This window comes from Eptesicus fuscus, chromosome 11, assembly GCF_027574615.1.
Source record: "Eptesicus fuscus isolate TK198812 chromosome 11, DD_ASM_mEF_20220401, whole genome shotgun sequence".
Taxonomy (NCBI): domain Eukaryota; kingdom Metazoa; phylum Chordata; class Mammalia; order Chiroptera; family Vespertilionidae; genus Eptesicus; species Eptesicus fuscus.
The window spans coordinates 43,817,242-43,934,059 of NC_072483.1; the positions used below are offsets into that span (position 1 = coordinate 43,817,242).

At 39.5% G+C, this 116,818-nt stretch overlaps 1 protein-coding gene across 3 annotated transcripts; it reads right to left on the reverse strand.

Annotated features, from left to right (window-relative positions):
* Positions 1 to 265: 265 nt before the first annotated feature.
* Positions 266 to 55,955, reverse strand: GALNT3 (polypeptide N-acetylgalactosaminyltransferase 3). Of its 3 annotated transcripts, XM_054723138.1 has the most exons (12): positions 55,628 to 55,669; positions 32,020 to 32,163; positions 27,574 to 28,200; positions 22,994 to 23,166; positions 17,520 to 17,669; positions 14,990 to 15,224; positions 14,378 to 14,495; positions 12,453 to 12,653; positions 9,930 to 10,061; positions 9,621 to 9,722; positions 3,546 to 3,698; positions 268 to 2,088 (listed from the first exon to the last, which is right to left on the reverse strand). In XM_054723138.1, exons 3-12 carry the CDS (start codon positions 28,086 to 28,088, stop codon positions 1,966 to 1,968), a joined length of 1,902 nt encoding a protein of 633 aa, XP_054579113.1. In that variant the 5' UTR covers positions 28,089 to 28,200; positions 32,020 to 32,163; positions 55,628 to 55,669; the 3' UTR covers positions 268 to 1,965. The 3 variants fall into 3 exon arrangements, with proteins under 3 accessions (XP_054579114.1, XP_054579113.1, XP_054579112.1); XM_054723137.1 differs by lacking the exon at positions 32,020 to 32,163 and having other exon boundaries at positions 55,628 to 55,955; XM_054723139.1 differs by lacking the exons at positions 12,453 to 12,653; positions 32,020 to 32,163 and having other exon boundaries at positions 266 to 2,088; positions 55,628 to 55,955.
* Between the last annotated feature and the right edge of the window lie 60,863 nt (positions 55,956 to 116,818).

Below are 116,818 nucleotides of genomic sequence, written 5' to 3' on the forward strand. Positions count from 1 at the left end.
TATAATTTTGATCTATTCACACTAAACTGCTATTGTGTTGGCTATTGTCATTTTTTTATTTGACAATCTAAGGGAAATGATGTCAGTGCCCCTGATTAAATAGTCAGGTATTGCATGTTTTAAAATTCTTGTAGCACACTAGTTGCAAATTGCTGCTCTAGAGTAACAAACTGAGAAACAGAAGTTGTACATGTAAGTGGGCATTAGTGTGTATTTCACAATACATATTAGTATGTTACAGTGATAAAGAAATAACTTTATGTATTAAAAATATCAAATATGAATAATGACCTGTCATCTCATCATAAAATAAAACATCATAAAGTCACTCATGATACTTCTTCAAAATTATGTCTTTCTTTCTGCTCCATAAGACCTAAGCTCAAAGTTATGTCTTTCTTTCTGCTCCATAAGACCTAAGCTCAAAGGCAATGTAAGTCTTACTCTGCCTACCATAACTTGTCACAAAGTTAGACACACAATAAATGGTACTTTAATTGAAATAAGAGTTGGAATTATAACAAATTAAAGAATGCAGGTTTTTAAAAATGCAATTTCAAGGTTAGAAATAATGAGAAGATGGAACCAATATTTAAAATTTTTCTTTTGTACAAGTAAGGCTCTGCAATCCTACTTCACCTCTTAAATAAGAATACAAGAGATTTATATATAAAATGGCCAAAAAAAAAAGTGCTAAATCTCCTAAATAAGCATCACATTAAAAAAAAATTACTCTATCAGATGCTCAAGGAAAATTATCAGGAATTAGTACAAAACTTTCTAAACATCTAACATGGAATCTTCTCCATTACCCATTTTTTATACCATGATTATCAAATGTTTCAGTTTTCCTTAAGAAATATCTGATGGCTCTATAATCAGTTCTTAGAAATTCAGAATACAAAATTCATGCGCCCCCTACTTATTATCAATGATACATTTTATCCAAAAGAGAAAAATACATAAATACAATGTTACAATAGTAAGGATTTGTTTTATTGTGTTTTCCACATAGAGAGAAAGAAGGTTTTTTTAATGAAAAATATTCATCACAAAGACAATCTACTAATTGAACAGTAACAAATTGAATTAAGTCATTAACAAATAAAATTTCACTTTAAATGAGTCAAGTATTCTGCATTTAAAATTTAATTTCACAAACATTCAAGATTAGTGAATTTTGGTAAGAAAAAAAGACTAGAAGGAAAAAGACACCTTTTCAACAGATAGTATGTTATAAAAGTTTTTTTAATTGCTTTGGGAAAACACAGTATTGTTACTTTAAAAAAGTCTTTTAAGAAAGACTTAAGTGCTTCAAATCAAGTGGGCTTCAGACTAAAAAATATTTTAAAATTCGCCAAGAAATTAAAGTTTTAAAAATAGTTTACTGCTTATTCATTTAATTCCATGTTTAAGGAAACATTTGACAGATAAGTAAACAAAAGGAAAAATAAAAAGTTTACCTACATTTTCATGTAATAAATTCTAGATCTATAAAAATTTCCTGGTTTGTATATTAAGACCAATGTTTGACCTTCATTGATCCATTTGTATGTAGTTAAAAAAATACAGTATCAAATCTTTCTCCCTTCCCCCCCAAAACTAGAAGAAATATTTTAAGTGTGAGTGTGTGAATGTAGCTGTGCATATCCTTGAGTGTACAAATCACACAAACATCACTTTACTTGGAAAATTATTTTCATCACACTGTAAACATATCTTCTCCTACATACGGACATTTCAAAAGAGTCTTTGGTATTATTAATTATTGTGCTTTGAAATGGAAACAAGGGATTTCTATAGCAATGCTACAGAGACATTGTAAGATATAAATAAGAAAAATGCACTTGGAATAAGTTACAATTAGCTGCTTTTGCATAATTTTCAAAAAACTACAGTGTATGCCTAGTCACAGTTTTATGAGAAAAAATATCTCCTTTTCAACTCCTTAATTTTAAGGAACACTTAATCATTTTGGCTAAAAATCCATTTTTGGAGTGGATCTGATGGATTGCAAGACACTAAGCTTGGATGCTCTCCATTTGCTGAAAGGCACATCTTTAAGAATGGATTATATAGAAGTAGGTCCTAGAATAAAAGGAAACACAACAGACATTAAGTTTTAAGATTCAAAGTTAACTCATAAATACAAAAACTACTTTTGGTCTTGTAAGGATAGAAAAAAAAAAAAAAAGGCCTTTCCTTTTCTTTGCTATAGCCTTCCACAATTTATAAGAAGCACCTAAGATTGTTAGCTCCTCTGATTCAAACAGCTCCTCTGTTAAACTACAAGACAAATATAAGATAGTCTCAAGGCTACATTTTTGCATACCCCTCCTCCTTGCTATTTTTCAGAACCAAGGGATAATTCGCACCAAGGATTCTCTAGTTAATAGAAAATTCCCTTCCCCTGCAACCCACCTTCGAACAGGCCTCTTTTGAACTCTTCATAACTTTTGCTCTAAGCATGTTTTACAGGCTTGGGAAAAATATTGATAAGACACCTCCCTAAGGCATCTGCTGGTACTGTCTCCTAAAAAACAAACTCCACTTCAGCCTCAAATCCCCCTCACCTAGCAACAGCAGCCATTACCCTTTAAAAGGTGAAGCCAGGTTTTTGTTTCTGGCCCCTGTATTGATTAGCAATGCATGGGCTGGGCCCTCTCCCTTAGGGGAAAGTTAAATAAACTTCCTCTCTACATCTCTTCTTTTAGTTGTGAATTCTTTCTCAGCCCAAGTCACAGGCCCAAACCCTAACAGGTTTCATCAAAGCTAAAGGAAGACCTGCACAACAAATATACACCATTCTTAACTTGTTATTTTCTAAGATCAATTATGTCTGATAAAATCTTGCTGGTTTCTGGAGTAAACACCACCATTATGCCACTACAGAAGGTAGTATATAAATGAAGAGAGGTATACAGAGCAAGGTCTCAATCAAGTTTTCAAACAAGAAACATTCCAGATATATATACCCATAAGTGACAAACTCTTTTAAAAAATGTAAGTCATAAAAGTCAGTGTTCTTGCATTTCACAAAACAATTTTCAAATAAGAACTACTAGATTCCAGCTAATCCCTAAAATATGTTTTTAAAAAACAGAAAAGAACTTGAGTGTATTCTCTCCGTTCTAGATTCACAAAAAGGTACTCAAACAGGAAAGGAAAGAATTGAGCACTTCAGGTAAGAAAAATAATGATTTTCTTTTCTCTCTGCCAAGGAAAAAAGTATGTCTATTACAAGAAGCATTATAAGAAATTTTAAAAGATAAATATGGGCAACAATTATTAATAATTCACAGAAGTGTTGATCTGCATAAACCATGCTTTAACTAAGCTTTCCAATTATTTTGTTCCTAAGAGTATTTAACTCATATATTCTCTTTTATCACATTAGTAAACAAACAATAACAAAGTTAAGAAAAGCTCAGAATTTCTGATGGATAACATTAATACAATATGTTTCATGTATGTTTCCAGATAAGCAATTAGAGCTATTCAAAACAGTAATTACATAAAGGGGTGAATTAGCTGCACTGAGGTACCTTTTGGATCTCCCATATCTGTTCTCCAGTGGCAACTGTTTTGTGACCTTTGTAGGTACATGTCTTCAGCTGAACAGGACCTGGAGCAGCGTGGAGACATAACTCCTTCTGGATGTTATGCCGAATTTCACGTTGAGCAGAGTATTCAAAGTACTGTGAAAGAAAGACTGCTGTTACTGACAAAGCACCCTATATGCTCAGGTGCAAGGTAACAGTCCAATAAAAAAAATCAGCAACTTACCGAATAATGAAGTCATGTCTACTTCAACAAGATAATACAGGAAGAATTGGTATCAAGAACATAAGCTGAGTTTTTATGATAGAAGATACTGTAACCTTTCTCCAGCCTATTACCAGCAGGAAGTTACCTAATTAAGATGTTGTCTTCCTCCCCATATCAGAAACTGGAAGGTATCTGGTAGGATGGAGGCTAGGTCAGGTACTCCATAGGAAAGGGCCTGGCAAGCTCTCGCAAGCACCTTAACTGCTGCTTCCTCTCTACAAATGTCCCTTCTCTCTTATTCATTTCAATTCTTGGCATTTTTATTTAAATTAGCAACATTTAAATGGGGGTAACCTCCTTGCCTCAGTGTCCTTGCCTGAAAGGTGGGTAAATTAATAGCTCCTACCCATCTTACCTAATAATAGACAAACATGTAAATTGACTGTAACTCCGCTACACCACCAGCCAATCAGGAGTGATATGCAAATTAACCCAACAAAGATGGCAGTTAATTTGCATACACAGGCGCCAAGTGACAGGGGCGGGACACTTGCGTCATCACCATGGCGACGATGCATGCCCCACCCCCGGTTTCTCAGGGCCTCTGGGCAGCGTGGGAAGGCAGGGCCAGAGTGGAAAGAGGTGGCTCCGGCGCCTGAGAAGAAAGGGGCTGGGCCGGAGTGGAAAGGCAGTGCCAGCAGCCAGGGAAAGGAAAGCCCATTCTAGCACGAATCTTTGTGCATCGGGCTTCTAGTTAGAATTATAAAGAAAAATGGGTTAATATATGCAAACAATGATAATAACTGCCTTGTGGTGGGCATTCAATACATTTTAGCTATTGTTACTATATTGATGCTTCTTTCTCCCCATACGTCCAATTAATTACTAGTAGTCCCTTCGTCCTACTGAATTGTTCTCTCAGATGTTACCATCCCGCCCATCCTTACTTCCATATCCTCACTTCTCTTGTTCAGGCACTCAAAATCTCTACTGTAACAGCTCCAGTCATCTGCAGTTTCTGTCCTATACTTCAATTCACTCTGCTACCCCAGTAAGTAGAAACTTACTCTGCTTCAGTCCACTTAGTCTTCTATAACATTTATTTGATTCCCTACCTCCCCTGCTAAAGTGAGTCACTGCTGTTACTAAGATAAAGTCCACACTCCTCAATTGGTACATGAAACTTCCATTTTCAATCTTTTATTATCTATTGTCCCAATTATATACTACTAGAGGCCCGTGCACGAATTCATGCATGTGTGGGGTCCCTCTGCCTGGCCAGCGATTGGCGCTAATCAGGGGGAGGGAGGGAGCTGGCTGGTGGGGGAGAGGGACCACAGGAGGTTGGCCAGCCTGGGAAAGGGACCGTGGGAGTTTGGCTGGGCGCTCCCCCCAATTGGGGCTAATGGGGGAGGGCAGGCTGGCTGGGGGAAGGGACCACGGGAGGTTGGCCAGTGTGGGGGAGGAACCGCAGGAGGTTGGCCGATTGGGGCCAATAAGGGGGATTTTGTCTTCACAACTATAGTAGTACATTATAAGCTCTAAACAAATATTCGTTGGAAGAATATGTGAATAATTTCTCCAGAGACAAAACTATAAAAACATCTTTATGGCAATGATAAGAGAAAAACTGATAAAACAATGTTATAAAATATATCTTCAACTTTTTTTAAAATAAATCTTTATTGTTCAGATTATTACAATTGTTTCTCCTTTTTTTCCCCCCATATCTCCCCACCACCTGGTTCCCACCCCCCATCTGCCCTTACCTCCTCCCCGCTGTCCTTAGCCATAGGTGTATGATTTTTGTCCAGTCTCTTCCCGTACCCCCACACAGACACCCCTTTCCCCCTGAGAATTATCAATCCACTCCCATTCTATGCCTCTGATTCTAATATGTTTACCAGTTTATTCTGTTCCTCAGATTTTTAATTCACTTGACTTTTAGATTCACTTGTTGATAGATATGTATTTGTTGTTCATAATTTTTATCTTTACTTTCTTCTTCTTTTTCCTCTTTTTAAAGAATATCTTTCAGCATTTCATATAATACTGGTTTGGTGGTGATGAACTCCTTTAGCTTTTTCTTATCTGCGAAGCTCTTTATCTGCCCTTCAATTCTGAATGATAACTTTGCTGGGTAGAGTAGTCTTGGTTGTAGGTTCTTGCTATTCATCACTTTGAATATTTCTTGCCATTCCTGTCTGATCTGCATAGTTTCTGTTGAGAAATCAGCTGATAATCATATCGGTGCTCCCTTGTAGGTAACTAATTGTTTTTCTCTTGCTGCTTGTAAGATTCTCTCTTTGTCTTTTGCCCTTGGCATTTTAATTATGATGTGTCTTGGTGTGGTCCTCTTTGGATCCCTTTTGTTTGGGGTTCTGTGTGCTTCCTGGACTTTAAGTCTATTTCTTTCACCAGGTGGGGGAAGTTTTCGGTCATTATTTCTTCAAATAGGTTTTCAGTGTCTTGCTCTCTCTCTTCTTCTGGCACCCCCATAATTCTGATGTTGGTACGCTTGAAGTTGTCCCAGAGGCTTCTTACACTATCTTCAACTTTCTGAATTCTCTTCTCTTCTTGCTTCTCTGGAGGAGTGTCTTTTGCCTCTTTGTATTCCAAATCTTTGACTTGATTCTTGCATTCCTCTAGTCTGCTGTTGGGTCTCTGTATAACATTTTTTATTTCAGTCAGTGTATGTTTAATTTCTAGTTGGTCCCTTTTCATATCCTCAAGGATCTCATTAAATTTATCGGCCTTTTCCATGAAATTCTTGAAAAACCTTATAACCGTGATTTTGAACTCTATGTCCATTCGTTTGTTCTCCTCCATTTCTTTCATTTGGGATCTGTTTCCTTGCCTCCTCATTTTCGCTGCTTCTCTCAGTTGGTTGGGTAGCTTTGTGTACTAGGTGTCCTATTGGTTCAACGGGTCAGCCTCCCAGTTACCTGAGGTGGACACTCTTGGTACACCCCTTTGTGGACTGTGTGTACAGCCTTGTTGTAGTTAACCTTTTGCACTCGGATGTCGAGTGTGACTCAACACGGTTAGCATTAGAATAAAGGAATCGAGAAAAAAGCAAGTGAGTGCAAAGGGTTAAGTCTTTTTTTTTTTTAATTTCTTTATTGATTAAGGTGTCACATATTTGTCCTCATCCCCCCATTCCCATCCCCCACCCCTCCCCATGGATGCCCCCACCCCCCCTGTTGTCCTTAACCATTGGTTAGGCTTGTATGCATGCACACAGTCCTTTGGTTGATCTCTCCCCCCTACCCCTACCCTCCCTTACCCTCCCTCTGAGGCCCGGCAGTCCGATCGATGCCTCTTGTTTCTGGGTCTGTTCTTGTTCATCATTCTATGTTGTTCAACATTTCCCCTAGATGAGTGAGATCATGTGTTACTAGAAATATACTTATAAGAACCGAATGTGAGACGAGCAATAATAGTTATGCTGACAGGCAAATGAATCAGTCTGTAGTAAGTTTCTTTCTGGACCAACAGTTCTTTTGAGACCCAATTTCAATGTCCACCAGTTCCTTATGTGTACATGTCGGCACTGACTTTTCAGCTCTGGATGGTCTTGATTGTTGTTGGTGTCACTGGGAGGAATTGACCTCCAGGCCAATTGGCTGTGAGGACCCGCTGTGTCTATAACGGAAGAATTGCTGTGCTGGAGACACATTTATGGGACAGGACTTGTTCCAGTAGGGCTTTGGTGCTCACTGAGTCTGCTTCTTGAATGTGTCCCTTATGAGAGTGGTTGAAATCTGGTGTCGTCTCACACCGACCACTAGATACACTAGTGTCTGGATCTCCAATGGGGTGCAGGTCAGCTACTGTCTGAGACCCCCCAGCAGGAGCTACAGCAAAAACTGCAGTTTTCTCCTTTTTGCTTGGGTGGTTTTGGAGCAGTCTGACTGGAGCTGCAGTTAATTTGGTTAAGCTGCCACAGAACAGGCCATTTATATGCAAAAGCCACTGTGTGGAGCCTGGGCGGGTTTGTAGAATGTGCGGGGCAGGGTCTCAGGGCGGGGCGGGGTCTCAGGGCATCACTAGGCTAGGGCGTGGCAAACGGCGATGGCTGCCGTCAACCGTCTCTGCCTTTCTGCGTTTCCAAGTCCCTGCATCCCGCGCTCCAGAGCAGTAAACAATGATTCCTGGGTGCACCTCTGCAAAAAAGTCACTCTCACTTTCCGAACCAATGGCCGAGAGTCCAGCTTCTCCCCATAGGTGTCTGGGTCCTCCACGTGTCCCCAGAAACTGGATTTCAGAGTGATCGGGAGCTTGTCTCCCTTCCAGTTGAAGAAAAGCCGCACGCCCAGTTGCCCGCCACCAGCCCGATTCGCACACCTCCGTACCTCAGCTTTGCAGCGTTTGTGCTCCTTTCTCTTCTTAGTAGTAAATCTTCCACTCAGCAAGCTTTCCCGTGGTTCTGGGTGGTAGACGTTTTGCCTTTTAGTTGTATTTTTGAAATTGTTGTGCGAGGCGGCAGTTTAGTTGTTTAACTTTGCCGCCATCTTGGTTCCTCCCTCTATCTTCAACTTTTATGATAAAAACAAATATAATGCCATGCCCAGAGGTGTGGCTCAGTGGTTGAGCATTGACCTATGAATCAGGAGGTCACTCACCATTCAATTCCCGGTCAGGGCACATGCCCGGGTTGTGGGCTCAATCTCCAGTGTGGGGCATGCAGGAGGCAGCCAATTGATGATTCTCTCTCATCATTGATATTTCTATCTCTCTCTCCCTCTCTCTCTTCCTCTCTGAAATCAATAAAATATATATTTTTAAAAAAGAAATATTAACCATGCTCTGTTAAGCATGATTTTTCTGACTAGAGAAAGCATATTCTAACCTGGCTGAGAGTTGTATGCCTTGGGACATGGGCGTTAACATCAGAATGCAGTCCATCCTCATTTCTCAAGAAACTGTCTACCATTATGTAAAGATTCACAACCTCTTGACTGAAACCATCTAATCCCAGAGGCCCTCGCCCTTTGCAACCCCCAGCCCTTATTGCCTATAACCTGGTCCTGGAGGCACCTGCCCTCTGCAGCCCTTCTCAGCCCACATTGCCTGTAACCTGTAACCATTATACCTTGCCTACTTTCTGAAATATAGATTTCCTGAAGGCGTTAGAATCTAAATTGCTTGAGCCCAGCAGTGTACCTGACATGCAGGAGTCACTCCATGAATTTGGTGAATTAATAAATGAAAGAAAAAGTCTAATCATTCCAGGAGTTCACTTGTAAAGGCAAGGAAAGAAAGGTAAAAACTCAAAATAATATTTTAATATGTTATCTACCAATAGTAGGCCAAATAGTGATATTTGACATTTGAGTCTAAATTGGAAAAACAGTCAAAAAGTGGTAACAAGCAGAAATGTCATCAATCAAAGAGAATCAAGAACATACCTTATTTTTAGAACATTTATTATGGCTATGAAAATTACTTATAACACTGCTTTTTTTGGTATTAACATGATTTATAATTCAGTATTGAGCCCAGTTAAATATAACCTTTATGTATAATTTTGCAAAATCACCATGCCAATAGTCACACAATATAAAAATTCCATATAAAAGATCCCATTTCTTATTTTAAAAGGCATTATTCCATTATTTTCTCATTTCTTTCTACTGAATAGGTAAGCAACTTCAAATTGTTTTCAGAGCCAGAGTGAAAATCAAAATAAAGCACTCTACAATTTCAATGTAAATTTCCAAACTTAATCTAGAAACATTTCACACACCAGTTATGTGAATATAAAACTGATGTAGGACTTCTAAAAAATATGCAATAACTTGTGTTTGTAAGGACTAATAAAAAGGGAGGATTTTTAATGCAGGGCTCACCTGGTTTCCCCCAAGTCCATGACACGTATATAGAATCAATGGCTTGCTGCCTTGATTATTTTCTCCAACATCCAGACATAAAGGCTGACCGACACTTTTAATCTAAAGGAAAGTTTTCAAGTTATAAAAAATTTTAAATCCATGTGGTTTATATATTTCTTCAATTGATTTCATCAAGTAGTGTAAATAATAATAGTGTAAAACTCTCAAAAGCAAACAACCTAAAAGTATTTCAGCAATTTCCCCTGAACCACATAAATGTTGGTGGCAAGGAGTATACCAAGTAAAAAGGAACAGGAAAATACTCACATATCCAGATATAACAGGATTAAGGTCTGGCACATAGACTTCTGGATAAATATTGTTCAGGTACCATGTAAAATTTTTACATTGAAGGCGGTGCTTTATTTCTAATCTTTTTGAAAGATCACCAAATGATTTCTGGAGAAAGATGACAAGTGAAGAGAAAGCTTCATCAAAAGAGCACTGGTAAAATCCTTCAAATGCTACTATTAGTATTTATCTTTAGGTCTTAAAAAAATTCTGGGTTAAATGCAAGATGAAATTTAACTGCATTCATAATTCATTCAGGCAACAAGTATTCCTGCCTGCTCATTTTTGGCTTCAAAGAGAATCAGGTAACACCATGGTACTGGTCCAGTGTAATTTTACTCTTCCTATGTACCACAAACCTCCCCCATGGGACAAAGATCTCTAGCAAAATGCTATGAACAAAGAAATGGTAGTGGGAGCATTCAAAATTGATCCACAAAATGATCTGTATAGTGAGGTGTGAGAAAACAGGTATAGAGAAAGTGGTAAACATTATGTAATTTATACCTTTGCTCTAATCAAGATCACACACAAAAAAATTTTCTAGGTTTATAGGTGTAGCTTATTCCTAATAATATTCTAGCAATAACAGTATGTTGGTAGAAAAAGGCAATGGCATTTTATTTTCCTTTATTTTAAGGGACTAAACAAACAACTTTTTTAAAAAGCACTATTAAACTGAAAAGGAATTTAGTCTGTAGGAAAAATTTTAAAGAAAATTATATTATCTTTGGTACCTAAATATATGAAAAGGTAAATTCTCAAGCTAGTCAGTGCAACTACAGAAAATATTTTCCTTACCAGCTTCAAAGTCTTGAACCCAGGTGTTTTAGCAAAAAGTATAAAATTCTACAAAGGACTTCTGGTTAGCTTATGCATTTTACAAGCAGATCTATTTGCCCCGTGTTAAAAAGGGTGTTTGTTTGTTGGCTGACACTCTTCTTTGTGGGTGAGCATAACTGTATTTAGCACCTACTTGCCTGCTTAGCCAAGTACCCTTGTGCAGTATACAATCTGCCCAATTTGTCTTGGTGGCCTTGGGTAAAAAGATAGCAATCTAACCCAGCAGGGCTCTGACTTTGCATCCTTCTGACATGTTACATGGAGACACTAGAGGCCAAAGAAAAGGTGGAAAAGAGGTAACCATATCTTTATGACAGTCAACATGTTGATGCCCTTTAAGCCCAATATACAACCCCTTCCCCACAAATCAGCACTGTTTCTTATAAAGAATTGGGTGCCCCTTAGCCAATGTGGCTCAGTGGTTGAGCATCGACCCATGCACCAGGAGGTCACCGGTTCGAATCCAGGTCAGGCACATGCCCAGGTTGCTGATTCAATCCCCAGGAGGCAGCGATTAATGATTCTCTCTCCTCATTGATGTTTCTATCCCTTTCTCCCTCTCCCTTCTTCTCTCTGAAATCAATTAAAACATTAAAAAAAAAAAAGAAAGAAAGAATTGGGTGCCATTCACTGAAGCATGTTCTTAAATTGTCCAGTTCATTTACCACATCCAATATGAAAACTATTGGAACTCAGTTTTCATGTATTGGAGACCATGATTCTGCAGAGCTTTTATGTATGGCAGGTCAATAACAGTACCATTTGTTAGCACTTATTTCTTTATTTCACAACTACTCTGGGAGATGGCAAGTATTTCCTCTCTTAAAACACGGAAGGACAGAGAAGAGAATTGGTTGAGCACACATCCCACATCCAGCCAAGCTCTTAACCAACTTATGAAGTGCCATCCCTAATTAAAGTTTCAAAGGGGCTTTGCCAAGGTGGTCCCTCCAGTGTGTAGTGGAACCAGAACTTGGGAAAAAAGGAAAAAAAGCTATGATACTCCTGGCTTATTCTCTGGTCACATTCTGACACTGTCTCTATCTCCAGTTCAAAAACCCACTTAGCACATTGATTTAGGTGTTAATCACATCACCTAAGACCAGTTAAAAACAATTCCACTTAATCTTATTTTCTTTAAGAAACATTTTGAGCCAAAGCAGTTACAAAATTAAATGGCTTCCAATATTAAAAAGGATATGATCGCCCAGATGGTGTGGCTCAGTGGTTGAGCATCAGCCTATGAACCAGGAGGTCACAGTTCAATTCCAGTCAGGGCAACATGCCCAGGTTGCAGGCTTGATCTCCAGTAGGGGATGTGCAGGAGGCTGCTGATCAATGATTCTTTCTCATCATTGATGTTAATCTCTCTCTCTCTTCTTCTTCTCCCTTCCTCTCTGAAATCAATATTTTTTCCCCAAAAGGATAGAATCAATGAGAATGACTAAATTTTTAAAAAGAAGTTTACTCAATTTTCCTTAAAAAAAAAAAATTTGAACTGGCATCATAAATTATATATTTTAAATGTTAAAAAAAGCCAGCTTCAAAAACAGCCTTTTAAAATATCCGTATTTGAATTGACTCAAGTAAATAAAAAAATATGGGAACTGGGGAGTGGATTTTTATTGTAATTTAATTACTTTAGCTCTAACTTACTTGTTTAACAATTTTTGCTGCATCTGTGTTTCTCCTATAAAATATTTCCTTGTATTCATCCATCCAGACTTCTGCAAGGCGAACTTGGTTGCGAGCAATCACCTGAGTGCCTTTTGGAAAGGTATGAGGGCTTTTGCTGCGAAAAACATGTCCAACAACAGAGCAAGGCATAATCTCCAACTGCCCACCACATTGCCATACCTGATAATTAATGATATTTGTTTAAATTTACAGTATTTTAGGGAAATCAAAGTGTTGCTTTTAAGTTCACCTTTAAGATATTATTAAAAGCAAAATATAGAAGAGTTTTAGCACAACTTCACAGATAGTCTCTGCCCCCCGTCAGTTCAACTTAAGTTCTTAAGTATAAGAGCAATTTTATTAAATGGTATACTAAAGTCAACAAAAGCATATTTTCAGAAATTTAACATAATAATTATTTCAGATCTCTCATAAAAATGAATCCAGGAATTTATTTTTTTGCAAACAATTATGCAAGCTCTAATATACACAGAAGACCAAAGCCTCTTCTGCATTTGACTTCTGTCTTCTTATCCGATTTACATGGTTACTCTCTTCTAGCGGCCTTGGAGTAAGTGAACCCACACTCCATTATCCCTTACATATCCAATTTTTAGTGAAGACAATAATTCTGAACAGTCATTATTACCAAAGTAAAATCTATTAAAGTTATGAAGTAATTGGTCATTTATAAAAAACTCATACGTATGTAGAGATAGTAAAAAAAAGTCCTTGCATTAACTCTAAATGAAATGATAAAGCATTAAAATCAATACCTATCCACTTAAATATCTTGACAGTTAGTTCTGCCATAAATAATTACTAAGCAAAAAAATCTAAAATAATGTTTAATAGTATGTGCTAGTATCAGGGCAAGAGATCAAATTCTCTTTTTTTTCTCTCTTTTAAACAAATGAGAAAACTCAGTGATATGTTCAATTCAACAGACTGTGCTTGAGATCGAACATGTGTGAAGGGTTGGGAATACTGAAATGAATAAAACAAGACCCCTGCCCTTAAGCAGTTCATACTTGGCTAAGATCATCACTGCCATTATGTGATGGATGGAGTCAGAGCCAAAACTTAAATCTTCTAACTCCTAGTTCAGTTATTTTTCCACTACATTCCAGCACAGGGGATAAAAATGAATGACAAAGTCATTTCAGAAAATGAATTCATGAAATCAAATAAGTACATATGGAGACCATCCGAAGCCTTTGTTTTGTTTCTTATATTAACTTTTCATATGTTTAGGGATGGGGGATCTCATTTAATACAAAGAGTTAAGTTCTATATCCTTTAAAATTATTCATAAATGTTTCTCCATTCTGACTCCCTTGAGAATCAACTTATTTCCTGAAGCACTAGATTTAATTATATTTATCTTGGCTGGAATTCAGTAGCTGCAAGTGCATTAATTGGTGTTATTGCCTGGACACAGGCATTTAACTGATTCCTCTTGTTACATTGGCAGCAATGAATAAATATATTAAGTTACATTTTTTAAAAATCTTTTTGCACAGTTTATTTTATTTATTTTTTATTGATTTCAGAGAGGAAGGGAGAGGGAGAGATAGACAGAAACATCAATGATGAGAGAGAATCATTGATTGGCTGCCTCCTGCACACCCCACACTGGGGATCAAGCCCGAAACCCAGGCATGTGCCTTTGGCCAGAATCGAACCCGGGACCCTTCAATCCACAGGCCAACCCTCTATCCACTGAGCCAAACAGGCTAGGGCTTAAGTTATATTTTTAAAGGAAATATCCTATTCTAAAATTTCTAGCAATTAAATTTTAGAAAGCACAAAAAGTAAAGACTGCATACATCCATGGTAATCAGCCAATTAGAACAAACTATAAATTTCATTGTTTTATAGGTATGCTATGTTTATAAACTTACTCTGAAAGACATTTCTATATTTTCACCTCCCCAGATTTCCATTTCTTCATCGTAAGTTCCAATATATTCAAAGTATTCTTTTGATATGGAAAAAAGACCTCCTGCAAAAGTGGGTGTTCTGAAAAATAACCCATTGTCAAACTGTATTATAAAAGTCAAATAAGAAAAAAGAACATATTTAAAGAACAACTGAATCAAATCCACAAACATATTAAAGAGAGATTCTAATTCCAAAGCTCTTACATAGATGAATAAAAACTGGAAATGCTATCCTCAAAGTCAAGTTGGGGAGGGGGTATTTTTAAGTATCCTTTCTCAAAGGAGTAAAATTATTAAGTATCTTCTAACCAAGCTTAAAGATTATTAAGTAATAATTATAAAGAAGGCATACGAGCTTACCTAATGCTAATTCTTACTAACATTATGGATAAGTACATAAATAAATGAATTCTCTATTCCCTCCATATACAATGGGTGTGCTCTTTATTTTGTTAGGGTGAATTATCTTGGGGGCAATTATGATAAAAAGCAAAGCCTACATACATATTGAAATAACTGAAATAGACATGTATACATTTATATAAATTATGACTTTGTCTACCATCAACTTACTTAATTGGGTAGGTTTCATCTTTCCTTCTTTGTCTCTCATGATCAGGAAGTGCTTCCCAGCCAAATGAAAGGCTCCAGTCAAAATTCCCACGGTTATGGTTACTTCCATAAGGAGAAGGTTTGTTGAATTCAAATGTGTTCATATCTATGGATGCAATATCTGGACTCACAACCGCAGTGTAGTTCTCAGCTATTCTGGCCAACAAAGGTTCTAACCAACCATAAAAGCACTCACCTGAAAGGAACACAATTTTAATTAATTCAATGAAAACTGGGTTTTTCCCCCTTTTGTTTTTGGGAAGAGGGTGTACAGAGAAATGAGAACAAAGTCATTTGTATTTGGAACATCTTTATAGGGGGAGGTTTCTTAAAGGTTTCTTGTGAAGAGATCAAGGTAGGATTTAGAAAGTAAACAAGATTCAGCATTGTTGGGAAAATTTTCCTACAGATGACGATCCATTTTATACCTTAGAAAGGGAGCAAAATGATACCAATGTATTTAAATTTCAGATGAGGTATTTCTCTTTCTAATGGACCATGAATCTAAGAAAGTTTTTTGCTGATCCATACCATCTAGTCCCATGTATTCTGACTTACTTAAACTGGTCTTCCCTGAGTAAAAGAGAGTAATCAAAATTTTCATTCCTCTAACTGGATCTTAGAAGAAAGTAAGTCAAGGAATCAGGATATTATGATTTTCGCAGTTGGAGAAGAAGGAACATTCAAGCCTGTCCCAGCCTTAATGGAAGGTGGGGCAAAGTAATGCTATGAAAGGTCTGGGCCCTGGTCATAGCCAGGTTGTCTCACAAACCACACAGAGTTCAGGAGATGCTGGCATGTACAGTCCTACTCAGAGCTCCCAGCAAGTGCAGTTGGACAGTCATGGTCCAGGAGGACCTTCAAACACATTCGCACGGAAGGGAAGAAGTCCAGTCTGACATTATTATAATTTTGGACCAAGAGAGGGAAGACTGGAGGATGGACCATTTTCTTTTAAAATCACCTCTCTTGGATTACCCTAGATCTCTCTTCATTTTTAAGTGGCTGGAATTAAGAGACTACTGGATGTGTTAGCTCTACAGAGACTCCCAACAAATCCAAAAGCCCTTCTGTGACCATTAGTATAAGCTCACTACCTAATTTGCTGGGTCAAACACAACCAAGGGCTAGCAAATTCAGAGCTAAATGCTCATACAAAAAGTAACACCCACTACAGTAAACTTAGAGCTGAAGGGATGAAGTGACATTTCAGAAATACCTAATGTGTATATTAAACATTGACTCTAAAAATATTTTGCAAATTTATTTAAAACTAGAGGCCCAGTGCACAAATGCGTGCACAGGTGGGGTCCCTTGACCTGGCTGGCGATCAGGCCGATTGGGGCCGTCTCACCCAGTCCCGATTGGGGCCAATGGGGGACAGCTGGCTGGCCAGGAAGGGACTGTGGGAGGTTGGCTGGCCAGCCAGAGAGGGACCACAGGAAGGCTCCAGGGTGTGTCCGGCCCTCTCACCCAGTCCCAATCGGCTGGACCCCAGCAGCAAGTTAACCTACCAATCAGAGCATCTGCCCCCTGGCGATCAGTGCATGTCATAGCAACTGGTCGAGCAGTCAACCAAATGGTAGACCATTCGTTCGGACACTTAGCATATTACGCTTTTATTATATAGGATCATTGGCACTAAAAACAAACAAACAAACAAAAAAAAACCACCAAACCACACACACACACACATTAAAATAAAAAAGGAAAAAAAAAACCAGCAGCAACAACTAACAATGTTCATGGAAGAGATACCAGAAATTGGAAGGGGAACCCGTAACTTGGTACAAGAAGGAGTGTGTGAAACCTTGGGGGAGGAAGAAGGGGGAGAATTGAAATATACAACTTAAAAGTGTTAGTACAGAAACAAAGTTTATGATAGGGTTGACTACATATAAACAAACAAAACTTTCACTCATCTAAAATTATAGGAATCATCTGGCATCCAGCCAGTGTGGCTCATGATGTTTTGATTCCCAGTCAGGGCACACACCTGGGTTGTAGGCTTGATCCCCAGTAGGGGGCATGCAGGAGACAGCTGATCAGATCAATGATTTTCTCTCACTATTGATGTGTTCCTCTCTCTCTCTTCTCTCTCTCTCTCTCCCCCCCCCCTCTCCTCTCTGAAATCAATAAAAATATTTTTTTAATTATAGGAATCAAGAATAAGGATAAAAACACTTTAAAAAAATGGAATGAGCATCAGAAAAAGATCCCAAGCAGGGATAACTTGCTGGGAACTGGCCACTGTAAGACATTAAAGTTGAAGAGCTTTAATCTCAAAGAAGGCAAGAAATTTGCATAAGTGAAAGGAAGTCCCTGTGTACTAAAGCTATAATCTCCTTGGGCTGTCAATGCTATAATCACCAGTTGAAAATGATGTTAAAGAAAATGCAATTAGGCATTAAAGGAAAGGCTTCCTTACCTTTTAAATTAGGGGGTAGGGGAAGGAAAAATGTTACAACCATGTCTACACATATATACTTACAGTGAGCATCTAAAAATGTGAGCGTTTCAGCTGTTGCTACTGTTGCTCCTAGCAACCGTGCAGTGATCAGACCTTTTCTCTCTCTTTGTCTGACTATTTTTACTATAGGAAATTGTTTTATATATTCCTCTAGTTTATCATGTAAGTACTCTGTAAAAAAAATAAAACCAGGATTAACTCTTAAGTTTATTTTCATATATGACACATGAAAGCTAATAAAGAAACCACAGGGCAATCATACCTCCACATTCATAATCTTAACATTTACACACATTTTTTCATTAAGATGAAAATTATATCTTTAACCCTTCATTGAAAAAAAACTACACATGAAAATCTTAACTTCTGGACTATTGTAAACATATAACATTATAACGTATTCTATATATGCCATGTTAATTCTTTGAGGCAAAATGAAAGATTTCAAATGGAGTGGATTCAGGAGTCAAGAAAATGCATTTGGAGATCTGAGAAAATTAACTAAGGAAGTAAAGAAACTAAATTTGGGCAACAAAATATTTGATGCTTTTAAAAATTATTATTTAATTTGGAAATTTGAAGAAAAATGCCAAGTATCAAAAGGATGCTCTGATACTTAGGCAGTGATCAAAATAATTTAAGACCAAAATGTTGAGCAAAAGTAAGAAAGTCCAGCCCGGCCACTGTGGCTCCGTGGATTGAGTGTCCTACCACACACCAAAAAGTTGCTGGTTCAATTCCTGGTCAGGGCATACACCTGGGTTGTGGGCTCGATTCCCAGTAGAGGGCTTGCAGGAGGCAGCCATTAATGTTTCTATCTTCTCTCCCTCTCCCTTCCTCTCTCTAAAAAAGAAAATCAATAAAAGCATAGTATTTTTAAAAGTAAGAAAGTTCAAGGCTACAGCAGTTTGGGGATATTTCTGCAGAGTCAGCAGAAAATTTTCAAAAGTTTTGGAGTCTCCTGACAGAATTTTTTCCAATTAAAATATGGAAGAATAAGGGAACATGTGAATCAGGAATGAAGCTAAAAACAAGCAAAATTTTAGTAATAGATGTATCATTTAAAATATTAAGTATTCCAATTTGGATGAGAATGAGACACATTATAAGCAAGATTTAAGACAGTAGGTAAAAGAAAACACATTAATCAGGTCAGTCAAGTATTCATATTTTTAAACAATTTCTTAAGCCTGCTTTTTATCACTAAATTTTGATTTCTTGTTGACTATACAATGCAGTTCTTCCAGTGGGCTTCTTGGGCCCATAGGATAGCCTCGAAAAGATTAGGGAATCCTGGCTGGCGTGGATCACTGGCTAAGAGTGGACCTATGAACCAGGAGGCTACGGTTCGATTCACATTTGGGGCATATGCCCAGGTTTCGGACTCTATCCCCAGTGTGGGGCATACAGGAAACAGCTGATCAATGATTCTCTCTCATCATTGATGTTTCTATCTCTCTCTCCCTCTCCCTTCCTCTCTGAAGTCAATAAAAATAAAAAAAGATTAGGGAATATTGAGAACATAAATAAATGTCCTATTGTAGATGTTTGCTTTTGCCAGATTTCAGAAACAAATGTAGATGGTTTCATCTGTGATTTTTTTTTTCAGTGCTTCAGTGGTGAAGATAAGAGAGTTGCTTATTGAAAACGTAAACATTCATAAAGAAGTGAGAGTCTAGAAAAAATTTTAGTAGAAAAACAAATCTAAACATTGTTGTCTCAGAGTAATAGATTAACTTTTAAACACCTTCTAAGTTCTTCAGAATTAATTTTCTGAAAGACAAGCAAAATTGCAATTTTTCTTAGAAATATAATTATGGATATTTCTGCTTTAATCATAGACTTGTAAAACAGAAACATTTCAAAGGTATTAATGTGGGTTTTTTAAAAACTGGAGTCACTATAGATTCCATAAAATAAGAAGTCCTAATATTGTTTGAATTTAAAAAAAAAATATTTACCCACACCTTCCAAACTTCCTGTAAATTCTTATCTGCCCCCTAAATTTAGTCCCCATTTATACCCCACTTTTTGTGAGGTTAAGAGCACAAAGCTATGAAATCAGATCTCCTGGATTCAATTTATAGCACCATTACTTTTAGCTGTGTGACTGTGAGCAAGTTATTTCACCTCTTTGTAACTTAGTTTCTTTATCTCTAAGATGGGGATGATAGGATTTATCCGGACAGAAGATTGTTGGGAGGATAAAATGAGAGGTTACTGTACAACTAAAACATTTAAGAGAGGGCCTAGCACAGGGCCTATACTCTGTAAATGTTGATTATCTTTTGTTTTGCTATCACTGATATTTAACTACATCTGTTATTTGATTATCCACATACTTCTGCTGCTTTTCCCTAAGCCAGTTAAAAACAGGGACTGTGGTTTCTACTTCACAAGCTACTTACAGCAAGTAGGGACACATTTTTCCACAGTGGATATTCACTAGACAGCTCTTTGACTCAATAAGACACATTATATTAATATGCAAAGATAGCCTTTGCCAAGAAAACCCAAATCTATTCTTAATTGCTATAGAGAATTATAAAAATATTCAGATCCTTTTGATCAAGCAATTCTACTTCTAACTTATCTGAAGATATAATTCAAAAGAAGAAAAACAGAAGTGCAAGGATATTCATTGCAGTGTAATACAGAATAACAATGAGGTGAATAAAGGTAAATGGTTACATAAAATGCATCTAGTCCATAACTGTCATTAAAAATAAAGTTTTGAAGGAACAATAAATGAGTTAATAATGTTCTGTGACATGTCTGATTTCAAAACTGGACTTATGACATTGGTATAATTAAACGTTCTATATTTAGATAATGATTAAAAGAGGAAAAGATTAAAATAATTGAAACAGGAAGATTATGAATAGATGTCACTTTTCATTTTGGTTTCCTTTAATTCTATTAATTTTCTTTGTGCAATTAAATAATAAAGTTTCCTTCAACTGGAGACTTTTCAGAAGTAGCCTTACTGTTCCCCTATTGCCTCACTACTTGAAAAATCAAGCAAAATAAAAATTATCTGTGAATCAAGTTCATGAAACCAAAGAGGGAAAGATTTCTAAAATAAAGTGATTGTTGTTTTTTAAAGCTAAAACATATGAAGTATGCAGAAGTTAATCAGATGTCACTTTAAACTCTATGGGCTGCAGTCCAAACTGTAAGGATAAAAAGAAATTCAGAACAGATCAAGCAGTAAGTAAATTAGTTGATTACAATTGAGTGGTAAAGTAGCCTGGGTGAGAGGATTAATGATTCAAATCAGAGATCTGCATAAAGTGCTTAACTGTATGTAGGGGACTTGAATTATAAAACTTCCCCATTTGGCCTGACCAGTATGTCTCAGGGGTTGAGCATCAACCTATGAACCCGGAGGTCATGGTTCAATTCCCAGTCAGAACCCATGCCTGGGGTTGTGGGCTCGATCCCCAGTAGGGGACATGCAAGAGGCAGCTGTTTGATGTTTCAATCTCTCCCTTCTCCCTCTCCTTTCCTCTCTCTCTAAAAATCAATAAAAACATATTTTATAAAAACTTCCCCAATTGGTAAATATGTCTCACATCCAAGCAAAAAATCCCCAGGTGATAAGCAACCTTATTCCACATAGATGTTAATGTAACTTGAGAACATAACTTCAATCCACTGAGATTTTGTTTTGAAACCATAGGAGTGCTTAGAACAGTGGTTCCTAACGTGGGGCACACACCCCACAGGGGGGCAATTTGATTTTTAAGGGAGGCAATTCTAGAATGAGTTGTTAACAGTCAATTTTTTGCATTTCTTATGGTTCTAGGGGCCTCATCTACAGTTTATAAATATATATTGTGATATATTTATGCATTTCAGTTCTCTATTATGTTTTGAAACTTTATTTGCTATTTTTTCATATCACTTCATATTATTTTTTTTAACAAATTCTTAGTGATTTCTTCCTCAGTACTTCAACTGTCCTTTCGCTCTTTTATTTTTCTCTTTCATGGATGCCATGTTCTTTGGCAGCTTGTTTAAACCATGTTAATGGCCTTTAAGGCTTTTTCCACCTGAATAGAAGTTCATTTTTTGAATAATGTATAATAATAAAAGTGCAATATGCTAATTAGACCGGATGTCCTTCTGGATGAAGCTGCAGCAGCGGGGGCTGCGGCCAAGCCCCTTGCACGAATTTTGTGCATCAGGCCTCTAGTAAGAATTATATGTCATGGGGGGGGGGGGATCAGGATTTTATAGATGCTTAGGGTGGGGCATGGCGGAAAAAAGATTGGGAACCACTGGTTTAGAATTATATGTAGAAATTATTAAATAAGTAAGTAATTGTATATAAGAAATAAATAGATTAGTAATTTATGCTTTATTCACTTATCACCATTTCTAAAGTCTTGGTATAGCTTATAATTGATGACATATCACTTAATCTGCAGTATCTTTTTTTTTTTTTCTTCTCATGATACAGAAAAGAATGGTTTATCTTACCACAGTGTTGCTTTGGGTTTGATGAAAGAATACCAACCCCATTTTACAGATGAGTAAACAGCTAATTAGTGTTGGAGCTGGAAGCTGTCCTTAAAGAATCTGGCTCCAAACTATGATTCATTCAGGAATAAATGTTGTAATCATTGAAACAATCTATATCTGTTTGGTATTTAAAATGCTTGTAATGTTTGAAAATTTAGCAAATTAGCGTATTTGTCGAATTAGCCTTGTGATTTCAATTTAAAATGTGTAATTTAGTAAGTGCATCTTGACTTTAATTTTAAGTAGCTATGTATTAAAGAATGTGGCTAATTTTACAAACAATATTGGAAAATTTAAGAGCCAAACTAAAACAGGATGTGATGAGTCAGTGATTTTTAACTACTTATTTATATTAATTACATTTATTTATATTAACTCATCTAATTTTCAAAACAACCCTAAGAATTATGTACTATTTATGTATTTCCTCAATTATAAACCACATAATTGAATACTTCTTATAATCAATAGCAACTTAGTTTAATTGGCTATGAGAGCTTCTTAAACTAGTAGTATATAAACTAATTATGTATCATACAATAAACTTGATGAAATATGGTATTTTTTCCACTTTACAGATAATGAAACTAAAGCATTGGGGGGTAAGAGGAAGAGGGTTAAATAACTTGCCCAAGTTACATAGCTGGTTAGGACCAGAGCTGGGATTCACACCAAGGAAGCCGGACTCCAGGCTCAAGTCTGTGCTCTTAATGACTATTATTCCTTATAAGAAGTGTTACATTTCAGACTACAAAGTTATGAATAATGGTATTTTATACATTTCTGAACTGCAAAATATTTGAATATCAACACCCTTGGATTCTACTCTCATCCACTATATATACCATCCAACCTATTATACTCAAGCTCTGAAATGGCATCTGAGAGTACAATATAACTCAATAAACATTGGACAACACCATATGGATTTACTTGGGAAACAATCTAATTTGCATATGCTTTCTTACCATCTACACTAGCATCATCCACCAAAATGATTTCCTTCAGCAGTATGGCAGGCGTAGAATAGAGCACACTGTGGACAGTTCTAAGCAGCGTGGACCATGCTTCATTATGAAAAACTATTATGACACTGGTGGTAGGCAGGGGAGGACAGCGCTTAAATTTCTGTTCGATACATCTAGAAAAAGTCAAAGTAGAAGAATAATTATGAATTTTATTACTTTATTTCATAGCTATGCCATTACCAAAATTATTTAACCTTTCTCACTACAGAAATGATAGTGAATAGTTTTTTGTTGTGATTTTTTACTATGTAAGATGATCTTAATGCTGTGTAAATGTAAGTAGAGCAAAACAGAATGCTTTACAAGACCTAGATCATAGCCACTGATATGTATTGCATGTCAAAGATGAGAACATGCTATTGTAAACTTTTTCAACAGTATAACTTTACATACAAATAACATTTTCAATAAGGAAAATAACTGACAAGTGAGACCACCTGAAAAAATGACAAATACTTCTAATTGGTCAAATAAAAATCAAGTTTTTCTCCTTCCTTTGGAAATCATACATTTTTCCTATTTGTAATTTTTAAAACTGCAATATAATTAAATATTTGTATATGTACAGATTATCTTAAATTAGATACTTTCCTAAGTATATAACATTTTCCAAGTTTATTTAATCAATTTACTTAATCTATATTTGAACCAATAGGGGAAAAATAGCATTCTATAAAGCTATGCATATTTATTATTATTCAGCAAAGATTTTGCTCCAATTATCCAATTTATTGCTTAATTAAATGAGAGTAGGCACTTTAAATATTTTTAAAAATATATTTATAAATTTAAAATAAAAGTCCTAAGTCCATGTTATTAGTCCTGTGCTCTGTTGCCACATGAAATATCGATAGGCACAAGGAGAGCAATGCTAGTAATTTTTGACTGGCTAATGGCACTGTGCTACCCATTAGCTATGAACATTAATTATAAATTGATTCATTTTTATAACAATGTCTTTGTCTGTGGAAATTGTCTCATATGAAGCATGGGGGTGTGGGAGGACCTGTACAGCCTCCAGTCCCCTGACCTATTGCGTTGAGGTGAAGATCAAATGAAATAACATACTGGAGAGGGCTTCAGAACATTTTGTAAAATCAACAGAGTGAACCTGGAACATATGGAAAAGATAAGTAAGTTTATCTTGAAGTTCACTTAAAAACCATAAATGGTTGTGTAATTTCAGACAACAGAGTACAAAAATCTCCCACACAGTCAAAAGGCACTGTAAGTACAGTGTGTGAACAAGTGCTGGTCAAACACAAAGAAAAGGAAGTAAATCATTCACTCATGGAGATAAGGGCCCAGAACACTTTAGTCACTCTGCCAGGGCCAATAGGGAAGCCAGAGCCTCCAGTATGGTACGAGAGGCCTGGGACTGCCACCCTGGAAAAAGATATCCTACGAACTCTCATTAACCACTTTTATATCCAGACCTCAATATGTATGTGTCTTAGATTCTTTTCTGAGAGGAGGTCTTTAGGGTGGAATATTTGTAGTTATAAAAAAAAAAAAAAATTAGTCTGGGAATAAAGTATTGAGAGGGTATCAATACCACCAGATAGAAAAAATAGAGGAATTGACTGAAAGTGATTTTACTCTAGTGCGTTTGTTATTTCCAAGTGTAATATACATATACACTGAGTGGCCAGATTATTATGATCTTTAAATGCATAATAATCTGGCCACTCAGTATATATATATATATATATATATATATATATATATATATATTATATATATTAGAGGCCCGGTGCATGAATTCGTGCATGGGTGGGGTCCGTCCAACCTGGCCAGGGGGAGGGGACATGGGCGGTTGGCCGGCCGGCCTGCTGGTCAAAGGGACAATTTGCATATTAGTCTTTTATTATATAGGATATACACTGAGTGGCCACATTATTATGCGTTCAGAGATCATAATAATCTGGCCACTCAGTGTACAAGTCAGAGCAAATAATCACATTCATCCTCATTGATAGATATAACCAAGTTATTTATTCTAAATTGAATTTTGGATAAACTACCAATTAAAAATAATGTCCAAACATAAGCTACCTCTTCCTATATAGTACTCTTAATTACACAGAAAGAAATAACTAAATATAAGCTTGTATCTTCAGACATAAAGGCTTATAAGCTAACATAAACTATAAGTAAAAATTATGGAAAACTCCATAATATTTTCTTTTTTTTTAACAAAAAAAGAAACCTTATGATTTCCTGTCTTATAAGAATTTTGGGGAGAGATTTTCCAGATTTAAAAAAAAAAAATGTTTCCCTACATTTATTTGCCATGTGACTAACTAATGTAATATTAATCAAGAATTACAAAAAGGTCTTGAAGATTTAAAGTATAAATATTTACAAAAACTCACACTAATAAATGTTATCATTTTAATCTTACAATGCTTTCCCTTGGTTTAATTGAGACTTTATTTGCTTAAGTGATAGTCACTAATATCAAAAGTGTCATGTCATATCATTAATGCAAGTGGTAATGAAATTTTACAATATTACTTCATAAACCTTATTTATTTGGAAACAATTAGCATGTTAAACTTATGCTTTAAAAACTGTTTCACATGTCATTTAAAGTTGTGAAATTAAAATAACTTGCCAAAGTGACTACATATTTCTAGTCATGCCATTTGAAAGATTTGGCATATAGAAAAATGCTTAATCAGTCACATCTGGTGTTGGGAGAAACTAGACCTATATTTCTAATGAGTAAAGAAAAGATTGGGAATTCTTCAGAAAATGTGTTCCTTGCAGATATAGGTTAATTTAAAGTAGCAAAGTATTAAGTCTTCACCAACTCTTCACAGTCAAGGTAACCATTCCTATCCAAAAATAAAAAAAAAAAAGGTTCTTTACGTGCTTAGTTATTTCCCACTTACTTAATGATTAACATTATTGAATATTACTGTAGTTTTTAAATGTTATATTGGGGGGAAAAGTTTATCTTGAGCTGGCATTGATGATCATGTTAAAGAATAAAAAGCATGTTTCTTCATTTGTGATGTGAACTGATTTTCAGTCAAGACCTTTCCCCAAATCAGTGAAGTGCAATACTACGTTTTAACTTAACATAAAGAAAACTGCCCTGTTATAACAGCTAAAGTATTTGTTAGACATTCATTTATTTCTTTACACATTTATTTAATATTGATGAGCAACCCAACTTTGAATCACACAGACTATAATACAGTGACAGCCCTGAACGGTGTGGCTTAGTTCGTTGGGCATCATCCCATGCACCAAAAGATGACTGGTTTGATTCCCAGTCAAGGCACAAACCCAGGCTGTGGGTTTGATCCCCAGTGAGGGTGAGTTCAGGAGGCAACTGATTGATGTTTCTCATGCATCTCTCTCTCTCTCTCTCTCTCTCTCTCTCTCTCTCTCTCTCTCTCTCTCTCTCTCTCTCTCCCCCTCCCTCCCTCCCTCCAATAAAAACATATCCTTGGGTGAGGATTTTAAAAATAAAAATAATATAGCAACAGAAATTTAATCTATACAACTTCAACATTAAGAAACTCATAGTTGGAGCAGGTATTTATGATCAGATCATAAATCTGGAAAAATATGAATGAAGCAATAGACTTAAGTCCTTTTCTTCAGGTTCACTTCCAAATATATTTTTATTATAACCAGAAAGCAAAATATATAGGCACTGCTTGCTTACAGTTTTTCTGCTTACAATTTTAACAAATCTACAAATGGTTTGAAAGTGCTAGAAATTCATTTTAGCTATTTCAGTTCAAGTAGAGCATTTGACCACTACCTTAAAGATAACAAAATGGTTCATTAACTAAGGACAAACAGTATAAAGGAAGCTGGAGGAAAACTTAAAATACTATATACTTGAAATAAACATGTAAGCAAAGTGACAATAAAAAGCAATCTTGACTTCTCAGAAGCTAAAGGGAAACAACTCTATAATACTGGGACTTATTCAACAAAACTCTAGAGAAAGAATCATAGTTGAATTACTAATTATAACAATATTGTCCGTTAAAAGACAGGTTATAAAACACAGGGCATTCTGAAATATAATGAAATATAATTATAGTACAGAGAGTAACCACAAAGTCTGTGACTTAATTCATAAAATATTGTTATCTAACAGCTCCAAAGTCTTGGCATATTTTTTAATAATTTCTATTCTACAGTAATACATAGAGGAATGGAGACAACTCCCACATTTCCCATAAAAACTGTCCCATATTTATTCCTTAATAGATGAGGAAAACTAAAGTGTTTCAAATAAAGAATTTGTGATTCTATAGATGTCAAATCTAGAATTCAATGTTCTAATTTCTAAGACAATAACTTTTCACATCTTCAATGTCTCACCAGGAATAGATAAAAAATAAAAAAGTAATTAAAACTGATTAAGTAAATGATAATTGGTGATTTCTTTTCCCCTTAAAGTGGCTAAAGAACAAGCAAATTCCTTAGTAACAGCCCTCCCCTGCAAGCCCTGATGATAAACAGAAGACAATTAATATTCTTCAACATACTCAGGAGGTCGAGTGTCTGGTCCAAGGTCTCGGTGTAAAGAAATCCTGTCACTTGCAAAAGCATTAAAGCAGTGTTTTGCTTCTCCACGGTCTTTTTCCTTCTGCTCTTCAACACTTAGGCTGATTATCTTGAATGCTCTACCAGAAGCACCAGGTGCATTAGAATCCTGAGGTGGGCGGTCAAGAACTGGCTTCAGTTCTGCTGCTGTGTAATATCCTTGCAAACAAGGTCTCTCACCAGCATCAACGCTTTGCCTGACAGGTGCTCCTATTTGCATTTTTGGCATTGCATCTTTAATATTGTGTACAGCTTCTAGCATTAAATCAAGCATCTTGGGTTTGTTTTTCATGTTCCTTTCCACCCTTGATTCCTCTTTGGAATGTTGAACACTTACTTCTCTTTGCATTAAAATCAAAAATATTATAAAGAAAAAAATTACTGCACCAAACTTCCAGAACTTTTTATAATAATGTCTTTTAAGATGTAATTTCACTAGTCGCTTTAGTTGAGTCATTCTGACATTAAAAGCTTGTCACTTGACAAATAACAGTTATAGTTTCCGCTTTTACTTGTATTTTTTATCATGGATTTGCTGGCAAGCAGGTTTCATTAAATGGTAATAATACCTATAAACAGAAATGATAAATGACATTAGTAGCTATTCATTCCTATCAGCATGGTTCAATTCACTCATTCAACCAACAACTCAACATGAGCTACAAACAATATACTCCTATCCTATATAATAAAAGGGTAATATGCAAATTGACTGAACAGTGGAACGACCTGTCGCTATGATGCACACTGACCACCAGGGGGCAAATGATCCCTGGTGGTCAGTGCATTCCCACAGGGGGAGTGCTGCTCAGCCACAAGCCGGGCTGACAGCTGGCGAGCACAGTGGCGGTGGCGGGAGCCTCTCCCACCTCCATGGCAGCGCTAAGGAGTAGCAAACCAAGTGGTAAGAAGCAGCAAGCAGGCAGGCAGTAAAGAGCTAGGGATCCAGGACTGTGAGAGGGATGTCCGCCAAGGGCTCCTGGACTGCAAGAGGATGCAGGCTGGGCTGAGGGACCCCTGCCCCAGAGCATGATTTCGTGCACTGGGCCTCTAGTGGTTAGTAAGAATACAAAGCTATCTTGCCCCCAGGGAAATTATACTTTTGGAAGATCACAACTATAATTAACCAAAATCTATTAGGACTATAAAATATTAGGGCCCTAGCCGGTTTAGCTCAGTGGATAGAGCACCAGCCTGTGGACTAAAGGGTCCCAAGTTCAATTCTGGTCAAGGACACATGCCCGGGTTGTGGGCTCGGTCCTCAGTAGGGGGAGTGCAGGAGGCAGCCAATCAATGATTCTCTCTCATCATTGATATTTCTTTCTCCCTCTCCCTTCCTCTCTGAAATCAATAAAAATAGGTTAACAATAAATAATAAATAAAATACTAGGGATTTTTCTCCAGTAAAAAATACATTGTTAACTCTGGCAAATAGCTATTATATAATATGCATAAAATTACTTTTAAAAATATATTTTGAGTCTAAAATAACAGGTATCTTAACTTAATAATCAAGGTGGCAAAGGATTTCATTAAACTGATTATAAAGAAAGGGAGAATCCATAAGAAAGCAAAGGTATACTGACAGGTACTGTCAGCCATTCATTCAAAATATTGCTTTTTTTTTTTATGAAGTTTGCCCATAACCTATGAACCTTTACTCCAACTAAACTAATTAATATTAAAAAGCAGCATCACAGGCATGGAGGCCACGGGCACATAGGCTACCAAGGAGACAAAACTGAACCTCACGTCACCCTGCTTGGCCCCGGAGGATGGCTGGTTAGCCAGAGACGGGTAAGATTCCTCAAGGAAGGAACAACCTAAGACAGGCACAGTCGCAGAGGGGCCATCAGGAGAGAATTTGGGGATCAACAGAGGTGGGGCACAGACCCTCACCCCCCCAACATTGCAGGGGCCTGAACCCTAGCCCCTTCTGAGGGAGGTCTCCTGCCCCCATGGCTGCTTCGTGCTTCCCATGCCCAGCTCAGATCAGGACCCAGGTGACCGACAGAGAATTGGCCGACAGCAGCTGCCCTCTCACTCCAACAAGAATTGTTTGAGTTGTCTTGTACCCATGGTGTGGGGATTGGGTTTACGATATCTAAATCCAGCCTACCATCAGGAATGCTCAGGACCTACTCAAGAAGGCAAATACTCCCTTCCACCAATATTTACAGGGTAAAATAAGATTGTTGTTAGAGTAATAAATTTGACAGTAAAATAGTAGTCAAGTTTTCAGGCAAATTTAAATTGGCTAGTTGAAACAAGCGAATATTCTAGAAAAATTAATTGTACTGGACAAAAAGGTGTTCCTAAAGTGTTAACTAACATTTTTATTGGTACTTCATCTCATGATAAAATTGTGCACCATGTAATGAACCTAAAACAGTAATATTATAGTGCAAAAAAATTAAAATTTAAAAGCCATCAAGAATACATTATAAAATTTTCAAAAGCCTCCTAACATTTAAATCAAAAAAGGAGGGGATAGTAGAGGAATATCATGTAAGAAAAAATATCCTATAAGATAATTACATCTAGAAAATTAATACTTTAGAAAATTAATTGTAAGGCTAAAAGCAAGACACCCATAAAAAACACACAAGGTGTCAAAACAAGGCAGAGGAAAATCATTTGGGCAAAAAATGAAATAGGATCCCAAGTCAAATTTATAGAAAATATTCCTTTATTAACTTTTGGTCGAGATTATGTTTGTATATTTTCAGAAAACAACTCCGAGACCATGTGGATTCCAACAACAGAGAGGAATCAACAGGGCTACTCCAGCCATGAAGACAGAAGAGAAGCAGTCCAGAGATGGAAGACGCTGATGTGGCCTTCCCATACTAGCAGTTAGCTGCTGTGCGTCACTGCAGGTTGCCCAGGACCAAACCAGAGAGAGTCAGACCTGCATTACCACCAATTGTCCACCATCCAGAACTGTAATGTCAGTGCTGACATGTACACATAAGGAACTGTTTGACATTGAAATTGGGTCTCAAAAGAACTGTTGGCCCAGAAAGAAACTCACTACAGACTGATTCATTTGCCTGTCACCATAACCATTATTGCTTGTCTCATTTTCACTTCTTATAAGTGTATTTCTAATAGCACATGATCTCACTTATCTAGGGGAAATAATGAACAACATAGACTGATGAACAAGAACAGACCCAGAAACAAGGAGGCATGGATCAGACTGTCGGGCCTCAGAGGGAGGGTAGGGGAGGGTGGAGGTAAAGGGGAGAGATCAACCAAAGGACTTGTGTGCAAACATATGAGCCTAACCAGCGGTTAAGGACAACAGGGGGGTGGGGGCATGTGTGGGGAGGGGTGTGGGATGGGAATGGGGGGATGAGGACAAATATGTGATACCTTAATCAATAAAGAAATTAAAAAAAAAAAGCAGCATCACCAACAAGTAAACGCATTCTCGCAGATTTGCTGACCTGACAGTACTTTGAATTCTGACAAAACCAATTAAGACTAGAACATTAAGAGCATCTGTTGTTATAAAATAGCCATTTTCAAATACATCACACAAGATACAAAACCCAGTAGCAAAAAAAAAAAAAATGCATTAAGCTTTACTTGTAGTATTTCTAAAGAGGCAACAGAGATCATCAAATTATAAAAGCAGCATTTGGCCTGATAAAATACTGCTTGCTGTTGACCCTAAAAACAGAACAACATGTTTACTAAACCCTAATATAGGCCACCGGGAGCAAAAGAAAGGAGGGGGAGAAAAAGGGCATCCAGGACAGGCTGAATCACAGTGAGGGTTTATTTTCTTCATGGTGCTTTAAAAACAAAAAAAAAAGTTATGTGAAAGGGTTTTAGTACACAATTACATACCATGCACCATTATAATTATTCAGGTAATTTGTAGGGGTAAGACCTGTCCTTCCTAAATATATTTTAAGGAAAATATCATTTATAGAAGTGAAAACTAACTTTGACATTTTATTCCCTTTATCTTCCAAAGTTATCATTAAATTTAAAATAAGAAAACTAAGTTCAAAGATGGAGTCTCTGGCCTTTAGCAAGAAATTTCAAGCTGAATAAACAAAAATGCCAGAACTTACATACTTAATTGTATATACTATTTCTAATTGGACTGCTCTAAATTTTTTTTTAGTATGAAATGGATACTAGTTCCAGAAAATACCTCAACTAATGATGTATATGCCCATAAAAATGAGATGCCAATATTTCTGAGCTTTGGTAACTGTAAGAGCCTCAAGTAAAGATTAAATGCCCTCCTAAGCTTTATACATTGCTTGAAGACACAATATAAGGAGTTTGAGAGCCACACAATTGTTGTGTAATGTCTTATGTCAACTGTTTTGCTACGAGGAGACTATAAAATTAAAGATACCTCTTACCTTTAAGGAGCAAAGACATGGCATGTCAACAGGCAACCAGAAAGCAGCATGACACGTGCTATCACGAGAGACTGTGAAAGCAACATGGAGGGTAGGGAGAAGTGATGACGGAAATTTCCCAGAGATGACACTGCTGAGCAGGATCTTGAAAATAAGCAAAATTTAGGCAGGTGGACAAGAGAGAGGAGAAAAAGGGAATGGCAGATACAAAGGCATGAAAAGCCATGGTCAGTCTTGAGTACAGCAAAAGGGAAGGCACAGGTATGAAATGGTAGTAGGTGAGGCTAGGGGGTCAGTTAAAAGCAAGTTAACAAAGATAATTTGGAATCTACCAATTTTGTCCTGAATAAAATGAATGGAAAGAACTGGATATTTTAAGGAAGGATTATAATCACATGTATGCTTTAGAACAACCAGTTTCCTAAGTGCCAGTAAAATTGATAGATAACAAAAAAAAAATAAAATAAAATAAGAGATCAGGAAGGATGGAAAAGACTGATTCAAAAGAGTTCAGTAACCCTAGCCAGTGTGGCTCAGTTGGTTAGGCATCATCCCACGCATTGAAAGGTGGTCAGTTCAATTCCCAGTCAGGCCACATACTCATGGTTTTGGGTTCGAATCCCAGTCAGGGTGCATACAGGAGGCAACCAATCAATATTTTTTCTTTCTCTCTCTCTCTCTCTCTCTCTCTCTCTCTCTACCTCTCCCTTCCTCTTTCTCTAAAATCAATAAAAACATATATATTTCAAAAAAGAGTCCAGTACTAGTAAGTGGTATTAAGTAGGACTTAGTAAGAGAGAGAGAAGAATGGGAGGTATGTGGGTCAAGTGATGATATTAACAAAGAAAGGATAGATTTGGGATGGGAATTAGGGATATAATTTGTTTAATTTTGAACATGACAATTTTGATATGCTGGTAGGACTTCCCAGTGAGTTCCCATAAGCAAAAAAGATATATGGGACTGAAAATCAGGTAAAAGCTCTGTGCTAGAGATGAAAATTTGAGAGTCAGTGTCAGACTACAGAAGAGTTCACCTATAGGATATAGAGAGGCCAGAGAAATAGCTATGTTTAAGGGGTTGAAGGGGAAAAAAAAGACCCAGGGAAATAAGGAAAACAAATGGAGAGTCAGGGAAATAAGGAAAACAAATGACAGATTAGCAGATAAAGTGTCCATGTCAGGTAAATTTAGATTTTTTACAATCTGCATCTTATCCTTGAGAGATGGTAACTGTTTGATAGCTAGTTGGCCTTTAAAAATAAATTTCACTAGACCTGGTCCAACAAGCTTTAGTGCAAACCCAGGAATGAACCTTGGAAGAGAATACAATAGACTAGTTGTAGTTATGTCCCCAAGATTCTAAGGCTTAGAATCCAGATGCTTTCAGACTAACAGGGCAATAACCTGACCTAGGAGTTTCCAGAAAGATAAAGATGAGAAAAATATTTGGGATAAGCAAAATGTTATTTCATGGTCCCCAACCTATGAAATACAACCTGATCACCTTTCTCTAACCACAGCTTGACAATAGACATGGATATAAATCAACCTACATTCATCCTCCTTTCTGTTTCTGGGAGAAGCACTAAAAATCCCCTTTTGGAGTGCTATTTAGTGATAATCAGATTTCAGTAGCCAAGGGTAGGCTAGGTTTAAAAATCTGAAAGGGAATAAGATAGTCTCCTAAGAATGTTTTAACACACTAGAGAATCAAAGAGAGTCAAGAGAAATCACAGAGAAGAGGGAGATGACAAAACTAGATTCTTCTACAGTAGTGATATTTTTCCTAAATCATTTTATGCCAGAAATCATATTTGTGGCTAGGATGGGAAATTAGTAAGAATAGAATTAATGAAGTAATTGGCAGAGTTATTTTTTTAGGAATAAATTATAAATTAAAGGAGTTCTTCATCGATAGGACAATAATCCTATCACTGTGTGAATATGTTTATCTAAGGGAGTCACTCAAATAGTAGGTTTTCGTTTAGGATGTCTCTAATGCGGGAGTGAAGGAAAGCTCATGAAGGACATGAAGAGTGTCTCCCTTACTCATGGTTGTTTTTCTCTGTTGGTGACATAGTGGGCACACAATTAATGTTTGTTGATTGGAGAAGAGAAGAAGGAGGACCAAGATTTAATTATGAGAAATAATTTAAAAAATAGTTAACTTTTGTTAAATGTTAAGTCCCTGATACTTAACATTTACTAAATAAATCCTAATATAGTCTTCCAATGGTTCTGTAAAATTTATGTTATGTTATGTTTTACTGACAAAAAATGACAGTCAAATAGATTAAGCAGCTTGGCCAAGGTAATTTTAAGTGGAAGAGTAGCATTTTTCCCAACCATGTCCAAACTCAGGTCTGACGTAAAATCCTGAACTTTTAACTAAAGTTATCTGAAAAAAAGGTCTTTAAGAGTCAAGAACTGATACCCTAGATGTCAGGAAATTAGGGAATAACCTAGGTAAAAAAAAAAAAAAAAAAGTACAAATAGCCTCATATCACCTCAGATAAGTTTTTCAGAGCATATGAGTTTTGTGGTTTTCTTTCTTTTCTTTTTCTTTTTTTACTGTTTTAAGAGCATGTTTGGGGAAAGAAAGATTGAGGATGAGGTTGTAGATCTTGAAAAAGGGGTATTAAGATACTGAGACCTTTTAGTTGTTCTACTAAAGTAGAACATGATGCTTTGTTCTTTTCAGATTATTTCTGTAAAGAACAGTCTTCTTTTATCAATTGCTGATCATGTAAAGATTCCAACATTGGTTCTCCAGGGATTTTATATAACTTTTCTGTCCTTTGCTACTAATGTGCAATATCCAGGCTTCCATTAATGAAAACTACACTCAACATTAAGCATCTCCATCAATAGTCCTCAGCTCTGAATAAACATTAGTGGAAAGGTCTTTAAATAGGCAGTACCTTAGGCCAGTGGTCAGCAAACTGCGGCTCGAGAGCCACATGCGGCTCTTTGGCCCCTTGAGTGTTCTAAGGCCACTTCTTCAAAATAGACTCGCCCAGGCCGAAAACCGACTTCTGCGCATGGGCCACAGTTTCAATCGCGCCCGCACGTGGTATTTTGCGGAAGAGCCACACTCAAGGGGCCAAAGAGCCGCATGTGGCTCGAGAGCCGTGGTTTGCTGACCACTGCCTTAGGTCTTACTTTAGAGAGTTTCACTTAATTGGTTCTAGAAGCAGGGCCTGTTATTGTAGACTCTCCAGCTAATTCCAAAGAGCAGCCAGGCTTAAAAATTACTGTTCTAGGTCACAAGAATTTGGGCAAATCAAAACTAGCACCTGATACAGAAAGGAATGTATCCATCCAAAGATAACCTCAATATTAATTCCTAATACTTCAATATCAGGTTTTTCAAAATGAACGCTTGATATAAATTGAGTAAAAGTTATTTTGACATGGGGAGAAAATTTAAAATCCAAAGCAAAAATGACCCAAAGTTTCTGGAAGAGTTTCGGGAATTAATGGCTGGTATAATTGAGGCATTAAAGTTTTATTGCAAATTACGAGGCTGTAAAGTCATTTTTTAAAATATTTTGTTCCAATCACAAAGATAGAAAACCTGAGGCTTTGAACAATAAAACAAACAATCCAAAAAACACACAATAAATTCATAAGTAAAACAAAACCAGAACTCTTAATTCCTATTCCTGGGAATAATGCCATGTTCCTAAACCATGCTTCTTGACAAATTTGAAGACCTATGTTTAAATAGCCATTACAACTAAACAAATATCACCTAGAATCAAATTTCAATTGGACTCAGAAGTTTGAGGCTTAAAAATAAAAAGCATAACAACAAACTCAAATATAATAAGTTATATTTACATATTAGAAGTGATTAGCAGATGAAGGGTTTGTCATCGTTGTATTCTAAACCCTTTACACATACCAATCCAAAATGGCCATTTGCTAATTATAAAAGATTCAACTCACAGAAAAAGAGAAAGGAATATCATAAAATAGTTTTTTAAACCTAGAAAAAAATAAATTTTCTAAATTAGAAATCCTTATAAAATTCTAAAATATAGAAAAAAAAATTGACTTTAGGTGGTGGGCACAAAGTGCAATATACAGATCTTGAAACACAGAACCACACCTGAAACCTGTATGATCATATTAAACAATGTCACCCCAATAAATTTAATTTAAAAAAAACTCAGAGACCTTCTGGTCTCAAAAAATATTAATCTATATATCCTACTATACATGTAGGCCTTACAAAAAGGCATTAATAATCAATAAAAATATCCACAAAATGATACTCTGAAAGGCTAAAACAATATGCATGACTTTATGTCTATGAGACTGGGTTAAAATCAATGGGTTATTCTTAGGGGTAAAATATGCTTCCATCTTGCCCTGGCCAATGTGGCTCAGTTGGTTGAGCATCGTCCTGTCCACAGAAAGGTTGCTGTTTCCATTCCCTATCAGGGCACATGTCCAGTTTTGGCTCAGTCCCCAGTAGGGAGCATGCAGCAGACAGCCAGCCATGTTGATGTTTCTCTCTCTCTCTTCCCCTCTTCCTTCCTCTCTCTTTAAAATAATAAAAACATATTTTTAAAAAGAAAGAAAAAAAAATATGCTTTCATCTCAACAGAAAAAAAACTGAAATCTCACAAATTAAAATAATCTAACTACAAAGCTGTGGCTTCCAGTTATTCTAGACTATAGCTTCTCAAACTTTAATGTGACAATGAAGCACCTGGGGATGCTGTTTAAATACAAACAGGTGGGGAAATATCAAGATAAGATCCATCTTCATAGTCGTGGTTGTCCCTCCAGGTGGAAAAGCACACATTGCAAGAATGTTAGTTTAAAATTCCAACTGAAGCAATCTCCTAATGCAGTGAAAAGCAGAACACTTCATAACTGCATGTGAAGGTACCATTTAATAAAACAAGAGGATAGTGATTCTTTCCATTTCTTGTTTCTGTATTTGTGACAATAAAACTTTACAGCTCCAGGGACTTAAGGTCTGGTTCCAATTGATTTTAATTGGCACAATGCCTAATTGGTGTATGAAACTTGCTTGATACTGAGTTAAAGCATGCTGTAAAAAGTTAAAGGTAACCAAGCAAGAAATTACAAAATTACATCCCCAAACCCTAGCATAGCTGGTAAGTTTTTAAAAGGACACTACTGTGAATTAATACTCATTAAATCTTTGCCACAGATTATCATCTGGATTCACTAACTGAACAAGGAATATCATGGAAGTTTTTTAAACCTAGAAAAAATTAAATTTGAAAACAAAACAAAAAACAAGAACTGGCCCTGATAATAAACCCTTAAATGCTTGGACAGAAATTTTATCTGCTGGTGAAATGTTGGGAATGGAGAAGTGGCAGGAAGTGATTTCTGCTTATATTTTTTGGTGGAGTCAATTTTCATGGTGATTTGCTACTGCGGATTGTTAGTTTTGATTATGTTTAAATCCATGTTCATTCACGTTCTTGCCAGCAATTCTTCTGAGCATGAAGTGATCTATGGATGTACAACAAGGGACAAACAATGATGCAAAGCAAACTGTGTTGAGATAGCCACGTGCTATCTCACAGGAGGCAGCGGCAGACATACCTCAAAGATCCCCTGCTAAAGACAAAGCAGAGTTGCTCCAGGTGGCTGGAAAATGCCACCAGCAGACAACTAAGGCACATACTTGTCATAAAATAGGATGATTTTTTGAACAAAGGTTTCTTCAGATTATGAGACAAAAAGCCTAGTCACAGAGTTTGACCTCCATCAATTATGAGGCACGGGTTTTATTAAACAGAAGGGCATGGTGAGACATCCACTGCTACACCTGGTCAGATAAACATCTTTGAAGGTGAAAGGTCGAAGACAGATCTTGATTTGTGGACCAGTCAATTCTACAGATTGGTGCAAGAAAGGAATTATGGAGTTACACTAACCATGGAGGGTGGGGCTAGGGGTTAGAAGGGGAGCTCACATACTCTCTCTCCTGCTACCTCTGTACCTGTGAATGAATTTCACATAACATAGGAAATATATATATTGATTACTTATGACATATTAGAGAGTAGAGGAATTTTGAGGTGTGATTGGAGTGGTTCCACAGACTATTCACTTAATTAATATTTCCCCCAGGCACTGTATTTTAAAAAAGATTTGTCCATCTAACTAGTTCTATTGCAAGCATAGTTGATGGCTTTTAGATTAGTAAGGACACAGAAATTGCATAGTGGTTTGAGCAAGGAAAGTTTAATCTATTATTAATTAAGGGCTAGAGGAATGGAATTGGCTATGAGAGTTAAAGAACTTCTAAAGAATACGGGAGTACTGGATGTAAGGGTCAACCACTACCCCTAAGGCAGAGATGAGGGCCCAAGGAAGAGCTTTCCCCTCTCCAGGGCGGAGATCTAGCGATCTCTACAGAGAAGGCATGGTGTTGTTCCCTGAGAGTGGAAAAGTCACTGAGGTGCCTCACTTGGTGAGACTTGCAAGTCTTTGAAGGAGCCCTTCACAGGGAGTTGTCAAATCCTAGGACTTGGTAGGTGGTGCTGAGGAAAACTGCTAGCTACTGGTGGAACCTGGAGTTGAGAAGCTGTCCTCTGCGAGTCTAGTGCACTTGCATATGCATCTTGGGCCAACATAGCTCCAGGCTGGCACCTGGGATAAAAGCTGAGCAGCCAGCTCCCTAGACACCAGTATGGGGGCCCTACTGAGAGGATAGAGCAGTGGTCGGCAAACTCATTAGTCAACAGAGCCAAATATTAACAGCACAATGATTGAAATTTCTTTTGAGAGCCAAATTTTTTAAACTTAAACTTCTTCTAATGCCACTTCTTCAAAATAGACTCGCCCAGGCCGTGGTATTTTGTGGAAGAGCCACACTCAAGGGGCCAAAGAGCCACAGTTTGCCGACCACTGGGATAGAGCATCGCCATTCAGACTGAAGGGTCCTGAATTCGATTCCAGTCAAGGGCACATGCCTGGGTTGTGGGCTCAGTCCCCAGTAGGGGGCGTGCAGGAGGCAGCCAATCAATGATTCTCTCTCATCACTGATGTTTCTATCTCTCTCTCCTTCTCCCTTCCTCTTTGAAATCAATAACAAAATATATTTTAAAAAGAGAGAGAGAGAAAGAGTATGGGGAATAGTGACCTGGGCTAGAGAATAGGTCCATGGTGTCTCTGGCCCCGGATATAACATCACTGCTGCCCAAGTCAAGCTGTGGAGAAAGTGCAAAAGCAGGCAGATGTCGACTCTAGAGAATGCAATTACTTAAACAGGAGAACAATGGTGGCTGAATAGTAGAGAAGAAGATATGCCAGCAAGAGCCTTGCCAGTGAGCCACTCTGAAACCAAGATGAAAAGCCCCCTCCCACTATTGTGGCAGCCAGCTCCGTTATTACAAAGTGGCAACTAGAATAAATGTGGAGTTCAGAAACAATAAACTGAACAGCATTGTTCACCCTTGTGACTACTCAGCCTCCATATGCACACTTCCCCAAATACTTGAACTCCTGTACAATAACAAAACAGTTCTACATTCCACCAAACAAGATGAAGCGTCCTTCTTACAGTGAAGAGGATACCTCAAAATGAAAAGACGCAGAGTGCTTACTGCCAATGTAGCCATTGCTGTGACTATGTGAATTACTTCTCAAATTCTATGACAGTCCCACTGCATATTCTGTTACCTAAAGGCTAAGTTGAAAATTTAATCTCTAACACCTATGTAATATATTTTTAAAAGAAAAGGGGAAGGAGTTAAGAAAATTGTTAGCATATAAAAAGAAACACACACACACACACACACACACACACAAAGCAAAGGGAAAATGTGCAAAGCTACTACAATTCTCATTTATCTAATTGGCCATGAAGCCATAATTGGCATCTATGGCTTCCTTCTTCCACTACCCATTCTGTATTTACCCTGGCCTCAGGCATTCTGTGAGTCCATAGATGTTGATGCTGGCAGAAAGGGCAAATCCATATCCGGAATATTTACCTATTCTAATGAGGACAAATCTCTGCTTGCTCAATGATATAAGAAATCAAATATAACCAACCTGCCCCAGTGGCTGGCTGGTACCCCTAGGCACTCAGTGTTGGTGTCTGCAGATTAGGAACTTGGCAGTAGTGCTAGCCAGGTCACCTGTAGAAAGAGGAAGTCCATATAGCTTAGCCTATGTATACACAGCCTCCCCTCCCACCACCATGGCCACGTTTATGGGCCCACTGCACAAGCTCTGGAGTAGCTGGGGAAAGAGGCTAACTGACATCCACAGTGTGTCATTTTGTCCACTACATGTCTTATGGTGGGCATTCAGATGGGACCAATTTCTCCTCTTTTTTTTAAATATATTTCTTTATTGATTTCAGAGAGGAAGGAAGAGGGAGAGATAGAAGTATCAATGATGAGAGAGAATCATTGATCAGCTGCCTCCTACACACCCCGTACTGGGGATTGAGCCCACAACCCGGGCATGTGCACTTGGCCAGAATTGAATCTGAAACCCTTCAGTCCACAGGCCAATGCTCTATCCACTGAGCCAAACTGGCTAGGGCTTCTCCTCCTTTTTGAAAGTTCAATCCTCAAACCTCTTCCTCAAATTTCCTTGTTATCAATCTTCTACTCCTCCTTCCAAATCCCTGATCATACAGTCAAACCATTAGCAACTGCCCATGGTCCATTACTTCTGTACTTTTGACCATCTCTCATTCCATCATAGTGTACAATCATATCTACTGTTCAAAATTCTGCCTACTGGGAGAATTTTCCTTCTCCACTGTCTTTCACACTCAGAGTGGGGCTGTAGTGCTGTAGCTGGGGTGGTACGAGCCTGACTATAAACCAGAATTGAGGTTTTTCTTCTTCTATCAACTAAACTAAGGATATCCCCAAGAGGCCAAAGGCATGGGTTAAAGGAGAGGTCACACAACAGGAGTTGTTATTAAAGATGTCTGAGACACTTGTCATGCAAGTTGTACTTCACAGAACTGCCCAAGCTCTCTCCCTTACATACCATTTCCACTCGATGATAGATTGCTGCAATGCATGCCCAGCCTTATGGCTAGGTATGTCAGACAACACCCAGTTAATGATGGGCAGCCCAGGTGAATAGTTATCTGAAGGAGTCATAGATTTATTTCAAAATCCCAGAGATCTGCACTGTGATTCTGCTCTTTGTTCTTGCCAGAGGTTCTATGCAGCATCCCTATTTGCTACAGACATTTAGAGAATCATTGGATCTGCTCAGTTATAAAGCAAAGTGGTAGCATAGTATGCACTGTATCCTGGGCTTGCTCTATAGCCTTTTCTTGCACTCATCATCATTAAATTCTAGCAGTCTTGCCCTAGCTGGTGTTCCCAATGGTTAGAACATCGGCCCACACACCGAAGGGTTGCAGGTTCAATTCCTGGTCAACAGCATGTACCTGGGTTGCAGGTTCACTTCCCACTCCCCCGACCCCCATCTGGATATATCCAGATGTGTCTCTCTCACATTGATGTTTCCCTCTCTCTCCTCTTCCCTCTCTCCCTTTCACTGTCTCTGAAAAAGCTTTGGGAAAAACATCCTCAGGTGGAAGATTAACAACAACAACAAAAAGAATAGGAAAAAGTAGCAGTCTTAAGGGTTACTCTGTAGACAGGTTAAGATAGCATGTTAAAATGTGTATATGTTGCCTCCAAAATACAAAAAGGCTTATTCAGCACAGTAAACAATGAATGCCCAGAAATGTCACTGAAGTGCCCCTGAATTATTGTGAGAATAAATTATTGCCCTATGATTCTCATAGACTTGATTAAAACATCTGAAGTATTTGCTTCTTTCTGCTCAGATATAATCAACATAATAATGTCATCAATATAGTGGACCAATGTGATGTTTTGTGGAATGTCGCAAAGATAAATATTTCTAATACAGGAGAACTGGCCTGGCCATGGGGCAAGACTGTGAAGATACACTTTGGCCCCCTTAGATAAAATTGCTTTTAGTGGTCTTTGTAAATTGGTATGAAGAAAAAGCAATTAACCAAGTCAATAGCTGCAGAGCAAATGCCAGGGTCTGTGTTGATTTCATCAAGTAAAGATACTACATCTGACTCAGCTCACTTGGAATCAGCCAATGTTTAAGTTTACAACAGTCTAGTCACTCTCTAAGATCTGTCTTCTGCACAGGCCAAATAAGTGAGTTAAATGGAGATATGGTAGATATCGCAAGTCTTATTTCAAATCTTTGATGGTGGCATTAATCTCAACAATTCCCTCAGGGATATGGCATTATCTCTTTTTTAAAAAATATATATTTTTATTAATTTCAGAGAGGAAAGGAGAGGGAGAGAGAGATAGAAACATCAATGATGAGAAAGATTCATTGATCAACCACCTCCTGCAGGCCCCCTACTGGGGATTGAGCCTGCAACCTGGGCATGGGCCCTTGACCAGAATCAAACCTGGGACCCTTCAGTCCATAGGCCAACGCTCTATCTACTGAGCCAAACCAGCTAGGGTGAGATATGGTATTCTGAGAAGTTCTAACGTCTTAGCTCCCCTATCACAATGGTCCTGAATCCATGATTTAGACACAAAACAAAGATTCACCTGGGCCCACTGAGAGTCAGGCTTGAGCTAAGACTCCAATCTGACCACTGTCACCTCCCATTTTTACTGATAGAACACAATGGTATTTTGGGTCCCCAGGAATTAGTATGAAAGGTTTGAGTATTTCCTTTTTCCCAAAGCACAGTCTCTCTCATAAATGGCTACAGGTTCCTTTGGGGAAGACTTGGAGGAAGATTGGTGGTGTATGCTTGGGGCAGTGGTGCAGCACTCTTCCTCAAGGGGAACAGGACCCCAGTTCAGAGAAAGGGATCTGGGCCTATGAATTGACTTAGGTTTGGCAACTGGGGGAGAGGTTGTGACTCTCAACTGCATCAACTAAAATCAACATTTTTGCTAGCAGACCTAGAGTTTTCCTGTTCTACACACAAAGTGATACTGTAATTCTGCCCATCTATTTCATTCATTAGTTACCACTAGAAGTCTGCCAAAGACATTACCAAAACCATTTGTGAGCCAATGGCTTGATTACATCTATGTCTCTGCTTTCCATCCTATATAATAAAGAGGTAATGTGCAAATTGACCATCACTCCAAGACACAAGATGGCCGCCCCCATGTGGTCAAAGATGGCCACCCCATGTGGACACAAGATGGCTGCCACAAGATGGCCAGCAGGGGGTGATCAGGCCAGCAGGGGAGGGCAGTTGGGAGGGACCAGGCCTGCAGGGGAGGGCAGTTGAGGGGAATCAGGCCTGAAGGGAAGGGCAGATGGGGGTGACCAGACCTGCAGGGGAGGGCAGTTGGGGGTGACCAGGCCAGCAGGGGAGGGCAGTTGGGGAGGACCATGCCTGCAGGGGAGGGCAGTTGGGAGGGACAAGGCCTGTAGGGGAGGACAGTTGGGGGGAACCAGGCCTGAAGGGAAGGGCAGTTGGGGGTGGCCAGACCTGCAGGGGAGGGCAGCTGGGATGACGAGGCCTACAGGGGAGGACAGTTGGGGGGGACCAGGACTGCAGGGGAGGGCAGTTTGGAGGGGGTGACCAGGCCTGCAGGGGAGGGCAGTTGGGAGGGACCAGGCCTGCAGGGGAGGGAAGTTGGAGGTGACCAGGCTGGCAGGGGAGGGCAGTTAGGGGCAACCAGGCTGGCAAGGGAGGGGAATTAGGGGTGACCGGGCAAGCAGAAGAGGGCAGTTGGGGCAGGGGAGTGGTTAGGGGTGATCAGGCTGGCAGGCAGAAGGGGTTAAGGGCAACCGGGCAGGCAGGCAGGCAGGCAAGCAGTTGGGAGCCAGCAGTCCTGGATTGTGAGAGGGATGTCCGACTGCCCTCGAGGGGTTCCAGATTGGAGAGGGTGCAGGCTAGGCTGAGGGACACCCCCACACACATTCTTCCCCATGCATGAATTTTGTGCACCGGGCCTCTAGTTACTGTATATGTACCTACTTTGTCCCTGGTACTTAAGTGCTGTCACTTGGTTCCTGCTACCATGGGATCCCATCATCTCCGCTGAAATCAGGGAGCCAATCTCAATGGCCTACAAAGGAGAGCAATCACAGATTTCTTTTGCACCGATGCAGGGGCTCCCCTCACTGCTTTTCTCTATACCTTAGTGAAGGGAGTGTCTACTAGGTGTTGTCATGGAATATAGTTGGAAGTGGGTGTGGGCAGTTTGGAGGGGGTGACCAGGCCTGCAGGGGAGGGCAGTTGGGGAGGACCAGGCCTGCAGGGGAGGGCAGTTGGGAGGGACAAGGCCTGTAGGGGACAATAAATCTAGTCAGATGTTTATGAAGGAGTCCAAGCGCTCCCAAGTAGTAAAATAATTTCTGTCCCTTCATTCTTCCTTTGAGGTCCCAAAATACTAAGGATAGGTGAGTGGGGAAGCAAGAGAGTTAAGACTGCTTGATCAATAGCTATCACTTTCCTCTCACCTACCTACAGGTTTATCCACAACTCATTTATCCTCCACCTCTCAACTTCCATTTTCCTCCAGAACAGGTGTCCCCAAACTTTCTGTAAAGGGCTAAATAGTATTTTTTTTTTTCTTTTTGGGCCCTTTTGCAACTACTCAGGTCAATTTTTCTGATGCTAAAGTAGCCATAGACAATACATAAATGAATGGACATAGCTGGTTCCAATAAAATTGTGTTTGTGTTTACAAAACCAGGGGCCCAAGGGTGCAGTTTGCCAACCCCCAGTCTAGAAATTCAAAAAGACTTCAACATCAACATTGATATAGTTACCTATACTTACCCCTTCCTTTCTCTGTTAGCTGCTACATCCTCAGATGTGAAAGAAAAAAATTAATTCTCCACAAACACTGTTCATAAAAGCAATGTTTGTCTTTACGATTAGGCTATATATGTGCCTAATGTGAAGCACACAATATCACTCCACTTATACAATTACCATCTCAAATAACCCACTCCTGATGGTGAAAGTATGAAAAGACCCTTTTAATATATGTTTCAGTTGGAAATAAAACAGTGTTAGCCTAAACTTACATTCTTCTTCCAAAAGCTGACCTTAAGTAATTTTCCTCAGGACCATACATAGACAATTAACACAAAGTGAGATCTATGAGACATATGCTTAATGCCAGGCTCCACATAAAAAAAAGGGAGGGGTAAAACACTAAAGTACTTTAAAAACCTACTTTAGTTGTTTTCACAAATATGTATTACAACTCTATTATAAGATAGGAATTGTAGTAGGAACAAAAGAAAAAAGGGCAGGGAACCTAATTGTATGGGATTTGTACTTAATGCTTTAGGCAAAGGGGAGAGGCCTAGATGGAGTTTAAGTAGAGTAATGACCTAATAAGAACAGAAATTTGGAAAGATTATTCTTGAAGCTTTGCTGAATATAGATTAGGGGGATGGGGGAAGAGAAAGGAGTCTAGAGGCAGTTAGGAGACTATTAAGAATAATCCAGCCGAAACCGGTTTGGCTCAGTGGATAGAGCGTCGGCCTGCGGACTCAAGGGTCCCAGGTTCGATTCCGGTCAAGGGCATATACCTTGGTTGCGGGCACATCCCCAGTAGCGGGGTGTGCAAGAGGCAGCTGATCGATGTTTCTCTCTCATCAATGTTTCTAACTCTCTATCCCTCTCTCTTCCTCTCTGTAAAAAATCAATAAAATATATTTAAAAAAAAAAAAAGAACCCCCCGCCCCCGGTCAATGGTGTCCCACTTTACCAATGTTAAAATCTGGTCACCTTAGCCTAAGACCATCAGAAAAGAAAAAAAAAAAAGGAATAATCCAGGCAAGAGATGACTGGAAGGGGTGTGGGAGCTTGGGAAGAGATTTAGGGGTAGAGTTAGCTGAACTCAGCAAATGAATCAATGGGAGGCTGAGAAAGTGGTTAAACTGCAAAATGTGTTAAGAATGGGTTTTTGACTTGTCGAAAGAGACCAGATAATGGAATGCTCTCTGTTCTGGGTTATTTGCAGAGGAAGACCCAGAGCTAAAATGATGGACAGGAGGCCACGAACAGTAAAGAAGGTGATGATAGAGGGCAAAGACTATAAAAAGGAAACTGAAGTTAACAATAGAAACAAGCGTGATCCAGTTCAAAAAGATGAGCCATATCTGAAAAAACAAAGGTCATGGCCAAAAAGCTCAATGAAAACAATTTGCATTAGAAACCCTCTCTGCACTATTACTTGTCCTCCAGAAGGGCCCACTGCGCCATCAGGTATTGACTATTGGGTATGTGTTTTTTATTCTTTTACCCTTATCCCATTTGACTAGAAATCATCCATTTGAAAGGTCTCAATTTCCCCATCAATGTATCAGGTGTAAGAATAACTTCTAGAGATTTATCCCACCAATATGCTTGTACACAAGTGAAATGACGACCTGTAAACTTACACATTAAAGCATTGTTTTAATAACAAAAGGTTGAAACAACCTACCACTCTAACAATATGGAACTTAATAAGTAAGTTATGATATGGTGGAATATTATCCTATATAATTGCCTAGGTGGTGTCACGCCCCCACACATCATAAGATGGCCATCACAAGATGGCTGGCACGGGAGGGCAGTTAGGGGTGACCAGGCCGGCAGAAGAGGGCAGTTGGGGGTGAGATCAGGCAGGCAGGAGAGAGCAGTTGGGGGCAACCAGGCCTATAGGGGAGGGCAGTTGGGGGTGACCAGGACAGCCAGGGGAGGGCAGTTGGGAGTGACCAGGCTAGCAGGGGAGGGCAGTTGGGGACAATTGGGCTGTCAGGGGAGCAGTTAGGTGTCAATCAGGCAGGCAGGGTAGCAGTTAGGAGGCAGCAGTCCTGGATTGTGAGAGGGATGTCCCAAGGGGTCCCAGATTGGAGAGGGTGCATGCCGGGCTGAGGGACACCCCCCCTCCCATGCATGAATTTCGTGCACTGGGCCTCTTGTGCTAAGATAAAAACCAAGAAGCTATTTTATATGCTGGTAAGTTATCTCCAAAATAAGTTAAATGAGGAAAAAAGCAAAATTTATTTGCTTTTTAAAAAGAGAGAAAATATATGCATATTGTTTTTATATTTTAAAAGATAGCATTGGTTGCCTCCAGAGAGAAAATGGGTATATGAGGGCAGTTTGAAAGAAATATACCCTTCCTTACTTTTTAAAAAAACTTTGAATCAGGTGACCAGAGTAACTACTTAAAAAGATAGTAATAAATTAATCAATCAGAAAAGAAAATATAAAGGTAACATGAAGATTTTTTGACAGGCACTATCTCAAATTTCTTAATTCCATTCAGCATTTCTCAGAAAGCTACTGGGGAATATGTTCCATCCAAACGAGGGAGTAAATAAACAACAAAAGCCCTAGTATCTAAGAAACAGAGACTCCAAAGGAAGTGTCAGCAAAGAGAAATCCCAAACGACAGCTATGGAATAAGCCTAGGAAGCAACAGTACAATTGGAACAAGAGGACAGATGGCTCCAGCAAGGGACCAACATACCTGATAGATTCAACTAGGTGGAAAAATCATACTGAGATGTTGGAGTATAGAAATAAAAATTGACATATGGAAAACCAGAGCGTTCATTTTTCTTAAATTAGTTAATTATTAATTCCAGGATAAAAATAATATCTACAAGAAAGGAACCATACTCCTAATACACCTGCTTAGCTCAGCAGTGAACAATATTTATACCATAATAAATATAAAATGCATACTAAAAGAAAGAATGTGAGAATTATATTGGCAGGGGGTATGTGTGTGAAAGAGCTAAATATTTATCTACAAAAATGACGTTATCTACTATAATGTCAAATATTGATAAGTTAAGAAATAGTAGTATAAGCATATTATTTCAAAAGGTAAATACTGTAAGAAACCCATCTCAAAGTGTCAAAGGGGTTGCCTTTAGTCAGCAAGACTAGGGGAGATGAGCATTGACTGGATTTTTGTTGCTGTGGGTATTATAAGCCTTTTAATAATCCTATTTAATTTTATTTACATATCAGTAGGATACAAGTACAGAATCAGATTGCTTAGATTTTAATATTGGCTCTGACATTTGACCAACTTTGTAATAGAAGCAAATTACTTCATTTCTCTATTTTCCTCTCTCTAAAATAGGGAGAGAAATAGTATGTGCCTTATAGGGTTGCTCTGAAGACTAAGTGATTAATTCATGTAAGTTGCTTAAAATATACCTGGCATATAAGTGCTCAATAGTAAATAAGGACTGATACTTATTGTGACAATAAATATTAGTGTTAATTGATAAAAATGTAAAGATATTAGTAACTAAATCTAATTTTTAAAATATGAGCCACATATTAAAGTCTGCTTCCTTTGTGAAGAAATTTTAATTTTTTTTTAAACTTAATACTCCCAGTTACTAAGTAGGACTTTATTTCTTTAGGGTACAGTCTTCATTCTAACCCAGTGATTTTCCACCTTTTTCATCTCATGGCACAAATAAACTAATCACTAAAATTCTGCAGCACAGCACAAAATATATTTTTTGCTAATCTGACAAAAAAAAAGTACAATTTTTATTCATTCACACCAGTCACCTATTGTTGTGTTGGCTGTTGTCATTTTTTCATTTGACAATCAGGGAAAATAGTCAGATACTGCATACTTTAAAAAAAATCCTTGCAGCTGAAAATCACTATTCTAACCCATAGTTGGGGGGTGGGGGGGGCGCTAGTGAAAAACTGCAGTTACAGTTAGTGCTGAAAGATGAGTTTTAGCTATAGGGCAAAAGAGGAGGGAAGAGAATTCAAGGCAGGGGGGATGGCACTTACAAAGACCTAGAGGCAAGAGGACCATGGAATGAAAAAAAGATTAGCAGAGCCTGAGCAAAGAACTATCATGAGAGAAGTGTGTGGTGGGCAGGAGCTATTTCATGTCAGGCCCTTAGGCCATGCTATTGCATTCTCCTAAGACCTAAGGCAATGAAGGGCTTTTTGGCAGAGACCAAATGTTCTGAAAAGATCACGATGGGTGCAGTGTGGGACCCAACCAGAAAACATCCAGACAGCCTAGTAGGAAGGCCTTTGCAAACCTTCAGGCAAGAGATGATAGTAGTGGTAGGAATGGAGGAAAGTAGATGAATTTGAGAAATACTTATTCAATAGATAAAACTGACAGAATTTGGAGATGGAAGACTCCTAGGAATCTTATGCCTTTCTTGTTTTATTCTAGTCTAATTACATTATATTCCTTAAGTAAAAGCGGCCCACCCCCCACAAACTCGTCACAATTAGTAATGTACTCAGTTGTAGAATATTGATAAACAAAAGCTGCAAGACAGTTCGATCACAAAGTTAATTTTTCATTTCTAAATGGTAAAACCCAGATCTTGGAACAGAACCAAAAGGCACAAAAATAACATGGAATTCAAATAAATGAGATGGAAATAACAGCAACCCAAATTAAATAGTCTAATTAAGTATGGTGCAACAAGTTCCCTACTCCCCAGTTCCTGTGGTCTCTGCCATATAAAGAGCAATATCCTGCCTCCTTGGGCTACTTTTACTCCAACGTTTTACTCCACAGCAGGATTAGAGGAAAGAAAGATTTTAAATGCTTTTTAAATAAACCAAAAGGGGGGTTGGATAGGTGGTGGGTGGGTGTGTAAACACAGACAGGTGCAAAAGCAGACTATATGATATCACATGTGTAAAGCACATTTTATGGTAGTATCCATAGGACATATCACCTGGCTCAGATGTGTATGGAGGTATGGGTGGGTGCAGTTTCCTAAATAAGGCAAGACCTCAGTTGAGCCTTAAGAACCAGTAAGTTATAGAGGTAGGTCATATGGAAGACATTCTCAGCAGTGGGGAGTAACAAACAAAAGCACAAATGTGAAATCTGCTGGTGGAATGTAAAAGTTGGTTTGCAGAGTAAACAATGGTCAGATCCTGGGTGGGACCATTTTAGGGGCTGCAGGTTCTATCCTGGAAGCTACAGAAAGTGTTCCAGTTTCCATCTTTCAAGAGATCATCATCTTAGGGGTTCTGCTGAGGATGGATTTGAACATCCTTTGTGATATCAGGTAGCTTTGAGATATCAGGTGGTTTTGGTACTTCAGTCAAGCGTTAATGAGACCCTCAACTAGGGCAGTAGAAGTGGAAGAGGAATCGAAGGGGCGGGGGGGAGCGGGGAGCACGGAGCCAAATGTGTTTTAAAATTGAGAATATTTTGGGTGTTAGAAGGATGATATGGTTCACATACCCAATATAACAGTGTATCCCCAGCAGGGCCTGGGACAGTACCATGTAATCAAAATTCAGTACTATTTCTGCAGCGAGACACTTCCCGCCAAGCAGGAGAGACCATAAATAGCTTCCTGACAGTTCACTTAGGTTTTACAGCAAATGAGTTCAAGTTCTGCTGACAAACAGTTACCAAAAAAATATTTGGGTTTCAGAGACATTTTGGTTTTAGAATTGCAGAGAAGAAATGGTAAATGTGCTAATACTTATAAATAGAATACATGAAGTGAAACAGGTTGTCGTTGTGTGGTTTTTAAAATGTGTTTGTTTTATTATATGGGATGAAGGTTCTGATTTTCACATGTGTAATCTCAGGTCATTATGAAATATTAAAGATGTCCAGCAGGCAACGGGATACACGAGCAAACTAGTTCAAACAGTTCGAAACTGAAACAATTATAGGGAAAATGTGTACTTAGGGAAAAACTCTCTGTTTTAGTGCCAAAAATATGAGCCCGACTCAGAGAATGACTCAAAGACAATCTAATTGTCAATAGTCACCAATGACCTAGAATTCAGAGTCCTACTTGTCTTTGCTTTGACATAAGTTAATGCTCTTTGGCCTCTTGCCATGGCTGGCACTGATTTGGATTCAATGTTGCTATTGGCAGTACATTAACTGTGTTAAAATTATATAAAACTAATTATTCTTATATGAAATAGATGCATAATTAGATAAGAAACTAAAAATATTTCCTTCTCAATCACATTTTATATCCATACAAGATCTGTCACACCAAATTCATTTTTACACTATGGACCAGAGAACTGAATGTGTCTGGAGATGATTTGGGCACTGATCATTTCCAAAATATTAAATACACTAATAATTTCTTTAGAGGAAATATTCCTTCTATCCAGAATGTGAAGGCAGGTTAAAATTAAAAGCTTCTATCTGAACTTCCAAGCCTGTATCCTTACAGGTCATTAAGGGATCTAATCTAATCTCTCACTCTCTCATCTTTTTTAGAAGAAAGGATTATGGTCCCTACAAGTTGTCTCATAACTGTTTTATAGTACAAGAAAAATATTAAAAGATTAGCTGTCCTATGTTTACTCTAATAATTTTTTTCAGACTCCACCCAGCACTATAACTTGGCCATAAAATTTAGAATGGAACTGGACACAATTATTTGTATCTCTCAATTTTTCAGTTGATAACTATTACCATCAAAGTCCCACTAGGGTGGCTCTGGACAGGTAGCTCAACTGGTTAGAGCATTATCCTGATATGCCAAAGTTGCAGGTTTGATCCCTGGTCAGGTCACATATAAGAATCACCTAATGAATACATAATTAAGTGGAACCAAAAGTCCCTCTATCCCTTCCTCTCTCTCAAATCAATAAATAATGTTTTTAAATCCTATCAAAGTAATCCATTTAAAATACAATAATGTACAATGAGGTTTTATGCAGTTCTCAATGTTTGATTTAGTCTAGCTCCAGGTTTTAGAATCTCAAACCTTTCAATGAATATTTAATAAAGATTACATTATAATTTTCTATATTAAAAAGAACAGTTTGAGCCCAGCCAGTGTGGCTCATGGTTCAGGAGGTCATGGTTCATTCCTAGACAGGGCACATACCTGGGTTACAGGCTCTATCCCCAGTAGGGTGCATGCAGGAGGCTGATGAATGATTCTCTCTCATCATTGATGTTTCTCTCTCTCTCTCTGAAATATATATATATATATATATATATATATATATATATATATATATATATATCCTATCTAATAATAGAGTAACATGTAAATTACCATCACTCCATTATGCCCACGATTGGGCGGCGGGAGTCTGGGGGGCGGGACTCGGGGTGGCCTATCCAGCCATTGAGAGGCATGGATCCGCTGCCACTGAGGGGGGCTACCCTGCTGTTGAGAAGTGCAGGGGGCGGGACTCCCGCCCCCTGTGCCTCTCATTGGCCAGATCCATGGACACCCAGCTACGCCTCTCAACGGCAGGGTAGCCAGGTGTCACGGCAGCCCCCCTCAGCGGCCGTTGAGAGGCTCAGGGGGCTGGAGTCCTGCCCCCTGCGCCTCTCAACAGCAGGGTAGCCCCCCTCAGTGGCTGTGGACCATCAAAAGTGGGGGAGCTGGGTGCCTGTCTGCTCCAGCACCAGCGGACAGGCACCCAGCTCCACCGCGAAAAGCGAAAGCGTGTAGGGGACCCTACACGTGCATGATTCAATCATGCACTGGGCCTCAAATAAATTATATATATAGTACAGTTTGATTTTTCTTTCTTGCAAGTATGTAGGGGAGAGGGAGAGAAATAAGGAGGGAGGGGGGAGACAGAGACAGAGACAGAGTCAGTAAGCTGGTAGAAAAATCAGCCTTAAAAAATTTAAATTCAATATGGGATACCATCATTTTCATTATTGGTTCCAGCCCATTTGTGGTCATAAAATCAATCCAGTGTGTTGAGAACAACATCTTAAAAATAAAATAAGAGAACATCCATGTTGTAAGGTTAAGTATTGTTTTGAGAATCTTGTTTCATTTACAGTATATACACACACACAATCAAGTGTAGTGCATTGAGGCACAGAATGTAACTCTTACTGAGGATCACAGTCCAAAGAACGTTTAAAAAATATTGGTGTTGAGGAAGTAGACTTGCCAACCAAAAATCTTGAGTGTTGCAAGTAGAGGAAAGACCCTGGGTAGCTGCCTCAAAAAATATATCCTAAGCCAATACAATAAAAGATCAGAGGACTGAATTTTGTTGTCTATGTTGACTCAAAAAATTAACTGTGGCTCTGAAAAACCAAGAAAGGGTTTAAAATCTCAATCCACATGGCATCTTTGATACACATGTGATTCACAGTAAGAGGAAAAGAATGATGGCCTGTCTCCCTGCAGTCAAATATCACCTGGACAAGTAGAAATGTGGGTAAACCAGAGCTGGACATAGAGCAATGGACTACTCTGTCAATTACAAAGACCTTACAAACTATCTGAGAGACAAAAGGACAAACATCTAATGATAAGTGAGAGCCTGGGCCCTTTCCAGCTCAGGACTGTCTGGGGTCCGACTGAGAAAGCTGCCTGGCCAAGTCATGCCCTTCCGAATCCCGGGCTTGGCCACCTCAGGAGTGTGTGTGTGGGTGTGGGGGGGGGGGGGGGGGAGGGGGAGCCTGCGGGCGGAGACTGGCAACCTGTTAGCCCGAGTGGAAACTCAGCCTCCTCGGACCCGGCCCAGTCCCTCCATAAAAAGCGAAGATATCATGAGCTTTGAGTCAAGCTACTGGAATAATAACGCCATGCCTACCACTAACTTGCTGGTAGAACGGAAATTAAACTACCTCTCTAGGCTTCAGTTTTTCATACACTGGATGGATTGACTGGATCTCCAAATGAGAAAGAGATCCTGAGAATGTTAAGACTAGAGGATATTCCTGATTTGTTTTATGGCTTCATTATCTCAAGCTAAGGAAGTATTATTTTTCCAATTTTACAAATAGTTGAACTGAGGCACACTGTTACCATAGCTAATGCAAACATGTTGCATTTCTCCCTGGAGTTAAAAGTAAAGATTCTCTAATAGCATCTGGCCCAATAATCAATGAGGATTAAATTAATGCTCCACTAGTAAATTCAGGGAGCAACATCTACCTCTAATTTTTAAACAGTATTTAGCACATTTATTTCTCTGTATGAAGACAAGATTAAGCGGGCAGGCAAGGCTCTTTTGAGAAAAGCAGAAAGTAATGGTTGAAAAATATCCAGTTATGTCCTTTCATGCTGTGTTGTTTTAGCTTTTAATTGCACTGCTTTTTTTTTTTTTAACACTATGTGTTGCCTAGGGGAGTTTATGTTAAATGTGCAATTTAAATATATATATATATACATATATATATATTTAATTAGCAAAGATAGAACTAAAACAAACCTAGGTAGTGGAATTGCCATTTATTATTAGAAATTTCTATGTAAAAATGATGTTTAAAGCAATATAAAAAGAAAGATGCTTGCTACTCAACTGTACAGAAAGTTTAATACATATGTACACTAAACTTCAAATATTAAAAGTTAAATTTAAAGAAATCTAATTGTAGGCTATGACTTAAACCTCATGCATTTCAGCCACAAACTCGAAGAAAAATTTGTACAGTAAAAGCAGTAACAGATTTCCCCCAAACCAGAAATTCTCAAATTAAAGTACAGCACCTTCTGATTTTTTTACAAGAGGATTTGACTTTAATATTCCCATTATGTAGTATAACTTCTCTCTCAACTTACGCTAGCTTCACATTGTCTAGAAATCAGAAAAACTGGTAACTCCATAGGGTTCTAAAAACAGAAATAGTTATTTGATGAGTTTGAAGTGAAGTGTTCTGGATGAGTTTTAAGAGAAGGAAGTGCTTTGATGAGTCTCAGGGAGAAGGAAATAAAAGTCTAATGTAAGCACCAGTTTCACCCTCAATTCTTAGGCTTCAGAAAAGCCTAATTAACCCAGGAAAGGAATTTGGGCCTGGCACACCCAGGTTCAGACGTGGCAGGATCCTGAAACAAAGTTTTTTTTTTTTTTGAACCTTTGAGTCATATGCCACAGGCAAACCAGAGCTGCGATATACAGGTCGTTAAGTCAACAGGTCCTTTAACGAGATGGTGTGCGGTTGGTGACTGGCAGCTGGGTTTCCTCCTGCCACGAAGGAAATAACTCTTTTTGATCAAACCGGAAAGTGGGCGCAGCTCTGGCTTAGGGAGCGCACCCGGAAAAGTGTAGAGACGAAACAGAGAGAGAGAGAGAGAGTAGAGAGAGAGAGAGGAGGGGGGGGATGTCCGCGTCCCGACCACAGCGCGCTTTCCAAACCACTCGGAAACCAGTTAAATGGCTCGGGCGGCCGCGGTTTCCAGCCCCGGACTGTCTGGGGTCCGGCGGGGAACGCCGCCTGGCCAAGTCCTGCCCTTCCGCGTCCCGGGCTTGGCCACCTCGGGCACGGGGGCGGCCGGAGGCTGGCAACCTGTTAGCCCGAGTGGAAACTCGGCCTCCGCGCGCCCGGCCCAGCCCCTCCGGCTCCCCACTCGGCGACCCTCCCGGGGACCGGCTCTCCCGGAGCCTCCCAACGGAGACTGACAGGGGCCAGCGCGGGTGACAGGGCCACCCCGGGGCGCCACCTCCCCCCGGCCTCGGGCGCCCCTTCCGGCCTCTTCCAAGGGGGCAACTGAAAGCTGCCCTCGAGACCATCTCCAACCGGCCACGGGGACCGGACCCCTCTCCCCATCTCTGACCCCCCGCAGCCGTCTACCACCCCATTCTCCGGCTCTACCTAGGAGCCCCGACCCCCCCCCCTCTACCCCCCGGGCCGGGCGCCGGCTCCCCGGCTTACCTGGAGGGTGGGCAGGACCGGGCGGCGGGAAGCGGCGGCCGGCGGGCGCTGGACGTGGGCCGGGCGCCAGGTGCAGGTGGCGGCGGCGGCGGCTCCGGTTGCTGTCGCTACAGTTGCCTCTCAGCCCGGCTCCTCCTCCGCCACCGCCTCCTGCCTTCCCGCTGGGCCTCCAGCGTTGCCAGGAGAGGCCGAACCGAGGCTCCGCTCCCTTCGGAGTCTCCCAGGTGAGCTCCAGCCGGCGACGTCGGCAGGGGCGAGGCCCCCGTCCCGCGCCTGCGCGCCGGCCTCCCGCCCCGCCCCGGCCCTACCTGGGCGCCAGGTGAGGACCCGAGCGCGCGCGCGGGGCGGGGGCGAGGCCCCGGCGGAGCGGCCGCCGGACGGTCCCGGCCCCGCGGCGGGCGAGGCTGGGTCTCCGCGAGAGGCGTTGCTCAGCCCGTCTGTGTTGGAGGAGCCCCGCACTGACCTGGTGGCAGTGGGCACCTCGGAACCGGCACCGCGCCGTCTGGGTCCTCGGGGAAACGGCGGGTCTAGATCTCTCCTCCGCGCTCCGCTCCTTCCTCCTCGGTTCGCCAAAACGAAGGGGTTCGCTGCCCAGCGGCTGGGGGGGCCGGGGCCTCTGGGGGCCACCTCATGACTGGGCAGCCACGGCGGGCTGGTCCGGTGCCCTCGAGCAGGGATCAGCAGCTCTGTCACCCGTGAGGCTGGCGAGCTGTTGGCGCTTCCTCCCCAAGTGGTCCCGATTTCATCACTTGACTCACTTCAGCGCAGCTCGTGGTTTCCGTTTCTGCAAGAGCGCGCTCTGGTAGGGGCGCCTCACGTCCAAAGGAGGAGCCTTCCCCTGCCCAGGAAGAGCCTCCGGTATTTGGCAGGGCCTCGCTAATTGGGGACGCACCACCCTGCCCCGCATGGCTACCGAAACGCACACCGGTTCCCAGAGGCGAGGGGAAGCGGCGACCAGAGAGGGAAGCACGCCTTCCTTGTTGGGAAGGAGACTGTGGTTTCCTGGAGAGGGCTGGCTCCTGCTGCAGGTTTGCTTACAAGCTCCACATCTATTGGGAAGGTGAGAGCGCAGGCTCGAGGGAGAGGGTGGGTTTTGCTGTTGTTTTGAAGCAAAAAAAAATAATAATTGTCAACGGTATTTTTTTTTTTCTTGTATGGTTTTTACAACTTTCTGTCTCAGCCTCCCTTATGCTGTTATGACAAACATTGACATGCCCGAAACCATGGACTTAACATGACCTTTACACCATCCTATGAACTCATTCACTTATTTGACTGTATCTTCAATACATATAGGAATAGAAATAGAAAAAAATAGCGGTAAACGTTTTAGTGACATGCTTAGATATAAGGGGACAAGTTTTTCTATAAAGTTTAGCTGTGGCCTTCCCCCAGGTATTTTGACACATACTTTTATGGTTCTTATTTATTGGTATATTAGTGTTATGCATGACCTAAGAATAAGGTTTTGAAATACCGGTTAGTACAGTATCAACAGGTATAGCTTTATTTTATTTTATTTAAATATATGTTATTGATTTTTTACAGAGAGGAAGAGAGAGGGATAGAGAGTTAGAAACATCGATGAGAGAGAAACATCCATCAGCTGCCTCTTGCACACCCCCTACTGGGGATGTGCCTGCAACCAAGGTACATGCCCTTGAGCAGAATCGAAGCTGGGACCCTTGAGTCCGCAGGCCTACGCTCTATCCACTGAGCCAAACCGGTTTCGGCAACAGGTATAGCTTTAGAACTTGCCTAATCGGACATTGATTTTTGCATCCATGGTGCTATGTTATACCACACCTATGAATTAGATTTAAAACTTTAGTTGTTTGTTTTGTGTATTATGGTTACTTTGTAACCATCAAGGAAACTTTGTGTTGTGACCTTTTAATAGCAGTACCTACAAGCAATTTTTAGGCTCTCTCTCTCTTCCCCCCAAAAAAGTTCAGTTCAGGAACTACTTATGTATATATGGTCATACTAACTTGATAATATTTGTCTTTAGGTCCACAGCTAGTCACACTGACTACCCAAGTTCCCCCCCACACACACACACACACACCTCCCCAACACACACATGCATCATTTTTTTTTTTTTTTTTTTTTAGGTTCTGAATCTTGATTTGCTCTTTGCCTCAAAATGGAGTTGAGAGTGTTAGTCTTTGGGAAATTTGAGAAAAATCCTAAATGTATATCCAAAAATTGTGTATCTCTTATCTTGGACCACCCATCCCTGAATGAGGCAGGAACCAAAGATGATCAGAGTGGTGATGTCCCACCAGGCAAAGATAAACAATTTTTACAGACAGCAGATGGATATAGAACAGCAATCTGGAATCCAAGGACAGAGATGCAGTGACAGCAAGACTAGTCAAGTCAAATAATAATGGAAAAGAGAAGCTAGGACAGTGCTATAAAAAGATAGAGCAAGTCAGTACAACCAAAATGCTGCATGAAGAGTGAAAAAGAACAGAAATAAACTATGAAAACCAGAAGTTACTAAAAATTGACTGTCAGTTTTACAATGGAGACAGATAATTTAAACAAGGAAGCAATATTTTCTGAGTCTGGCATTTCTACCAACATTACATGTACTATTTCATTTCATTCTGAAAGTAGTCTTAAAATTAATGAAAGATTTTTTTTACTTAACAATAAAATGAAAATGCTGCAGGCCGGGGGCGGGGGGAAGGGGGGGCGTTATTATGCTGAAATGTTTATACCCTAAATCTAATCAAAGGAAGATTTTTTAAAAGTATCATACTATTCAAATTAAAAAATAATTTGTTTTATAAAGGGAAATTAGCATTTCATAAAATAAAATCCAAGAGCCTTAGTGTGGCCATGTTTCTCAGACAAACTTATCTTAATACTACATGTTTGGCACACAATGGCAATTAAAACTGAAAATTGAGCAGATTTTAGGAAAGAAGAGAGACAAATCTCTCTCTCTCTCTCACACACACACACACACACACCAAGATTAGACAAAATAATGCTCATTTATATGGATTTGAAATAATATTCACTGATTAAGAATTTCTATTAATATTTAAATTAATGCCAAAGCCAGTATCTGGCCCTTAGTAGATGCTCAATAAATATTTAACTGGATAAATTGATTCATTAAATCCCATGAAAAAGTTAACATGCATAATTTCTTGAGCAGAGTACAAGTCCAAAGAATGGTTTAACCAAACATTATGGAAAGATAATCTGGGGCAAGTAAGGATAATGGACTAGGAATCTGAGGGACAAGCTTCTCATGACAATAACTACCAATTATGTATTTCATAAGGCTCTATGCAAAGCAACTTACACTCCTACAAGTTACTTTACTTCTGGGCTTACATTTTTTTCTTCCACAAAACAAAATAGTGGTGCCAGGTGATCTATCTTTCTGTTCCTTTACACTCTAATTCATGTAAACTCCATGATAAGAGAATGTTCAGGCAAAACAAAACAAAAACCTCTTCTGGATATGTAGGAACAATATGTAATTGAAAACAAAGATGAAGACATATAGTATTTAATTGAGATAGAAATTTCAATTCATAAAAAAAATTGTAATATACATGTAACAAGTAAAATTGTTCAGATTCACTAAGTCCAACTTTAAACATTCTTAGCGTGTTAATTGTCTAATTGTTGGTTACCCAGGGCTTAGCACAGTGATGGCGAACCTATGACACGCGTGTCAGCACTGATACGGGTAGCCATTTCTGATGACACGTGGCCGCATGCCGAGGATGAAACATTTGCTGCTCCTGAGGATGAAACATTTGCGACTAGAGTCTTGGAGTTAGTTTTTTTCCTCAAAGTGACACACTACCTGAGTTATGCTCAGTTTTTTGGCGAAGTTTGACACACCAAGCTCAAAAGTTTGCCCATCACTGGCTTAGCAACTTTAGTTTGAAACATATCGCCTTATTTAACCTTTAAAAACAATTTTACTTCCTGTAGGAACTAGAGTCTCCATTCAGTACCTCAAAGTCAAACTGAGAGATTTGGCTCTAAGACTAAACAGACTGAAATAATTTCTACTAAAAGAGTTGAATGGCTATTGATTCAAAAGGAGAATAGTGCTGGTATCATAGTGAAGAGCCACAAATATGTGGTATTTTTTTTTATTAAGACTCAGCATAGTTGTACATTTAGTTTAAAATATTAGAAAAGTGAAAACATGAATAGCTTATTTTTAGTATGAACTGTCTTGGCCACTGTTTTGTATGAGGACTGCTCAGGTTTTGTTTTTTGTTGTTGTTTTTTTCCCCCCTCTAAAAAATATCAGAACAACCATCTGGAACTTTCAAAGAAGTACAGATTTCTATGAGGGCACTTATTGACTTAAATTGCAGCAGAACTATGTTTTGTTAATCTTGCATCCTAAATGCTTGGCACGTAGTAGGTGCTTAATAAATATTTGATGAAATGGATTGAATAGAGTGCAGAGTTTCAAGCTTTTAAGCATTAGCATAAGAGCAAAAAGAAATGCTCTGCTGAGTCAGGCTAATATGCAATCTAGCTAGCACTAAATTCTGACAGTGGCTCCAAAGTATATTTTGTGGGAAAACGGTGACAGTCCTGTGTGATGATGACCTCAGAGGTGTACTCCAGGTATCCTTGACTCAATCTTTTTTAAATTGATCTCTCTTTTTTCCTGTAAAATTATGTTTTAATTTGTAAAGCAATTCATGTTCATTATAGGAAAATTGGGAAATACAGATAAGCTAAAAGAAACCAATTTTGAAATATATAAAATTCCTTATATGAAGATGAATTAGTGCTACCAGACCCTTTCCTATTGTATATCTTTCCAGATACTTTTATATTGAAAAGTTGGGGGAATAGAATGTGCAATATGGAGGGAGACAGGGACATGTTTAAAAATAAAAAGCTAGATCACATTTGGGTCTTGTTTTTTAGCCAGAATTTTCTAATTAACATATTTTTCCATGCCAATAAATCCATTTTTAACAGCATTATTTTTAATTACTGCATAGTTTCTTTTGGTATGAAAAATCAGTCACTTATTATTGGACAAGAAGATTGTTTCCAAATTGTGCTATTGCAAACAGTGTTCTAATGATCACACTCTTCATCTCCTGATCACCATTTCATCTGCTGAAACATTTATGATTTTCTTCTGACTTTTATAAACCAGTTTGCATTAGTCATCCAATATCGTAAACAATGTTGATATTATTAGAGGCATCATATCACAAAGACTAACCATAGAAAATATATTAGCAATTTAGCATTTTCTCTTTGTAAGAATATTAATTCTAGTTTTCAAATCTTTATATGAAGGATGATCACTATCGGGAAAACCTTATCACTTAAGAAATATGGAAGTACAGTGTCTCACTTATTTCAGAAAAGTCAGATTTCTTACCTGATCATAACATACTATTTCCCTCTTCTGAAAATCTGTATATTTTTTGATACAATATTCTTTCTTCGCCTCTCTAAAACCCCTCCAGCCCAGCCAAAAGCCCTAGAATCCTGTGAAGCCTCCTGGATCAGCCCAAATCACCTTGATATTTCTTCATTTCAGTGCAGTGACATAAACTTCCCTTCTCCTTTGGACCTCACTCTCCACTCCCCACTCTCTTATCCAATACCATAAAGGGAAAATTGTGGAGAGACACTACCTGAGTTTGGTATCATTTACAGACAGATAAGTTGCAATGATTTTAAAAATAAATCCAAAGCCCAGCCAGTGTGGCTCAGTGGTTGAGCATGGACCTATGAACCAAGAGGTCAAAGTTTGATTCCCAGCCAGGGCACATGCCAGGTTTGCAGGCTCAATCCCCTATGGGGGTGTGCAGGCGGCAGCCCATCAATGATTCACTTTCATCATTGATGTTTCTATCTCTCTCTCTACCTTGGAAATCAATAAAAATAAATAAAAAATAAAATCCTAGAGGATAGGGATGCTATTTTACTGTAATAGGTCTAAGGTATTAAACCAAAAGAAATAGCATCAAGTTAAAGAGAGAAATATGGATTTTTTTATGCATACCAGAAAGGGAATTTTGAAGGAAATTATAATTTTCCAGTGTCTTTGATTTTTAATTTATTAACAGAAGAATGATTTGTTGCCCAAGATAAAATGTCGTCATCGTACCTCCTCCCCCACAGCTAATCACAGTATCAGAATGCACCTGTTCTCTACTCCCAAGGGAGTCAACTGACGCTAAGACCACAGCCCACTCTTCTGCTCTGCCAAGCTTCAGAGACCGGACAAGCAGCTGGCATTTAGGGACACACACACACACACACACACACACACACACACACACATACACACACATCACTGCCAGAGAAGGAAATTTATTTCTATTGGAATGATTGGTGGATAGCAGAGAAAAAGGTGAGGAAGAAGCTATTGTAGAAAGGGGTTTAGAAGGTTTAGGAAATGATAAAGAAGAATAAAGGATGAAAGAATCATTCATGTGGCACATCCTCTGAAGGCTTAAGGAGAAGCTTTGGGCACAGACACCCGCCTATTCCAAGGCCTGGTAAAGCAGCTTTACTCCTGGGAGTGAAATGGAAGCAGTTTAGCTAAACCTGGAACAACCTCCAATTTCTGTCCCTCTTCCCTTCTCCCCCCACGGCAAACTCCATACAACTTTAGAATAACTACCTAAATTCTGTGGTAAAGATCTTAGCCTTCATCACGATCCAGTGTGTATTTAATTCGCAGTAAGCTGTCATCCAGCAGGGCCTTGACTACCCTAAACAGTGCTTTGTGTGAATTAGCAAATTTCACCACTAGGCAGAGAGAGTCCACCGTACAGGGCCGGGCAAGTGGATGACCCCTACCTCGTGCTAGATGCAAATCCACTCTAAGGCATCCCACTGGCTGAATGGAACCAGGCAGCATTCCAGCCCTGCTTACCCTTCAGCAGGATACCTTTATTCAGGGCACAACATGCACAGCCTGGCGTCTCATCCAGTGAAATCTGTCTCCTTTCCGTTGGAACCTAGAGTGCCTGTGCTACTCACACTGGCCAATAGAATATGGTAGCAGGGACATTATGCGACTTCCGAGGCGAGGCCTTGAGAGATTTCTCACCTTCTGCTTTGATTCTCTTGGAATGTTGCCAAGCCACAAAGGAGACTGGAATGGGTCATGGAGAGAGAGGGGTCCAGCTGTCCCAGATGTACCAGCTGAGCTCAGACTCCAGCCAGCCACTAGCTAAATGCAATATTGTGTTGGAGCCTAGGCAAATACTGGCAGAAGAACCACCTTATCAGCCCACGACATTTTGATACATTATTAATTTGTTGTTATTTTAAGCCACTAAGTTTGGGTGGATTTTTTATTTTTATTTATTTAACTATTTTATCTAAATTTGGTCTCTCGATAAGAACATAAGCATCGTTTCCATTTAGGCACCCTTTGTACTCTACCTGTTCATACAGAGAGAGCTTTGGGAATTTTTAAAGTCTAAGCCTTAAATGACTCTACACAAAACATATGCCATAAACCGTGTGTGTTGGAGAATATGTGCTCAGTCTGAGTGGGTTTTCTTTTTTAATATATTTTATTGATTTTTCACAGAGAGGAAGAGAGAGGGACAGAGAGTTAGAAACATCGATGAGAGAGAAACATCAATCAGCTGCCTCCTGCACACCCCCCACTGGGGATGTGCCCGCAACCAAGGTACATGCCCTTGACCGGAATCGAACCTGGGACCCTTCAGTCCGCAGGCTGACGCTCTATCCACTGAGCCAAACCGGTTTCAGCCTGAGTGGGTTTTCTATTCCCAGCCCAAATTTTGATAGCGTGTGTTCAGAATGGGGAAAGAGAAGAGAATCGGGGGCGGGCGGGGTCTGGGTAGGAGCACGGGCAGCATGCTGAGAAGAAGCCCTGTAGTCTCGCCATACTGCACAGCTACATGGGCCACCATGCACATTGAATGAAATGTGCAGTGATGCAACAGGGACCCTAGACCCAGACTGGTGAGGGCACCCTGAGAGCAAAAGAGAAGCCGCGCTCATAGGCTGTACTTTGGAGAGCAGTAAGACCCCAGGGTCATTTCTTGCCCAATGTTGGGTGATAACAGAAAACATTTCTAAATGGGGTCTTTAATCAGGCAGGCCTTGGATAGCCCCACAGCCTTCTTGTGCCCCAGAAAGATTCAGAGAACCCCCAAAATGTTGTCCACTGTAGGTGTTTTTGCAAATTAAATTTTATTGGAAGAGAGACATGTGCATTCCTTTACCAATTACTACCAAGTGTAGAGTTGAATAGTTGTGAGAGAAACTGTATGGTCTGTGAAGCGTAAGATACTTACTATCTACCCTTTACAGAAGACAGTTTGCCATCCTTAGATGAAGCACAAAGAACTTAAAAAACCTAAATCTTGTGTCATGACACATATCAAAAATAAACTGTGTAGACCATGACCAAAAGATGCATTGGAACCAGGATATAGTATCAGTGCATGACGGCCTGGATACCTGTGATGGCCTAATGCTGATATTTCCCCTCTCTCATCCCATACCTTGCACTAGAGAACACCTATGGAAGATAGCTGATTCCCTCATGAAACAGGGCATATCCCTGATTTTACTGAGATTTAGTTATTACCACCTGCTGTAAAAAGAATTTGAGAGAGAAATCACTTTAGAAAAATAACTTTAAGTTTCTTATATATCTGATTCTGTATTCAGAAACTAGCACTCTACAAGGACTTTCATAGTGATAAGCACAAAATTGATGCAAAAGAAATCTATGTTGAGTGGTCAGCCTCAGTGGGTTTTCCTTTGGTCTCTTGCTTTACAGAAAGCATTGCCATATCTGATGATAATGATAATGATGATGCACAATTCCTTATTCCACTCCCTCAACTGTAAGCTTTTCCATTCCCTGAGAAAACTATTTCTCTCTCTTGTCTCAAACCCCCAAAAAATATTGGTAAATGCTTTGGATAAGGAAGTTGCTTATGATCCACTCAATGACTGATGGTGTTGTACTGAAAAAATTTTACTTCCTACTTTGAGCTGGAATGCTAGGCAGAGAGAACATTTACTGAGGACTAACTTTGTGCCTGGAATTATTCCTACATATCTCAGTTAGTGAGGAGACCTCAATGAGAAGCTCAGAGATACATGGCTAATAGAGTTGGAATGTGAAAGCAGGTCAAACCCCAAATCCCTTGTTCTACTAACCACATATCATAGAAGGTATCAAATAATTTTGCCTTGAATCCAAGGGTGAATGATTTGTCATCTTTTGCTTATCTTTAGGCATTCATTAACAATTTCTATTTTCACAGTTTAAATCTACTCATATACTGATAACATATGGAAAAGTTAAGCAACATAAGGTTTTATTCACATATACATTTTACAGTATCTTCAAGTATATTAAAACCAAAATGGTTAATTTGTTTTATGTAAAGATATCTTTAAATATAAGATGCTATGAAATAATGTCATACCATAAAGCAAACACACTTATTTCTACAATCAAAACATTGAGGATCACAGGAACCTCTAGCTAACTCAAGAGAATAAAGGAGAGTACAAAACCATTTCAATACAGAGCTCCATTTCACAATAAGGAACACAAGTTGTTCATTTGGGTACTTTAAGTATAATTATAAGTACGATGAGAATTCAAAATTGTGGTTGTTAAAATTTTGGTATAATTGTACAGTAACTGAGTATATGATATTTAAAAACATAAAACAAAATCCTCCAAAGTAATGCTTTATAATATTTAATAACATAATTTTATCCATCTATATATATAAAAGCCTAAGCTACTGTTATGACCAACAGACCAGAACGACTGGTCGACCAGTTGCTATAATGCTCACTGACCACCCGGGGGCAGACTCTCAGTGCAGGAGCTACCCCCTGGTAGTCAGTGCGCTCCCACAGCCAACCTCCCACGACCCCTCCCCATGGTCGGCCCCCCAATCGATCCCAATGGGAGGAGGGGCTGTCTGGCCAACCTCCTGCAGCCTCTCCCCCTGGCCGGCCAACTTCCCATGGCCCCTCCCCGCTGCTGGCCGGCCCCCCAATAGGCCTTGATCGCTGAGGGACCCCACCCATGCACAAATTCGTGCCCCGGGCCTCTAGTTACAAATAACAAATGTAAATAAAATACCTCCAAATGGATATTTTAACATAAATATAAGAGTCTCTCTTACTTCTAAGTACTATATAACTTTAGTTGAAAGTGAAATGCTTATAAAGCCTATTGGACCAATGATTTGTAACTAAATCAATCTCTTGTCAGAAGCAAAAATGTGAATGAGAAGATACAATAAAGTGCATTTATATAAAAAATGGAATTGTGAACTTTGAAATTTAATGTTACTGGAGCACATACACACATACTAGATATATGAAATTGCAGTGTTTGGATTGTATTTAAGGATCCATTCTAGCAGTATATAATATAAAACTATTCAATGAAAAGGTAGACCAAAATAAGAATACTCATGTATAATATATTTTACAATATCTCAGTAAGAGTTTTCAAAATAACTTTTCATTTCTAAAGATTATCAAACACAAGAGACCTGGGGCAGCCTGTCAATTTGTTTTATGGAAATTGTAGCATCACAGACCATACCGAACTGAACACAAGTAGATGCGTTTTAAAGGACTAAATGATTATATTACCTTTAAATATTTTGCTTAGATATAATAATAACAATGATTGGGTAGCAATATTTGATTTTTATTTATTTATTTTACCAAATAGAGAGCAGTTTCAAAAGAACATTTATTAAATGCATGGAGTATATAGAGAATCATAACAATTGTGTACCTACCACCAACTTAAAGAGAAAAAATATTACTGTGATATCACCTGTGGGACTCAAGTCCTACCACTTCACAACTTTGAATTTTGTGTTAATCATTTCCTTGCTCTTCTTTAGAGTTTTGCCACATATGTTTGCATGCCTAAACAAAATGCTAATTAATTCTGTACACTTTTGAATTTTATATATTATGAAAATGTATGCGTTATAGTCTGCTACTTGAATTTTTGCTCACTATGTACCCAAGATTTATACTTTTTTTTTTTTGCAGGTAGCTGTAATTAATTAATACTCACACTGTATTGGGTTTATCCATTCTACACTTGATGAATACTTGAGAAATCTCCAGGTGTATGTATGAGAGAAAGAGATTACAAACAGTGCTGCTCAGAACATTATACTTGCCTTCTGGTGCATGTAAAAGAACTCTTGGATACCAAGAAGTGAAATTGCTGGGTTAGAGCAAATTTACCAGATAATGATCAATTGTTTTCCAAAGTGGTTATATAACATCCTTATGGTTTGATGGCATGTTCCTTTACTGAGTTATATGTTGTCTCTATCTACCTGTAATTATATGTTACTCTTTTTAACATATATTGCTTTTCTGAAACTATTTCTTATACTAGAAATCTAAATAACAGTATTAGTACTGCTTTTTCAAAGACCCAAGAATTATGAAAGATGTGGTTGATTGGGAATTTTTGTTATTTGTTGCCAGGAAACAAAATATTAAGGAAAAATTAGAAGAATGTTTTAGTTATGTCTTAACAGATGGAAAAACAAACGTATTTATCTTTTACTTGCCTTCTATTACACTACTCATGTCTTCATTTCCAGGACTGAAATAGGCATTGACTCCATTCTCAATCTTGGTCTTTGATGGTCTAAAGAAGTCCAAGGGTTTATTGTTAACATTCAAAATAATGTGTTATGCAAAGAAACCAATTTCAGGGATGGAGGGAAAGCTGCACTTCCTTAGCTATAACATAAACATTATCAAAATGGAAATATTGGAAAATATTTCAATATATTTTTGTCTCCTTCATAACTGTTTTTGTACATTTTTTTTTCTCTTGTAACAATTCTCCACTTTAAGCTGAAGAGGGTTCATTAACGGGCCCATTGGGTATATTGCAAATATTCTAAAAGTTTAGGCTTTACTTAACTAAAACCCTCTGGGTACAATACCACCAGAAGCACATGCTTCTCATTTATATCTAATAAGTTCTTTTTAATCAGTGCAAACCCACAAAAACGTGTTGTTCTTTAGAAGGAACATTTTGTAAAATGCCAAAAAAAGTTGTGTTCCCTTCGTGTGTACACATTCTACTTTTCAAAGCTTGGTAATGTTATGGGAACTACACATTATTTGAATTAGAATAAATCAAAGATATTATCTTAAAAATTCCTTGGGTGGTTGGTACCCACTCAGCTCTCATGCTCAACTGATTAATGTGTGTGTCCCTAGGACTAATAGGATCAGAAAGTGATAAAACCTTATCTTGCAGTTAAGGTGCAGTGGCTTAGAGTTTCCCCAATGTGTTCATTTCAGTAGGCCAGTGTACTAAATGAGTAACCAAAATTATTTATAAAGAATCCTTACCATTAACCTAATGAGGAATTATTGGACACTAAATACTATGATAAGCCGGGATGTTGGGCGTCATTTAATGCCTGTGATCTTGATCCGGCATCTAGAAGTGTTCTGGAATCTGGAGAAGGGCTGTGCATAGATTAAATAAGAGTCCAGAGATGAAATATAATTTTGAAAGGCATATTGGGGGAGGTAGAGGAGCCTGGCTGAAGAAACCAAGTTCTCCTTGTCTCAGGACCCCTTGCTTTTTATTAACACAATTTGTCCTAAGGCAAGGTAGAGATATACACTTCAAAGGGTAGGGTTTCATACAGAATCCATTGTCAGATTAGGGAATAGCCTACAGCTGTTCAGGTATTTGGCCAATAGGAGGCAATAACATGTAGATTGAGATGCCCTGAGCTTTCTGGCAGTAAACCATCAATTTAATGCATCCTTTTCAGGTTTGGGGAAATGCCTTCAGCTATTCCCAACAGGTGACAACATATGTGACTCAGCCCTTGTTGAGTCCCCAAGTTCCATCAACCTTTTGATGAAACTCTTGCAATTATGACATGCTGGAACTGGCTTCTGGCACTATGATAAGAAACATATCATAGGTTCCTACTAAAATTTAAATGGAGAATGGCAGAAAGTTTCTGAGATTTCTAAGCAAAATATATATGAACTCTAAGTTACATGGTCATTGTTAATGCTTTGTTCATGGAGGGCTAGGCAGTACAGAGATACTTTCTAATCTACCATCCAATATTGCAAAGCAAGCATATCAGCCATTAAAAAAATCAAGCATCTTGAGCTAAAATAATAATGATATTGAGTGAATGTTAATCAATGATAATTATGTATACTAAGCATTTTACATACCTTATTTCAGTTAATTTGCACAAGGCTTTTTGAGGTAGGTAATAGTATTACCATGTTACAGATGACGAAACAGAGGCTAGAAGATTATATAAATTATCCAAGGTTACAAAGCTACTGAGCATCAGAGTAAGGACTCAGTCCATGCAAGCTGATACAAAAGCTTGTGTTCTTATTCACACTGTTTAATTCTAAATACCATAATAATAAATGTTTTCCATTAGTACTTTCTTTCTCACATGTAAGAAGACTGATGGTCCAAACACTGTCTGAATAGCATGCTTATTGTGTACACCAAGCATGTCAAACTCTCGGCCCACGGGCTGCATGCAGCCCACAACAAATATTTTTGCAGCTCAGTCAATATAATGGAATGTAAGAAACGTTTTAATAAAAATTTCATTACTTAATTTTCACAATATCCTGTTATACTTAACTAGAGGCCCAGTGCACAGATTTGTGAACATTGAAAGTAAATTAATTAGGAGGTGGCCGGTGGGGTGCTACTGGGCAAAATGGGCTGGACACACTCTGGAGACAACCTCTTGCAGTCCTTCCCTGGCTAGCCACACCTGGGGCAACATCGAGGCTCAAAGGGTGTCTCCGGCAGGTGAGGTCCATAGACCTGGCCTGTGTGGGATCCCTTGTCACGTCCCGCGTGTTTCAGAGATCCCGTTCGGGTCCGGTTTCTGGAGAAGGCCGCAATCAAAATGAAGAGAAGCTAGAAAAGAATCAATTTGGGAAAATGTGGGGCCAGGCGGGAGCCCACCTCTAGTGGGAGGACTTCCAAGCTCTGGCCTTTGCTCTATCCCTTTTATTAGAGTTCTGAGATACACCCATTGCCCTTAGGCAGGTAATTCCAGTAACAGACAGATGATCTTTATCAATAAGGATTTACATGATTATTTGGTGGGGAAGTTGCCTCAGTTACCATTGTCTCAATTAGATAGAGAGTGGTTTGCTCTGACCTTTAGCTTCAAGGTTGACCAGCCTTCCCGAGTTCCCTTTTCACATAACTACCAAGTGACAATGTTCGGTTTCCGGCACTGGCCTGCAGGGATCAGGCCGAAAACAGCAGTCCGACATCCCGCAAGGGGTCCTGGAGTGCGAGAGGGCACTATGCAAAGTTGCTGTTGCTTGGCAGCTTCTGTGTTGAGCTCTGCCCCCTGGTGGTCAGTGCACATCATAGCTACCTGCCAGTCTGCGGGTCAGCTGGTCATTTAGACTTTTATATATATAGATTATTAATAACAAACTAACTACAACGTTTGCTAATGACTGATCACTATAATTGTGTTGCATTCATTTCCCTTATGCGCAGGCGCACCATTTCTCTCCACTAATACTAGCAGTGAATATTTTAGCAGCTGATTGCCACGTAATTAGTTTTGTACTGACTTGTTTGGTATGTGCAACAAGAAATATTTCACTTTTGGAGAACAAAAAAAAATAGGTTTATTTGCGTTACGCTTATTAATTTGTTCAGTTATTCCATGTCTGGTAAGATAATATTCAAGAAAAAATATTAATTTTTATTGAAATGTTCTATTATTTTATGTTAACAATTACTCATTTATTTCAGCCCTTTGTATTCAGCATGTCTCTATCGAAATAAACCTACGTTTCTATGAAAATTGAAGCTTTTCTCTTTTTGTGGCCCACATAAACTTAAACCTTGTTTATTTGGCCCGTGTTAGCCTTTGAGTTTGACATGCTTGGTGTATACTATGCTGTGGAGAATAATACAAAAATTTATTCACTATCCTTCTTCTCCCAAAGAGCTTACAATGTAGATGTGAGTGGGGTCGTTAAACATGAACACAAATACATATAATAAAAATATAGGGTCCTCGCTGGTTTGGCTCAGTGGATAGAGCATCAGCCTGTGGACTGAAGGGTCCCAGGTTTAATTCCAGTCAAGGGCACATGATGGGGTTGGGGACTTGATCCAGATCAATCAATGATTCTCCCTCATCATCGATGTTTCTCTCTCTCTCTCCTTCTCTCTTCCTCTCTGAAATCAATAAAAATATATTTTTAAAAAATCAGTTTGCAACAAAATATTTTTTTAATTTAAATGGAATGTACTGATGCTTAGTTTCCTTTAAACATCTCAACACATGATACTGACAAATGTGGAGACAGCTGGTAAAACTGTATGTGTTAATTGCCAACATAACTAATATTTACTATAAAAAATATTTCTCAAAATAATTTTTTCATTATCGTATAGCCGTATACATCTAGCATTCTTTGTTAATGTTTTGAAAAGTATATATTATCTTTTTCTTTTTCCTTTCAGGATTAAAATATAAAGTTTTACGTTTCCTACTACGTCTACTTTACGAATATTCTTAATACTGAAAATTAATCTTTTCCTATAAAATTCCATGGACAGCTATTCTCTGATTATCATGTCTTAGCACTATGAGGATTTTATTTGTTCAAATAAATTGTATTCTTTTGAAGAAAGAGCTCCTCAGAATAACCTTTCCTTTTTCATTGTTTCCATACCAATGATATTTCACCCCATTGTTTACTTGTCCTGAAATTTGACAGCAGCAAAAGTCCTACTATACATTATACTTTTCTCTGGTCTTCAACCACAGTTTACAAAGAAAGAGAATCTAATTGTGACTTAACAAATAGAGGTGTTTATTTTCATGTAAAAAGTCTAGAAGTAGGTGGTTGCTGCCCCCTTTGGATTAGTTACTCAGCAGTATAACCAATAACTTGCTTCTATTTTTCTGGTCCATTGTCTTCAAGGTGCTGGTTTCCTTCCCCAAGGTTGTCAACATGTCTGCCACTGGCCAACAACACCTGCCCACGCCGGGACAGGATGGTGGGAAGGGCTGCCAGCTACTTATGTCTCTTTTTGTCAGAAAGGCAAAAGCTTTCCTAGAAGTCTCCTAGAAGTCCCCTTAGTGACTGCTCTTTACATCTCAAGACCAACATGAATTTTAAAGGAGGCTATGAACACAGGAAATAAGTCTCATCGTTGAAACATTGCCCAGGGATGTGTACGTTGATGGTTCAAACAAAATTATAAATTCTGTCAACAAAAAAGATGGAATGGGTATTTGGTAGGGAGCAAAAAGATTCTGTCTAAATGTTTCAGGTCATGTGAAATGTAAAGTTGTTGTGTCTATTCTCTTTCTTATGTATAGGTCTAAGTCAGTGGTTAGCAAACTGCGGCTCGCGAGCCGCGGTTTGCCGCTCTGTTGACTAATGAGTTTGCCGACACTGGTCCAGGTCATAAAAATTGCTGACACTATAAATCCTATATTATAGATGTAGATCGACTATATCCTATATACTAAGGCAATATCCCCTCACTCAGTTGCACTAGTATAAGAGGTACTAAACAAAACTAGAGGGTAATATCTATACAGTCTTAGGCAGCTCAGGTTGGCCAGCAACACCAGATCTATATGAAATACTATGGACTGAGTGGCTTAAGCAACAGACATTTATTTCTCGTGGTTCTAGAGATGGGAAGTCCAAGATCAAGGTGCCACCAAGATGAAATCCCTGTTGCGAGCACATTTCCTGGGTTGCAGACAGCCTCTGCCTTCTCACTATGACCTCATGTGATGAAGAGAAATCACTCTTCTTTTTCTTATAAGGATACTAATCCAACACGAGGGCCCCATTTCATGACCTCACCTAAACCTAATTATCTCCCAAAGTCTCTGCTTCCAAATACCATCACATTAAGGGGTTAGGACGTGCCCTGGCTGGTTGGAATGTTGGTTGGAACATTGTCCTTTACACCAACATTGCTTGTTTGATTCATGGTCAGGGTGATACCTGGAATGGTGAGCTGAGGGTTTTTCCCCGGGTGGTGTCTCGCAATGCTGAAGAATGAGCTCCTCGGACCAGAAGATTTAAGCAAAAGCATGGAAAATTTATTACAAGCAGACTCCCCAAGGGGGAGGGGGCCCAAATAATGGGTTGCCAGCAAAGCAAGTCATTTTAGGAGTATATATGTGCTACAAGCCTGCTCCATATCTATCTATGTCACCACTGGATCCATTCCCTCATTGTTCTTGCCCAGCAATGGACCTGAACTTTCTCTGTGTCTAACTGTACATACACCTTGTTGCTGCAGGCCCTTCCTTGGTTTCCCATGCCTCACTCGCTGTGTCCAAAAACATTTTAATTTTTTTTCAGCATGGTTGGTTTCTGTGATTAGGCTGGCTCACACTGCCATGTCTGCCCCTGCCTATGTTCCACCTGCCTTTGTTCCCCACTGGTACTGTTTGCCTGCATTTCAAGCTAACTTCTCTATAGGGCACATACCTAGGTTTTGGGTTTGATTCCCGGTTCCAGACGCACACAGGAGGCAACCAATCATATTTCTCTTTCAGAAGGATGTTTCTCTCTCTCTCTCTCTCTCTCTCTCTCTCTCTCTCTCTCTCTCTCTCTCTCTCTCCTTCTCTGTCTAACAAAACAATAAAACATATCCTCAGTGAGGGTAAAAAAAGGGGGGGTGATAGGACTCAACATATGCATTTGGGAGGAAACAGTCATTTCATAACATACATTACACACTATATATTACATATATAATTGGGGTGTCCCAAGTCTTTGAGTGCCTATACATTTCTGTGACCAATAAAATTGTAGACACTAAAAAATATGGAAAAAAAATTCCAGCCTTTAAAGCATTTAAACAGAGGGAAAAAAGCTAATAATGCAAATTCAAACTGAACTAAAATGTTACATAATCAATATAATAATACCAACCTTTTACCTGTGGTCTATTATACAGTATATTAGCAATATAACATATAATCATTCCAGCAAACATGCTAGGTAGTTACTGACCTCATATTAAGGATGAGAAAACTGAGAACACTGAGACTTTAAGTAACTAGTTCAAAGTCACCCAAATCTTAAGCAATGAAGCTGAAGTTGGAGTAGTTCATTTTCCCCCCAAAGCCATGCTTGCACATAGTACGCATGTCACCACATGCTGCTTACTTGTGAATGAAAGCTTCCCTCATTTTATAATGTTGCCTTGTTTTACTCTTCTTTATTCCTAGCTCTCTCATTGGTGGCTTAGATAAATGGGTAGATGGAAACAAGATCAGATTATTGAGAGATGATAAAGTGATGAGAGATCAGATTATTAGGAGGCAGTATTAAGAGTAAGAGGTGAATGAAAGAGTGGAAAAAGAGTAAAGAGAAAAATGTGGGATTATGCAGGGAACAAACAGGAAAGGGGAGAGAAGAAAGGAGTGATTACTGACTGGGTATTTCTCTGGGCTGTGGATTGAGGGAATGGCAGTATCCCACTCCATGTCCCTGCTTTCTCTGATCTCCGGCCAGAGTGTGGTTTGGCACGGTACATCTAACATTTAGCAGGGTTCTGGGAGAGGCTCATGGTAGTGACTGAATTACGCTTTCTCTAGCTATTCTTGTGTTCTAATCCTCCCCTGAAGGTCTTTTATGGTTAATCTCAAACCACATAAATATTTAACTCTCCTTTTAGTTACATTCCAGAAGCCTGTTCTCAAATAAGCATAAGTTAATACTCTAAATATCAGTAACCACAAACTGAGATTAATCTACCCTAATGTCACTGTGTTCCTCCTCTTCAATTGAGTTAAAAGCATGGATGTACAGAAGGCCTTGCCCATCAGTTACGTGGCACAGAATCTCAGATATGGAAAGGAGCTGAAGGTCCTAACTACTCAGACAATATCTGAATCTACCTCTCCCTGCCCACCACTGAATCCACCTCTCCCTGCTTACCACCACCAACAACTTTTTTTTTTTTTAAACCATCTACAAAGTGGTATTTTAGCTATATTTAATACTCCCAAACTCACTGCTTCTGCAGTGGTCCTTTCCATCTTTGGACACCTCTGCACTTTTAAATAGTGCTTTCTTATTTTACCAGTCAGTATAACTGACATATTCTGCGGTAACAAAAAAAGCTTTATTTCTTTTTTAAAAAAATAAATCTTTATTGTTCAGATTATTACAGATGTTCCTCTTCCCCCCCACCCATAGCTCCCCTCTATCTGATTTCCACCCCCATGCCTTTCCCTCCCGCCACTGTCCTCATCCATAGGTGTAAGATTTTTGTCCAGTCTTTTCCCACACCCCTCATGCCCCCTTCTCCCTGAGAATTGTCAGTCCACTCCCTTTCTATGTCCCTGATTCTATTATATTCACCAGTTTATTCTGTTCATTAGATTTTTTTTATTGACTTGATTTTTAGATTCACTTGTTGATAGATATGTATTTGTTGTCACTTTGTTGTTCATAATCTTTATCTTTACCTTTTTCTTCTTCTTCCTCTTCTTAAAGAATACCCTTCAGCATTTCATATAATCCTGGTTTGGTGGTGATGAACTCCTTTAGCTTTTTCTTGTCTGTGAAGCTCTTTATCTCACCTTCAATTCTGAATGATAGCTTTGCTGGGTAGAGTAATATTGGTTGTAGGTTCTTGCTGTTCATCACTTTGAATATTTCTTGCCACTCCCTTCTGGCCTGCATAGTTTCTGTTGAGAAATCAGCTGACAGTCATATGGGTACTCCCTTGTAGGTAACTAACTGTTTTTCTCTTGCTGCTTTCAAGATTCTCTCTTTGTCTTTTGCCCTTGGCATTTTAATTATGATGTGTCTTGGTGTGGTCCTCTTTGGATTCCTTTTGTTTGGGGTTCTCTGTGCTTCCTGGATTTTTGAGTCTATTTCTTTCACCAGATAGGGAAAGTTTTCTGTCATTATTTCTTCAAATAGGTTTTCAATATCTTGTTCTCTCTCTTCTTCTGGCACCCCCATAATTCGGATGTTGGTACGTTTGAGGTTGTCCCAGAGGCTCCTTACACTATCTTCATATTTTTTTCTTTTTTTTTCTTTTTGTTTTTCTGGTTGGGTGTTTTTTGCTTCCTTGTATTTTAAATCTTTGGTTTGATTCTTGGAGTCCTCTAGTCTACTGTTGGATTTCTGTATATTATTCTTTATTTCAGACAGTGTATACTTAATTTCTGACTGGTCCTTTTCCATTTTTTTGGCATTTTCATTAAGATCCTTGAAGGTCTCACTAAGTTCCTCGGAGGTCTCACTAAGTTTCTTGGCGGTTTCTAGAAGATTCTTGAGTAACCTCATAACTGTGGTTTTGAACTCTATATCCAGTAGTTTGCTTTCCTCTATTTCTTTCATTCATGACATGTTTCTTTGTCTCCACATTTTGGCTGCTTCCCTGTGTTGGTAAAGTGGCTTTGTGTGGTAGGTGACCTATAGGGCCCAGTGGCTCAGCCTCCCTAATCACCTGAGGTGGACACTCTTGGTGCACCCCTTTGTGGGCTGGGTGCACAGTCTTGTTGTAGTTAAGCCTTGATTGCTGTTGGTACAATGGGAGGAATTGATCTTCAGGCCAATTGGCTGTGAGGACCCGCTGTGTCTATAATGGAAGAATTGCTGTGCTGGAGACACCCTTATGGGGCAAGACTTGCTTCAGTGGGGCTTTGGTGCTCACTGAGTCTGCCTCTTGAGTGTGTCGCTTATGGATGTCAAGAGTTGAAATCTGGTGTTGTGTCCACTGACCACTAGGTATACTGGCTCCTGGATCTTCAAGGAGGTGCAAGTCAGCTCCTGTCTGAGGCCACCCAGCAGGAGTTACAGCAAGATCTGCAGATTTCTCCCCTTTGCTTGGGGTTTGGAAGTTTTGGAGCTGACCCAGCTGCAGTTTGTTAGGTTAAGCTGCGATAGGGCAGGCCATTCATATGGAAAAGCTGCTGAGCACAGTTTGGGTGGGTTTGTAAATTTTGCGGGGCGGGGTCTCAGGGAATCACTAGGGCATGGCAAACAGCGATGGCTGCCAGTCAGCCGTCTCTGTGTCTCTGTGTTTCCATGTCCCCGCGTCCCACGCCCCAGCGCAGTAAACAATGATTCCTGCATGCACCTGTGCGAGAAAGCCACCCTCACTTTCTGACCTGATGCCAGACAGTCCAGTTTCTCCCCATAGACATCTGGGTCCCCAGAGTCTCGCCGGAAATTGGAGTTCAGAGCAGTCGGAAGCTTGTGTCTCCCTCCCGCTTGAAAAAGACAACCGTGTCCTCAGATGCCAGCCCTCTTGGTGCACGTGCCTCCATACCTCTGATTTTCTGCAACTCTGCAGCTCCTACACAGTCTCAATGCACTTTTTTCTTTCTTTCTAGTTGTAGAACTTCCACTCAGCCAGCTTTCCCGTGGTTCTGGGTGATAGTTGCTTTGTCTTTTAGTTATAGTTTTGGTGTGGTTGTGTGAGGCAGCACGTACAGGTATATACCTTATGCTGCCATCTTGGTTTTCAAAAAGCTTTTTTTCTTGCTTACAATATGTGCCGATCACAACTCAGCTTGGTTCTGCCCCACGTAGATTGCCCTCTGGGACACTGACTGATGGAGGAGCTCCTCTCTAGGTCACTGCAGGTCTCATGGCAGAGGAGAAGAGATGGTGGTGAATGATATGCTGTCCCCTACAGTTTTCACTTTTCATTAGCAACACAAGTCACATGGAATCCTACCCCAGGGAGAGAGACATCCCAGAGATAGGCAGCAAATATTTTGAATAGTAGCACAACCTACCACATATTTTTTGTATGTTTTTATTGATTTGAGAGAGAAACATTGATGAGAGAGAAACATCGATTGGCTGCCTCCCACAAGCACCCTGAGGAATCGAACTGGAGACCTTTTAATGCATGGGATGAGGCTTAACCAACTGAGCCACACTGGCCAGGGCAACCACAGAGTCAAGATCCTTTTCCTACTAACAGCCAACCTGTGCTCTTTGGTCATTGCCTTTTATCTCAACCAGTTCAACAAATGTTAGAGCACTGCGGCTATGATTTCTTTGAGCTGTCTCCTTTCTATCCAAATTGGCTCCAATTTCTTCATCTACCTCTTCCCTATATTTATTTAATGGTCTCACTTACTGTCCCAATTATGCCCCAATTAATTGATTATCTGTCTAGACTTAGTGGGACAAATGCAGGTGACCAGGAGTCAGCAATAACGGCCTATCCCCTGGTGCTTCAATGTCTAGACAGCTGAGTCGAACCGAAACACATGACACACAAGACAGAATTGGTATGCAATCACACAGGGTTTGTTTACCTATTCCTAGTGGGTCCTAGGCTCCAGCAAAGGCCACCCGGCGATGCACACTGAAGGACGGATGACAAAAACAGAGACAGGCAGGCGGCCGCAGTTGGTTCAGGCTCACACAGCAGAGCAATAAGGGGCTTGTCACTCGGAGCGACGTGGAGTCCTCCTCTTATCGGGTAGGAGACGTCAACTGAAGACGGTCACCAGCTTATATAGACCGAAGTAAACAACTTGTGTCCTTATCAGTGTGGGCCAGACGTGTGCCTTATGCTAGGAGCAGGGCATTTACACTTTAAGGGCTCAGGGCTTTTACATCAAGATAGTGGGGTGTTCATTAACCTTTTGCACTCGGATGTCGAGTGTGACTCGACACGGTTAGCATTAGAATAAAGGAATCAAGAAAAAAGCAAGCGAGTGCAAAGGGTTAATTTTGGAAGTTACAGAGAAGTGGGGTTTCCACGCAGCAAACATTTCACACAATAATTATTTCATACATTAGAGGGGTTTCCTTATGACCATAACATTATTATAACACTTACCGTCCTCTTCAGAGCTTATTCAGCTGTGTGAGAAAGTTATTAGTTGATCCTCCAAAGGAGGATATCCCCTGACACACTGCCCTTTGGGATGATGGGTTTGGCTGGCGCTGAGCAATACTGTCTCTAATAGCTCTTCATGTTTTCCATCAGCTCACACCCTTAAGCTTTTAACAAACTTTCATGTCATTTGGCTAGTATACCTCAGAATGTGAAGATCTTTGAGCACTTCTACACAACAGATGTCAAATCCCTGACTGTACTTTAGTTAACTTAGCAATTTAAAGAAGGCTGTGAATAGGAAAAAAAAAAGTTATATTGGCAACATTGCCAAAACCTCTTACTGTTGCATAGGGCTGGTTCAGAATGTGGACTTTGGAAACAATAGGTCTTAGATCAAACCTGACTCCACTAAATACTACCTATGTGACCTTGGGCAAGTTACTTAACCCTGAGCTTTTATTTCCTCATCTAATGAGATGGAGATAATAACAGTTATCTTCTTCTTGTGGTTGTTGAGAGGATTAAATGACACAATAGAGAGGCTCAATGAATGTCTTCTCTGGTTACCATATCGGGCTCCCAGGATCTAGACTTATCTCTGCTGTCACTCAAGGACCAGGTCCTTTATCTTCAAGGCTCACTACAGCTATGCATGCATGCTCCCTCCTCTCCCCAGGATGTTCTCCTGGTCCCCTGAAATCTCTCACTCCCAGGTTAGCATTATCCAAGCTCAACCAGTGTTTCTCAAAGTACTGTATAAAAACAGGCTGCACTAGAATCACCCAGAGGATCACGGAATCCTATTTCAGACTTACTGACAGAATATAAAACTAGTAAGACTGTATTTTAACAAGCTCCAGTGGGGTTGCTAGATAAAATACAGGATTTCCATATAAATTTGAATTTCAGATAAACAACAAATAATTTTTTGTATAATTATGTTCCATGCAATATTTAGGACATACTTACATTAAAAATTATTCATTATTTATCTGAAATTTAAAACTAACTGCATGTCCTACATATATTTTTAATATATTTTATTGATTTTTTACAGAGAGGAAGGGAGAGGGATAGAGAGCTAGAAACATTGATGAGAGAGAAACATCGATCAGCCGCCTCCTGCACACTCCCCACCTGGTATGTGCCCGCAACCAAGGTACATGCCCTTGACCGGAATCGAACCCAGGACCCTTGAGTCTGCAGGCCGACACTCTATCCTCTGAGCCAAACTGGTTAGGGCTCCTATATTTTTAATTGATAAATCTGGTACACCTATCCCAAGGATTCTGATGCTCACTAAATTTGAGAATCACTGGTTTAGGAGATTTGGCAAAAATGTCAAATTCAATTTTGTGAGTTCTCCACCCAAGGGAAAAAAATAGGAAAAAAACCAAGCCCACAGAAATAAACTATATATGGCCTGAGTCCCCAAAACAAATATACAGAAGATTAAGGGTACAATTTCTCATCTTCAGTGTGGACGAAAGGGGCCGCATGCTAACCTGACAAGCTCAGAGGAGGCCTGCATGGCAGTCTTGCAAACTCAGAGACCTAAAGTAACCACAAAAGATGGTCTGAAATTAAACTTTAACTAAAAGCAGTTATGGTGGGCAGTTACGTCCTAGGCCGGTATCTTTACTGACAAGGTCAACCTTTACCTTAACTGAGCCTATCTGTCTTTTTGCATCTATGATAACATACCCTTGAAGTGTCTGGGTAACTTATAACTTCCCTTTTTCTGGACCGCCTGGGGCACAACCAAATGTGCTGGGCGCCTGGACAGATACCACAAATTCCTTCATTTTCATGTTAACTGTTCCTGCACCCACCTAAGTATGTGTCCATCATTTTACTTTTTATACAATCCCAGGGGTCCCCCCCCCCCCCCACTTTGCTTTCTCCCGCCTCTCTAATCTATCAAATCTATCACCAATGGATTTCATGTAACCCACCTATGTCCCTTCCTTTGATTGCTATGTATAAATACAGATGTAACCCGCCATTCTCCGGAGCATTATCTCAATTCATTGAGGTTCTGCTTCCCGGCAAATGTTGACATTTAGCTCAAATAAACTCACAAAAATTCTTTACAGGTTTCAGTGGTTTTTTTATGTTAACATCAGAATAGATGAGCTTTTGTTAGCAGCTATAGTGGCAAAAGTAGACAATCTAGTAGCAGGAAAGGAATCCACATCCTGTTCTCTCCCAGAATGCTTCTTGGTTGCATCCTCCTCTGTCTGCCCAACTTCCTAAGTATCAGAATACTTCACCATGTAGCCATGTTTCTTCTGACATTCAGGCTGGCCTCCTTCAATTTCAGTCTTCTGATGGAGATTTCCTGACTTATGGGTAATATGGTAATGCATAGTGTTTGCTTAGTTTTTGTGCAAGTACAGAGATCTTAGAGAAACCATTATCTTAGTTGATTTTCACAATAACCCATAACCTCAGCAGATGAAATACTGACACTCAGAAAAGTTAAGGAAACTGAGGCATCAGTGTGGGGTGTTTTATTCCTCGACCAAGCCCCTTTGACTCATCTCAGGGTATTACACTTAAATGCTGTTCATTCGTCACTTTAGGATAGTGATTGAAGCACAGTTGTGTGACCCTGACCAAGTATTTTTTAACCTTTATAAGCCTTCGTTTCCTCATTTGTGAACTTAGGTTAATGAAAGTACCTAGGTTTTGGAGTACTGAAATTAATAAAATGATCCAAGTTTTAGCACAGTGACTGCATGTTGTAAGCATTTAGGAAATACTAGCCATTATTAAAACTATCCTCGGGGCTACTTCCTCTCCAGGCTCCACTTTTCTCAGTGTTGTCTTTCAGTAAATAGAGCCAGAAAATGAGAAATTTAGATCCAAAGCTAGCAAAAAGAGAAGTAGCAATGGCTGTTCAAGGAAGTAATAATCTACACCATTCTTCCTCTTTCCTACATCCCCATCCCTGAATTCACAAGATTTTACATCTATGTACAGTAAAAAAATTAGCCCTCCAAACTAGACTGAGAAGACCAGAGAGTAACTGGTTGAAATATTAGGGTCTTCAGTCAAAAGCAGGGACTAGAGTGAAGTACCAAGAAGATTAATTATTTGCATCTTGTTTAACTTCCCCATTTATACTAGCCTCCATAAATACTAGTAATTATGGTATCCCAATGATAGCTGTTTAGGGCCACAATATTACCTACATTTATCTTCTTTTCCCATCCAGATCTTTAGATGATAATAGGTAATATAATATCTTGATAACACCAGTGGATGAGACATGGGGGACCTCAATGTACTTTTTTGCATTGCAACTATTAGGACTATTTTCTTCAGAACATACGTGGGGCAATACTGCTGTGGGTAATGGGAAATAAATAGTGGGTCTTTCACAAGGAAAACAGAAGCTGTCTAGACCAGGTTAGGGTCACTGTACAGTACCAGAGGAGATATAAACAGAGAAGTTACCTTTTCACGACTGTGTCAGCACTTGCATAGCTGTTGCCTTTTTTCTTAGAGGTAGCACACAGCTATTCGAAAGAAAAATGAAGGACATGCTTGGCACATAGTAGAGCAAGCTGCTCCAAAATTTTTTTTGAAAAAATTTTATGTTTCATCCTTCGGGAAAAGCCTAAAAGTGATCATCAGTGGGAAAAAAATGAATTTTACAACTTTGTCTTATCTTTGTGTTTGGTTTAGAGTTTGTGGGGATTTTGTTTGTTTGTTTTTGGAACTATAGTTTTGGAAAGCTGGAGGATGGGTGGATATCATAATCTTTTTACTTTTTTTTTTAAACTCTAAATGTCTTAATCAAATTTAGACAAATAGTACATAGGTATTACTTGCTTTTTGCTATTGACATATAATAGCCTTCATCTGGAGAAGGTTGACTTTTTTCCCTCTAAGATGTAGAATTTGTCAGCATGCTCCTTTATATCTAACAGGTTGGATTATAAAGCAAATAATCATAAGCCCTATCATTATTTGCTATTATTACCAAATGTTTCATGATGCAGTATAAGCCATTAAATTAACATACTTCCTGGATAGCAGATGTCTAGTAAATTTTTTTTAAATACAGTGCATTGTGCTAAACTCAGTGAGAAATATAAACCTGTATTTTTAAGGAGAAAAATGAAATAAATTATAGCATAGTTGTAAGTAATATTTAGAAACAACCGTAATAAAGATAGCATGTGATAAATTGGCAAGAAAGAACAGATATGTCCTATTGATGGTGACCTTTCTCTGCCTACTGAGATTCTAACACTTTGGGGAGGCCCATTTTATTTGTTCTTATTCTACAAACAGTTCATCCTCACAAATATTGAGTGAGCAAGCCCCATGTGTGAACATTCATTCAACAAATATATTCAACTTCAACTATGTATGGTGTATGAGAGATTCATTACAAGAAAAAGAAGAAGATATGACAAAAAAAGGGGGAGGAGGAAAAGGGGGAAGAAGAAGGAACTATCCCTTCTCCCAAGGAACTTTAAATGTTCTTGGGAAGTAGACAGGTAAACATAATGGCAATAAAATTTATAGGTTTTCTCCATGGACCTAGAGTGTGAGGGAGTAGATCCTGGAAGAAATAACAGCATCCTGTTAGAAAAGGGGGAAATGGAGCCTGAGCAGGCAAAAACTACGGCTGAAAAATATAAATGGAGACTTGAGTCATGCCCTGGGGAAAGGTAGGACTTTTATTTAACTTGAAGCATAGGCATTGGAAAATATATGGGATTTGGGTTAAACATAATTTTGAACATGTCTTTACCAATAATCTGTGTGACCTTGAACAAGTTATTTTGCCTTTCTGAGCCCTGTCTCTAAATAGAAATTGTGATGCCTACATTTAAGTATTAATGTAAACATCTGGGGGGAGGGGTTGATGACAAATATGTGATACCTTAATCAATAAAGTAATTAAAAAAATGTAAACATCTGCTCAAACCTGTTGTCAGTCTGACATAATGAATCTCACCAGTGTCTGGTGCCAACATTTAGCTATTAAACTCTGGCAAGTTACTGAACCTATTGGTGCCTCAGTCTCCACATCTGAAAATGAAAATGATAATAATAGCAAACCTACCTCCCATGGTTGTTGTGAGAATTAAATAAGTTAATTATGTAAAGTTACTTAAAAGTGCCTACACCTGGTAAGCCCTATAATTATTTGCTGTTATTACCAAATGTTTCATGATGCAGTATAAGCGATTAAATTAGCATACTGCCTGAATAGCAGATGTCCAGTAAATTTTCTTATTAAATACAGTGTTAAACACAGTGAGAAATATAAGCCTGTATTTTTAAGGAGAAAAATTAAATAAATGATAGCATAGTTGTAAGTGATATTTAGAAACAACCACAATAAAGATAACGTGATAAATAGGCAAGAAAGAACAGATATGTCCTATTGATAGTGCAGAAGGACAAGTGGTCAGGAAGAAAAAATAAAAAGTGTAATGAAGACATGCCCTACAGACATGGGAGTCGAGGGGAAGGAGTGGGTGTATCCTTCTGAGTGGCAGGAGAAATAATGATCCCTGAGTCACCAATGCAAAGATAAGTACGCTGTTGCTGGGTGGACTAATATAAGACATTCCTGGCAAAACCAACAATGTGATGTTTTCAAGGGCATAGAAACTTTAGAAGGCTATGTGTGTTGCAGAAGAAAGCAAATTATTTAAGGTAGATGGGGTATAAGGTGTGAACTTGGAGTCATCATGTGACTGATGAAGATACAAGGATGAATAAGACATGTAAAAAATCTTTTTTGGGGGGGTACATGCTGGAGATTGTTTTTGTTCAAGTGTTTACATCCTGCCTTCCTCCCATCAGATTACTTCTCACATGACATAACGATATAAAGATTTTTCCAGGTTATAATGAGGCTTCAAATAGGGCTCTCATTAAATACCTTGTTTGTCAGCTGTCTGCTCTCACTACCATGTCCCTGTGGACATGGACAGTATAGAATTATTTGCAGAGTCCATGTGGGTTTGATGAGGAGCAGGCAGTCAATAAATAATTGCAGAATTGAACTGAATTGCTTTGAGACCTTAAATGCTCTAGAAGAGCTTCTTCACAATTTGTTGGCAAATTCTTTCAGGAACTGAATGTTGGGTGTGGGGTGTGTGTGTGTGTGTGTGTGTGTGTGTGTGTGTGTGTGTGTGTTTAGGGAGAATAAGCTTGTGAAGATTCCTTTTCTTTGGTTTAACAGCATCTCCATGTTAATTTTTATAGTCATTGAACATTCAAAAATGAGTGTGGTGCTTTTTTTTTTTTTTTAACCTTAAATCAATGTCCATCACTGTTTCTGTTTTATACAGTGAATTCCTTGATTTTTCATACTTTCACTGTGGAATTATAAAGTGAAAAAAAATGTCAAATCTACTAAACAGAGAGATTTTAAAATGAGACTTTGACCTTAGCAATTCTACTTCTAGAGCTTTATCCAACATATACATAAATACACATGTGTTCAAAGGCATTTATATCAATGTTTATTGTTTACTGAGCATTGTAGTAAAAAAAGAAGCCGGTAATGATCCAGCTATCCTTCAATAGAGAACTGATTAAATAAATTATGATATATCCATATAATTAAATATTACCCAGTCATTTGAAAGAATAATGTAGATATATATGGGCTTATTTGAAATGATTTCCAGGACCTATTTTGAAATTAAAAAAAAGAAAGAAAGAAGTAAAAAAAAAAAAAAAAGTAAACCACAGAATAATTATAAAAAAGAAATTCCCACTGATGATACACACAAATATTTACCCAGTGTGTGCATTTTATGTACTTAGCAATTACAAATGAATGCTGCTGAAGGGGTTCAGAACAGGCCTCCCCAAAATGTGCCACTTTGGCATGTTGATTATTTTGAGCTGAAGGCCATCAAGACCCAGCAGACTCAAGAAAAACTTTTACCTCTCCCTTAATTACCTAAAAGAATTTAGTTAGCAGGCGTGGCCCACAAAAAGAGCTATTACCAGAAATAACTTTTTATCTGAATGACCTATCTGAAAGGCAGGACCAACATCTAATTACTAAACATCTGCTCTTCTTATTGTCCCGTGAATTACCCTCCTCCTCTTTGAAGCCTCAGGCCCTTATCCCTTTCCTTAGCTCAGGATAGCATATGAGCCTAAACTGCTAACGTGTCCTTGTGTTTTATTGTCTCTGTGGGGCCTCCTTGTGTATGCAATTAAATTTGTTTTCTCCTCCTAATCTGTCTTATGTTAAATTGATTATTACGCCAGCCAAAGAACCTAGAAGGGTAGAAGTAAAATTTTTCCTTCCCTACACTGTATTATGCACAAAATCTTCTGAAAAAATAAGCAAGAAAGTACAAATAGTGATTTGTTCTGGATGGGCTAAGAATACTTTCCATTGCGTATCTTTTGTAATCTGCATTTTTATTATGCTAATGTATTTTTATTACAAATTTTTTAATTAAAGAAAGAACCATAATGAAGAGTAGCTATTTTGGGTCAATTCTATAGTGGCTTCTTGGAGACTAAGTAATATACAGTCTGGACATAAATGCCCATATTAATAAACTAATAGTTCTCAGCCCTGACTTTATTAGAAGGGCATTTTCAAAGAGTTCAAGTATGTATATGATTGTTTTAAACATCTCAAAGAAAAAAATGGTAATTTACTTTAGTTTAAAGAGGAAATGTATTTTACACATTTTAGAAAAGAGAGAGTTGTTTTCAAAAAGGAAGCAGTGCCCTAATGAACAATCCATTGCATTCCTATGTATATTTCAACTGCGTGTAAACTAAGAAAAATTGTTCTTAGTGGGCTACACCGAAAAATTGCCTTAATTTTCCTATATCCAAAGGTCAAAAACACCAGAGAGCCTGCCGCTCTTCACTTTAGCTCATTTGAGTAATATTTTTCTGTGCTCTGGAACACAGTTAGCTCCTAGGGAAAGAGGCCAACTTTTCAGTTTCTGCTTTTCATGGTTTTTTGTCTTCCCCTGGGCTCCACTGCAGGTCAGGCACACAGATAAGCATTATGCCCAGAATAAAACTGGCTTTGTTTATATCTGAACTAATAAATGAATGGAACCAGTTATTTTCATTGGTTTGGTCTGGAAGGAAACCAAACTAACTTCCACAGACCTTAAATTGGACCTATACCAAGCTCCTTGTCCTCGTTAGTAATAAGAGCAATGATGATGAATCCAAGTATAAAAGTAAAAATTTTTACAAAAGTAATCCATATTTACTGCTGGGAAAGGAAATTTGGTGGAAACTAGGAATTGGCATTGGGGGCCCTGAGAGCTCTGAGAAGATCTGCTTCATTTCCATTTCAATTGGATTGAGGTTTGCAGTTCAAAGGAACCTTTCTTTATGTTCTAGAGGCTCCAGTTTCTCTGTAGTCAATTATTCCAATCAAGTTATTCTGCTTTAAGCTGATGAGCAGAATATTTATGTGGTATCATAGAAACTTTTGCACAAATCTCTGTTTTACCCTGGAAACTTTTACAACTCAAATTGTACTTCTAGGGTTCCTGACAAGTTAGGATATTTTATTTCACAATTTATTAATGAAATAAGCAGTGAAATTTTGACTTTCATTAACCACATGTAATAGATGTGTTTATCAGTGAACTTCACTCAGTTTATGAAAGCATTTACTCCCTCTGTTCAAACGGCATTGCTGTCCCTATTTAAGATTCATGGTTAGCCTTTTAATTATACACCCAACACTGACCCTAAATACATTCCCAGGGAAAATAGATAAAAGCATTTAAATAAAATATTAGCAAGATAGTACAAATAGATTGCATATTTTGCTCAAAGATAAGGACAATGTTTGGAGTTGCTTCCATGATTATAGTTTTATGATTGAAAATAGTTTAGCTATAGTTAATTTGGATATATTTTGAGAATGGAATAAACTCTTTATTGGAAGGAGAAAGGATTTGATAAGAACTTAAATCAAAGAGTACTTTTTCATAGTATGTATTTGTAAATGAAAATCATTTATTTTTCTGTGATTAAAAGTAATGCCCATTTGTGGAAGAACAAAATCAGACAAACCACTAAAATATAAAAACAAAAGGAAGGAAGGAAGGAAGGAAGGAAGGAAGGAAGGAAGGAAGGAAGGAAGGAAGGAAGGAAGGAAGGAAAGAAGGAACCCACCCACATTTCTAAGCACCTAAAGAAAAACCACTATGTTAATATTTTCAAGTATGCCCTTTCATACATTTATGTGGATAGACATCAGGTACACAAACATTTTCTAGGACAAAAATGGGGTCATACCATACTCTTGGAGTTAACAATATACCCCTGAGCCCTTTAAAATATGTAAAGATAAATAATTCGATAGGTATGTAGATAGATGGATCAATCTCCACCTTCCTGTTTATAATGCTGCACGATTTCTATTGTAGGTATTTCACCAGTCTATTCTTAATGAATATTAAAGCAATTTCAATTTAATTTTATATAATGCAAATATCCATGTGAGTTTGTTTGATTATCTCTTTTGGTTTTATTCCTAAATCTTACTCACTATAGATATTTACAATATTTGAAATTCATTCGTAACTTATCTTCCAAAATGTTAAAACCCACAGTATAGTTTTATTATCTTCTTACGTCACAGGACAGTTATTTAGAAAGAGCCTTTGGGTGAAAAGAAGTGGTGAGGAGGTATGAAGGACTAAGAGATGAAGACAATACTAGATGTATTTCTTTAATATATATATATATATATATATATATATATATATATATATATTATTGATTTCAGAGAGGGAGAGAAACATCAATGATGAGAAAGAATCATTGATCGGCTGCCACCTGCACACGCCACATTAGGGACTGAGCCCGTAGCCCGGGCGTATGCTCTAACTGGGAATAACACTGTGACCTCCTGGTGCATATAGGTCCATGCTCAACCACTGAGCCACGCTGGCTGAGATGGATGTATTTCTTAAAGTAAGATAAATAATCTGTGGAAGGTAGAAAAATGAGTACAGCTCAGAGATTTGAAAACATAATAATGAAAAAGGTATGTGTTATATGAAGTCAGGCACCAATTCAACAACGCTGCTGAGAGAACACTCTTGTGAGCCAATGAGTAACCCAGAAGTTTTAGCTTGAATGAGCTGGAATGTTACTGCTTTGCTCCAGAGAGAAAGACAGCAAGAGATCTTGCCTAAATCTATTTTCAAATATAAGGTTCCCAGTTTTTCAATGGGCTGTTAAAAACACACCCACCTTTTCCTACTACACTTAATAAAATCGACTGTCTTCTTTTCCCTCATCCTCAGTTTTGACCAGAATCAACTGGGTTAGATCTAGTAAACAAACGTCCTCCAGGACGAAATACATTTAGAAATAAAAGTTACTATTTTGAGAAAGTTTTCCAAAGTGAACTAAGATACTTCTCACTCTTCTACAAATATATATCCAGGTGTGTTTATTAAATAGTTAAAACCACAGAGGTTGTTTTGCAGAACAAGCTTTGGCAAACATTTTAAATAGGAAAGCGTATCCTGTTGGTTACTATTGTTCAACCTTGCCACTTTTCTCAGGTGCCCAACCTCACCAATTGACACCACTCCCCCCCTGCAAGCATTTCCTTCTCCAGTCCAGCTCTGTCCCTTCCAGACAGTACATTCAGGTAGGGCCCGATGATCATTCTTTACCTCCGTCTTAGACTCATGAGCACACTTTAGTTTTTTACTTCACTTATTTCCTCAGGGCACTCCTAAATGGCGCTCCCTTATCTGATGCACTCCTGTGAACAGTAATGCCTAGTGGTAGTTCAGTGTGTTACTACTCCAGGTAAGAAAGCAATTTAAAAGTGGCCTTTAATGCCTCAGTGGAAAGAAATCTATTATGTAACAGGACTTTAAGCTTCTTAGAACAGGTTGTTTTCAGAGAAACCCACAATCACACCAAGTAAGGCAACAGCTCTGGGTTTGTAGTCACAGTCATAGATATAGTAAAGAGATACTGACAGATATTATCAGTGGAGCTTTACTTTTGCTTATCTTTTAATTTTATCAAAGTAATACATAGATGCATTCTTTTAAAAAGTAAAATAACACTTTAAAGCTTTTAACAAAAATAGTTTGCTCCTGCTCCATTGCCTCACCTCAAAAACAAGACTTTCTACTCTATAATTATTTATAGTATACATCCCCAAATTTCTCAAGTACCTGCTCAATCTATTGAATTTTTTTCCCCATTAGTAGTCAACATGTATTATTCATTTTCAACATTTTTACAGGTGAAAAGTTTACAATTGATTGTAGTAAAGTAATTTTTTAAAAATTAGTGTAAAAACCAAGAGGACAGTTGTTTTTATTTTATTTTTTAAAAATATATTTTATTGATTTTTTTACAGAGAGGAAGGGAGAGGGATAGAGAGTTAGAAACATCGATGAAAGAGAAACATCGATCAGCTGCCTCCTGCACACCTCCTACTGGGGATGTGCCCACAACCAAGGTACATGCCCTTGACCGGAATCGAACCTGGGACCTCTTGTCCGCAGGTTGATACTCTATCCACTGAGCCAAACCAGTTAGGACAGGGGACAGTTGTTTTTAGATCATATTATTACTAGTGAAAATTTTAATTTAGAATTGTTGTGAATATCAGTAAATACTATAAACCAATGGTACTCAAAGGTTAAAGTTGACAGGCCTTCACCACCCTATTGGCTATGTCCATGGGTTATGCATATATGCACACAAGTTCTTTGGTTGATTTTTCAATATGAGGTATCGTTATTGATTGACTTCTCTGTATGAAAAGTGGAAATTAAGAGATCTCACACATACCTTCCACCACACACACAAGTACATGTCTTTCTACCTATCTTCCCACTGTATTTTGTGGCATACTTTGTTTTTTTTTTTTTTTTTTTTTTTTTTTTTTTTTTTTTTAATGAATCTTTATTGTTCAGATTACAATTGTTTCTCCTTTTTCCCACATATCTCCCCACCACCCAGTTCCCACCCCCCTCTGCCCTTATCCCCCCCCCCCCCACTGTCCTTATCCATAGGTGTATGATTTTTGTCCAGTCTCTTCCCATACTCCCCACACAGACACCCCTTTCCCCCTGAGAATTATCAATCCACTCCCATTCTAGGCCTCTGATTCTATTAAGTTCACCAGTTTATTCTGTTCCTCAGATTTTTAATTCACTTGACTTTTAGATTCACTTGTTGATAGATATGTATTTGTTGTTCATAATTTTTATCTTTCTTCTTCTTTTTCCTCTTTTTAAAGAATACCTTTCAGCATTTCATATAATGCTGGTTTGGTGGTGATGAACTCCTTTAGCTTTTTCTTATCTGTGAAGCTCTTTATCTGCCCTTCAATTCTGAATGATAACTTTGCTGGGTAGAGTAGTCTTGGTTGTAGGTTCCTGCTATTCATCACTTTGAATATTTCTTGCCACTCCCGTCTGGCCTGCATGGTTTCTGTTGAGAAATTAGCTGATAATCGTATGGGAGCTCCCTTGTAGGTAACGAACTGTTTTTCTCTTGCTGCTTGTAAGATTCTCTCTTTGTCTTTTGCTCTTGGCATTTTAATTATGATGTGTCTTGGTGTGGTCCTCTTTGGATTCCTTTTGTTTGGGGTTCTGTGCGCTTCCTGGACTTGTAAGTCTATTTCTTTCATCAGGTGGGGGAAGTTTTCGTTCATTATTTCTTCAAATAGGTTTTCAGCATCTTGCTCTCTCTCTTCTTCTGGTACCCCCATAATTCTGATGTTGGTTCGCTTGAAGTTGTCCCAGAGGCTTCTTACACTATCTTCAACTTTCTGAATTCTCTTCTCTTCATGCTTCTCTGGAGGAGTGTCCTTGGCCTCTTTGTATTCCAAATCTTTGAGTTGATTCTTGCAATCCTCTAGTCTGCTTTTGGGTCTCTGTATAATATTTTTTATCTCAGTCAGTGTATGTTTAATTTCTAGTTGGTCCTCATGGAATTTATCGGCCTTTTCCATGAAATTCTTGAAAAACCTTATAACCGTGGTTTTGAACTCTATGTCCAGTCGCTTGTTCTCCTCCATTTCTTTGGTTTGGGATCTGTTTCCTTGCCTTCTCATTTTCGCTGCTTCCCTGAGTTGGTAGGGTAGCTTTGTGTACTAGGTGTCCTATTGGTTCAACGGGTCAGCCTCCCAGTTACTTGAGGTGGACACTCTTGGTGTACCCTTGTGTACTGTGTGTCCCCCAGCAGGAGCTACAGCAAGGGCTAGTTTTCTCCTCCTTTGCTTGGGCGGATTTGGAGCAGTCTGACTAGAGCTACAGTTAATTTGGTTGAGCTGTCACAGAACAGACCATTTATATGCAAAAGCCGCTGTGTGGAGCCTGGGTGGGTTTGTAGAATGTGCGGGGCGGGGCCTCAGGGCTGGGCAGGGTCTCAGGGCGTCACTAGGCTGGGGCGTGGCCAACGGCGATGGCTGCCGTCAGCCCTCTCTGCCTTTCCACGTTTCCAAGTCCCTGCGCCCCGCGCTCCAGCGCAGCAAACAATGATTGCTGGGCGCACCACTGCAAAAAAGTCACTCTCACTTTCCGACCCGATGGCCGAGAGTCCAGCTTCTCCCCGTAGGTGTCTGGGTCCCCCGAGTGTCCCCAGAAACTGGATTTCAGAGTGATCGGGAGCTTGTCTCCCTGCGGGTTGAAGAAAAGCCGCGCAACCAACCGCCCGCCGCCGGCCCGATTCGCGTGCCTCCGTACCTCAGCTTTTCAGCGTTTGTGCTCCTTTCTCTTCTTAGCTGTATATCTTCCACTCAGCCAGCTTTCCCATGGTTCTGGGTGGTAGATGTTTTGTCTTTTAGTTGTATTTTTGAAATTGTTGTGTGAGGCAGCAGATTAGTTGTTTAACTATGCCGCCATCTTGGTTCCTCCCTCTGTGGCATACTTTGGGGTTAAATCAGTGTTTAATAGTTATATTACTAACTGTGTATATCACTCATAGCTGAATCACACCATGTTTTGTAACTTACACATCTTTCCTCACATTATTTTTGTTTTTTTCCTGGCTTTAAAGTAGTCCTGTGCTGTTTTGCTTCCTTTGTCTCTGCTGTGCAAGTCTTCATAAATAAGATGCATTAAGAGAGCCATTAGTACTATTTGTTTCATGGAGACACTCTTCCTCGTGCTGTCTGAAGTCCTTCCCACTCCAGGCCTGCTACACGGTGGAAATCCTGGACATTTCTTCTGCCCTTAGCCTGAGTATTCCCATTCTTTCTCATTTGAAATTTACCCCATTCTCATGCTTTTCTCTTTTTTATTTACTCTCTCATTTTGAAGAAACAAATGATTCAGTGGCCTATTAAGAAAGAGGACTTAGGAGGGGACTTAAGGGGGATGGATGGGTGAAAAAGATGAAAGGGATTAAAAAGTACAAATTGCCAGTTATTAAAATAGTCGTGGAGTGTTTATCAAATACAGCTTAGGGAATACAGTCAACAATATTGTAATAACTATATATAGTATTAGGGGGGTACTAGATTTATCAGCAGGATCACTTTGTAAGGTATATAAATGCCCAATCACTATGTTGTACACCTGAAACTAATATAATATTGTATGTCAACTGTAATTGGAAAGTAAATTAATTTTTAAAAATAATAGAGAATCTTCCACACACACACAACATAAAAATAAAATGGGGACGAGAGGTAAATGTACTGAGGTATCACAAGTCAGAAAATATCTCTGCTGCATCCTCCAGTTTGACTGTGGTTTTGGCACAGCACAGAAGTCAAGGCTAGAAGTCTTTTTCCCTCAGAATGTTGAAGGCAGTGCTCCAGCTGGAACAGGGCCCGGGTTGCTGTTGAGAAGTTCAATGAAATCTGCTCTCGGCTCTAAATCCTTGTCACGAGAAATGATTGTTCTCTCTGGAAAACTTTTAAGGTGTCTTCTTGATCTCTGGCTTTCTGATGATGAACCTTGATGTGGATCTTTCTTCATTCATTGTGAAATGAATGACAGGTCCCTTTAATCTGAAAATGTGTCCTTCAACTGCAAACATATTTATTTTAGTATTTCTTTGATAATCTTGTCTTCTCTATTTTTATCTCTTCCTTGTTTGTGGAACTCATTAATTGGATATGAAGCTCTGCTTTTCTTGTCCTTTCTATTCTATTTTCTATCTCTTTGTTTTTTATTCGACTTTCTGAATTATTTTTTTTTTTAATTTGTGTTTTTATCCCACTGATTTTATTTGTACGGTTATAATCTTTTTACATTTAAATAACTCTTTTTAAAATATTCCTTTTAAATAATATTCTTTTCTTGTTTTATGGTTGCAAATCTACTTTTGTCTTTGAAAATATTCCCCCAGCTCCAGTATGGTTTCTAACGTATGGTATAGCAGGAGTTTACACTCTGCAGTCAATTCAAATGCCAGTACTGACACTGACTCTAACCAATGACCTTGGGCAAGTTACTGCACTTCTGTTTACCAGTTTTCTCAGTAAAATAGACATAATAAGGCTACCCAGGCATAGGATTGTTGAGAGATACAAAGAGATTCATTTGTACCAAGCACTTAGAACATAAGTACTGGAAAATAGTAAGCCTATGTAATGTTATTACATCCATTTCCTCTGGCTCCTTTTTTTCTATTTTGCTTTGTTTTAGCCTTACTCTTTCGTGTTGGACACCTCTCCAATGCTTGGTGATCCTTGGCTGTGTGTTTATATTTTAAGAATGAGGAACTACAGAGCTGATTGGAAGCTATGTGTATGCCTTCGGACCCCTGACTGCCACGTTGGAAATCTAATTCCCTTGTGTTGGAGAGACCACATAATGACAGAGAGCAGTCGGCGCTTAAGGACCGTCCGCTGTTGGAATCACTGGCAACCACGTGAGACACCCCAAGTGTCAACCGCCTCTAAAACCATGAAGAGCCATAATAATAATCAATGATTTCTGTTGATTTATGCCACCAGGTTATGCACCAATAGATAAATAACACATAGGAAGACAGGCTCCAGAAAAGGCAGAGGCCCCACCAGGCTCAGATCTTGTGACTTGTAAGTTTCAATGAAGTTGTCCAGAAACAGCCTCCCAATCTCTATTTCTTTAGAGTCTCCTAGACAACACCCGTGTTTCAACATTAAAAATGTTTCTCTTCTCATTTCAAAATATATCATAGATGGGGTGAATGCCCTTCTAAGGCACTGTAATCACTTGTTTTCTAAGTATGAAAATAAGGCATAATGATAAACCACCTAGAACAAACAGTGTAATTGTTACCTGGGTTAATAACACTGTTTTTCTCTTTGCCTCTCATCATGTCTCTCACTCATCTAAATTCATTCCTATGCCAGAAACAGAATTCAGGAAAGAGATTCCTCTGCAAACTCAAGAGTGCTTCAAATTAAGGGGAAAAGAAAGTGAGATGAGATGCCAGAGGAACCTTCTCAGAAGCTAATATAATCTTTTGGAAAGAGATGCCCACAAACATTGAAGTTTGACTCTTGAGGCAGATAATTCAGCATTAAATGATGTGCAACATAATTGCTAGGAGTATATTTGTTTAAACTGTGGAGCAGCTATTACCCTGTGAAGAGGGATTTTGGATTTGGAACATCTTGACAGAGACCTTGAGTCTAAAACATATTTATTTCAAGTCCACAGACATTGCTTACACTTCGCTGTTCATTTCATCTCCACCACTGAGAATGAGATTAGACTTCCCCTAAAGAAGTCATTGCTTCTTTTAAAGCAGAAAGTAGTCAAGGAGATCTCACAGGGGAGAAGGTAAACTAAGCATACAAATTGAAATACTTAAATCGAAGCAGCTGTAAACCATGAATTCAGCCATTTAAAATGTAACTGTCAAACTCAGCCACACTTATTGAAAATTTCACTCTCTGTGTTTGTTTGAAATGTTTTGAAACTCTAAGATGAATATCATATTAAGTTAGCTCTGGAAATTTTACCTATTCTAATTTTATTCAATTACGGTGAACTACGGAGAGCTGGTGTAAGTTGCCTGGGAGATATTTACTGAAACTAGGGTCATTCCCATTCACAGACTGAACCTTCACCCTCAGCAGTTAAGTGTTGTGTGTAAGAACATGCAGAGGCCAAAAATCTATCCTATACCTGATTTATGTTCAGAGAAGAAAAGATGTATATCTTTCAAAATCTTACCAGCCCCAGAAATAATTCAGCCACTGTTTTAATAGAGCACCTCTTTCTGAAGTTGGCCTTGGGCACAGTGGTGGCCTAGTCAGTTGTGAACATGGAACAGAACAATGATTTCAAACTTGAACATGCATTAGAATCACCCCCAGGGCTGGATGCACTGCATATTTCCTGGCCCCATTCCCACAGCTTTTGATTCAGTAAGTCTGGATTGTAGCCTAAGAATTTACATTTCAAACAAGTTCCCAAGTGACGCTGATGTTGCTGGTCCAGCGACCAACTGCAGTTTGAGAACCACTGAAATAGAGCAATCAAAATCATTGGGATGAGGACCCTTAAATGCTATGTGTTTGTGTATTATCAAACACCACACACACACACACACACACACACACACACACAGCAGAATCAGAAATTTTAGGAGGAACCACTTGCATTCTCTGATAGTTTACATGTTCCTGTGAAAAATAAGATAAAGCAAAATAAAATAAAAGTTAGCACAGGCTCACCCAGAGATAATAAAACTGAAACTAGATTGTGATCATGATAATAATCACCTTCATAGTAAGGCACTGTTGTTAAGCATTCCACCTTTAGACCTTATAACAGCATTACTGTGAATGTGTCTGCATCCCTCCCTTTACATGTGAGGAAACTGATGCTTAAAGATGTTAAGAAATAGGAGGAGCAACCTCCTGGCTTGCCTAGGACTGAGGAGTGTCCCGGGTTGTGGGACATTCACTGCTAACACCAGGAGAATCCCTGGCAAACGAGGATGGTTGGTTCCCTTACTCAGCAGGTAAACCAGTTACTAGGTGGTTATGAAAGGGCCAGGCCTACTGCAATGAAAATTTGGGAACACTCCATGCCAGCAAGCATTTCTTTGTTATAGGGTGGGTTTTTTTGTTTTGTTTTGTTTTTGTGGGGAAGACAAATTTATTTAACTAATCACACAAATAAATGCAATTGTAAATGTTATGAACCTATAAAGGAGAGGAACATGGTGCTATAAACATTCATAAAAGAGAGACTTGACTTGGAGTGGTTGTAGGGGAAGTGGTCCTGCAACAGAAATACTCTTAGCCTTTTTTTTTTTTTTAGTATACTAGAGGCCCAGTGCACGAATTCGTGCACGGGTGGGGTCCAGTCGGCTTGGCCCCAATCGGGGCGGATCGGGCTGGGCCTGTTGAGAAGAGGAGATGGTGGGAGGTTGGCCAGCAGGCCAGCCCTGATCAGGGTGATCAGGGCCAGACCAGCTGGGGGGAGGGGCCACGGGCAATTGGCCAGCCAGCCCCACCACCGATTGGTGTGTGTGGGGGGCAATCAGGGGCAGAGCTGGCCTATTGGGGTAGGGGGGGCAATCAGAAGTGGGGCCAGCCAGGGGGAAGGGCCGCAAGGGGGATTGGCCGGCTGCCCCGCCCTTGATTGGAGTGGGAGAGGCCAATCAGGGGCGGGGCCAGCTGGGGGGAGGGGCCGCAGGAGGTTGGCCAGCCAGCCCCACCCTCCAACTCCCCCCCTGCCCCGATCGGGCTGGTTCGATGGCTGCAGTGGGCGTCATAGCGACCAATTGTTCTGGTCATTATGATATTCTGGTCGCTGGCTTTTTATATATTTAGATTTTTTAATTTTTCTTTATTGATTAAGGTATTACATATGTGTCCTTATCCCCCCATTGTTCCCCCACCTCCCACTCATGCCCTCACCCCCCTGGTGTCTGTATCCATTGGTTATGCTTATATGCATGCACACAAGTCCTTTGGTTGGTCTCTTCCCCTTACCCCCACCCTCCCCTGCCTTCTCTCTGAGGTTTGATGGTCTGATCTATGCTTCTCTGTCTCTGGATCTGTTTTTGTTCATCAGTTTATGTTGTTCATTATATTCCACAAATGAGTGAGATTATGTGGTATTTATCTTTCTCCAACTGACTTATTTCACTTAGCATAATGCTCTCCAGGTTACAGAGTGGTGTTTTTTGAGTTCCAACTTAGATTGCTACCATCCTTAGACTTGAGAGATGCTCATTCTATATGATCTGCTAAACCATCAAAATTTGAACATGATTTCATATCCCCATGAGGTTTAAAGGGCAACATTCACATGTTTAATATCCTAATTTTATTATAGAGGAAACTGAAGCTCAGAGAGGGTAAATTGCTTGACCACGGTTCCATTTAACTTGACTTTTATAAGTCACCTTGAAAGTAAAAAGAATAGATTGCTTATCTTCTAAATTAGAAATGCTTAATACTTGAACTAGGTTCAAAGAGTAAACTGTCAAGAACAGGTTTCTTCAGAGAAGAAAGAAATAAAATTTAAACTTGATGGTATTAAATGAAAAAATACATAATCTGTAATATATGTTTTCTATCTTGTTTCATAAGAGGTAATTAGGTTGTAGAAGTCAAGAAAATAAGGGGATAAGTGAAACTGAGAAGATGGATAAGGCATAGATTAAGTAAATAGTAACTTGTGAGACACATTCAATGTAGGTAGGATAAGTGGAGCACATATGTGTATGAATATAGATAGAAAGGGATGAAAGGATGACATTAACTATTTATCACAAATGAGTCGTATGAGGCACCAAATAATTGTGCTACAAAAAGTATACAATGTAATGTGGTAAGCACTACAAGAGGAGCTCTTAAACCAGATGTAAAAGGGAGGGTTTCTAGCAGGGGTGACATCTAAACTGAATTCTAAAGGCTCAGAGCAGGTAAAGGTGAGGTGGAGAGGGACATTCAGAGACAGACAACCAGTAGGTGTGGGGTATATAGACCCAGGGCAAGGAATCACTTTTAGTTGATTTTGTGGAAATGGTCAATGTCAAGAAGAAAACACAAACCAGACAAGTACCCAGGGTGGAACTCAAGGGGCTCACAGAGACTTGCTGAGAAAATAAATAAAACATAGGGTGTCCCCAAAAATGTATATACACACTTTGAATAATTATAAAGGCAGTGTTTATTAACATACATTTCATTTTCAAAATTGAGCTATTAGCTGTTAAAGTGGGTATACATTTATTTAGGACACCCTGTATATAATCTATCACTTACTTATATTAAAAAGAATTAAAAACATGTATGAATATGATCAGTAATATTACATCCAGGTTGGGCCTTGTGAATATGTATAGATTTGGACTTATCAAATCAAGTTAAAAGAAATTAAAGTTCAAAAATTTCACTAACATGACAACATAGATGTCTTTACTGAGGGACCTAAGGGTTTTTTTTTTTTTTGTTTGTTTTTTTTACTACAAATAAAGGGACTGAAAATGGTAAAATCTTGACTAGTATTTCTCAAATAGAAAATATTATCATGGTCACTGTCATTGCAGTCATTAGCAACACTATATTATTTAAATGAATCTGCAATGTGCTAAATAATTGGCATACATTATCTTACTTAATATGCAACACTGTAGAATAGTTACAGTTAAATCCATTTTAGCTGAAAATAAGGTTCTGAGAGTTGAGGTTTATACAGCTAATGAGTGGCAAAGTTGGTATATGAACCTTTGTGTTTCTGATTCTCAAACCTTACTGTGAAGTGCCTTCTGATAATGGATGTTTAAACAATTGGACTTTAACTCACATTATTCAAATAAGTAAAAAATTCAACAAAGTTTGATGGTACCAGGTGTTATTCCAAGTGATTTTCATGATAATATAACACTTTATTTTCCTCACTAGCCATATGTAAGAGGTAAAATATAAAGTCTTAGTGCCAATGCTTCCCACAATATTCAGTAGGCAAAGGCTTTTCTTGATACTCCAAATTGCCTATTACAGCCTATCTACCACCAATACCACATAAAGATTTATTTTAGCCTCTTCATGGTCTTTGCATTCTTTCCTATCAATATAAAGGCTAAGATGATTACTCTGCAACTTCTCTCCAGAGTAATCTATTTATCATTAAGAGATAGCACATCACATCAAAGGAATATATGTTTCTAATGGTGGAATTTTATTTTTTTTTTATTTTTTTTTTTTAAATTTCTTTATTGATTAAGGTGTCACATATTTGTCCTCATCCCCCCATTACCATCCCACCCCTCTCCCCACGCATGCCCCAATCCCCTGTTGAACTTAACCGTTGGATAGGCTTATATGCATGCATACAGGTCCTTTGGTTGAACTCTCCCCCTCCCCCCACCCTCCCCCTACCCTCCCGTATCCTCCCTCTGAGGCCCGATAGTCCGATCGATGCCTCCTTGCTTCTGGTTCTGTTCTTGTTCCTCAGTCTATGTTGTTCATCATTTCCTCTAGATGAACGAGATTAAATGTCACTAGATATATACTAATAAGAACTGAATGTGAGACGAGCAATAATATTTATGCTGACAGGCAAATGAATCAATCTGTAGCGAGCTTCCCCCTGGACCAACAGTTCTTTTGAGACCCAATTTCGATGTCCAGTAGTTCCTTATGTGTACATGTCAGCACTGACCCCTCAGCTCTGGATGGTGGACAAATGGTGGTAATGGAGGTCTGACTCCCTCTGGTTTGGTCTCGGCCGATCCCAGGGGCACGGAGTCACCAGGACTAAGGGGCACGTGGCCTCACCCATACCCAAGGGGCGCGTGGTCTCACCCGGGCCTGGGACCCAGCCTCACCCGGATGGATCCAGGGGCGCACGGCCTCACCCGGACCCAGGATCTGGCTTCACCCGTACCCAAGGACACTTGGCCTCTCCCAGACCCAGGGGCACGTGGCCTCACCCAGGCTTAGTTGCACAAGGCCTCACCTGGATCCAGGGACACATGGTCTCTCCCGGACCCAGGGACGCTTGGCCTCTCCCAGACCCAGGGCCACTTGGGCTCACCTGGGCCTAGGTGCACGAGGCCTCATCCGGATCCAGGGACGCATGGTCTCACCCGGACCCAGGGACGCTTGGCCTCTCCCAGACCCAGGGGCACGTGGCCTCATCCGGGCCTAGGTTCACGAGGCCTCACTCGGATCCAGGGACACCTGGTCACACCCAGACCCAGGAACGTTTGGCCACTCCCAGACCCAGGGCCACTTGGGCTCACCCGGGCCTAGGTGCACGAGGCCTCACCCAGATCCAGGGACACATGGTCTCACCCGGACCCAGGGACGCTTGGCCTCTCCCAGACCCAGGGCCACTTGGGCTCACCCGGGCCTAGGTGCACGAGGCCTCACCCGGATCCTGGGACACATGGTCTCACCCGGACCCAGGGATGCTTGGCCTCTCCCAGACCCAGGGCCACTTGGGCTCACCCGGGCCTAGGTGCACGAGGCCTCACCCGGATCCAGGGACACATGGTCTCACCCGGACCCAGGGACGCTTGGCCTCTCCCAGACTCAGGGCCACTTGGGCTCACCCGGGCCTAGGTGCACAAGGCATCACCCGGATCCAGGGACACATGGTCTCACCCGGACCCAGGGACGCTTGGCCTCTCCCAGACCCAGGGCCACTTGGGCTCACCCGGGCCTAGGTGCATGAGGCCTCACCCGGATCCAGGGACACATGGTCTCACCCGGACCCAGGGACGCTTGGCCTCTCCCCGACACAGGGCCACTTGGGCTCACCCGGGCCTAGGTGCACGAGGCCTCACCCAGATCCTGGGACACATGGTCTCACCCGGACCCAGGGACGCTTGGCCTCTCCCAGACCCAGGGCCACTTGGGCTCACCCGGGCCTAGGTGCACGAGGCCTCACCCGGATCCAGGGACACATGGTCTCACCCGGACCCAGGGACGCTTGGCCTCTCCCAGACCCAGGGCCTCTTGGGCTCACCCGGGCCTAGGTGCACGAGGCCTCATCCGGATCCAGGGACGCATGGTCTCACCCGGACCCAGGGACGCTTGGCCTCTCCCAGACCCAGGGCCACTTGGGCTCACCCGGGCCTAGGTGCACGAGGCCTCACCCGGATCCTGGGACACATGGTCTCACCCGGACCCGGGGATGCTTGGCCTCTCCCAGACCCAGGGCCACTTGGGCTCACCCGGGCCTAGGTGCACGAGGCCTCACCCGGATCCAGGGACACATGGTCTCACCCGGACCCAGGGACGCTTGGCCTCTCCCAGACCCAGGGCCACTTGGGCTCACCCGGGCCTAGGTGCACGAGGCCTCACCCGGATCCAGGGACACATGGTCTCACCCGGACCCAGGGACGCTTGGCCTCTCCCAGACCCAGGGCCACTTGGGCTCACCCGGGCCTAGGTGCACGAGGCCTCACCCGGATCCAGGGACACATGGTCTCACCCGGACCCAGGGACGCTTGGCCTCTCCCCGACCCAGGGCCACTTGGGCTCACCCGGGCCTAGGTGCACTAGGCCTCATCCGGATCCAGGGACGCATGGTCTCACCCGGACCCAGGGACGCTTGGCCTCTCCCAGACCCAGGGCCACTTGGGCTCACCCGGGCCTAGGTGCACTAGGCCTCATCCGGATCCAGGGACGCATGGTCTCACCCGGACCCAGGGACGCTTGGCCTCTCCCAGACCCAGGGCCACTTGGGCTCACCCGGGCCTAGGTGCACGAGGCCTCATCCGGATCCAGGGACACATGGTCTCACCCGGACCCAGTGACGCTTGGCCTCTCCCAGACCCAGGGCCACTTGGGCTCACCCGGGCCTAGGTGCACAAGTCATCACCCGGATCCAGGGACACATGGTCTCACCCGGACCCAGGGACGCTTGGCCTCTCCCAGACCCAGGGCCACTTGGGCTCACCCGAGCCTAGGTGCACGAGGCCTCATCCGGATCCAGGGACGCATGGTCTCGCCCGGACCCAGGGACGCTTGGCCTCTCCCATAATGGTGGGATTTTAAACATTGACAAGTATCCTTAGGAGAGCTTTTGTATTTTTCTCCCTTTTAGAGCAGGGAAAGGAGCCAGGAATAGGATAGCAAGATGTGTGGTAGAGAGAAGCTTGGAGGAAGGAAAATCCTCTCTTGCCATATGCCCCCCCTTTATTTTTAATGACTCTACTTCTGGATCAAGAGTATTGTGGAAAATTATTAATGAGTATGGATTTTTGTTAGTGATAAAATACGAAGTTATTAATCTTAGTCTTTATGCATCTACCACATTTAGGTCTCTGTGTGTTATAAATTTACCACTGTAAACATTGTGTGTGTGTGTGTGTGTGTGTGTGTGTGTGTGTGTGTGTGTTATAAATTTACCACTAAAACATTAAGCATCAGTGAAGGCAGTTATCTGTATCACTAGGTAAGATGGATCTGTCAAGGCAAAGGGCCTGGAGTGGGGTGGTTCCATGACACACCAGAAGGTGGGAACTCACATGATTGATGAAGTATTTTAAGCTGAGTCACTTCCCATCACACAACCACATTTTTGTTGTTGTTAATCTTCACCCAAGGATATTTTTTCCATTGATTTTTAGAGAGTGGAAGGGAGTGAGGGAGATGGGGAGAGAGAGAGAGAGAGAGAGAGAGAGAGAGAGAGAGAGAGAGGTTGGTTGCCTCCCAAACTCACCCCCCATCCCCCACTAAGTACGGGCCCTTAGACTGGGAATGGAACCTGCAACCCTTTGGTGTGTGGGTCAACGCTCTAACCACTGATACACACTGTCCAGGGCCACACAACCACATTTAATTTAAAGATTGAAGCCTTCAAATATGCCACCCAAAATTGATCAGCTTCAAGGGTTAGTTCCACTTGGAATGTCAATGTTCCCGAACCTGCGTGGAGCCCCAGGAGCTGCTCTAAGTCAAGAGAAACATCTTCCTTTCCAACCTGAAGGGAGCCAGCCAAGGGCGAGCCAGGCATCCTCACTACTCTGTTTTCTCTCTGACTTCCCGGGCAAAAGCAGTGGGGAAATTGAGAAGCACTGAAGACATTTTGTTTTCTCCTACTCTTGGTTGTAAAATTATGTGCTATGGAGGAATGGTCATGAAACTTAGGAGGGGCTTTAGAATGAAACCAAATAGTGAAACCATTTGAGCACCCCTGTATCACACCAGCTGGTTATTCTTTCTGATATTGTCCAGAAATTAAGACAATCCTTGAAGATAAAACTTTAATGCAATCTCAAGGATGAGAAATTCTGTGCTCATCCATGCATTGATTCTTTTAACAAATATTTACTGACTGACTTAGCACTTTTATGGATTGTTGAATGTTAAAGCAGAAAATGAAAGCCCAACTCTGACAATCCAATGAGAAAATTAGAAAACTGAAATGGAAATTGAGATTGGTTTTTTATTTTTTCCTAATTTTTTTAGAAGCCCCTGTCCCTGATGAAGGTATAAAAAGTTTACTGTGCAATAACCAGGGAATTCCTGAGTTCTTGGACATCATTTAGAAGGGGTCAAAGCCATGGTCACTGTGGTTCTCAAATCCTTGTAGTAAGGAGCTTGAACTGAAAGGTTAAGGAGCCATTCACTCTCTGAGCTTCACTTTTCTCAGGTTTCAAATGGGCATTAAAACAAAACAAAACCTATTTCACAAGGAGTTAGAGAAAACTTCCACAAAGAATCCGATCAACACATGTGAGATAACACCTTCACAATCACTAAGTCAGGAACCTGAACCAAGGTCTGTCGAATTCAATTTGCAAGGGATCTAAAGTGCCATGTGAGTGCGCCAGAAAAAAAATGCTTCACCAGATCAAAGGAGGGAACAATTTGTTTCTCTCTGGAATCCCCCACCGTTCAGGGCTATGGGACCCGTTTTGAGAAAGGGTGTCATGGATGTAAAATCAAGTGGCATTGGGCCCAGCTTGGGCTTCTTCCTGGAGTCATGACCTAGAGAGCTCCTTTGTGTTTTTGCTGGGCAGAAAGAAAAGCAGAAGTTCATGGAGAATTAAAGCCTTACTCTCTTTGTTTGATAAAGGATCACTGTATAGTTTCACAAGCATTAGTCACTGAGGGATCTAGATCAACAGGAATACCTGTTGATACAAGTTTCTCATCAGGATGTCTTGGACTGACCAGGGTGGCCCTGCCATCCACCGGATTATCAAAGGTGTAAACTTTTAAACGTGTTTAGGTCATGGGTAACTTTATGTATATTGAAAAGACCTACCATTTTGATAAAATTGAGGACATGATTTGTGTGTATTTGTCTACTTTATCTAATATAGAGAGACAGCAAGCTTCATGAGAGTAAGAATTGTGTTGTTCCTGGCACATTGTAGGTGCTCAATAAATGGATGGATAAATGAATGTCAGCAAAAATCATGTGATTATATTAGGAAAATGTTTAACGATGAAGAATATGGGAATAATTAAACAAGATAATAAGAAGAAATAAAGCCACTAATTTGTTATTACTGAACTATTTGAAGATAAAGCCAACACACCTAGGAAGTCAGAGTCTGAGAAAACAAGAAAAATGGAGCAGAAGCCTGCACCCACCTTCTCTATGGCTTTACTGTTAAAACAATATTTCCTTATTGCTCAAACCAGTTTTTCTATTATTTTTCTATTAAAAGCATCATATTGATTCAACATCAATGCCTTTACTTTCACTGAAGCATATTTTTCCAATATCCAGAAATGCATTTATCTCCTACTCTAGACACTTTATGTTGGAATATCTAGAAATCCAGATTAATTATCAGAAGTTTCTCTCTCTCTCTCTCTCTCTCTCTCTCTCTCATAGTTAGGGGGCAGTTTTCAGGAGGATTTTAACTGTTTTTAAAAATCCTGTCAAAATTTTGCTACACAGAAACAGTACCCCCCTCTAATCACTAGGAAATGCAATGCACTACTACAGAGGAAGAGCTTTTTCCCTCTTGGACAGTGGTAGAGATCGTCTGCCCTTGTCTTCTTTGCTTCTGTTTGAATAAACCATCACCGTCTAAAAGAATGATAAGCTTCAAGTGCAAGCAGTGAAATTTTATAGTAGCCATATTTTTAAAATTAAAAACAAACCTGGAATTGAATTAATGATATATTTAATTTAATCCAAATACCTAACATATCTTTTCAACATCTAGTCAATATAAAATTATTAATGAGTTATTTTACACTCTTATGTTTGTACTAAGCCTTCAAAAGTCTGTGTGTATTTTACTCTTGCAGCACTTCTTGATTTAGACTGGCCACATTTCAAGTGCCCAGTAGACAGTGTCGTTATGGCTGCACACAAATCTCCTTTACTTCTGCTGCAGCCTAAGGCATGCAGGGGAGGGCAAAACTAGGTGTACAGTTGCTCGTATGGAAAAAGACATGCAGGTTATGATTATTGTAATAGCTTTATTAACTCTGTGTTTTGCCCACTGCTGTAAAGACACATAACATTTGATTAGGTAACTTGATTACCTTGTTATTACAATCATCATTAAACTCATGTCATTTCATCCCTTTATCTGATTTAATGCAATCTCTTATATGTCACAGTTGATAATATTGAGGTGTAAACCAGTCTTCTTGATATAGGTGTAGGGGAGGCCATTTCTCTTTATCCAAGGATTTCCTTATTTACCAAATGCCACTTTTACAGCTATTGGATGGAAATACTGTAATTCATCCTAGGAACTCTTTTAAACTAGGCATTGACCAAGAGTAAACATGCATGGAGTGTCTGTTTATTCCTGGTAAGCAGAATAACTAATGCAGCAAATAGATACTCAGGCAAAAGCAAAACTTTGCTAGTTGGTCTTTTGGTTAAAAAGGTGTTTTTATATGATTAGTTGAATTCTATCTTGAAAACTAGATTAACTGAGTACAGGAGACAGTGCACCATGGTGGAAAAGAGCATGGGCATTAGACTCAACTTGACTCTATTGCTTACTAGCTGTAACACTGGGCATCTTTATTAACTTCTCCGTCCTTCAGTTTCCTCGCTTGTAGAATGACAATAACATACTATGACAGAGACTGTTAGTTTTACCCCAATACCCATTTCCCCCCTTCCTTATCATTAATGGTTCGCCACAAGTGAGCTAGACACCAGGATGCCTAAAATAAAGTCCATGTTTCCAGTCTCCCTTGCAACTGAGTGTGCTTATGTCATTAATTTCTGGCCAAAGGATTAAGTTAAAGAAGTTTCCTTAAAAGAAGAGGAAGGATGTTCCATCCCCCTTTTTCTTTCCTGCAGGCTGGAATTCAGGCATCTCTTGAACCACGAGACGCAAGCTGTGCATTGGGGATAGCACAAGAGCAAGAGCTGAGGATCCTTGTGATCATAGAATCCCCACAAATGCCCTAGATAATTTACATAGGCATTTAGAGAAGAAAGAAAAGCACTTTTATTTTGTTTGAGCTATTGTTATTATTTACTTTCTGGAGCATGTTGCTGAACCTAATACATGCCTAATTCCTAGGGTTGTTTGGAGGATTAAACGGAATAGTATGTGCCAAGTAGTGTGTGCCTGGCACAGGGGAATACTAGTAGTACTCAATACATGACTGCTATAATTATTAGGATAAAATAGCTCCATAAAAAGTCAATATAGGGATCAAGTGAAAAATAAGTGAACAATTAAAATGTGTTATAATTTACAAACCTAAAATTCACTATATAAATGTTGGCCATAATTATCATCATCATTATTAAATTACTACAAGAAACTACCAAACTGCCAGCAAACCCTCCTTGAATCAATCTATTAAAGCCAGCTAAAAAGTAGATACAGACTTCTTTACTTTTGTTTGGTTTACTTAGCATTTGTCAATTGTGAATGTCTATAGGCTTGACATTATATCAAAGCTTTAACACTCAAATGAAATACTCATTTGGGTAGTTTAAAGAAAATGCTTAGAATCTATTTAGATAGTAACATCACTTATTCATTTACCTTTACCTTTATTTTAAAAGTTCAATATGACAAAAATTAAGATAGTGTTTATAGTTAAAATAAATTACAATGATAAAGACTTAAGTAAAATAAAAGAGTCTACCCTTTACTTTTTCTTCCCCATCCCATTCTTTACAATTAACTACTTTAATTAACAATTCCTTGGGAGTAAATGATTTTCTTCTAGGAAGTCATTTAAACATTTTTCCTAATTAATTATTATAAAATTGTAAAACCAAAACCAATCTTAAAATAATGATAGGTAGCAACTTCTTTGAATTGTAAAGATTTCATTAAATAATTCAGGAAAGTGCTTAGCAAAAAGTCTGGCACATAGTGAGTGACTAATAAATAGAAATGCTAGCTATTAAGACATTGATAATAATAATAATTAAAGTTAACCATTTCTTTGAGCTTAGTCTCAATAAATTGCTGATGTCAGAGTATAATATTCCTCATCTTATACTTTCATTTTAAAGACCCTCCTTGGACTCTGTTGTGCAGTGGAGGTGGTGTTGAAAGGGTTAGCTAGCTAGCTTAATTAGGCAGGTTTAGGTTAGGAATAAAAAGGGGTCTATGGGGGAAGGAATACATAATGGAGACTTGAAGACACCAGGGTGTTTATCTTACTTGTACAGAGTGTAGAGAAATGGAATAGGCAAATAGAAATATATCTGGCCTATGCAATTAAAGACAGCCATAAACCAAAAGATATCTTGAGCCTGAGCAATTAAAGTGACCATAAGTTAGGCCAATAGTAGCTCTGGCCTGAGTAGCCAGGAGAGCCATAAGACAGGGCTTTCTCTGCCAACACACCTGGGAGAGCTGTAAGATAAATCAACAGTGACTCCAACCAGAAAGATAAGGGGAGAGAAAATGGGGGACACCACGTGGGCTTTGAGCTTTGAAAACTAACTCTATGTAGCAAAACGATCAATAAGAAGGGATCAGGTTCAGACAAAGAACTGCAGCCTATTTAACGCCTCAAGACAGAGAGCGCAGCAGTCACCCTTCTCAGGGGCCCCTCTGTCCGTCCAGGAGGGACGGTCTTAGGCTTAGAATTTAGATTTAGGTGTTAGAGGCAGTGTCTGCTTGCAATAAAGCTTCTGTACTTTTCACCTATCACCTTTTGTCCGTGGCTTCATTCTTCGAAACCATCGAAATAAGAACCCGAGAATTCAGGGCATTCCAGTTTAATTTTTGCGTTTCAGTGTCACATTCTGGGAGGGGACGCTCAGATTCAGGTTAGTTCTCTTCAGGAGGTCCCCACCTGTGCCTACCCAGTTCAGTTCCAAAACTGAACCAAAAATCCAGTCCATCCACCTGCCAGCTAGTGATGAGGCCAAGACGGCCTTTCAAGGGCCTAAATGAACCCTTGTTGGAAGGAGAGATGCCTGCTGGGTGGAGCTCACTGGCCTTTGAGAGAAGTATGGATTTAAAAGGACCTAATGACTCCTGGATAGCTACCAGGCAAACAGTGAGGCAGCCTGTCCCGGGGAAATGAACCACAAGACGCACAGAGTTCCTGTGAGGTCAATGGGGGTGTCAGAGGAACCAGGAAGGGGACTGACTGATGCTGACTGATGGCTCTGGGACAAAGGAAGGGCTGTAACAGGAGCTGTCTCCCAGAAGGGGGCAAATGGTAAATCTACCTTGATCGATGGTGGCCTTCACCTTGTAAATCTGATCATTTTGCCATTCCCCAAGTGTTTTAAGTGTAATTAAACCAGAGCCTGATAACAACTGGATAAGGGAAAAGATGAAATGGTTTTTTAAGTGTCCAAACACATACTCCTGCCTTCAAAAATGTCTGGTGTCTAGGTAAATAATGTTAAAAATAAATCTAAGAACACCTCCTAAACTGGAGTGTTCAGAAAGTTACAAGTAACTGAGGTTGGTAATTACAGTGGATAAATCACCATCCAATTCTCTTCCTGAACATTTCTGATTTTTGGTGAAGCTGGAGCCTTAAATGGTCATAACTGGATAAGAAATAACACTGGACTTAGTACCAGCATATATTTTTTGCTTTGTACAAGGCCCTGAAATTCATCCCTCACTGCTCTTGCAAAGCTCTGTGCCTTAAACCAGGATTATATTTCTATAAAGTCTCTACCAGAAGGGGGAGCCTTGCGATAATTCACACAAAGGCTTGGGTAGTGGAAGTCTTGCCTTGAGTGGCTGAGGGACCTGTTTGGATCTTAGCTGAAGGGTCTTTCAGCACCATCATTCCTGTATACATTCTCAATCCTACAGACTCATAGAATCATGGAATTTAGAGCCAATTATATACCTCAGAAATTACCAATTTCAACTCATTTTGTAGATGAGAGAACTGAGCCATAGAAAAATAGTTTTGCCTAAGTTTATAATATTTAAATAGCTAATGATAATATTTATTCAACAATATTATAAGCTTTTATGTGTTTGTTCATAGACCCATTTTTACTAACGCAGCACTAAAATGTTCTCTGTTATGTACTTATTGAGGTTTAAGCTATAAAAGCAATTGTGCTTAATGTTTAGATTATTAAAAATATTTGGTCCTCAGTACAAACTTTCCCATTCTAGTATTTTGCTATTGTTCTAGGTTTATAACTAAAATGCGGCGGTCACTTCCTCTGAGAAATCTTTTCTTTCCTCTCCAGAATGGGTTGGGTAGCCCTCCCATGTGCCCGTCTATCACCTGGGGCTTTATCTTTGACATTTGTGACATTAGATTGTAGTTGTCATTTATCATTTTAGTTCCCTATAACCACTAAGCTCTATGAAAATAAAGATGTATTGGGTATTTCCTTACACTATTGTATCCCCAGTACTTGAAATAGTGTTTGAACTATAAAAGTGGGTAAATATGCATTTGCAGAAGAGAAGACGAAAAACAGAAACAGGGAAAGGGACTCATGTAGAAATAGGGATGAAAAATAAAATAAAAAAATGTGTTAAGAAGTACAAGTTAGAGGTAGAAATAAATGTAAAGAATTAAATAGTTCCCTAATTTACAAAGTTTTAAGATTTCTAAATATGTAGGTATGACAGAGTATAACCTGTGTCAACAGCATTCTCTGTGTTTGCCTTTATGTTGTCTATTTGCACGTGAGGGTTTTGGAGATGTGTGGCAGACATATTCCACAGTGCCCCCCCCCCCATGGTTTCTGCCCCCAAGGGTACATACCTTCGTGTAATTCCCTACCCTTGCCATGTGGCCAGGACCTGCTTCTAACCAATGAGTATACCAACGCAGTGAAGTGTCACTCTTGTGATCATGTTACCTTTACATAAGACTCTGTCTTGCTAGCAGACTACTTTATTTATTTTTAAAATTGCTTTATTGATTAAGGTGTTACATATGTGTCCTTATTCCCCCATTACCTTCCCTATTTCCCCCCTCATGCCCTCACTCCCCTGTTGTCTGTGTCCATTGGTTAGGCTTATATGCATGCATACAAGTCCTTTAGTTGATCTCTCCCTTTTACCCCCACCCTCCCTTATCTTCCCTCTGAGATTTCATGGTCTGATCTATGTTTCTCTGTCTCTGGATCTATTCTTGTTCATCAGTTATGTTGTTCATTATATTCCATAAATGAGTGAGATCATGTGATATTATCTTTCTCTGACTGGCTTATTTCACTTAGCATAATGCTCTCCAGTTCCATCCATGCTGTTGCAAATGGTAAGAACTCCTTCTTTTTTACCGCAGCATAGTATTCCATTGTGTAGATGTACCACAGTTTTTTAATCCACTCATCCTAGCAGACTACTTTAGAGAATCCCCTTGCTGGCTTGGTAAAGTAAGCCCAGGGAAAGCCCACGTGGCAGGGAGCTGCAGGTGCCCTGTCGGAACTAGGGGTGGCCACTAGGAGTGGAGGGCAACCCCTAACTGAGACCAAAAAAGAAACCAGGGCCCTTCATCCTATGACTGCAAGGAAGTGAATTCTGCCAACAACATGAACGAACCCAGAAGCAGATCCTTCCCTAGTTTACCCTCCAGATGAGAGCACAGCTTCGCTGACACCTTGCTTACAGACTTGTGAGACCCTAAGCAAAGGACCCAACTAAGCTAGACCCAAACTCTAGACTCACAGGAACTGTGAGAAAACAAGTGTGCGTTGTTTTAAGGCACTATGTTTGTAGAAATTCGTTACACAACAAGAGATAACTTATATAAGGTGTTAGGTTATAATGAAGCTATAAAAGTAATTAGTCTTCCACTGAAGAAAGGAAGAAAGAAAGTAAGAAAGAAAGAAAGAAAGAAAGAAAGAAAGAAAGGAAGAAAGAAAGGAAGAAAGAAAGGAAGACAGCCTATTTTTAGGCTTAATTTGATTATTTAAAAATCAGTATAGAAAACACCCAAATAACTTAGAATATTTCCAAAAAGCAAATATTAAAAATTTATCTGATCTGGGAGGGAATGTAAGAATTTTAGGCCAATTTATATGGTTGAATTCTATGAACACATAAGATTGGAAAAGTTCGTAAGAGGATAGTGATGTATATTCATCTTCAAGCAAGGCTTTTTCTAAACCCTCCCAAACATACAATGACAATGATCATAATGACATGAATATTCTGAGCTTCTACTTACTGAGTTCCTCATATATGTCAGACAGAATTGAAAGAAACTGATATCTATGAAGCACCTACAATTGTCCTTATGTAGTACTGCAAACTATATAAATAATCTTGCATTAAATAACAATAAGCCTTTCACAACCCGCCTTTTATTGGTTTCTGTCACTTCTTTCTGCCTTAATTTTTTTTTATTTGTTCCACCCTTCCTTGACCATCTCCAGGCCTACCAAAATCACAAGTATCTACTATGAATAGGGCACTGTACTTGGCAATTGTTCGAGTTGGGGAAAGATTGGGTGGTCTGGGCTTTGCTCTGGGGCATGCACTGCCAATTCAATCAAATGACCATCAGAACAACCCGAGGATAACTGAATGCCTACTGAGAAATTCTCAATATGTACCACAGACAGAGGTACACAAGGAGAGAAACACTTATAAGTTCAAAAAAGCATAAACTGCAGCATGCTGGACTCTGACAATCACACTCTAATCCAGTAATGTTTTAAACCGGTATTAATAGAAGTTCCCTTTTCAAGGACTCACGGGTTATTTTCCTGAAAAATGTGAAAATGCTAGTTTTTCTTCTAATCTCTATCTTAATTTATTTAATAGCATTAAATAATAATGTACAGTCAACCTTGATGTCATAGATATTTTATTTATTCTTTTCAGAGAGGAAGGGAGAGAGACAGAGAGCCAGAAGCATCGATGAGAGAGACATCGACCAGCTGCCTCCCGCACACCCCCCACCGGGGGATGTGCCCGCAACCAATATACATGCCCTTGACCGGAATCAAACCCGGGACCCTCCAGTCCGCAGACCGACGCTCTATCCACTGAGCCAAACCGGCCCCGGCGAGACAACATTTCTGTATAAAATCTAATATAATTATACTATCAAGCCATAAATATGATCATATCACAAATTTACATGTAATGTTTAAACCCCAAAGAAAGAACCCCATTCCTTAAAAAGTACCAAAGCACCCAGCCAGTGTGGCTCAGTGGTTGAGCATCAACCTATGAACCAGGAGATCATCATTCTATTCCCTGTCAGGGCAAATGCCCAGGTTGCAAGCTTAATCCCCAGTGGGGGGCGTGCAGGAGGCAGCTGATCAATGATTGTCTCTCATCATGAATGTTTCTATCTCACTCTCCCTCTCCCTACCTCTCTGAAATAATTATTTTTTAAGTGCCAAAGCATTTAAGTATATTTCTGAGCAGTAACATTCAGGCCAGGTTCACCAACAAATGATAGGTGACAATTTTCAACAAAGAAAACCATCAAACTGACCTAATCAGTCCACCATTTGTGTCAGAAATAAAATAATCCAGCCCTAGCATGTTTGGCTAAGTGGATAGAGCATTGGCCTGTGGACTGAAGGGTCCCAGATTGATTCTGGTCAAGAGCACATAGCAGGTTGCTAGCTCGATCCCCAGTAGGAGGCATGCAGCAGGTAGCCGATAAATGATTCTCTCTCATTGTTGATATTTCTATCTCTCTCTTCCTCTCTGAAATCAATTAAAAAATCAATAAAAATATATTCTAAATGTTTAAAAAATAAAATAATCCATACTTGAAGCATTCTATGATATCATAAAAACTGCAGCGTGGCCAGTATGGTTCAGTGGTTGAGCATTGACCCAGGAACCAAGAGGTTAACAGTTCCATTCCCCATCAGGGCACTTACCCAGTTCAGGGCTCCATCCCCAGTAGGGGGCATGAAGGAGGCAGCTGGTCCATGATTCTCTTTCATTATTGATGTTTCTCTCTCTCTCTTCTTCTCCCTTCCTCTCTGAAATAAGTAAAAATATTTTAAGATAAATAAATAAAAACATTAAAAAAACTTTGCAATATGGCAAATGCAAAAAGAAATGTGTGCATATCTAAATTTTTATTCTGATATACATGTACCTATAAATTAGAAGACATATGATGGCAATTAAAATTTATTGTAAATTTTAAATTTGATTTAAATGTCCAATAGAAAGCCAATGTTCAAGCATGATACAACAATAAAGAAAATACATGCACTTCATTAAATTCAAGATCATCCTTACATTTTCCACCTTAAAGGTCAACACTTAATCTATACTATCATAATTCATTTGGTAACTTATCTCAATTTTAAGATTAACTTGTCTGCAACTTCCCTTTAATATTCTAGGATTCAAAGTTCTTCCCAGGTTTCTGAAAATATTGGTATTTTCTCCCTCTTGATGGATAGGAGGAATTGCTTTTAAAAATAAATACATGTGAAACCTGAGTGGGCATTCAATTATACACTATGTTGGTTTAAATTGGGAAGGAATTGAGGGTAAAGTACTCACAAAAAGGTGATTCTCCAATTAGTTCATTTAATATATTGTTTTTCTCCTTAATGAACAGGAGGAAAATAAATCTTTGTCATTCCAAGGAAGCGATTCTGAAGGGTAACCTCCATGAGATCATCTAGATGAAGAAGTGTCCGACAACACTATAATAAAGGCAGTAATTAAGATTGTTCCCAAGACCAGCTGAAAGCCTGAGTTTTCATCAGTGGCCATGACTGAAGCTCATCGTAATTTGGACACTGCAGCTGAAACCTCAAAGACGTATGCACTGAGCAACAATGAAGATGCTGTATAATCAACTAGGATTACAGGGAAAAACAAACAAACACACACACACACACACACACACACACACACAAAACAACAAAAAGCCACACATAAAGTGCTTTCAGATCATAAAAGAAATGATTATCACGAGGAAAGGGAAGTGACTTTGGTTGGATCTAAAAGGCAATCAGAGAAAAATAAAGGAAGTAAATTTAGCATATCATCACCCTAACCCCCCAAAATGTAAAAATCACAAAGAAAAATTTCCAAAGGAACTATAATAAGCTCACTGAAGGAAAAGCATTTACACAATCCATTTTAGGATGTACACTTTGCTAAATGGTCTGCAAAATTGGAAAAACAAATTGAATCATTGTAGAGGTGCATTATTGAAGAGTACACAATGTCCAGAAATTCTGTTGCTTCTTTCATCAGAATCAATGTGAGGTTTGCATTAGTAAGGATGATGAAGTTATTTAAAAAAAGAAAAAAAGAAGAAGGAGGAGTGGGGAGAGAAGGGGAAGGAGGAGGAAGCCAGAGAACTAGTATCAAGCCAAGAAGCAAAAGGGAGTATACAACAATGTTCATTTCCTGATGTTTATTGGGAGAGGGTTTATTGAAATATAATAAAGTGCCTTCTTTTTCCTTCAGCTAATATATAAAGTAAAAAATCTCCAGCGCTCCTGGAAAAAGATTGTTTCAACAAATGATGCACTCTTTAAATGCCATTCCATAGCAGTTGTTGAAATCTGACTCATGTAAAAGCTGCAGTGATATTTTCATGTGGCAAACATGCCACTATGTATTTTAGTTAGTTGTGCAAGGCCTTGCCACGGTTTTGTGTCATGTGTATGTGTGTCCATAATTTAAGAACAGTGGTTCTTGTCCTTTTATGTCTCAATACAACTGATGTACATTTTTTTGTTATTGCTGTTAATCCTCACCCGAGGATATTTTTTCCATTGATTTTTAGAGAGAGTGGAAGGGAGGGAGGGAGGGGGAAGAGAGAAATATCGATGTGTGAGAGAGAGAGAGACATCGATTGGTTGCCTCTCATATACACCCTGACCGGGGTCAGGGATCAAACCTGCAATGCAGGTACGTGCCATTGACCAGGAATCAAACCTACAACGCTTTGGTGAGTGGGCCAACGCTCTAACCGCTGAGCCACTCCAGCCAGGGCCAGATGATGTAAATTTTATTTTCCCATCAGTAACAGTGATTCCTACACTCCTTCAGTAATTATGGGGAGACTATGTCAAGTGTTAGAACCTCGCTCCAGTGGGAAGTTGAGAAGTGACTGCAGAGTTAAACACCTTTCTCAGTAGATTCTGATATGACTTTGAGAGGTTGTAAACCTTTCCCTTTTGAGAATCAATAGTCCTCCTAATGGTTACAAACACTGTCTGTTTTTGAGAATCACTGATCTTTGAATGAAGTTAAAGAATTGATATTTTTTCTTCTATGCCAGGTTTTAGAACATGGAGTATATACGCTAGATTCACCAAGGGCATCCCCTAACCCACATTTGGTAGATCTTGCACTTTGAGATATATATATATATCTCAAATATATATATTTACAATTCCTTATAGCAATGCAATATTTGTGCCTACCCACTACTTGGTTGTGATCACTAGCATAAGAAGTTTGGGGTTAAGGGTCTAGACAAGCCATGGAATAGAACGAAGTTTCACTTTGGCTTATGTATTTGCTCAGCAATTCTAACCAAAGCTAATAAACCATAGATCAAAGCCGTATGTTGACAGTAATATTAATGGCAGTCTCAGGTCAAAGTAAATGATCTGGGCCTTTTGGTCAGATGGTTGGCTGTCAGGAAGACTAAAGGGGGAGGTCAGGCCATTGCTTGGCTGTGACTACATTCACCTGCAACAATTATCCTCACAAGTCTTAAAGTGCTTCATGACTATCTTGTTATCCCAATGAGTGAAAAACTCTATGGCAAAATAATCTCCTTATAAATAGGCACTGCCTTCCTGCCAGTGGATGCTAGGCTCAGCCCTAGCCCCCTATTCAGGATCGAGATGTTTCTTCCCCAAGAGACCAGGTGTGTTGGCTGCTGATGGCTCACAGCTAAGCCCTCTCCAAGAATTATCCTCTGCTTAAGATTATATCCCTTTCTGGGGGAGAGGGAAGGGGAAACCCACATACAGTGGTGCAGGTGAGGCAAGTGTGGAATTGGCCTTGGCACTAAATTTAAAGAGGTGCCAAAA

What these genes read in the sequence shown, in the direction of transcription:
- GALNT3 (XM_054723137.1), bottom strand. Translation starts at nt 28,088, where the DNA reads ATGACTCAACTAAAGCGACTAGTGAAATTACATCTTAAAAGACATTAT. An exon ending in GGATGATGCTAGTGTAGATG is followed by an intron (nt 17,670 to 22,993) that starts GTAAGAAAGCAT and finishes TTTTTTTTACAG; the next exon opens with AGTACTTACATGATAAACTA. An exon ending in CACATTTTTAGATGCTCACT is followed by an intron (nt 15,225 to 17,519) that starts GTAAGTATATAT and finishes TGTTCCTTTCAG; the next exon opens with GTGAGTGCTTTTATGGTTGG.